Raw genomic sequence first — 143,750 nt, forward strand, 5'->3', positions numbered from 1 at the left:
GATGTTAGGTCAAATGGACAAAAGCTTGGTCAAAGAGTTTGATTTTAAGCAGAACAGCCAGGTAGAGAGGTGAAGAGGTTAGGGGAGGAATTCCAGAGCTTGGGGCCCAGATACAGTGGAGAAATTAAAATTGGGGATGGTCAAGAGGCCCGAATTAGATGGTTTATGGAGCATAGAATGTGGGAGACCAGCCAGGAGTGTGTTGGAATAGTCATGTCTTGAGGTAATGAAGGTATGGGCGAGGGCTTCAGCAGCCGATGAGCTGAGGCAGGGATGAAGTCAGGTGATATTACGGAGCTAAAGCGAAGGGGCTGCATTCTCCGCATACCGACGCCGAAATCGCAGCTGGCGATGGGGCGGAGAATCCAGTTTGGCGCCGAAAACGGGCCCGGCACCGGTTCAGCGATTTTCCGGGCACCAAAAAGTGGTGTCACCGGGGAGTACGCCACGCCGCCATGGGCCATTGCCAGAGGCCCACTCCCGACATCTTCTGCCCCCAACCAGCTGAGTTCCCGACGGCGTGGATCTAACGTGGTCCTGCCGGTCGGGATACTCGCGTGGCGGCTGCATACTCAGTCAGAGGCGAGCCGATCAGAGGCCAGGGGGAATGTTCGTGCGGGGGTAGAGGGTCGGGCGCGTGGCGCCTTTTTTGGGTCCAGCTCCGCGGTCTGAGTCCACCATGGGGCACGGCCGCTGGAGGCCACCACCATGCGCATGTGCAGCCTCTGACCCGCAAGTGCGGGGCCCGTACAGGCAGCAAAAGGTGCGAGATTTACTCCGGCTCCCTGCTAGCCCCCTGCAGGGATTGTGAATTCCAGTCCCTTTAATCCAGGATTTTCAGCAATAAAACTCCACCATTTTGACGCCGGCATTGGGCAAATAGTCCCAACAATGGAGAATCCAGCCCAAGGTATGTCCAAATGTGCGTTATTTGCACTGCAGAGGTGTGCCCATATTTGTGAAGAAAGGAATGGGTTGGTAAACTAGATGTGATGTTATATAACGAAATAGGGAGGATACAACAGGAATAAAATTATCATTCCACTTTTCTTTGGTGTAAGGGTGATATGGCGGATATGGCTGGGGTACTTGTGCCCTTTCGGTTCGGTTGCTGACGAGAGGAGGCGTTTCCTGAGTGGGGGATTTACGGTCGGCCAAATGAAGATCCCGCCTCTGGCGGTGACGAAGGCGGGCGGGCGGGCGGGCGGGCGGGCGGGGACGGTCCCTTTAAGGCGTGGTTACGTCACGACGGGGGGGGTGGGGCAACGCCGCGGTCTGATTGGCCGTTGGGGAGAGTTTGAAATCAGGCCGCGAACAAACGACCCGGAGCAACGGAGCAGGCGCGGGGTGGAGAGCGCGAGACCGAGCCCGGACCGGAGGCACTGAGCGGTAAGACCCCTCTCCCGGTAACAGCGGCCTGCCATCCACACCTTGTTCTCGTTCTTTCTCTTCCCCCCGGGACGGGTTCTGCGGCTCCTTACCGGTCGGAGCCGGGCTCCTGGACCAAAGCCACAAAGAGCGGGAAGAGCCGTTTGCCTCCCCTCTCCCTCCTGATCAATGGAGAGTCCCAGCGGCGTTGCCCAGTGAGCTGGCCTCTCTGATCAGCCAGATATCTCTAACATACCAACATGGTCCAGGAAGGACAAAATCAATGGGTGCGCAGAATTTGCAGGACGAGGCCATTCAGCCCATCGAGTCTGAACTGACCCTCTGAAAGAGCACGCTACCTCGGCCCTACTCACTCCCCCATCCTATATCCCCTAACCTGTACATCCCTGGACACTGAGGGGCAATTTAGCATAGCAAATAGGAGCTGTTGGAGGCCCTTTGAGCATCCTCTGTCATTCATTATGATCATAATCTTTATTGTCACAATTATTATTCCCTTTTCTTCCCATGTACTTAATGATCTGTTGAGCTGCTCGCAGAAAAATACTTTTCACTGCCTCGGTACATGTGACAATAAACAAATCCAATCCAAATGACACACTTGTCACATGGGGTAACACAGTGGTTAGCACTGGCGCCTCAGTGCCAGGGTCCCAGGTTCGATTCCCGGCTTGGGTCACTGTCTGTGCGGAGTCTGCACGTTGTCCCCATGTGTGCGTAGGTTTCCTCCGGGTGCTCCGGTTTCCTCCCACAAGTCCCGAAAGACGTGCTGTTAGGTGAATTGGACATTCTGAATTCTCCCTCTGTGACCCGAACAGGTGCCGGAATGTGGTGACTAGGAGCTTTTCACAGTAACTTCATTGCAATGTAAACCAACTTGTGACAATAAAGATTATTATTAGTGTCACAAGTCGGCTTACATTAACACTGCAATGAAGTTACTATGAAAAGCCCCTAGTCGCCACAATCCGGCGCCTGTTCGGGTCACAGAGGGAGAATTCAGAATGTCCAATTCACCTAACAAGCACGTCTTTCGGGACATGGGGAGAGCGTGCAGACTCCGCACAGTGATCCAAGTCAGGAATTGAACCTGGGACCCTGGAGCTGTGAAACAACAGCGCTAACCACTGTGCTGCCATCAACTTCAATACCCTGACCCTACCTATTTCCTCTTTCTCCCCCCCCCCCCCCCCCCAGATCCACTGGACCTGCACATCCCTGGGCTTTCAAAAATCAGTTTTGTATTTCTATAGCCCCTTTCCCATCCTCTTGGCACCCCTCATTGTGTCCAGTCCAGTGTTCTGTTTGAAGTGTGGTGACTGTTGTAATGCAGGAAACATGGCTGTCAATTTGTGCACTGCAAGATCCTGCAAACAGCCATGTGATAATGACCAGATAATCTGTTTTTCTGATGTTGCATGAGAGATTAAATATTGGCCAGGATACCAGGGAGAGCTCCTTCTTTTCCCCCCTTGCTCTTCTTCAAAATAGTGCCATGGGATCTTCTGTGTACGCCACAGGTCTCCGTTCAACCTCATTCAAAAGTCAGCACGACCGTGCAATAGTCGCTCAGTGCTGCACTGGGAACGTCCGACCCAGTTCCCAGTCTTAGTTCTCTGGAGTGGGACTTAAATCCACGATCTTTGGATTTGGAAGTGAAAGTGGTAGCGACTGTTTTATGCATTCCAATAATACAATTGCCAACCTTGTGTATACTCGGCACACCAGAGCATTGGGTGAGGTGGGAAATAGTCTCCTACCCTTCCAATGAAAAGATTATGGGCTAACTTTAATGGTGTGTTAGTTGCACTTGTGTAGTTTCAGTTAAGTAATTTCAGGCCATAGCATTGTCTGCCCAATGCCACTGCAATCCTGAGACATTACATTTCTGGTCTTGTATTGTGTTCTTGTGGGCATGAGTGGGTTGTGGTTACGTATCCGCGTTTAATGATGCTTTTGTGCCTTTGCTGTGCGCAGCACTTCAATGCTTGTACTTATTGCATACCTAAGCAATATTTTCAAAACTTCTTTTGTTCTATTTGAATGTGAGTGGCACCAGATCCCATGTTTTTTGCACTAAATTGAACCGTTTTCCTCATCCGTTAACAGTACAGCTTGGAGCACAGCCCATTTGCCATCAGTGCTGTTAGCATTTGGATTCTTAAACACTTAACGGAGCTGCTTATCCAATCTGTGAGGGATGATTTAAGCTATTTTTCGCAAATGAAGTTTTCTGTGGAGGAAATATTGTTGTTAAAGATCTCAATATCCAAAAATTGAGGAACCACTGCGCATTGCCTTTTATGTTGCTGGATGCATCTTGGCTGAAGCATGTCCTCTGGGAATCTTCAGCTTGTGTTGTTGGTTTCAATTAAATTCTCCAGAAATTATTCTTTAAATTGTTATCATTTGTGATTGGGCATGTGCAGTTTAATGAAGTAGTATTTTTGTCACCACCACATCAAACTCGGTCCTTCATTCTGGCTGGCGAAATCATGACATACTCAAAATTTCTACTGTTGAGTGGCAGTGCGTACTCTGTGGCACTGTGTTTATGCAAAGCCCATTACTCCAGGTCTCATCATTTATAAATTATAATAAGACTATTGAGGGGATCGGAAGGGTAAACCAATCCAATCACCATCTTTGGGCTGACAGCCGTTTTATGATTTTTCAAGGGAACATTTGACTGCACCTGTACATGTGGCATGTCTTGTAACTTCCAGCCAAACGTGGTTCCCTGCAGGTGGAGTCGTGGAGAGAAGATTGACTTCACCTTAAACTACCTGTCAGGCTAAAATTCAGTTGGCGGAAGAGAAGACTCTTGTCTTGGTTTTTGCCGCCTTGCAAGTCCAGTGTGTACATGAGAGCATTTCATTTTAAAACTGAGGGGTGTGTGGAAGCTGTGTCACTGTTCTAGTTGCAATTATGTTTTAATCTTTCTTTCATATATAGGAAAATGGAATCTGCGATGGTCACTCTACGGAACATGTTCGAGCAGTTGCTCAGACAGATGGAAGTACTAAATGAAGGCATTGAGCCACGTAAGCATATACAATTTTGCCAATGTTGGTCATGATCAGTGAGATTATGCATCTAATTTACTTTTGAGATACTTAAAATCCTGGGTATATGGTACAAAGCTAACAGGATAGGGATTCAAACCCGGTTTGGTGAGCTGGACAACTATGTGTCACAAAGCCTCATGGACCAGCCAAAATGGTTATAATGCAAAAGAAGTTAATTTCCTTCAAACATAAAGATTTCAACTGTTTGAACCAATTTGCTAATCCTTACTTTTACTTGTCATACCAGGAGAATGACAGCGCCTTGTATTAAATTCTACATATTTAGTAGCAATTATTTCTCTCTACGGAATGACTGTAGTTAATATACATGCAGTTTTCGCATGTTACTTAGCATATTCACTTATTGAAACTGAGCGTTTCTCCACTCCACCCTCAATATCTGTGCAGTCTGCCCCTGGCTGATCTGCTCTGTCTGCTGGTTCCTCTGACTCCCATTTTACTTTCCCTGGTATCAGTTATAGAATCCCTACAGTGCAGAAGGAGGCCATTTGGCCCATCGAGTCTGCATCAACACTTGGAAAGAGCATCCTACCTAACCTTTTGGACACTTAAGGGGCAATTTATCATGGCCAATTCACCTAACCACATCTTTGGACTGTGGGAGGAATCCAGAGCACCCGGAGGAAACCCCCGCAGACACTGGGAGAGCGAACAAACTTTGCGCAGACAGTGACCCAAGGCCAGAATTGAACTCTGGTCCCTGGCGCTGTGAGGCAGCAGTGCTAACCCGCCCAGTGTTGCTTACATTTCTCGTTGCTCAAATTGTTCCCACTCGATGTCTTTTCCCCCTTATGACTTCAATGGATCTCTTCTGTTTTATTTCTCCCCGCCCCAGAATAATGGCGGGATTATTTTGAACCAGCCTGACCTTGAGAGTGTCCCTTTTCATCTGAGGAGGAGAGCGCAGCAAAATTTGCATTATAACCCCAAATTGAAAATGAGTCACGGGGCATCACACGGGCTAAATCGCCATGGCAACTAGCCACAGGACTGAGGCAATGTTTTGGAAACTCTGGTTTGGAACATCTTTAACGTCTGACAGTGTTATATATAATTTTTAACCCAGTAGTACCTATTGATTGACTTGATATTTATTGTCACATGTACCAAAGTACAGTAGAAAGTATTTTTCTGCAGCCAAGGGAATGTACACAGTCATACATAGTAAACAAAAGCATAATTGACAGAGTACATTGACAAATGGTACATCAACAAATAGTGAATGGTTATAGTGTGGAACAAGGGCCAAACGAGCAGCAGAGGGCGTCGTGAATAGGGTTCTTACAGGGGACAGATCAGTCCGAGGGAGAGTCGTTGAGTCGAGAAGCTGCGGGGCATGTTTTGGCAAAGGAAATGGCAAGACTTATGGATAGTGTGGAGACCGAGTAAGCATGTTACATTGGTGAGCACTTAATTATAACCATACCTTTTTTCCATCAGAGTTTATTCAGTTAGCCAGAAATTTCGAAGAGTGCAGAAGAAAATGGCAAAAGACTGAGCTGGAGCTGACCCGTGCCGCAGAGTGCCTAACAAAAGCTGAGACAGAACGGAGTGCACTTGATGTCAAATTGAAGCACGCTCGTAACCAAGTTGACGTAGAAATGAAACGTCGGCAGAAAGCAGAAACAGAGTGCGAAAGACTGGTATGTCTGGCTGATTTTAAAACTTCATTCCAAACCCAGTGCTTAAAAACTGTGTTTCATAATTTCTGGATACAGGGCTGACTATTAGATTGAGTAACCACCTTGTAATATTGAAGGAACATCGTGCACTTAGCCAAACAAACTGCAACATCTGTTTAAAGCTTTCCCCTTCAGCCTTCTTGCTCTTGTTATGGTGTGGCAACTGTTTTCAAAAGCAGATTTATCCTTGGGGACCAGAAGCTGCACCTTTTATTCACTGGATGAGGACTAGCGTGCCCAGTTATAAGCATTTAAGGCCCAATTGTGACTAAACCACTGGTGGGGGGGAAGTACAGTCTTACATTCTCCCATCAACTCTTGGCAGGTTGCAAAGAAGAAGGTTAAGAGGAGACTTAATAGAGGCATACAAAATGATCAGGGGGTTGGATAGGGTGGACAGTGAGAGCCTTCTCCCGCGGATGGATATGGCTGGCACGAGGGGACATAACTTTAAACTGAGGGGTAATAGATATAGGACAGAGATCAGAGGTAGGTTCTTTACGCAAAGAGTAGTGAGGCCGTGGAATGCCCTACCTGCTACAGTAGTGAACTCGCCAACATTGAGGGCATTTAAAAGTTTATTGGATAAACATATGGATGATAATGGCATAGTGTAGGTTAGATGGCTTTTGTTTCGGTGCAACATCGTGGGCCGAAGGGCCTGTACTGCGCTGTATTGTTCTATGTTCTAAATGATACATTGCCAGATCAATATGTGCAGGCTAAAACTACTTGACTCCGATTTATTTAGAGGTGAAGTGATACACAAGCAAAAACTCAGCAATTTGCTAATACTGATAGAGCAATGTATCCGTTTGCAGTAAACTGCATTTTGTCACTTGTTGGCGTCTGGCAGGATCTTTGGGTGCACAGTTGGGTCTTCCCTTCTGTAAACCTTTAACAATGACATGCTTATTTATTGAATCATAACATTTACAGTACACTTGGCCCATCGTGTCTATACCGGCCTCTGAAGGAGCAACCTACCTAAGTCCACATCTACACCCTATCCCCGTAACCCAGCAACCCCATCTAACCTTTAGACACTACAGGGCAATTTTAGTGTGACCAATCCACATAACCCGCACATCTTTGGACGGTGGGAGGAAACCGGAGCACGCAGAGGAAACCCACGCAGATACGGGGAGAACGTGCAGACTCCGCACAGACAGTGACCCAAGCCGGGAATCTAACCCGGGTCCCTGGCGCTGTGAAGCAATTGTGCTAACCACTATGCTACCGTGCCGCCCTTAAATTCCAATTCGGGGTAAAATAGCATGGCCAATCCACCTGCACTGCACATCTTTGGACGGTGGAAGGAAACCGGAGCCCCTGGGGGGAACCCACGCAGACACTGGGAGAATGTGCAAACTCCACACAGACAGTTAACTCGGGTCGGAATCAACCCTAGGAAAAAGATTAATTTTTTTTTCAGCTGCCTGTTGTAATTGACATATGTTGGATGCATTAATAGTTTAAAAGATGATTGGATATTCATTATTATTTTTGAATAATGTAATGATTCCAACAACAAAAAACAAGACCTTGCACATCATGCAAGTTCAAACTCCGATAGACTGTGGGTTTTATATTTGGTATTAAAGCTGTTTCTTTTGAAGTAAATATCAAACTGAGATCTTAAATATTTATACCTGGCTGATCTGTTAATAACTGGGATTTGTGGTGATTGTCGCTTTTAAGGGCAACCTGGTAGATTATGGGCCACCTGACCTGGGCACCAATTGGGACTCTTACCATGGGGTGGAGTCCTCCTGGTCAAGAGATATTTTGGGAGCTGGCTACATTAATAAGTAACAATTCTTATTAATAAATCCTTTTTGTGTTCATTAGTGGAAGTCTATGAAAGTGCACCTTTCTTTGCATATTCTCCCTTGCTATTTATCCACTTGATAGCGCACCCATGTGATTCGAAAGATTGTGGGTTGAAGTTCCACTGTAAGGCTACAGTCCTGTACTGAGTGCTGTTCTGTCAGATGTAAAGTGCTTCCTTTTGGATAAAATATTGAGATCTCCACCTGCCTGTTTATCTTCTGTGGTGTTATTCTGGCGTTTGCACTCAATTCCACCTTCAGTCAACATTTTACAAAGAAAACGGGTTTAACTGCATTCACTGGGTGCAATTTACCTAAGTAACAAATGCTTATACTTCAAGAGTAATATATTGGATATAATCCATTTTGCAATGCCCAGAAGATGTGATGAGGTAATTAACAAAATGCAGCTCCAGCTCTTTCTAATTTTATCAATGACTTAGCAATAAGAGAGAAAAGGGGTGTACACCATGTCATCACAACTGTTCTCCTTTTGCTCTGTTACAAATAAAACCACGATAAATGCAGTCAGTCTGAGGGTAAATAACATTGCGTGCCTGGTAGTGGCGTACAGTGAAAACTCCATTACACAATCCTCCAACTATATGAAACAATAGGAAAAATTCTGGAAATGGAAGCACGGCAGGTCAGGCAGCATTTATACAGAGCTGTCAGAAATGTAATTTATACACAATGTTTTGTGTGTGGACAAGTTTGAAAATCAGGATGGGAATTCTAACGATCGAGCTGTGGCTTAACTGGGAGCCAAAGGAGGTCAATGTGGTAACGCGACTTGGTGTGAGTAAGGATATGGCCAGCAGGAGATTTAGATGACTGAGGTTACAGAGGATAGAATGTGGAAGGCTGGCCATTCACACAAAACCATTAACCCGGAAGAGTTAACACTACCTTTCACTCTGGAAATGCTTCCTGCTAATTATTTCCGTGTTTAAGTTATAGTGTAATGCATCTTCTGATGAGTGCTGTGATGTCGTTACCTGTGTATATTTGTATTGACTGTCGTTAGTTCCAATTCTATTCTGTTTCTATGTGAACTACTCCTGTTTTTGAGTCCATACTGTATGTTAAACTGTTATTTTTATATATTAAAGAAGGTTAACTTTATTAACAAAGTGTTTCGACTGCCTTTTTGTGGTCAAGTTACAACAATTTTCTCTAACCATGTCCAGCATTCAAAAGAATCGAGCCAATTTTATATTTGCAGTAAATGTTTAACCTATATTTGGATGTACTTGATATACTTGGAAGCAGCTCCTCCCTGTAATATATTCCTACATTTTGTTAGTAAGAACAAGAAGGTCATGCTCCTTTTTTTTGGGGGGGGGGGGGGGGGGGGCAGGGAGGAAAGGAAAGGAAATGAAGTGTCTAAATTAGGTAGCAAAGCCAAGGAAGTGGCAAACCAAACACCAGGGCTCATTCCTAGAGCAGGAGAATGTTAAACATGCATTAACATCTTTTTTAGACTTCACTTGAAGTGTTGTGAACCATTTTGGTCTCCATTGTATGAAAATGATAGTGCAGTGCAACTGGAAGAAAGATTTTCTAAGGTGATAGACCAGGCTGGGGCTCCATTTTCTCAAAGAGAAGATTGAAGGGTGATATAATAGAGCCCTTTAAAATCCTGAAAGAATTTGATGGGGATGCCCGAATGTTTCCATTTGCAGCTGACAGCAGAACATTAATATGTGACATTCTGGCAGAACTTTATTTTAAAAGCAAGGGAATGGTAATAATGGGGAATGGTAATAATAGGGAACACTTATCACAGAAAAATAGGAGTTGGCCCTTCGAGCCTGCTCCGCCATTCATGCTGATCGTCCAACTCAATAACCTGTTCCTGCTTTCCTCCTCATATCTTGTGATCCCTTTATCCCCAAGAGCTAACTCCTTCTTGAAAACATACTATGTTTTGGCCTCAACTGCTTTCCGTGGTAGTGAATTCCACAGGTGACCCTGGGCCCGGATCGAACCTGGGACCACGGCGCCTTGAGGCAGCAGTGCTAACCACCGTGCTGCCCTTGAATTTGATAGATTTCTCGGAGATCACAACCCCCCCCCCCCAGCGAATATAGTCCTAACCAACTCGATCTCTCCTCTTATATCAGTCCGGCCGTCCTAGGAAGCAACCTGGTAAACCTTCGCTGTACTTCCTCTATGGCAATAACCTCCTTCCTCTGATCAGGGACCCCAAACGGCACAACAATATGCCAGGTGTGGTCTCACGACGGCCCTGTATAATTACAGCAAGACATCCCCGCTCCTGTACTCCAATCCTCTCGTTATGAAGGCCTCTACTGCCTGCTGCACCCGTATGCTTACTTTCAGCGACGGATGTACAAGGACACCCAGGTCTTGTTACACATTCCCCCCTCAATTTCTAGCCATTCATATAATAATCTGCCTTTCTGTTCTGCCTTCCTAATTTTGCTACCAAAGTGGATAACCTCACATTTGTTCACATTATACTGCAATTCGTCCACTCGCTCAACTTGTTTAAATCAGGCTGAAGCATCCTCCTCACAGCTCACCCTTCCACCCAGCTTTGCGTCCTCTGCAAATTTGGAGATATTACATTTAGTTCCCTCATCTGAATCATTAACATATATTGTGACTAGCTGGGGTCCCAGCACCGATCCCTGTGGTACCCCACTGCCTGCCCCATTTAGAAAAAGACCAGTTTATTCCTATGTTTCCCGTCTGCCAGCCAGTTTTCTAGCCATCTCAATGCACCTACCCCTCATGCACTTTAATTTTATGTGGGACTTTGACGAAAGCCTTCTGTAAGTACAAATAAACAACATCCACAAACTTGCTCTCCCCGCCCCCCCCCCCTTGTCAACTCTGCTAGTTACATCTCCATGAATTCCAGTAGATTTGTCCAGCATGATCTCCCTTTTGTAAATCCATGCTGACTACCCGATCCTGTCAGTGAGGTGAACAGTACATATGCACTTAAAGGAAAGCTTGGTTCACATATGAGGGAGGAAGGAATACATGGGTATAGTGATAGAGGTAGCTGAAGGGTGGATGGTGGACAAACACTGACGTAGACCATGTGGGATGAATGCCCTGTTTCTGTGCTGTAAATTCTATGTAACTTTGTGAAATGGGGAGGGGGGGGGGGAAATTGAAGTGTTAATAAAGCTCAAGTTTAAAAGCGTGCTTGTAACACAATGTTGTCTGTTGCACTGAAGTATCTAACATCCAGCGTGCTGCATTATTGCAAAGTTTATTTTAACTGGGTTACAGCTGATGGCAGTCAACCTCATGACAGCCAGTTGGTGAGTAGGAGACCAGAAGCCAATTTTTGTTTCGATTTATTCAGCGCAAAGCATAATAGGTGTGTACCTCCTAACTTTACTCCCACACCGGTGTCAATGAGTGTCTCTTTATTATGTGCTCATATAATCATTCAGTCAATGCTTTCCCAAATATGCTTAACCCCAATTTATATAATTTACAAGGACTGGTAGTATGGAGGCAGTACAAATATGATTCATCAGCCTATGGTGTTTTCTCCAACTTCATGAAGTATTACACAATCTAAGGCCTTTAGAAAGTATTGTACTTGTGTAATCAACACTTCAGCCCCAATTTGAAGAATCCAGGGCCAGTGTTGCAATGCAAGACACTTTCCCCAATCTGATGAAGCTCCAGCCAAAATAAAGGTTTGCTTAGAGAGGTTGACCTGCACCCTTAATTTACAGTTTGCACAAACTAATGAGGTTCCAAAGGAATGCTTTTTTAAAAGCTGCCGGAGGTTGCCAACAAATTGCTTGCTTGCTCTGAGGTGTGTCAAAGGAGAGTGGCCTGAGAGCGGTCACTTGGTTTCCTCAAATCTGGCTGCAAATGAGACCGAGGTATGTTGGCATTTGAAGGAAGGTGGTCAATTTGCTCCGCATTTCAAAAATGGCACTTATTTTCTTGATGCTGCAAAGGACAGCAAACCGTAACTGAGGTACCCTGGATGAGGTGATTCCTTTGTGGGCTCAACAACCATGGTTGTTATAAATCAGTCCATCCATCTAGTGCTGCTTCAGATGAAGCCGATCCTGTTGGATGTTGCATTATGATAGCTTCATGAATATTGCTCACTGCTATTTATGTTTATGCTTTGGAGCCATCTGGACATTGAGAGCAAACCTTTCCTCTAAAATCAAGGGATTAAAATGAAGAACTCTGCCTGCATGCACTAGGGAACGCTGCCACCTCATGAAAGTTATCCACAAACGGCATAATAAAGATGTTACCCCTTGCAGGAACAGCACGCTTCCCGCTTCTCTTGTGCAGATGTATATGGAAGGCTGTCTGGTGGAGAAAGTATTTGTAGCAAAAATTTGTAGTGGCATCGTGGTATTGGCAGTGGACCAGTAATCCGGAGACCTAGGGTATTGCTCTGGGGTCCCAGGTTCGAATCCCACCATGGCAGATGGTGAAATTTGAATTAAATAAAAATCTGCAGTTAAATATCTAATGGTGACCATGAAACCATTGCCGATTGTTGTAAAAACCCATCTGGTTCATTGTCCTTAAGGGAAGGAAATCTGCCGTCCTTGCCCGGTCCGGCCTATATGACCCACACAGTGATGTGGTTGACTCTTAACTGTCCCCGTCTGAAATATCCTAGCAAGCCACTCAGTTCAAGGATAATCTGGGATGGGCAACAAATACTGACCCAGCCAGTGACACCCACATCCCAAGAATAAATGTTTTTAAATCCTCAAACTCTTTGTTTTTGTGCGATAGCCCACAGTAACTAAACGTTGAAGAAAAGCGTGGGTGCAAATGCCAGAAAATCTCAAATTAAATGACCACTAGGTAAAACCAAGTAACCTGCCATGTCGCAGAGGGAGCGCTGAAGCACAAGCGACCCCTGTAAAACTTGCCCTGAGTTCTGCTGCAGCAAGAGGCCTCTGTTTGCACTTTGGGTGGAGCGTTAAAAATATGTAAAATATACGACTGGAAACCTTCATATATGATGAGCTTGGCCTGCTTTCTCACAACCTATAAAATTGGATGGCGGGGAGTTTGGTACTTGATTTTCTGATCTTTTGCCTGCAGTACCTTGTTTGCAACATTTGAGCTGTGAAAAATTGGGGTTACAAATATCTACATGCCCCACTTATTTAACAAAGCAACTTCGAAATCTCAACCTTTTCTAGCCATTTGCAAACACCTTGTTCCCCATTTAGTCTTCAACAATCGCTCTCACCACTCCACTGCCAAGGTGGTGTTGAAATTAAAATGAAATGAAATGAAAATCGCTTATTGTCACAAGTAGGCTTCAAATGAAGTTACTGTGAAAAGCCCCTAGTCGCCACATTCCGGCGCCTGTTCGGGGAGGCTGGTACGGGAATTGAACCGGCTGCTGGCCTGTCTTGGTCTGCTTTAAAAGCCAGCGATTTAGCCCAGTGTGCTAAACCAGCGCACTGAATAATTATTTGGCAATACTATGAATGCGAATGTTACATGAGGCCTGATGACCACCTTAACGTGTAGTGGAACATCTTGTAATCCCATTTTCTCCCTCTTGTTGGCAGTGGCTTGTGTTTGGAGTGCAGTTGGAGGAGAAAACTGGTAATCTGTTCCTGTTTTCATTCTTTATCCACAAGCTTAAGACCGTGAGCATTTTCAGGCAGTTTGACCATTGCACCCAAACCCAAATGCTGTCCTCAGCTGCTATCTGTGTGCTTAAGGGTCACCTGGAGAATGATCAGAAGCAGGCAGCGTGACCACATTAAGATTTGATTTAACTTGCGCCAATGGTACTCTTCCGTTGTAGTAATTACTTTCTTTCATTTAAGGAACGTCAGATTCAGCTTATCCGAGAGCTCCTCATAACAGAAGGCTCGACCAGCATTCAATTAAATGAAGAACAGAAGTCTGCTCTTGCTTTCCTCAACCCCAAATGCTCAAATTCTAATGGATATACATCCAACAAACGGTAGTACATTTCAGTCACCAACAAATTGTTTGTGCTGTTGGTTTTAGGATAAAGCTTCATAATTGGGGAGGGGGGAAAAAGTCAGGCGTGGTCTTTGCATCCTGTTAAATCTGGAAACGTCGCAGTTGAAATTTCACACAACACTTGGGAGGAAGTCGGGTAAAGGGGCAGTACTTTTTCACAATTATGCTTGAAAATATTTGGAAAACCAAAGCACCAATTTTTCTGCAGCATTGGAGGTCCAACAGTCAATCCTCACTCTTTGCCAGGGTGCTCCGATAACTGCAGTTTCTCCTCATATGCCCCAGTACAACCAGCTGGAGGCCAGACATAAAACCAGTCCCCGGACTGCTTTTGGTGCTGCCTGTCCCTGCAAATCCACCGGACAGGCAGAGGTGACATTTCCAAACCTGTAGTGTGGTTTGAGGTGGAGTGTCCAGAACAGTGTTCTGTCTGGTTCGGAATTATGCCTCTTCCAGCTGTTATGGTAGAATAAACTGAGATCCTCGCTATCTGATGTCACTGCAGTGGCAGTGGCAGGAAAGAGAATCTCTTTCCAGATCTTAATACCAGCAAAGAACAGCTGGGAATTCTTTTGAGTGAATTATTTTCCTTTTTTTTTTTAAAATTTAGATTATCCAATTCATTTTTCCAATTAAGGGGCAATTTAGCGTGGCCAATTAACCTACCTTTGGGTTGTGGGGGCGAAACCCATGCAGACATTGGGAGAATGTGATAACTCCATACGGACAGTGACCCAGAGCTGGGATCGAACCTGGGACCTCGGCACCGTGAGGCAGCAGCACTAACCACTGCACCACAGTGCTGCCTATCTTCCTTTTATAAGAGTACTCTCCCCTCCTTTCTCTTTCATTGTTGTCCATGGAGCACTTGAATGTTTTATCAAAATTCTCTCAATTAACAAAATTCAAAATGAAGTTGGATGCCACCTCAAAATACCTTGGTGGGTTTCCTTGGCATTATACTTTTTAAAAACACTTGCACCAAAAGCATTAGTGTAAAATTAAATATTTGTAGAAGCCATGCCTCTTGCTCATGAGTTATTCTGCATGGAATTGGCTTTCTAGGTGAGGAATTTGCAAACCAGAATTGTGGGTTCAAGTCCAACTCCAGTCCTCCAGTATATAGGCTGACAGTTTCATACAGTGCTGAGGGAATGCTCCATTGTCTCGGATGCTGCCTCTAAACTGAGGCCCCCACACCTGTTGAGATGGAAGATCCCACTGTTCAGCCTTCCCAAAATGGTATTCCCTAAGTCAGCGTCACCAAAACGGACTAACTAGTAACTCCTCTAATTTGCTGTTTGTGAGATTTTGCTGTGCGCAAACTAGCTGCTGCATTAGCCTGCAAAGCAATCGTGGCCGCATTGCAAAAGTGAGCTTTGAAGCATCCTGCGGAGATGCAAAGTGACTACCTGTGTTGTCCTCCTGTTATGTGGCATCATCTTGGCCTGGCTGTAAGGTGTCACACCCTCTCGCAGTCTGTTTCTCTAGTTCTAAAGATTCTTTGCTCCAGCTGAAAGGCGCAAATAAATAAGATGGGATTTACTATTGTCGAGGGTGGTGCATACTATCTTTTTCACCCTCGAGTGTGACCAAATAACAATGTTGCCGACTTTTAAAATGTTATTTGGGTAGAAATGTGCACTGTTCATAATGACTGGAGGGGGCAGCGGGGCACGTGATAGCCAAATATCTTGCAATTGTATAGAATTGGGATTGGGCAAAGTAGGGAAGTCAAATAACTGAATGTTCTTGATGAGTTGATGGTTCCTAAAATATTTTTTACTTTTTTTTTAGATTATCTACAATAGATGAGTCTGGATCATTTATGTCTCATTCCGATATTAGCTATGACAAGACTGATGACTCGTTGGTAAATCTTTTTACATGTTTTTATTTTGTTAGATAAGGTTGGGGTTAATGGTGTTTGATTGAAGGGTATTAGGGACACCCAGTGAATTTAAGGTGGCACAGTCTCTCCTGTTCAGTTGTTTTGTGTTGAAAGGATTAGTTTATTTGCTTTATTGAATAATTCAATGTAAATAGAATGGTGCTGGCACAAAATGTGCTTTACAAAATGTAGATCTGCCATCAGATTGGAAAATAGCAAATGCAACAGGGCGGTATGGTGGCACAGTAGTTAGCACTGCTGCCTCACAGCGCCAGGGCTCCAGGTTCAATTCTGACCTTGTGTGACGTGTGGAGTTTGCACTGTCTCCCTGTGTCTGCGTGGGCTTTCTCCGGGTGCTCCCGCTTCCTCCCATGGTCCAAAGATGCACAGGTTAGGTGGATTGGCCATGCTAAATTGCCCCTTAGTATCCAAAAGGTTAGGTGGGGTTACGGGGATAGGGTGGGGCCTGACCCTGGGTAGGGTGCTCTTTCGGGGCATTGGTGCAAATATGATGGGCCGAATGGCCTCCTTCTGCACTGTAGGGGTTCTATGATACAAAGATAAGTAGGAAAGTAAAGTTGCGGGAAGGACAAGAAGAGTCTGTAAAAGGTTACAGAAAGGTTCAGTAGTGGGCAAATAATTGACAGATGTAGTATAATGTGGGAAAATGTTCACTTGTCCACTTTGGCAGGAAGAATAGAGAAACAGCATATTATTTAAATAGCAATCGATCGCAGAATTCTGCAGGACGGAAGGATCTCTGGGTGTCCTGATATATGAATCACAAAACGTTAGTATGCAGGTGTACAGCAAGTGATCGAGAAGGCAAATTGAATGTTTGTGTTTATTGCAAGGGGAACGGAATATAAAAGTAGGGACGTTTTGCTACTGTTGTACAGGGTGTTGGTAAGACCACATCTGGAGTAGTGTGTACAGTTTTGATCTTTAGGAAAGGATAGAATTGCATTAGAAGCAGTTCAGAGAAGGTTCACTTGACTGATTCCTGGGATGAATGGGTTGTCTTATGAGGGAAGGTTGGACAGGTTGAACTTGTATCCGTTGGAGTTTAGAATAATGAGAGGTGATTAAAAGTTGTGAGATCCTGAGGGGACTTGACAGAGTGGATGCTGACAATGTTTTCCCTTGTGGGCGAGACGCAAACTCGGTGACCCAAATTTAAAAATAAGGGGTGTCCCATTTGAGACTGAAATGGGGAGAGTTACTTTCTCGGAGGGTCATTGGTCTGAGGAATTCTCCTCTTCTGAGAGAAGTGGAAGCTGGATCATTGAATATTTTAAGACTGAGTTTAATAGATTCTTGACTGACAAGGGAGTTAAAGAGTATAGGGGGTAGGCAGGAAGGTAAAGGCTGCATCGGATCAGCCATGATCTTATCAAGTAGTGGAGAAGGTTCGACGGCCGAATGGCCTCCGCCTCCTAATTCAGATGTTTGTATGAATTGTCCAGGAATGTGAATTTACTGACTTTGAATTAAGAGGAGCAGAGAGTACAGGCTCCTGTGTAGACTGAGTCATTGATGATAAAATAGTTCCTGACAATGCCGAGAAGGGTTGGTGTTCAGAATTTTGCTTCAAACGTTTAGGCAATTGTAATTTCTGTATGGGGTCCGTTATCGTATATCGTTGTAGCCTGTTTCTCCAGAGCATTGAGCTGTATAAATTTTAAACTGTGTCCAAGGCATGATACTCACCTGTGCAATGAAGACAAATTGTTTCACAGATAAACTTATGAATTTTGGTTTGTATATAGTATTCTCCACTCGCATTCAGAATTTACAACGGCTTATTAAAATTGTGATTTTATGGCAAAGTGTGCAGCTGGTTGATGGGGAGTATCATTCGTGTCAGTGAAGGGTGCTCGTTAAACAGACAGTGCTGTGACCTGATGAACTCTACCACGTGTTGGAGAAACGCAATTGCATTGTGTTAATCCTGCTCATGATAGCTCTGTAAGCTAGTGTTGCTATGGCGTTCCAATGTCTACTGCTATAGACAGATATCAGCTTAGCATTATGTGACATTCATGCTGGTCTGGCTGGCTTGTTCGTCTGCAGTCTATCTAATGTAGAAACTTCACAGCGTCTAAATTGAAACGTTTAACCCAAAATCTTTCCCAAAAATTTACGGTTGAATATTTCTCTTGTCATTGTTGCCAAGAGATGAAACGCTATCTTTTTTTTTGATGCAGGATTGGGATTCCTCCATTGTGAGGACTGTCAAGTTAAAGAAAAGAGAAAAACGGGTAGGTGTCAAACTTTCTTACTCAAGTTTGATGGCTCCATTAATACAAACCGCAAGGATGGTCCAAAGCCCATCAAACCATCAACAACCACAAAGTATAAAGTCAGTGTAATTCAGCTTGGAAAGTGCATGTTTGCATGGTATTCGTTTACAAAATGATAACCAAAGTAAAGTTCCTTCATGTTAAATGCATCTCCATTAGCCTGCTTTGATGCTAACCATAATGTTCATAAATGCTCCTACTATGATTGACAGCCCCTCACCACAGCTTCCTCCTGTGAAGTGAGGATGTCAAAGCACTTAACTGCTCTGGAGTAATAAAACGATCAATCACTGGTCAACGCAATATATTGCTGTGTGAAGCTGTCGCGGGATTTCAAGCTCTTTAAAGTGTACTGGGCTTTTGAGGAAGCCTCTGACACTTGTAACAGCTGCTGCATTAAACACTTCTGTCTGAGGCAGCAGATGTTGGGAAAGGATAAGTGAAAATGCAGTGATTTTTCAACTTACTGCCTGGACTGCTCTCCAGCTTTCAGGCAGGGGTCTCTGATGAAGGGAGAGGAGGAGAAGGATGCCCCTACTTGTCAGCTATGGGAGGGGGGGCAGGGTTTGCGTTGTGGGGGGCAGGTATCGGGTCGTCCACTCAAAATGGCGCTCCAATGTTAGAATTTCGACAGAATCCCGCGATATCTCCTCTATGCATAAATTTGCATGGAAAAGGAGCGGGATTCGCTCCTGGGTGCCGCTCCTAGCGTCAGCAGGAGACCAGGAGCGAACCTACTCTGGCCGGGGTCTCCAGAATCCATCCCATTGTCTCTCAATGGAATATATCTGTGTGCGATTAAATATATTTCTAAATATTTGCTGCTGCTTAACTTTTAGTCTATTTTCCCTCTCTAGTTCAGCCAACACTATCTTCATAGTTTAGTTGCATTTATTTAAGTTTAAGACACTAATTTCAGACCCAGGTTTCTCCCCCTCAATCTGTCGTGGTGATGAACGGCTCTTTTCATGCCACTTTCTTTCAGATAAAAGGTGTTTTCTGTTCCTGATGTGAAGCCAGTCTACATAAGCAGATTTTTATCTTCCGCGTGGAGTTTATGACACACTTGTCTAAATGGAGGCTATTTATACCTGGATTTCAGGTCATACTGTCACTCGTCTTGCTTAGTAAATCAGGTTTTTGATGTGCCATTTCAGTAATTACAAACTCACTCACTGCTGTAGAACATTGTACCACTGTACCTTTCTCTGGAAGCACTTTAACACAATTTTCCTATTAGTATTATAAATGAATGTACCAGCTTTCTTACTGATTGCACACCCATTATTAAACCTGCTTTTACTGACTGGTTTCATCAGCAAGATGTCTCTGAAGCCCCTGTGTAAATGGAGGCTATTTATACTGGGGTTAAAGGGCATGGGTAATACAGTCAGCCATTTCTGTAATTACTAATGTATCTTGGCTGTAAAACATTGTATCGTACCTGAAATCACTTGAATAATGCTGGTAGGAAGATTGTGCTCAAGCACCAGATTCCTTCCTGATTAATAATGGTCATGTAATAAGTTGTGTCCAGATGCATTAAAGAGTTTTGTACCTGCTTCTTTGCAGCGTTCTTCAAGAGTCCTGGTTGATATCCAGCCAGCCCCAGCGAAACGGTCACGGTCCATTGAAAAGGTGAGCATCAGTGACAAATATAATGTACGACAGTTGGTGAAGTGTGGGAGCCAGCCAGGAGTGCATTGGAACAGTCCAGTCTAGAGGTAGCAAAGGCATGGATGTGAGTTTCAGTCCAGATGAGCTGGGACGGGGTGATGTTACAGAGGTGGAAACAGGCTGTCCTGGTGTTGGCACAAATCTGAAGTCGGAAACTCAACTTGGGGTAAAATGTGGCAGCCAAGGTTACAAGGCTTAATCTCAGACTTTGCCAATGAGAGGGATATAGTTAGGGACAAGAGTTTGGAGTGGGAACTGAAGACAATGTCTTCAGTCTTCCCAATATTTAATGCTCACCTGTCGGGTAAGCGGTCTGATATGTTAGCAGCAGTGGAGAAGTCGAGAGAGGTACTGGGTGTCATCGGCTGGCATTTGAAATCTAACACTGTACTTTCGGATGATGTCACCAAAGGGGCAACGTGTAAATGAGAAATAGGAGGGGGTCAAGGGTCGATCCTTGGGGGATACTAAAGGTAATGGTGCAGGAGCAGAAGGAGAAGCCATTGTAACGTGATTATCTGGCTATGACTCAAAGCAGGAAATCAGGTGCAAGTAGCCCTGCTGGATAACAGTGGGGAGGTGGAGGAGGATGGTGGAGTCAACCATGTCAAAGGTTGCAGACCGGTTAAGGTGGGAAAGTTTGCAATTTAGGAATTATTCTGACTGAAACATCTATTCTGGAACACCTGAACTGAATGAAACAAAAATTGATTTGCTGCCATCTAACTCCTCTTTCCCCCTACGTGTGCATGCTTTTAATGAATTGTTCATTGTCCTAGGTGCAGAGTCTTGCTCTAGTCCCAAGAATTTGCAATTATGTTCAGCCAAGGTCCAATTCACTCAAATGTGGGGCCTACTCTAAGAATTTTCTAGGCCAACTGGTATTGCTATTTCAACTGCTGTGTTCACTTTCTATTCTGGATCAGGATGTCCCAGTTAGATCTGTAATAAGTTGCTTTTAAATATATTGAGGAACTGGCCTTTGAAGTCAGGGTTTTAGCCAATTGAACTATTTTTTGAAAAGCCCAGGTCATGGAATCACAGAATTGTTACGGTGCAGAAGGAGGCACAGTGAAAAGTATTTTGCTGCGAGCAGCTCAACAGATCATTAAGTACATGGGAAGAAAAGGGAATAAAAGAAAATACATAATAGGGAAAAGATTAGAACGAGTATAAGTTAAGTAAAAAGTGGATCTGTTGGGGAGAGCTCACTCCGGCGCCATCTTCTGGGAAGGCAATCGTGTCTGCACCAGCTCTCCAAGTGAACATTATGACTTTGTATCATTCTCCATACCCTTCAACATTGTTTCCATTCAAATGCCCTCTTGAATGCCTCGATTGAACCTACCTCCCACCACACCTCCAGGCAGTGCATTCCAGACCTGAACCATTCAGTGTGAAAGGGTTTTTCCTCGCATCACATTTGCTGTATTTGAAAATCACTTTACATTTGTGCGTGCTCATTCTAAATGCTTTTACAAACGGGAACCGTTTATCCCCCATCTACTCTGTCCAGCCCCTTCATGATTTTGAATATCTCTTATCAAATCTCCTCTTGGGAGAACAGTTCCAACCTCTCCAATCTACCCTCATAACTGAAGTTTCTCATCCCTGGTGCCATTCTTGTAATTTCTTCTGCACTCTCGCCAATGCGTTCACTTCCTATATTGTGGTGCCCCGAATTGTACATGGGCCCCGTTTACCTTTATTGGCTGCACAGCTGGTTCGTGATGCAGATCGAGGCCAGCAGCGAGGGTTCAATCCCTGTACCAACTGAGGTTATTCATGAAGGCCCCGCCTTCTCAACCTTGCCCCTCGCCTGAGGTGTGGTGATCCTCGGGTTAAATCACCACCAGTCCGCTCTCCCCTCTCAAAGGGGTAAGCAGCCTATGTTCATCTGGGACTATGGTGACTTTACACAATACTCCAGCTGAGTGTCTTGCACAAGTTCAGCATAACCCTGCTCTGGTACGCTATACCTCTATTAATAAAGCCTAGAATATTATATGCTTTATTAATTGCCCTCGCCACCCATCCTGCTACCTTCGCAACCAGCACCCCCCACCACCATGAATGAAACCTTTATGCAGCTGGAGTGGAAGCTGCTTGTTCTGCTTTCTGTTCTATACCAGTCAAAACTTTGAAACAACTTTTGCTGTTTCCAATGATTGATCCTAATTAGCAGAGAAGTTAAACCTTGTCTTAAGTTAAGTTTAAGAAGTTAAACCAAGGAATCAAGTGCTTAAAGCTTTTCATGATGAATGTTGTGGTCCCCAAGATTTACAGATGTGGGGTTGGAGGGAAGGACCTGGGAAGAGGAAAGATTGGGGATCTGTGAATATGAGAATGCTGTCGGGGCATTGCTGACTGTTTCGGTTACCTTTCAGGCAAATGACTCCATTGTGGCGAAAACCACTCTGACCTTGCCAAATAATGGTGGGCCAATCGAGGCAGTTTCTACAATCGAGACGGTGCCATATTGGACAAGAAGCAGGAGGCGAACAGGTGAGCTCCATTGACAAAACGCAGAGGCCCCTCTTTGTGGTCTGCATTGAACATTTGTGCACAAGATGGAAACTGGCAGCAATGTGGATTGTTGGAGAGATTTGTATATCAGCTGAGGAGTTTGCCTTTCATAAATTATTTGTTGCAGGGAATTCTGAGAATTGGGTATTGCTGTTGTTGTTAAGTTGGAGGATTTATACTTTATAAACTGACTTAATTGAAATCTCATTGTGTACATTGTGAATTCCACACCACATTGTGACGAAAGCCATTTGCAGCCACTGCCGTTTTTCTATTTACTTAGCACAGGCTGAAATTAAATCCCTTTCTGCTCTCTCTGGTTCAGCTTGCCATTTTGAACAGCTGATCTGGTTGGGGAATCCAGACACTTAATCATTAGACTGAAAGCTTGAGATTTAAAAGTCCCGAGTTTTTTTTCTTAATTCAGTTAAGGGTTGTGGGCATTGCTGGCTTGGCCAGCATTCACTGCCCATCTGCAAATCTGGTCGGAAATATTTATGGAAAGATTGCAGTTAATCCTAATCATTAAAATGCTGCTTTCTGCTTGATTTGTGGGGAGCTGATTGGAAGGACTGTCTCAGTGGATCTGCATTTGCCCAGACACATTTCCTTTCCATTGTTGGATTTGTCGTGTCCAGTTATGCCAAAAGTGGGGTTGACACGCACCTATAATTTCTGCAACAGAGCGTAGGATATTTTTGGGTATCGTTGTCATAGAAATGCAGAATACTTTGCTCAAACAGAGACGATTATTTCTTCCAGTTGGTTGCTCTGCTGTGTATCGGTATGGATTTATACATAAATTAGGTAATTGTACCTTTCTGTCTTGCTCGCCCTGTTTATCTCCTCTTGCCATGCATCCCGCAGAGGAAGGGCTGGAGACTTGCCAGGCTGCTAATAATCCTGCTGTGCAACCACTTGCTATTATATTATAATAGGAGCTGTACAATAACAGATTTGGATTTGTTTTTGCTCGCTAACTTTGGGAGTTTGTGGGCTGAGTTTTAACAATAAACTTGGGTTAATTAATAATAGAGGCAAAATTGTTAGTGCATATTTGGCACAGTTTACTTCTAGTCAATGTCTTGTGCTTTTTTAAGATATTATTGAATGTGATGGTGGCTGAAAGAGTCTATTTGGTCACCAGTAAATTTGAACAATTTGTCTGAATTCTTTGTCCAGCTTATTTGACGAGGACTTTACATCATTTCTAATTTCTCTTTTTTTTTTCAAGCAAATCTGAAAGGGCAAGATTTTGATGCCATCTCGGAAACACCCTCAAGCACACCATCAGTAGCCAGTAGATCTGATCATTGTAGTACGCCTCAGAGTAATGGTGGGATGAGAGCTCATGAGTTTGTCTCTAAAACGGTATTTCTGATTTTTTTTGTGTGTTTCTATTAAATTATTTTGCCACCGTCTTTGGTTGTGTTTCGCTTTCCTGTACACCGGGACAGTACAGTGGTTAGCACTGCTGCCTCACAGCACCAGGGACACGGGTTCAATTCCAGCCTTGGGTGGGGAACTGTGTGGAGTTTGCGCTTTCTCCCAGTGTCTGCATGGGTTTCCTCCAGGTGCTCCGGTTTCCTCCCACAGTCCAAAGATGTGCAGGTTATAGCATGGAATAGCATTGCAATGTTCCAAATGCCAACTGTTTTTGTCTTTTTTATTTTATTTGTGTAGGTTATAAAACCAGAGTCATGTGTCCCTTGTGGCAAGAGGATCAAGTTTGGGAAGCTGGCTTTGAAATGCCGAGACTGCAGAGTTGTGGCTCACCCTGAATGTCGGGATCGCTGTGCACTCCCCTGTATCCCAACTTTGACAGGAACGCCTGTACGAATTGGCGAGGTAAGCTTCACGCTGACGGTCTGCAAATCTGTGGTATAGACTACAGACAGCAAAAAAATGGTCAATGAAACATTTTTGAACCAAAGGGTGAAACAAGAGCTAAAGTTGAGTTGAAGTTCTCTTGACAGTTTAGCCCAGCTTAATGTCAACCAATCCATTCTCAAATACACAACGACAAACAGTTAGTGGCAACATAACCAAATGCAGTTTAGAGACACAAAATTGTCCCTTTTGTGTTCCATGTTGCGTTTTGTTATGGCGTGGCAGGTGGTGAGTGCCAAGCTGCCCAAATCCCAAAGGGATACTTGAAACAGCTGCCAGGGGGCGGCATGTGGTGCAGTGATTAGCACTGGAACTGCGGCGCTGAGGACCCAGGTTCGAATCCTGGCCCTGGGTCACTGTCCGTGTCGAGTTTGCACATTCTCCCCCTGTCTGCGTGGGTTTCACCTCCCACAACCCAAAGATGTGCAGGTTAGGTGGATTGGCCACGCTAAATGGCCCCTTAATTGGAAAAAAGATAATTGGGTACTCTAAATTTATAAATCAAGAAACAGCTGTCAGAACGGTTTTGCGATTTATTTTACAAAAAGGTTTTCTGAAATCAGGAAATAACTTCTCAGATTAACTGATGATTTTATATTAAAGTGAAACATTTATTAAAATACATTTTTAAAAGTTACACTTAAACACAAGAACACCTTGACACCGTTATCAGTACTTTCAAACCTTTCCAAACAGATCGTGGCTTAAATAACTCCAAGTTAAACCTCCCTTTAAATGGTAACAGTCTACTGATTTTCTAAGCTATAAAATTCCAGTACATTTACCACACTGCCCTGCGGCTCGTTTGGGTGTTTTCTGAGGGTGGTAGCAAACTCTCCAGGTCTGGTCTTGTCCACGTTTTGTCCTTGTTGAGATCTTACTAGCCAGTTCACTCGCACAGTCTTCAATGTTTTCGTAAATCTGTTAATCTACCTTTGATCTTCCCCTCTATTGTTTCATACAATCCCTTGGAAGTGCATTTACCCCCAGAGTTGAGTAACCCTGTTTTCATTTTATTTTATGGTGACGATATTTTAAAGCGCTTTCTTTGCTCGTCTATTTACATTCTTCCGATTATATGTTTCCCTTTTGAAATACAATAGCCAACTTCAAACCACCTCTTTGTTTGCTTTATGCAAATTCTCCCGACACCCTCGGTTCATCAGCATATCAAACCACTTGTCTTCACACCTTTCTTATTGATGTTTGTCCTTAATCCCATTAAACCAGTCACCCCCCCACCCCATAAAATTGTCTTCCAATATGGTGATATTCCAACAACAAATATTAAAATTCTTTCCTGACCATTTCCTTTGTGATACATGGTCTCCATAGTTCACCAAATTATCCATGTGGGTGTATCTAGTTCATTTGTGAATAAACTGTGCAAGTGAGTATCTTTATCCTTTAGTTCTGAATATCTGTGTTAGTTCTTTTGAAATAATGTTCACTTTAAGTGTGTTGCTTCCAGGGAGTGTTGGCAGACTTCACATCTCGTATGTCACCCATGATCCCATCCATTGTGGTGCATTGCATCAATGAGATTGAGCAAAGAGGCTTATCCGAGGTACGACTGCAATCTTTCATCAGAAATTCTCACCGACTTGTAGTCTTGATTCAAAATTATAAAATAGGAGTGTCTTTAACATTTTCTGTGCCCAGGTGTTAAATGTTCCCGCCATTTATCCTTTTCTTTTCCACACACTATCCTGGAGTCCATGATTGTGAAATTCAAGGTTTGCATAGGTGAAACATTGCCAAGTGAATCGAGTTTTAACGCTGTGTTACGTGGATCATTGTCAGGGAAATATAGTTGGGAAATCATTGAAGATTCACAATTTTAAATTTGGATTTATAAATGCTCTGCTCGGTTTAATTTGTACAGTACAAGTAACTGATGTCTCCTTTAGACTGGCCTGTATCGCATCTCTGGCTGTGACCGCACTGTGAAAGAGCTGAAGGAGAAGTTCCTGAAGGGGAAGAACATGCCATTGCTCAGTAAAGTGGACGACATTCATGCAATCTGTGGGCTTCTGAAAGACTTTCTGAGGAATTTGAAGGAGCCCCTTGTGACTTTCAAATTGTATTCAGCGTTTGTAAATGCCGCAGGTTTGTACGCTTTGATTCGAATGACGAATGTTGAGAGAAGAAGAACCTGTTTGTTGAGTAACTGTGTGCAGCTAAATCTCAGTACAGACAATCCAACTGGAATGTGTGTGTTTTGTGGATGTGTAGGATTCCAGTCAGTGCTGCCTTTGTGAACTGTTATTCCTGGTTTGGGGGACTCGAAGCTTGAGGTTTAAAACACTATTGATTCTTTAAATATTTCATGTTCTTTTTTACCTTTGAGGTAAACTAATCTGTAAATTCAAAGAAATGAAACTTCTATGGCCGGGGAGATTCCAGGTTTGAAGCCCATCTAGCCCAGGATGATTAAAGTCACTGAAATTAGACTCTGTGTCTTCTGGATTAGTGCGGAGATAATTGCGCCTGAACACTGTCCTGTCAAACCACCCCCCCCCCCCCCCCCCCCCCCCCCCCCGGACATGTGCCTGTGTGTGGATGTTAGCAAAATCTTTTTTTTTTAAAATAAATTTAGTGTACCCAATTCATTTTTTTCCAATTAAGTGTCAAATTAGCGTGGCCAATCCACCTAACCTGCACATCTTTGGGTTGTGGGGGCGAAACCCACACAAACACTGGGAGAACGTGCAAACTCCATACGGACAGTGACCCAGAGCTGGGATCAAACCTGGGACCTCAGCGCCGTGAGGCAGTAGTGCTACTCACTGCGCCACCGTGCTGCCCCCGATGTTAGCAAAATCTGTAATGTAGCTGGGACTGGCTGTGATGCTTCTTGTGGTCAGACAACTGACTGACACTTGCTGTAAAACAGGCATATACGGCGAGCATCCTATTGGTGAGACATCAGTGGTCAGCACTCACCCCTGTGCAATCGTGTCCCATTGCAGAGGGGGAAATCTGATGAGAAAATGAATGCAAAATACAGTTCCAGTGGGGGGAGCGGGGGGGAAACAAATTCATAGTATCATAGAATTTGCAGTGCTGAAGGCGGTCATTCGGCCCATCGAGTCTACACCGGCCCCTGAAAAGCCCACACTTCCACCCTATCCCCGTAACCCAGCAACCCCACCTAACCTTTGGACACTACGGAGCAATTTAGCGTGACCAATCTACCTAACCCGCACATCTTTGGACTGTGGGAGGAAACCAGAGCACCCGGAGGAAACCCACGCAGACACTGGGAGACAGCACAGACGGGTACCCAAGCTATGTAATTAGTTTAATTGGTGCAATTTTAACACCTTCCTAATTTAGCATTAAATATGCAATACTGCATTGCAAAGCAGTAAAGCCACTTGAGTCCCGATGTGCTAAATGGAAAGTACCAGCAAGAGATTGCTTTTTACGCTGGAGCCACTTGCTTTCCCCTGCATGTTTTTAAAACAAATTCTGACCATTTGCAGGTCAGGCCGTGTATGAGTGGAGTATAGGCTATTGGACTTGTGTAAAACTGATGGCTTTAACCAAATGGGTAATGGTATTATGTGGCTGTTATTGTGGTATGTCATTGTGTTTCAGTCTATTGAAGGTGAGGCAGAATGAAATTCTCCAACATATATTGAAACTGGGTTTGTTTTCCTATGTGGAAATGTAAATGCAATTCACTTAATTTGTTGAGCAGAGTTCAACATTTCTAACTGATCTTTACCTAAGGGCAGGGATGTTGCACTGTTTGTTTTACCAATGTTGTGTTTCATTTCTGTAGAAATCCCTGATGATGATAACAGTATTGCAGCAATGTACCAGGCTATCGGTGAGCTGCCACAGCCCAACAGAGATACTTTGGCATTTCTGATGAATCACCTGCAGAGGTATGTTTGGATTCAGGATCTTTTTGCCATTCAGAGCATGACTTCATCATCGGCGTCCAATTGTTTGCAGCATTTGCTGCAGTGAGTGGGTTGTACGCAATCAAGATTCTGACCCCTGTGTTATTTAAAAGTAGCCAATTCTCATTTTGCCCTTTTTATGTTTCCTTCTGTCTTGCCCTATCTTCTTTTTTGACCGCTCTATATAGGCATGGAATAAATGCAGCATTGAAACTAAAGTGGAAGAGCAGTGTTTTTCAAACTTTTTTCTCCCCAGGACCCACTTTTACTAATCGACCGATATTCGCAGCCCGCGCCAGCCTACCTTTAATGCGGCAGGTGAGCCTGCTTGGTCCTGACAATCTCACTTGCTTTGTTATTCAATGTTACATTTCTGCTAAGGACTTCAGCTGATGCTTTAAGTTCTTGCTGCACCCTTTGAATAAAATCAAGAGGTGTGTCCTCAAACTCGCCATGCTTAGTCGTCAAATGCCTTTGAAGTTTTGAAGGTTTTAAACTTTCATTTGCCAGTACTTCCCTGCATATGACACACATGGGCTTTGCATCTTGATTTGCATTGGCACAATTAAAGCCACACCTCAAGAAATCAACGTTATGTTGCTTTGTTCTTCATGGGTTGTTCACCAGAGGCCCTGGAGCTCTGGATGCAGCTCACACCAGCACTGTTTTGTCCCGTCGTCGTCTCTCCTGAGAAGCTCCCTCCAGCAGATTCAGTTGTGAGATCCCAGCCTGTTTGTGTCTCTGGCCCTTTCTTCATTATTACTAAATGACCCATCTTCAGTTCTGCACACAGTCCTGTTGCTTGCTGGCAGCTAGAAAATGGAGGAATCTCTCCTCCATGATTTAGCACCCAACGGGGGGGGCGTGGCATCAGTGTACGGGCTGGTCGCGTGGCCTTCTCTCTGGCGGAAAGACTCCCATTGTTCCTATTTAAAGGCCGGTCGCGGCCGGCATTCTTTTTTTTTTTACTTTGAAACTTTATTTCCAATAGCTGATTTTTCCAAGTTTATGACTTTTTACTCCTGAAAATTAAAACAATTTCAGTTGAATGTGCGCATCCTTACATTTACACATGAACGTTGTTTTAAGTATATTCCCATTTCTTTATAAATTTTAACAAGTATAGAAAAAAGTACAATCTTGTTTTACTTTACAATCTATGACTTTAGACGAGATGCGGTAACTTGTCAAGCACACACACTGTCACAATATTTCTTACTGGTTCCACTGCTTTGCGCTATCCAAACATCCAAGTCATCCCCTTCTCCATTCTCACCAAAAGCTCTGACTTCCTGGTTTCCAGCGAGTGGTGACACAAAGTGATTACTGTGTAGGTTTCTTCCAGTCTTGACATGTGTCAGCCACGTTGACTGACCTCATTTTAAAAACCAATAAATTTAGAGTACCTAATTCAATTTTTCCAATTAAGGGGCAATTTAGCGTGGCCAATCCACCTACGCTGCACATCTTTGGGTTGTGGGGGCGAAACCCACGCAGACATGGGGCGAATGAGCAAACTCCACACGTACAGTGACCCAGGGCCGGGATCGAACCTGGGACCTCGGTGCTGTGAGACAGCAGTGCTAACCACTGCGCCACCGTGCTGCCCCTGTTCGTTATATTGTTAAGATGTGCAGGTGAAGGGCATTGTTGAATTAAGTGTTGTGAGCACATATAAATAGGGGACCTTTCACATCTCGACTCCGGGGGGGGGGGGGAGCTGGGGTGTATCGTCACACCCCCGGTATTGACGCTTTGGTTTGATTTTGTAAGTTTCCTTTGACATTTTGATATCTTTTTCTGACAGGGGCGACCATTTTTGATTATTTATTATTGTTTTATTAAAAAAGTATAAATAGGGGACCAGTTGAGGGGGTCATCCGAGCCAACTGTCTGCCCTTCTACCACGGGTACATTCGCAGCTGGGTATCCTTGGAGAGTGAGCTTGCGTGTCCACTGATAGGCTTCAGGCCTCCCATGCCTAGTGGGCACTACCAGGGCTAAGGTGCATCATCAGCACCACCACTGCACCACCGTGCTGCCCCGACTGGTCTCATTTGATCCTATTCCTCGCTGACAAATCTGGCCTGGCTTTCCCCTCACTGCCCAGCAGCTGTTACTATTGTCAAGATGCATCCAGCCCAGTCACAGGCTGCTGACCACTTCAAAGAACAAAGAAAAGTGAAGCACAGGAACAGGCCCTTCGGCCCTCCCAAGCCCGTGCCGACCATGCTGCCCGACTACACTACAATCTTCTTCACTTCCTGGGTCCATATCCCTCTATTCCCATCCTATTCATGGATTTGTCAAGCTGCCCCTTAAATGTCACTATCGTCCCTGCTTCCACCACCTCCTCCGGTAGCGAGTTCCAGGCACCCACTACCCTCTGCGTAAAAAACTTGCCTCGTACATCTACTCTAAACCTTGCCCCTCGCGCCTTAAGCCTATGCCCCCTAGTAATTGACCCCTCTACCCCGGGGAAAAGCCTCTGACTATCCACTCTGTCTATGCCCCTCATAATTTTGTAGACCTCTATCAGGTCGCCCCTCAACCTCCGTCGTTCCAGTGAGAACAAACCGAGTTTATTCAACCGCTCCTCATAGCTAATGCCCTCCATACCAGGCAACATCCTGGTAAATCTCTCGAAAGCCTCCACATCCTTCTGGTAGTGTGGCGACCAGAATTGAACACTATACTCCAAGTGTGGCCTAACTAAGGTTCTGTACAGCTGCAACATGACTTGCCAACTTCCTGACCCGTACTTCACGTTGTGGGAGTGCAAGCGGACATTGTGCAGTCCGTTCAGCAGCTTGATCACAGGTATATGTCGATCAGTGGCGGGGGACGAGATGAGCAGCGCGCAGAAGACGAGCACCAGAGTGGAGCTCCAAGCTGAGGCTGCCACCATTAACATTGGCCGTTCATCAGCCCCTGTTCTCTCTTTTCTCTCCCACCCCCCCCACCCCCAACGCTGCGACCAGCGCACCACCCAGCCTTATCCCGCCCCCTCAAACACCACAGCCAATCGGGGACTGCCCGCAGCTGCTGTTCTTAAAAGCCAGTTGCAGACATTAGGTACTTTTTGCCACGATTGGGAATGACGTGATCACCCCGCGACCCACCCTGGGTCTGAAAAACCCTGGATTAGAGGGAATAGCGTCAGTAGCCACTGCACTGGTTGTACAGACATGGTGCTCTCTGCTTGGCAGGGAGTGTAGTGTCACGGGCTTCTGCTTTCTTCCTTTTGTGGACTTTGGGGTGGGGCAGTGTCATCTCTAGGCTCTGGAGCCCCTTGTTGGCTGTTTTAAGAGTTGCTTTGGATTTCTTCAAGGAGGGCTGGCTAAGCCCTGTCTGCAACCTTTCACTTGAAGCGATTAATTGGACAGTATCAAGCTTTTAAGTTTACAATTTTGTGTGGTGCATAAGTCGTTTCATTTACCTAAACATTAAAACAACAGTTTGTGCTCCTTGGGTCATTTTAACTGCAACCATTTAATATAATAATAATTATCACTTATTGTCACAAGTAGGCTTCAATGAAGTTACTGTGAAAAGCCCCTAGTCGCCACATTCCGGCGCCTGTTCAGGGAGGCCAGTACGGGAATTGAACCCGTGCTGCTGGCCTTGTTCTGCAATACAAGCCAGCGATTTAGCTCGCTGTGCTAAACCAGCCCCTGTAAGTTGGATTTTATTGCTTCATTCGTGTTTAATGTGGCCACTGCACCAGTTAGCTGCCTATATGGTTCTGCACTGTTGCATTGCCATAAAATTTTGATTTGACATTTTACCTGTTTCATCGTCTTGGTCAAGTAAACCAAAAAGTTGGCTTTGTTTCATACAACGATCTGAGCTCGTGTTTTTCCTCCCTCTCTTAGAGTTGCTATTAGCCCAAACTGCAAAATGGACATAACTAACCTTGGCAAGGTTTTTGGCCCTACAATTGTGGGTTATTCCACACCTGATCCAGCCCCCATGGTAATGCTGCAGGAAACCAAACGGCAGCCAAAGGTATGTAACTGGGCTGTTGTCGTGTGAAATGAAGTGAAATGAAAATCGCTTATTGTCACGAGTAGGCTTCAATGAAGTTACTGTGAAAAGCCCCTAGTCGCCACATTCCGGCGCCTGTTCGGGGAGGCTGGTACGGGAATCGAACCGTGCTGCTGGCCTGCCTTGGTCTGCTTTTAAAGGCCAGCGATTTAGCACAGTGTGCTAAACCAGCCCCAGTGCCTCGCCTTTTGACAACAGCAATATTACACTGAAGTGAGATTAAACTTTGTGCTCCCATGTGACGAGCAGAGCGTCTCTTGGTCAAGGCATCTGACGTACACTGAAATCTGCACTGTCAATGGTGCAGTGTGCATCAGGGTGAAGTTGTGTAGTTCTCCCTGAAAGCACGTAACTAAGAGGATTTCTGGTGCCCCTGTCGGAAGCCCTTCTGATGTTGGCAGTATGTTTATCGTGCCACAAGAAGCAGTCACGATAGCAGTCTCTTTATTGTGAATGTTCTCTTTTTGCTTTGGGCAAAACATGAATCTCACAAGTAAAACCTCTGCCCTGGGTGTAGTTTTATGATGCTGTTATCCGTGACTGCAGAGGTTTGCAGGTAAAATGGCAGCAAGCAGTCTTTAATAAGCAAAATAGTGTAGATGCTGGAATCTGAAGGAAAAACAGAATGCTGGAAACATTCAGGTCTGGCAGCATCTACAGGGAGAAAAGACAGAGCATTTAGAGTCCGTATAACTACAGAGCAACAGAAAGGGAGAAATGTGTTGGATTATATACCTGGTTATAGAATTTACAGTGCAGAAGGAGGCCATTCGGCCCATCGAGTCTGCACCAGCTCTTGCAAAGAGCACCCTACCCAAGGTCAACACCTCCACCCTATCCCCATAACCCAGTAACCCCGCCCAACACTAAGGGCAATTTTGGGCACCAAGGACAATTTAGCACGGCCAATCCACCTAACCTGCACATCTTTGGACTGTGGGAGGAAACCGGAGCACCCGGAGGAAACCCACGCACACACTGGGAGAACGTGCAGACTCCGCACAGACAGTGACCCAAGCCGGGAATCGAACCTGGGACCCTGGAGCTGTGAAGCAATTGTGCTAACCACAATGCTACTGTGCTGCCCTGTAAGCGAGGGGGGGAGTGAGGAGAGGTCGCAACAAAGATGTAGCAAAACGTAAGAAGTGACAGATGGCCCAGTGGGGGAGGGTTTTTGCATTGGGACAAAAAATGTTTGGGATGGTTTTTTTTTTTTAAAAGGGGTTTAAAATAAAAGGTCACAGTCTATAGTTGTTCAGCTCTATGATGAGGGCTGCAATGTGCCTAATCGGAAAATGAGGTGCTGCTCTTCCGGTTTGCTTCACTGGAGCATCGCAGCAGGCCGAGGACAGACGTGGGAACGAGAGCAAGATGCGGATTGAAATGGCAAGCGACAGGAAGGTTGGGGTCATGCTTGCGAGATGTTCCGCAACGTGGTCACCCAGGCTACATTTAGTAAGTAGCCTTTGCTGTGCATTGAACCCATCTAAAAGCTTCTCTTTTTCTGGTAGGTGGTTGAACGTTTACTGTCTTTGCCAGTGGAATACTGGAGCCAGTTTACAATGGTGGAACAGGAGAATGTCCACCCTAATCATATCATTGAAAATTCGAATGCTTACAGCACTCCTGAAGTGAAAGGTAACACCAGTGATGTATAAAATGGCATTCTGACTTGTTTGAAGCTGTACATTTGAGTATACATTGTTGTATAACCGTATGCCATGTATCCATTTTGTTAACTTATTTTTTATAAATTTAGAGTACCCAATTATTTTTCCAAGGGGCAATTTAGTGTGGCCAATCCACCTACCCTGCACATCTTTGGGCTGTGGGGGGTGAGACCCATGCAGACTGGGAGAATGTGCAAACTCCACACGGATAGTGACCCAGAGCCGGGATCGAACCTGGGACCTCGGCACCACTGCACCACCCGTATTTTGTTAACTTTTAACGGTCCTTTGTTATATAACCGTAGATCAACAGTTGCGGTGGCATCCAAACGATGAATAAAGCTTTACGAGGTTGATCAGTGGTGGACGGATCTCTTAGTTAAATCACAGCCTCTGACTAAGTGGCAGCTTTTTAAAAAATGTACTGTTTTCAGTTAGCTCTGTATGATTAGTGTGATTTGAGGCGAGTAGGTTTGGATATTGAGCAGCTGTGCCACACTAATATTACAAGTAACGTGCAGGCTTTTCAACACGCTCATCGAGAACAAGCCTTGGTTTTGAATTTTTGTTGCTGTCTGCAGACTCCTATTTAAATATTCTGTCCCATTTCATCGCAAGGTAATTCCAAAGTCAAAAGTTCACTAGTAAGTGAACTAATGGAATCATTACAACAAATGCATTCACATAAGTTGGCAGGTATTTTAATGTACTGCTGCAAAATGTGTCGATGGTAATAAAATTAATGGATCGTTGGTTTATTAAAAATGTGATATTCCCACTCCTGTGTAGGTGTCTCCTCAAAGTAACTGTGGTTACACTCCTCTCCTTTCATTGCTGGAGAAGGAACACTTTGTGGAGAATGTATTCATCTGTGTTTTGATGCCTCGATACAGTCCAGCAGTTCCAAATTTTCTTTCATTCGATGAAAACTCAACTTTCCAGGTCTCCGTTAGCATCTGGTCCTCCTCCAAAATGTTGCACATGATGGCAGGGACCACTTATCCTGGAGAAGCTATATTACTCTGTATGCAGGCTGTCTTTTGCCTGGATTCGGGTATGGTATAGTTAGTCTGGGTATTGGTCCAGGAGCACCCAAGCCAGGAAAATGTTAATCAGTTGGGCACTGCTGTGTATGGAGGCACTGCAGGTTTCCTGGGTAAACCTGGTCCAAAGTACAGATCTACCTTCAAATGGAGCTGCTCCAGGACATAAAAGGCTACCCTGAGCACCTCCCATGTAAGAACAGATAACTGTTCTCCCATGAAAATCGAAACCTAAGCTCCTAAACGTGTCTGGTTGTAAATTACATTTTTGGATTTAATTTGCTCTCCTCTAATTCAGAATTTTCTTCCTTAGTGAGCATGCTTGGGCCACTTACTACTCCGGAACATCAAATAATTGGTAAGACCCCCTCATCCAGCTCCTTATCGGCACGAGTCAAATCCAGTCTGACCAAGACCACTCCTAAGTAAGTACTTCTCTGTTCCTGCAGTCTTAAACCCGGTGTGAGAAATGCTGGTTGGAAGATGCTGTTTAATGGCCATGTTACAGGTGCCCGTTTTATATTTTGGTTACTTCCCATTTACCCCTTCCATGCTGGATCTCCAGGATTGACTTGATTCCCCATCTCTCCCAATGTTGCTTCAAAGCCGTCATCCCCTCATGGTTAGCTGGTTAGCATGCCACTCTCTGGAAATTCTGGCTTCGATTTGGCATCTCCCTATAAGCAACGCAGCTGGAAGTAAGCTTTTTTTTTTGTGCGTAAATGTGTTTTGACCCTCTCCTATATCAAATGTGTTGTCTAATGTCCTACACAGCTCCATTTCCTGGGGTAAAATGTGTGGTCTTTCTGATTGACAATCTGTTCAAAATAAACTGGTCATGTCTCCATTAAAATAGTGGACAGAACCTGGTCAAGTCACACAATAAGACAGCAAAGCGTTAGGCTCTGGTGTCTAGAATGACGAGGGGTGACTTTAGTAATTTCTCCTCTTAATCACCTGTCTTTCCCTCTTTCTCCACCACCACTTACTCTGAAAAAGGATGTATGCACAGGTAGCCTGCTCTCCAGCTAATTGGCCCCCAAATCCTTGATTTCTTGTTTGCCACCTCCACCCTGGGCCAGACAACTCCACATGTGGGCAACAGGTTTGTGCACCACTTATAGTAATTTAATCACTCAAAGTCAAGGGCATGGAATGGTTTTTTTTCTCCTTATAGTCCCTGATTTCCCAGGTAATATTTTCAGCCAACCCACTTTTTAATAACCAAACCATTTTCAAAATGTGGTCTAAATGAGTATGTGTGACGTTGACATCAGTTGTATCCAATTGGAAGTTGTACGTGTACCTTTTTATGTGTGTTTGTTCAGTTCCATAGCTATCTTGCTGCTTTAGCCTTTAGGGGGATTGAAGTTCTTTTTCACTGTGATTAAAATCTAGAATCTTGAAATCTGATGTACAGAACAGTAAACAATTACACAAAATCCCTTCCTTCGATTAACACTCTTAATATTTTGCAGGTTTGGAAGCAAGGGCAAGCAAACGATCAATTTCAATCGACCCGGAAACTTCTTTGCCTCTCCATTACTGAAATAATCGCAAATTAACCCAATAGTCCCAAAATTGGGTTCTTTGGAACTTCACATTGAACCAACTACTTGGCGTTAACAGCAGTTTTTCTTTAGTATTATCCTCTGCATAATGCAGCAATCCTAATACAGCGGTTTTATACCTTGCATTAGACATTAATAATGTGTAGTCGCCAGACTAATCCTTTGAATAAAATGTAGTGGCTGTCTATTATTAGTGTTGGTACGTCTTAAAAATGTGAGCCTATTTTTGAGTAGATAATCTATATTCCAGTTTGTAGTACAATGGCTTATCATTATGATTGGAAGGTTGAGTATTGACTTTTGTAAGCTTTAGACCAACAAATGGCTTAGAAAGTCTTTGCACGCTTTAGAAACCCAAAAGTAAAAGATTATTTTACAAAGTCACAAGTTATGGAATCTGTTACTACAGAATGGGAAATATATGCAGGAAAATGAAAAGATTGCTCTAAGCCAATTATCTGATTATATCCTACTGACTGATTCTATCTTGGCGTCGATCAGCATTTTGATTTTCATAATTTTCTGCCTTTTGTGGGGCCGTTAATTGAACTTGTATCAGAGATCTGAGCATTTTGTTTTTGCTTCAATTTCTTGCCAGTTTTGAAGGTTCCATTTACTCGAGGGTATCCTGTATGTATGTGTTAATTTTGTACTGTTAACAGTTCCCCTCTGACTTGTACGTTAATTCTCTCGCTCCCCTCCATGCTTCAGTGAGAGCCGCCACAAAACAAAAATGCCACGGAATGTTTCTGTTCATTGCAGGCATGGTCTGACCTCTGCCAGCTTTTAACCCAATTGATCATTTTTATCTTGTTTTAAAACTATTTATCATTGCTGCAAAGCCACAGCTTTGACACCAGTAGCTGTCCAGCATTTCGAATCGCCAGTGGAATGTTTTGGTAATGGGTGCATACAATCTGGATCCAACACAATTGTGAAAGAAATTGGTTTTATAAAATGCATTTCAAAGTGAAGAGTTAAACCATTTTGTATACACTACTCTTAGGAACAGGGAGGGCGTGGAACACTTCAAATCCGAGCTTATTGTGGCCCTTCCAGTGATTTAATAGGGTTTCATTGTAAAACCAAACAATTATCATTTATACGCTTTCATTTTAATGATGTGTGTATGCGTGTGAACGTTGTGACTTGTGACCCATTTTGAAGTGGAAAATTAGATTGGGCACAGACTAATGCCAAGTGCTTACCTCGGTTATGACTTGCAATATGCATCAATATACTTCTGCAGTTGCTGAATTCAATTCAATACAGATATCCCAAATAGAAAATTGCTACCAAAAGTAGAAGTATGTATAGTGTAATAGATTCTAAACTATGGATAATGATGTAATCTAAATGTAGCTTTTACAGAACTTGTAAACACATCTGTACCTGTGTTTTTTATATCCCTATTAGTCATTTGAGGGGTATCCATGATAAAAGGCCGATACCAAAGATTGGGCTTTAAGCTGTAAAGTGCTTGCTTCATCAGCGATCTGTTGCAGAACGGCAGGAAAACCTTCTTTGTTGGATACTTTGTAAATCTCAAACGTTAAATCCAAATGAAAACTGATGCAAGCTGTCAATAATGCAGCCTTGTTTTTCATGCTTCTCAACTTGAGGCGCACAGAATACTGTCGAAGTTGGAGTGTTAGAATTGTCGTCTCTGACGTGCTTGTAACCATTTGGAGGATACACCTGATAGGTTGTCAGTTGCGGGATCGCTGAAGCTTTATTGATGCATACTTAAAATTGAATACCATCTTAAATGGCACAGTGTATTGTATGTCATTTTCACTGTACTGTGTAATGCATGCTCTGATGTTTCAACAGCTTCAGTTAAATAAGTGCAGTGATCAATTTCCTGGTGTGTTTTTTTTTTTAAAACACCGTTTTCTGTGCATTCCTGCGGAGTCACACCACCATCCTGACTTGGAGCTCCTATTCCTAACAGCACTGTGGGTGTACCTACACCACATGGATTGCAGCGGTTCAAGAAGGCCACTGCCACCTTCTCATGGGAAATTAGGGGTGGGCAGCAAATGCTGGCCTAGCCAGCGATGCCTACATCCCAAGAATGATCAGGAAGGAAATATACCTTGCTTATTATTGGAACATCGCTGTTTCCTTCATTTAGCATTTAATGGGTGGATTCTCCATTGCGAGTCCGCCCCACTACCACGGACCTAGAATTCGGTGTGCCGTTCGCTGGTGGCGGGATTCTCTTCCCCTGCCACTTATCAATGGGACTTCCTATTGAAGCCACTCCACACCGCCGGGACGCCCACAGGCAGGGGTGCACTGTCGGCGGAACCAGAGAATTCAGCTGCCAACAAACGGCCGGATAATTCCGCCCAATCTGGTTTCTCGCCACCTTGCTTAAGCAAATGCCCTAAATTGTGACCAAAGTCTCTGCTTTTAATACAATTTAAAGATCTATACGTGTCTATACACAATAATTCGTATAGAATCCTATGTATCTCAACTTTACCATGTGTTCTAATTATTTTTTAATTTTTAAAAAAACACTGCACGGAGTCCAAATACTTAAATGAAGTTGTAGATGTCCCAAATACTTAAATGAAGTTGTAGATGTCCCAGTCTTTCAACAACTGGTAAAATCCTCTAGGATTTCTAGTCATAATATAAGAAATGGTAGTAGGATTAGGCCATTCAGCCCCTCCAACATGCTCTACTATTCAACAAGATCATGGTTGATCTGGTTGTGACTTCCACTTTCTTGCCTGCCACCCCCTCCCACTTGTAGACCAAAAATCTAAAGTCAAGAGATGGGAGATCTGTTGACTAATACTGTAATCGATGTATTATTCATGAATAGAACTTCCCAATAACTGCTCGCTCACTCAGGACCAAGATGTACATAGTTATTTGATGGAGTTCTGAGCCCTAATCCATTCGTTGAGAAGGGGGTGAGTCCTTTAGTTACTGGCAGCAAAGAAACAGGCCCAAATGGCTCAAGCTGTTAATGTTCCACAAGAACTTCTACATATTTCAGTTAACCCCTTCATAGCCTTCATATGCATATAAGATGAAGCTAGATAGGTATCTGTGCTGTTTGTCTCAACTACTTGTGGCAAATTCCACATTCTCATCACTACTCAAAGAAGTTTCTTCTGAAATCCTTATAAGACACAGACAGGAGAGATGGGCACACTACTTTCCTCTCACCAACTGTCTGTGAGCAAAAGGTATTTTAAGTTATGCTGTGGCATGTTTTCCCAAAACCTCAGTTTGTGTGGTTCAATTTACTATTAACTCACAACAAATCCTTGTTATGACTAACGCAGAAGGTTAGTTTATTCCACATTCAAAATCAGAGGGGAGGACTGTCCACAACTTTCCGCTACACATGCGACACATCACAACTATGGATAGTAACAGTACAAGAACCACATGAATATTCAAGTGATTCCCAGAGTCTGAGAAGTCAAATTCCTGAAGGTGTTTTCTTTGTGCCTGAGTTCAGTCCCAATGAGTTTATGGTTGGAGACAACATGAAAAATCTTGAATGGTGTTGGATGCAGTTGGTTTTCTATGCTTAAGACTACTTGACAGGCATTGATCAAGCAGGTTTTGAAGAATTAAAAGATACAATGAAGTATGAGGTTCCACAGACGAATGCTTCTGTTCTTTTAACTCCTGGTGGTAGCTTCCAGAATAGAGGTCAAGCCTGTGGTCATGTGACTTGTAGCAGGCATCTTTTCCGATTTGGCAGAAAGTGCATTTTTAAAAAAAATGTTTTTTGACCTATTTTCATGTCGTGACCCAATAGTATACTTTCACTTTGGACCCCTATGTAAGTGGCGGCATATATCAACCCCCTCCCATGAGGTTTAGGTCACCCCTCGGCCTTTTTTTTTTAAACCGAAAAGAATCCCAACCTATTCAGCCATTCCTGATGGCCACTCCGTTCTGGTATCCTTGTGAATCTTTGCACCTTCTGCAGTGCCTCTGTCCTTTTCCAAATTTGAGACCAAAACCATGCACAATACTCGTAAGTGTGGTTTTGTAACTACCTCTTTGCTTTTCAGTTCTATTCCCCTGGAAATCAACTCTAATGCTATGTTTGCATTTTTATGTTTATTTGTGATTCTGCACCCCTAAATTCCTATTCCCCAGCCCATTTGGGATCTTAGTTCCCAAGGAGTATGTGGTCTTATTAGTTATAAATGAACCACCTCACTTACCTATATTGAAATTCAAGAACTTTGTTCACGAGGTCTTGTGTTTCATAATGGTTATAACAGGGTTCTTTGTTGATGAACTTAATGAAGAACAAAACAAGTAGGAACGGTGAATATGAAGATTGCAGCTATGGTTTTGTGTGCTAATTCAGATAATGGCACCTGAAAGTAATCTCTCAAAACAGGGATAACTTTCATGATCCTTTCTCATGGTTTCCGTGAAGGGGGAAGGATGTAGTGAAGTAGACTTTAATCTCTGTGCTAAGACACATTCCCCTTAGCCTGCTATGTTCCAAAAATGACTCGCCTATCTGCTCTTAACCCCAGTGCACGTTGCACAACATAGTAAATGAATCTGCGATGCTTAAAATAGGTAGACCAACATTGTTGGCAAATATGTCATTAATTGTACAAACCAAATTAAATAATTGGGTATGGTGCACTAATATAACCACAAACATACTCAATTTACACCACTTTTGGAACAAAACAACATATCCATAGAAAATTACCACTGCAAATCATTTTGATGTTTAAGAAATGTGCTGCAGTCTTGTGATGGCTCTGAGTAAATGCATCACTCATTGGTCCTGAACCATGCAAACTAAGGATGGCTCTGGGTTGGATCTGTTGTCTTTGCTTGGCTAGCTGGTGCTACAGTTATAGGATTCCTACAGTGCACCAGCCCTCCGAACGAGCACCCTATCCATGCCCGTAACCTAACCTTTTGGACACTATGGGGCAATTTAGTGTGGCCAATCCACCTTACCCGCACATCTTTTGGACTGGGAAGAAACCAGAGCACCCGGAGGAAACCTACGCAGGCATGGGGAGACACAAGCGCCAGGATCCCAAGGTCACAATCGAACCCCAGTCCCTGGTGCTGTGAGCAGCAGTGCTAACTAACCACTGGCAGCGTTGACAACAAGCTCCCTTGGTTCGAGAGTGAGAAAATTGGCCTGCTTTACTGCAGGGAAATTCAAGTGAGGTATGACTGATGCAGCCTCTCACATCCAAGCTGGATTGTCCTGTCATCACTTGCATCAAGACCAATGTGGAAAATTGGCACTTGGGTGAGCTACTGCAGCAGACGTGTGGAGTTGTATCCCAGTATGAAGTGATTCTCCCAGCCAAGAGGGTGGGTAAATGAATAGCATTATAGACATAATTACCGAGTTCCATGAGCTGTATTTAAAGATTTATGTGGAGCTCTCCAACATGCCATTTAAGCAACCTCTGCCTTCAAAGCCAGCTACAGAACAACGTTGTGACAGGATTTACATTCAGACCTATCTCGAGCAGCTCCTAAATGTATGTGAGCCTTTTAACTGTTGTAAAGCATTTCTAAAACGGAGCCTAAACATGGGCTCAAACGGAGTGAAATGCTATATTTGTCACAGTGGAGTTTCCAATTAGAGTTTACACCATGTCAGAGAACCTCAGCTGAATTGAAAGAACATAAAGATTCCCCAGCCTCTAACAGAACCTACTCTATTGCAAGTATTCAATGCCCTTTTTATCATATGCCTGTGGTGCACATTAGCTTTTATGTCCAAGACACTTTTTTGTTATCTGAGAGGGAAAGAGATAGAGGTCCATCTAGTTCTGGGCCCTCTGCATTGCTGGTACTTGCACAATACAAATAAATAATGTTATTTGATGGTTATAAATTAATGTACAAGACATGAGGTGAGACAATCCCAATGATGGAAAGTTGTTCTACTATAGGTGAATTGGACATTCTGAATTCTCCCTCTGTGATCCGAACAGGCGCCGGAATGTTGCGACTAGGGGATTTTCACAGTAACTTCATTGCAGTGTTAATGTACTACTTGTGACAATAAAGATTATATTTAATAATCTTTATCAGCGTCACAAGTAGGCTTGTGGGAGGAAACCGGAGCACCCGGAGGAAACCCACACAGACGGGGAGAACGTGCAGACTGCACAGACAGTGACCCAAGCTGGGAATCGAACCTGGTACCCTGGCATTGTGAAACAACAGTGCTTGCTACTGTGCCGCCCAAGTAGAAATCTTGTGTAAACTGCTGATGGAGGGAAAGGCATGGGTGCTATCCACAAGGTTCTGTACTAAACTAACACTTCTCTGCTTCCCTCCCATGATTATAGTCATGGGGTACGATTCTCCAGTCCGCCAGCTGTGTTTTTCTGGGTGGCGCGCCCTCACCGCCCACGCGATTCTCCATTCCCGCCACCTGCCAATGGGATTTCCCATTACGTCGCCGGGAATCCCGCAGGCTTGGGTGCGCTGCGAGCGCAACGGAGAATCCTTCCAGTGGAGAATCCAACTGACCATTGCAATGCTCCTCATTCCAGGATTACAAAATGAAATGTAGCCTTAATACAAGTCAATACAAGAGATGGTCGATAGCTTTAAGTTCCTGGGGATCACCATCACCAACAGTCTGTCCTGGTTCGCTCACGTTGATGCAACAGTCAAGAAAGCCCAACAACGTCTCTGCTTCCGACGGAAGCTAAAGAAATTTGGCATATCTGCATCGACACTCACAAACCTCTATGTGCCATAGAGAGCATCCTATCCGGCTGCATCACAGCATGGTATGGCAACTGCTCGGTCCAAGATCGCAGGAAACAGCAGAGTGTGGTGAACTCAGCCCAACGCATCACACAAACTTGCCACCCTCCCATTGATTCTGTCTGCACCTCCCGCTGCCTCAGAAACACACAGCATTGTCAGAGACCCCTCCCATACCGGCTTTGCCCATTTCCAGACCCTTCCATCAGGCAGACGTCTGAAGAGCCGCACATCCAGCCATAGGAACAGCTTCTTCCCCACAGCTACTAGACTCCTCAACGACTCTCCCTCGTACTGATCTGTTCCCTGTAAGAACGCTATTCACAATGCACTATGCTGCTCTTGTTTGGCCTTGTTCCACATTGTAACCATTCCCTATTTGCCGATGTACTTTGTCAATTATTCTTTTTGTCTACTGTGTACGTTCTCTTGAACACAAAAATGCTTTTCACTCTACTTCGGTACATGTGACAAATCAATCAATCAGTTTTTTTATGGGGCAGGGTTTCAAACTCCAAAGTATATCATGGGGTTCACCTGACCCACAACTTTTAATAGATTGTGGTTATGGGGAGCACAAGGGCCCACTTTACAGGTGTGATGCAACAGAGATCTAAAGTATTTTTAAAACAAAACAATGTTTATTCTATTAATTCAGTTAACACTTTATAAACACACAGTAAACATCTTATCAATGACAAATACTGATACTTTCTCAATTACAATATTCTATAGGTAACCTGTAGTAACTTTCCTAACAACATCCATAAGCCAAAACACTTTTTAACAAAGACAGTAGGTTTGAATTCTCTACAGAAACAGGTATTACTTTGAAATCATCAAATGAGCTGAAGACATTCTTTAGCTTGTAGAGAGATACCAGTTTACATCTGCTTGCTTTGACTGCAGCTCTCCAACTCAAAGCGAAACCAAACAGAGCCACAAAGCAGCTTTTCAGCTCAAAACGAAAGTAAAAGCAGAGCAGAGCCCAGCTCCATCCACACACTGACATCACTGCAGCTATTTGATAAACACCCATTTCTTAAAGGCACTCTCACATGACAGTTTCAAGTAAGATATTTGGAACACCGGCTAAAGGACTGGAATATACGGAACACATTTACTTTAAAATGACAGCCTGAAAGCTTGTGAAAGACGCAAAACCCCTCGATCACCAGTTCTAACTGAAAATTTACACATTTTTTATTCAATGTGGGGGAGGAGGAGGGGGAACTTGCATTAAAATTTAAATGGCCACAGAGCTGGCGTGTTCTTGATGTATTTGAGGTAATCTGGTTCATGTCCCCACTTCAATTTTGCTTGCTTTTCTAGTATCGGAATTCCACTTACGTGGGTCAGTAAATACCACAGAAATACAGGGGAGAGCACGCTGACATGATCCACTCCCTCCATTACAGAAGAAGCGGAGATGAACAACCCCGTCCATTGCAGTATTTCTCCCAGATAGTTTGGGTGACGACTATAGGCCCAGAGTCCAGTTTGAATGAATTTGCCCTAATTGAAAAGAAAATGAGAACATGGTCAAATTCTGCAAGAGCGCGTCCCTTTTATTTGTCTTCCCCATTAACTCCTGCCACACTGAACGACAACACAAGTTGGTGATAACTAATTCTACATGCAAAGACCTTAAAGCCGTGTCCTCTCCTGTGAGGAAGCTTACGATTGGAACACGAATATTAGGCTGATGAAACCAAAACAAAAAGCAAATTACTGCGGATGCTGGAATCTGAAACAAAAACAGAAAATGCTGGAAATTCTCAGCAGGTCTGGCAGCATCTGCGGAGAGAGAAGGGAGCGAACGTTTTGAGTCTGTGTGACCTTTGTCAAAGCTAAAACACAGAGAAAGTGGGAGATATTTATACTGTGGAGTGAGGGAATGAAAGATGAGTCATAGCCACAGAAACCAAGGGAAGAGAGTGCTGATAGCCACAGAAACCAAGGGAAGAGAGCCAATAGCCACAGAAACCAAGGGAAGAGTGTGCTAATAGCAGTCCCCAGAGAGAATAAATGGTGTGAAAGGCCAAACAGCAGAGAAACTAAAATCAGAGGGTAAACTGTGACAGATGTAGATGTGGGGGGAGGGGGGACATGAGTGGGAGAGGTAAAATGAGAAAAGGGGGAAGCAAAGGGGAGGAAGGCAAGGAAAGAGGGGATAAGATAGGGGAAAATATATAATAAAGAAAAATAAAAAATAAAAGACAGTTAAAATGGAATGAAAACAAGTGGGGTAGAGCTGATCATCTGAAGTTGTTGAATTCGATGTTGAGACCGGAAGGCTGTACCGTGCCTAACCGGAAGATGAGATGTTGTTCCTCCAGTTTGCGTTGAGCTTCACTGGAACATTGTAGCAGGCCAAGAACAGACATGGGAGCAGGGTCTTGTGTTAAAATGGCAAGCAACGGGAAGGTCAGGGTCCTGAATGCGCACAGACCGAAGGTGCTCAGCAAAGCGATCACCCTGTCTGCGTTTGGTCTCTCCGATATAGAGGAGACCACATTGGGAGCAGCGAATGCAATAGACCAGATTGAATGAGGTGCAAGCAAAACGCTGCTTAACCTGGAATGAGAGTTCTGAGCCTGGGATGTTAAGCATGGAAGAGGTAAAGGGGCAGGTGTTGCACCTTTTGCGATTGCATGGGAAGGTGCCATGGGTGATGGGAGAGGTGTTGAATATGGTGGAAGAGTGGACTAGATTATCCTGGAGGGAACAAAAAAAACTCTGCTTCAATTTTTATCATTTATGATGAGAGATTTCAAAAGTGGACGTGAAACATGCAGGTTTAAAACTTTGCAATGCGGAATTAACAAATTGCTTTAATCTCCATCAGTATTTCAGATCATATCAGCAAATTACATAGAACATAGAACATAGAACAATACAGCGCAGTACAGGCCCTTCGGCCCACGATGTTGCACCGAAACAAAAGCCATCTAACCTACACTATGCCATTATCATCCATATGTTTATCCAATAAACTTTTAAATGCCCTCAATGTTGGCGAGTTCACTACTGTAGCAGGTAGGGCATTCCACGGCCTCACTACTCTTTGCGTAAAGAACCTACCTCTGACCTCTGTCCTATATCTATTACCCCTCAGTTTAAAGTTATGTCCCCTCGTGCCAGCCATATCCATCCGCGGGAGAAGGCTCTCACTGTCCACCCTATCCAACCCCCTGATCATTTTGTATGCCTCTATTAAGTCTCCTCTTAACCTTCTTCTCTCCAACGAAAACAACCTCAAGTCCATCAGCCTTTCCTCATAAGATTTTCCCTCCATACCAGGCAACATCCTGGTAAATCTCCTCTGCACCCGCTCCAAAGCCTCCACGTCCTTCCTATAATGCGGTGACCAGAACTGTACGCAATACTCCAAATGCGGCCGTACCAGAGTTCTGTACAGCTGCAACATGACCTCCCGACTCCGGAACTCAATCCCTCTACCAATAAAGGCCAACACTCCATAGGCCTTCTTCACAACCCTATCAACCTGGGTGGCAACTTTCAGGGATCTATGTACATGGACACCTAGATCCCTCTGCTCATCCACACTTTCAAGAACTTTACCATTAGCCAAATATTCCGCATTCCTGTTATTCCTTCCAAAGTGAATCACCTCACACTTCTCTACATTAAACTCCATTTGCCACCTCTCAGCCCAGCTCTGTAGCTTATCTATATCCCTCTGTAACGTGCTACATCCTTCCACACTATCGACAACACCACCGACTTTAGTATCGTCTGCAAATTTACTCACCCACCCTTCTGCGCCTTCCTCTAGGTCATTGATAAAAATGACAAACAGCAACGGCCCCAGAACAGATCCTTGTGGTACTCCACTTGTGACTGTACTCCATTCTGAACATTTCCATTCAACCACCACCCTCTGTCTTCTTTCAGCTAGCCAATTTCTGATCCTGCTTAACACCTGCTATTCCTTTTTACACTTACAAATAGAGGGAAAAAGTAGGAAACAGGGGCGAAATTCTCCGGAAACGGTGCGATGTCCGCCGACTGGCGCCCAAAACGGCGCAAATCAGACGGGCATCGCGCCGCCCCAAAGGTCCGGAATGCTCCGCATCTTTGGGGGCCGAGCCCCAACATGGAGGGGCTTGGCCGGCGCCGGACGAATTTCCGCCCCGCCAGCTGGCGGAAAAGGCCTTTGGTGCCCCGCCAGCTGGCGCGGAAATGACGTCTCCGGGCGGCGCATGCGCGGGAGCGTCAGCGGCCGCTGACGGCATTCCTGCGCATGCGCAGTGGAGGGAGTCTCTTCCGCCACCACCATGGTGGAAACCGTGGCGGAGGCGGAAGGGAAAGAGTGCCCCCACTGCACAGGCCCGCCCGCGGATCGGTGGGCCCCGATCGCGGGCCAGGCCACCGTGGGGGCACCCCCCCCGGGGCCAGATCGCCCCGCGACCCCCCCCAGGATCCTGGAGCCCGCCCGCGCCGCCTTGTCCCGCCGGTAAGGTAGGTGATTTAATTTACGCCGGCGGGACAGGCAATTTATCGGCGGGACTTCGGCCCACCCGGGCCAGAGAATCGAGCGGGGGGGGGCCCGCCAACCGGCGTGGCGCGATTCCCGCCCCTGCCGAATATCCGGTGCCGGAGACTTCGGCAACCGGCGGGGGCGGGATTCACGCCAGCCCCCGGCGATTCTCCGACCCGGCAGGGGGGGTCGGAGAATCTCGCCCCAGATGTGAGTTACTAAAATATCAAATATTACTGTACTTCCATCAAATGTATATTTGCAGAATACCAGTTAGAAACCAGTCAACTTTCCAACTGACACTTTGTTTCCCCACTTCAATTCAATTTTTATCGGAATCGAGAGTCACATCTAATTAGAAATAATCTAAGCAGGTGGCAATTTTTCCCTTTTTCAGCAAGTTACCTTGATGATTGAGTCTCATTGTCATGTGAGAGTACCTTTAAGAAATGTACCTTTAAGAAATGGGTGTTTATCAGTGATGTCAGAGTGTGGGTGGAGCTGGGCCGTCTGTCAGCTTTTTACTTTCATTTTAGGCTGTTTGCTGCAAGGTGTGTTTTAGTTTTGTTTTCCGTGTTGGAGCTGAAGCCAGACAAAGCAGGTGTACTGTTGTTCTCTCTGCCATCAAAAGACTATCTCTTGATCATTTGGTGAATTCAGAATTATAAATGTTCTCAGTAGTGAATGTAAACCTGATGTGCTTCTGTTAAAAGGTGTTTCTTTTGTCTTCTGGATGTTGTTTGGGAAGTTATTAAGGATTACTTAGTGTTGTATTCTTTGGGGGTTGTATTTGAATTGATGGTTGCTAAGATGTTCACTGTATGTTTTAAAAAGGTTAACTTGAGTTCATAGAATAAACATTGTTTTGCTTTAAAAAATACTTTTCCATTTCTGCTGTCCCACACCTGTAGAGTGGGCCGTGTGCTCCCCATACCACAGTCTATTAAAGGTTGTGGGTCAGGTGACCTCCATGATACACTTTGGGGTTCTCTAAACCCTGGCCCATAACATTATCATCAACTGTCACTGAAGCCGTCTACCCGAGTTTAATGCTTCAATATAACTAGTTCAAGATGGACAGTCATTATGGCAATTTTGTTGAAACTTGTAGTTCATTTGAAGGGTATACGGTGTCCTGTGTATAACACCACAATCATGAGGAGGCCAGAGCTATTGCTGTCGTAGCTAGGAAAGAGCTGCGGTGAGTAACTCACCTCCTGACTCCCCAAAGCCTGTCCACCATCTACAAGGCACAAGTCAGGAGTGTGAGGGAATACTCTCCACTTGCCTGGATGAGTGCAGCTCCAACAACCCTCAAGAAGCTCCACACCATCCAAGACAAAGCAGCCACTTGATTGGAACCCCATCCACAAACACTCACTCCCTCCACCACCGATGCACAGTAGCAGCCGTGTGTACCATCTACAAGATTCACTGCAGGAACCTGCCACGGTTCCTTAGACAGCACCTTCCAAACCCATGGCCTCTACCATCTAGAAGGACAAGAGCAGCACGGTAGCACTGTGGATAGCATAATTGCTTCACAGCTCCAAGGTCCCAGGTTTGATTCCCGGCTTGGGTGACTGTGCGGAGTCTGCACATCCTCCCCGTATCTGCGTGGGTTTCCTCCGGGTGCTCCGGTTTCCTCCCACAGTCCAAAGATGTGCAGGTTGGGTGGATTGGCCATGATAAATTGCCCTTGGTGTCCAAAATTGCCCTTAGTGTTGGGTGGGGTTACTGGGTTATGGGGATAGGGTGGAGGTGTTGACCTTGGGTATGGTGCTCTTTCCAAGAGCTGGTGCCGACTCGATGGGCCGAATGGCCTCCTTCTGCACTGTAAATTCTATGAGATACCTGGGAGCCCCACCACCTGGAGGTTCCCCTCCAAGTCACTCACCATCCTGACTTGCAAGTTCCTTCCGTTACCTCACTGTCACTGGGTCAAATCCTGGAACTCCTCCCTAACAGCACAGTGGGTGTACCTACACCACAAGGACTGCAGCGGTTCAAGAAGGCAGCTCATCACCACCTCCTCAAGGGGTAATTAGGGATGGGCAATAAATGGTGGGCCTAGCCAGCGAAGCCCACATCCCGTAAATGAATACATTTTTAAAAAAGGAATGAATTGCATCCTTTATCTCAACCAATAATACAAGTATCCCAGGAACTGTATATCATAGAATCATAGAATTTACAGTGCCGAAGGAGGCCATTCGGCCTATCGGGTCTGCACCAGCCCTTAGAAAGAGCACCCCACTTAAGCCCGCACTTCGAACCTATCCCCGTTACCCAGTAATCTCAACTAACCTTTACTAAGGGCAATTTAACATGGCCAATCCACCTAACCTGCACATCTTTGGACACTAAGGGCAATTTAACATGGCCAATCCACCTAACCTGCACATCTTTGGACACTAAGGGGCAATTTAACATGGCCAGTCCACCTAACCTGCACATCTTTGGACACTAAGGGACAATTTAACATGGCCAATTCACCTAACCTGCTCATCTTTGGACACTAAGGGACAATTTATCATGGCCAATCCACCTAACCTGCTCATCTTTGGACACTAAGGGACAATTTATCATGGCCAATCCACCTAACCTGCTCATCTTTGGACACTAAGGGACAATTTATCATGGCCAATCCACCTAACCTCCACATCTTTGGACACTAAGGGCAATTTATCATGGCCAATCCACCTAACCTGCACATCTTTGGACACTAAGGGACAATTTATCATGGCCAATCCACCTAACCTCCACATCTTTGGACACTAAGGGACAATTTATCATGGCCAATTCACCTAACCTGCTCATCTTTGGACACTAAGGGACAATTTATCATGGCCAATCCACCTAACCTCCACATCTTTGGACACTAAGGGACAATTTAACATGGCCAATCCACCTAACCTGCACATCTTTGGACACTAAGGGACAATTTAACATGGCCAATCCACCTAACCTGCACATCTTTGGACACTAAGGGACAATTTAACATGGCCAATCCACCTAACCTGCACATCTTTGGACACTAAGGGACAATTTAACATGTCCAATCCACCTAACCTGTACATCTTTGGACACTAAGGGACAATTTAACATGGCCAATCCACCTAACCTGCTCATCTTTGGACACTAAGGGACAATTTAACATGTCCAATCCACCTAACCTGTACATCTTTGGACACTAAGGGACAATTTAACATGGCCAATCCACCTAACCTGCACATCTTTGGACACTAAGGGCAATTTAACATGACCAATCCACCTAACCTGCACATCTTTGGACACTAAGGGGCAATTTAACATGGCCAATCCACCTAACCTGCACATCTTTGGACTGTGGGAGGAAACCGGAGCGCACGGAGGAAACCCACGCACACACGGGGAGAACGTGCAGACTCCGCACAGACAGTGACCCAAGCCGGAATCGAACCTGGGACCCTGGAGCTGCGAAGCAACGGTGCTAACCAATGTGCTGCCGTGCTGCCCAAATATTGTAAATTATGTCACTGTGTCACCATTTGAAAAAATGATGGGGAAAGAGGGTCATTAAAAGTACAGCAAAATTCACTTACAACATTATCAGGATCACTTTTGAAATTCCATTTCTGTTGGTCTGCAATGGCTTCTGTAGCAAATCCCACTGTCCAGATTGTCCATGCAGCATAGTCTCGGACACACAAAGGCCGGTCCTTTTCCTGAGTGTTCAGAATTAGTGTCGGAAGAAGTGTTATGAAAATCCATACACCTAGAAAACAGGAACAAAACTTTACTTTTTATTAAAAAGGTGGCATACCTGAAATTACCATTCGAAAGAGACTCCGCTGTAGTGTTTTAGCGCCATCTATTGGTGTTCCAATGTACAGCATTGCTTGTGGTACTGCAGCCCCGACTGCAAGTGCTTTTCAAAATGCTGAGATTGTGGGATGGGAACATACACTAATTGATTTGCCTATGGGAGATCAAGTATGTACCCAGGAGTAATCAGTATTTTATTATGATACCGGACCAACCCCAACATATAGAACCTTAGTTAGGCCACACTTGGAGTATAGTGTTCAATTCTGGTTGCCACACTACCAGAAGGATGTGGAGGCTTTAGAGAGGGTGCAGAAGAGATTTACCAGAATGTTGCCTGGTATGGAGGGCATTAGCTATGAGGAGCGGTTGAATAAACTCGGTTTGTTCTCACTGGAACGACGGAGGTTGAGGGGCGACCTGATACATAGATACAGAGAAGATAGGAGTATGAGGAGGCCTTTTGGCCCTTCGAGCCTGCTCCGCCATTCATCACGATCATGGCTGATCATCCAACTCAATAGCCTAATCCTGCTTTCTCCCCATAGCCTTTGATCCCATTCTCCCCAAGTGCTGTATCCAGCCGCCTCTTGAATATATTCAAAGTTTTAGCATCAACTACTTCCTGTGGTAATGAATTCCACAGGCTCACCACTCTTTGTGTGAAGAAGTGTCTCCTTATCTCTGTCCGAAATGGTTTACCCTGAATCCTCAGGCTGTGACCCCTGGTTCTGGACACACCCATCATTGGGAACATCTTCCCTGCATCTCCCCTGTCTAGTCCTGTTAGAATTTTATAAGTCTCTATGAGATCCCCCCTCATTCTTCTGAACTCCAGCGAGAACAATCCCAACCTAGTCAATCTCTCCTCATATGACAGTCCCACCATCCCTGGAATCAGTCTGGTAAACCTTCGCTGCACTCCCTCGAGAGCAAGAACATCCTTCCTCAGAGAAGGAGACCAAAACTGCACACAATACTCCAAGTGTGGCTTCACCAAGGCCCTGCACAATTGCAGCAACACATCCCTGCTTCTATACTCGAAACCTCTTGCAATGAAGGCCAACATACCATTAGTCTTCTTTACCGCCTGCTACACCTGCATGCTTACCTTCAGCGACTGGTGCACAAGGACACCCAGGTCCCGCTGCACACTCCCCTCTCCCAATTTACAACCATTCAGGTAGTAATCTGCCTTCCTGTTTTTGCTTCCAAAATGAATAACCTCACACTTATCCAAATTATACTGTATCTGCCATTGGTTTGCCCACTTGCCCAACCTGTCCAGATCTTGCTGTAGGATCCCAGCATCCTCGTCACAATTCACCCTTCCACCTAATTTGGTATCATTTGCAAACTTTGAGATGTTACATTTTGTTCCCTCATCCAAATCATCAATATATATTGTGAATAGCTGGGGTCCCAGCACCGATCCCTGTGGTTCCCCACTGGTTACTGCCTGCCAATTTGAAAAGGACCCATTAATCCCTACTCTTTGTTTCCTCTCTGCCAACCAGTTTTCTATCCACCTCAATACATTTCCCCCAATCCCATGCGCTTTAATTTTGCACAATAATCTCTTATGCGGGACTTTGTCAAACGCCTTCTGAAAGTCCAAATATACCACATCGACTGGCTCCCCCTTGTCGACTGTACTGGCTACCTCTTCAAAGAATTGAGGTCTCCAAAATTATGAGGGGCATAGACAGGGTGGATAGTCAGAGACTTTGTCCCAGGGTAGAGGGGTCAATTACTAGGGGGCATAGGTTTAAGGTGCGAGGGGCAAGGTTTAGAGTAGATGTACGAGGCAAATCTTTTTCATAGAGGGTAGTGGGTGCCTGGAACTCGCTGCCGGAGGAGGTGGTGGAAGCAGGGACGATAGTGACATTTAAGGGGCATCTTGACAAATACATGAATAGGATGGGAATAGAGGGATACGGACCCAGGAAGTGTAGAAGATTGTAGTTTAGTCGGGCAGCATGGTCGGCGCAGGCTTGGAGGGCCGAAGGGCCTGTTCCTGTGCTGTACTTTTCTTTGTTCTTTGATCTGCTAGGATACCTGATGGGAACCCCAATTACTCTTTTAATCTCTTTTCCAATTAAGGGGCAATTTAGCGTGACCAATCCATCTAACCTGCACATCTTTGGGTTGTGAGGGTGAGACCCACGCAGACACGGGGAGAATGTGCAAACTCGACAAGGACAGTGACCTGAAGCCGTGATCAAACCTGGGCCCTCAGTGCCGTGAGGCAGCAGTGCTAACCACTGCACCGCCGTCCTGCTTAATTGCAGGAGTGATTCCACGCATAAATAGGGATATGGTGTATTAAAACACATTACATGGTATTGAACTACCCTAACATCACAGAAATACAGCTTTCACTTACTAGTTAAACAATGCTTAACAATAAAATGAAACACTTTAACTCCTAACTACTACCTCCTTTATCTCCAATCGAGCAACACCCATCACAGGTCAAAAAGCACTTTTAAATAAAGTTAGCAAACCCAGGATTACTTGCCAATCTCTGCATAGAGTTTTTTTTTAAATGACTGCTTCAACAGAGAGAGATCCTTTCAGTAAACAGCCTGCAGGACCCTATCCATCAGATTAATGCGGAATCTGACAGCCCTCTGCAAAGGCTGTTGTTCAGCTCACAGCTTCCAGAAACAAACTCAAAATTGACTGCTACCGACCTGGCTCCTCCCATTACTACATCATCTTCATCCCACTCAAATCCAATGGCCTACTTACTTACGTTTAAACACAATGTCTCTAATTATTCACTCCCCAGAAGTCATAACAAAAACCATCTCCTTGTAAAAATAAGCATGGCTTGAAAGAATGATGATCTGACATTTACAACATCTTAATTGCACCTTCTGCAGGTGCAAAGTCTGTCTTTTTAAACCAGGATTTTAAAACATTACTGCAACAAATACATATAATACAATATATATGTACCAATTTCTGACATTCATCGGAATGATCACAGCCACAGGAGGACATAGGTATTATGCACACTTACTCATGCTTTCTGCATACTACAACAGTACAAATACTGCCTTTCCAGAGATGAACACTATTAAATTCTCCTATTTGGACTTGCCAATACACCTTGTCTACTAATTACCAGTGATACCAAGTGATAAACTGGGATTTCACCACCTAGCTATAGAACAGACTAGGAAATAAGCAGCCCCTACTCTCGCTGAAATAATGCTCGGGGATCAGCTATGGTTATGTCATAGAATTTACAGTGCAGAAGGAGGCCATTCGGCCCATCGAGTCTGCACGGGCTCCTGGAAAGAGCACCTACCCAAGGTCAACACCTCCACCCTATCCCCATAACCCAGTAACCCCACCCAACACTAAGGGCAATTTTGGACACTAAGGGCAATTTATCATGGCCAATCCACCTAACCTGCACATCTTTGGACTGTGGGAGGAAACCGGAGCACCCGGAGGAAACCCACGCACACACGGGGAGGACGTGCAGACTCCGCACAGACAGTGACCCAAGCCGGAATCGAACCTGGGACCCTGGAGCTGTGAAGCGATTGTGCTATCCACAATGGTACCGTGCTGCCCACTTAGTACCGAGAGGAAGGAAATCTTTGGGAAGGAAATCTCCTTCACTTTCTTCCTCAAAGACTCAGTTGTATTGTTGACTCCAGGGAAGGTTTATGTTGTTGTGGCTTAAGTTAGCCCAAAAATACTAGCCACATCCTAACACGCACTGTGTCTCGTTCGTCCATCACCCCTGCGCTGGCTGATCTACAATGGCTCCCAGTCTGGTAACGCCGCAGTTTTCAAATTTCCATCCTTGCATTCAACTCCAGCCCCCCCCCCCCCCCCCCCCCCCCCCCCCGGCCATGGCCACGCTTTTTCCTACCTCTTCAAACTCCTGCAGCCATCACAGCTCTCAGATATCTCTGCGCACATTCAATTCTGACCTTTTCAGTGTCCCCAATTGGAATCGCTCTGCACCAGGTGGGTGTGCCAGCAGCTACGGAGATCCCAAACTCGAGCATTCCCTCCCTACACCTCTCCGCTTCAGTCTCCTCCTTCGAGACGCTTCTTAAACACCTACCTCGAAGACCACAGCTTTTGCTTGCCTGTCCTACTATCTCATGTGGCTCGGTTTCACTGCATTAAGGAAGTGAGATAAAGCGATATAAACGCAAGTTGGTTGGATTGGCCTGCCCTGCAAGCATCGACTGCATGGTTCACCCCCACTGTAAGGAACAACAGCACGGTAGCACAATGGTTAGCACGGTCGCTTCACAGCATCAGGGTCCGGGGTTCGATTCCCGGCTTGGGTCACTGTCTGTGCGGAGTCTGCACGTTCTCCCCGTGTCTGCGTGGGTTTCCTCCGGATGCTCCGGTTTCCTCCCACAAGTCCCGAAAGAAGTGCTTGTTAGGTGAATTGGACATTCTGAATTCTCCCTCTGTGACCCGAACAGGCGCCGGAATGTGGCGACGAGGGGATTTTCACAGTAACTTCATTGCAGTGTTAATGTAAGCCTACTAATAATTATGTTGCTAAAAATCAAACCTTCCCCATTTCGCCTTTTGTGATTCTCTTTTTATTGCATCCAAACCGCACTCTTAAAAGGGTTAAGTTCCTTGGCCAAGCCTGGCAATATAATAATAATAATAATAATCTTTTATTGTCACAAGTATAAAGTCTAAAAGAGAAATATTTTTGGTAATGGGGGCTATCGTTATAGTTGTCGGTTGCCCTGTGAATGTGACATAAAATGTTAAAAGCTCAACAAAAATATTTTTTTTTAAAAAAGGTTAAGTTCCCGCGGAACCTGTTGTATTGCGTACAGAGTCCACAGTATCACCACCACCCCTCATCTTCCAAAACAGCTTGGGGTGGTAGCGGGTTTGGAAATGGTTCTCTTGGTGGCTTGCTGCAAGACTCGCTGCTGCCCGCCACATAGGAACAGGAAGGCAATTCAAAGACAGAAGAATGGGGAAAATATTTTGGCAAGAAACTGATTTTTTTTTTTTAAATAAAGAGAGCCAAAAATCTTCAAGGTTTACCTTGAAGCGTCCAGTAAACAAAGAATTGTTTTGGATCAGTGCGAACGTCATTGAAACGTCTATCGCCGCCTTCCTTTAACACTCTGAAGAACAGAAATAGGCCCAATCTAGAATTGAAAAAAGACTCCGTTAGGCCTCAGACATTTCATGTAGGTTGTCTTTATAGTGTAACACTCTCTATTAAGCCGTTGCAGAACTGTTTGATGTGCACAATGCTCCATATATTTTGTTCCTGGTGCTCTGGGCTATAGCTTGAGCATTGGCGCTGAGGGGAAATATTTTGCACCAACACCGTTGGTTAAAAGTTCTAATATGATCCAAATCGGGAGCCCAAGGCCAACCAGACCCAGGGTGAAGCACAGCTAGGTTCCATGGGGGAAGTTTAGTGTCTGTGAGAAACTGCGGCCTCAACCAAACATTGGGTATTTCCCAACTTCCTCAATGTTGGTTTCAAAATGGACCACTTTGCCAGAAGATATTGTACTCGCTGGTCCATGTTAAAATTATATCAGGGCTGGTTTGATTTGCCGACATTCAGTTAAAGGCAACATAGAGGTTACAGCAATATCTATTAATATAAATGATCGTGTAAATGCCATTTCTGGGTGGCACGGTGGCACAGTGGTTAGCACTGCTGCCCCACAGCTCCAGGGACCCGGGTTCGATTCCCGGCTTGGGTGACTGTCTGTGCGGAGTTTGCACGTTCTCCCCGTGTCTGCGTGGGTTTCCTCCGGGTGCTCCGGTTTCCTCCCACAGTCCAAAGATGTGCAGGTTAGGTGAATTGCCCCTTAGTGTCCAAAAATGTTAGGTGGGGTTGCTGGGTTGTGGGGATAGGGTGGAGGTGTGGGCTTAAGTAGGGTGCTCTTTCCAAGGGCCGGTGCAGAGTCGATGGGCTGAATGGCTTCCTTCTGTACTGTAAATTCCATGATTCTATGGTTGGCAAACATGCTGAACAAGTTGAAATTCAGCTATCCAGACCAGGCAGTCCTCAGCTGGACTTCCAGTTTGTGCTGGATGAGGATGATCACCCAGGGCAGCAACAGCGTCACCACAGCTAAGTCTCAGACTGTGCAGAGAGAAGGGTGGTCAGTTAAGCTCCTGTCTCGTCCAGATAGTGCATATTAATGGACAGGGATCGGTATTCATAGAATCATAGAATTTACAGTGCAGAAGGAGGCCATTCCGCCCATCGAGTCTGCACCGACATTTGGAAAGAGCACCCTACTTAAGCCCACACCTCCACCCTATCCCTGCAACCCTTAACCCCACCTAACCTTTCTGGACACTAAGGGGCAATTTAGCTTGGCCAATCCACCTAACCTGCACATCTTTGGACTGTGAGAGAAAATCGGAGCACCCGGAGGAAACCCACGCAGATTTGCAGTAGCTTCAGGAATTTATTTCATAAAATCATAGCATCATGGAATCACAACAGGGCAGAGGGAGCCCATTTGTCTATCAGGTCTGCACTGACCCTCTGAAAAAGCACACTATCCAGGCCCACTCGCCTGCGCTATCCCCATACACCCACCTACACATCATTGGATACGACCAGACAATTGATCATGGCCAACATACCTACCCTGCACATCTTTGGGCTGTGGGAGGAACCCCGCACAGGCACAGGGAGAAAGTGATAACTCTTGTTGCGACACCCTGGGTGAGTGTACGGTCAATCCCAGCCCCACAGACCCCAGAGTCCCAATATAAATGAAATAACCAATAATTTGTATTTTCCAAAGATCTTTAACCCTTGACTGCTCCAATGAGTTACAGACACCAGATTTAGAAGTAAAACATTAACAACCTATTTATGAATAAAAAGGAGAAAAGATGAACATAAGGAAATAACAGGATAACCGTCTACCAGACTACTTAATCCCAAGATCCCATCCCACCCTCTGCCCAGACACACACAAGACAAACACCAGGTAAGGGTCAGCGAGGAATAAAATAAATCAGGGATTAAAAGAGGTAGATCGGAGATGAGTCGTCACTCTGTGGTTGTCGTTTATTGGGAACCGGTTTACTCGAGAGGTTCAGGTTGACGCAATTCTGTCCTTTGACCACCGGATGGTGTTTCACCTAGGAATTCCAGGTCAGTGCAGTTCTGGTCGCCGGCCACCAGATGGTGGTATGCACAGGCTGCTCAGGTCAGTGCACTTCTGCCTTTCTCCCACCAGATGGAGCATTCGCCTCCCGCTGAGAACAATACAGCTCTGGCCCTGGAATTCAGCTTCTTTTCCTTGCCCGATTGCTGTTTAAAACTCCTGGCGCCTTTCTCACAAATGCTTCCGCCTTAAGCTTCAATTCTTCAGCTCTTCCCAGCCCCTGACACACAGAGTTCGAAGGTTACTGACCTTTGGGAAAACTTGTACTTTCACACTCAGGTGGCGGGATTCTCCGTTTCTGAGACCAAGTGTTGACACCAACGCAGAATCAATGGACTTTTATGACAGAAAAACCGGCGCCACACCTGGACCAATTCAGCGACCGTTAAGGGGCTAGCACCGGCGCCACAGGGAACACAATCGATTCTAATGGGAAACGGTGCCGGATTCGCGGTTTCGCGATTGACACCCAAAGGCTGACAAGCTGCAGCCGCATATAAACAATTCTCACCCCCACACGCACCATCCCAGCCAACAAGATGGCAGCGGGGAGAGCAGCCCCGAGATCCATACATTGACAGCGATGCTATCAATGGTCGAATAGCTGACTGTCATTCAGCATCATTTTTAAGTGCCCATGAGCAGAAGAGTTACAGAATAGGAGCGAGAGCGCAGGAATATGGTAGCCATGCTGTGGATAAGCCGGCGTTGGACTGGGGTGAGCACAGGAAGAAGTCTTACAACACCAGGTTAAAGTCCAACAGGTTTGTTTCGAATCACTAGCTTTCGGAGCGCTGCTCCTTCCTCAGGTGAATGAAGAGGCATGTTCCAGAAACATATATAGACAAATTCAAAGATGCTAGACGATGCTTGGAATAAGAGCATTAATAGGTGATTAAATCTTTACAGATCCAGAGATGGGGTAACCCCAGGTTAAAGAGGTGTGAATTGTGTCAAACCAGGACAGTTGGTAGGATTTCGCAGGCCAGATGCGAACTGGTCCACATCAGACGCCATCTCCCTGGCCCTACACTCATCCCTAGAGCATCTCGAAAACAAGGACTCCTACATTAGACTCCTATTTGTTGACTACAGCTCCGCCTTCAACACCACAATCCCAGCCAAGCTCATATCAAAGCTCCAAAACCTAGGACTTGGCTCCCCACTCTGCAACTGGATCCTCGATTTTCTGACCAACAGACCACAATCAGTAAGAATGAACAACAACACCTCCTCCACAATAGTCCTCAACACCGGCGTCCCGCAAGGATGCGTACTTAGCTCCCTGTACACACACGACTGCGTGGCAAAACTTGGTTCCAACTCCATCTACAAGTTTGCTGACGATACGACCATAGTGGGCCGGATCTCGATTAACGATGAGTCCGAATACAGGAGTGAGATAGAGAACCTAGTGGAGTGGTGTAGCGACAACAATCTCGCCCTCAATGCCAGCAAAACTAACGAGCTGGTAATTGACTTCAGGAAGCAAAGTACTGTACACACCCCTGTCAGCATCAACAGGGCCGAGGTGGAGATGGTTAGCAGTTTCAAATTCCTAGGGGTGCACATCTCCAAAAATCTGTCCTGATCCACCCACGTCGACGCTACCACCAAGAAAGCACAACAGCGCCTATTCTTCCTCAGGAAACTAAGGAAATTCGGCATGTCCACATTGACTCTTACCAACTTTTACAGATGCACCATAGAAAGCATCCTATCAGGCTGCATCACAGCCTGGTATGGCAACTGCTCGGCCCAGGACCGCAAGAAACTTCAGAGAGTCGTGAACACCGCCCAGTCCATCACACGAACCTGCCTCCCATCCATTGACTCCATCTACACCTCCCGCCCGGCTTACTCACTCTTCCAACTTCTTCCATCGGGCAGGAGATACAGAAGTCTGAGAACATGCACGAACAGACTCAAAAACAGCTTCTTCCCATTTGTTACCAGACTCCTAAATGACCCTCTTATGGACTGATTTCATTAACACTACACCCTGTATGCTTCATCCGATGCCAGTGCTTATGTAGTTACATTGTATATGTTGTGTTGCCCTATTATGTATTTTCTTTTATTCCCTTTTCTTCTCATGTACTTAATGATCTGTTGAACTGCTCGCAGCAAAATACTTTTCACTGTACCTCGGTACACGTGACAATAAAGAAATCCAATCCAATCCAATCCAGATGGTGGGGGATGAATGTAATGCGATATCCTACCAACTGTCCCGGCTTGACACAATTCACACCTCTTTAACCTGGGGTTACCCCATCTCTGGATCTGTAAAGATTTAATCACCTGCTAATGCTCGCATTCCTAGCATTGTTTGGCATCTTTGAATTTGTCTATATATGTGTTTCTGGAACAGACCTCTTCATTCACCTGAGGAAGGAGCAGCGCTCCGAAAGCTAGTGACATCGAAACAAACCTGTTGGACTTTAACCTGGTGTTGTAAGACTTCTTACAGGAATATGGTGAAATAGCAGGGGAGTGCGTCTAATTGGATTGCTCTTCAAATGAGCTAGCACAGCCTTGACGGGCCAAAAGGGCCTCTTTCTGTGCTGTACTATTCTACGATTCCCGGTGGTGTAGGGAAGAGCCACTTCCGGGCAAACAAGATTGGCTTCTGATGGCATCTGTGTATATTTTTGAAGCTTTTTACAAAATCACGGGAGGCTCTGTGCTGTGGGGAACAAAGCTATAACAGGTGTTCGAAATGCAGACTCGTGCTATTAACCCTACACTTGCTGACTGATGAGTACCTGGCATCCAAGTTGGAAGCTGGGCATTGCCTGCAAGCCACTCATTCACCTCCCAGCAGTTGGCAGCTGGTCACTCGTCTGCCAACTTAGCCAGTGCCAGCGATTGAAAAGGTAGAGGCGAGTAAAGGCCTTGCAAAGAGAAATCCATGCCAAGGTAAAAGACCGGTCAAAAGAAAGCATACGAGCTCAGGATTGGCTTCTGAATCTGACCTGCTGAATTCTCACCTCAAGCCCCACACAGTTATCAAGGCACTCTGTATTTTCTGTCTGCAGTAGCTGGTGCCAATCCATCTGTAACTCAGGTGAGTCAGTATGATAAAGGTTCCCGACCCTGTAAATAGATGAACAATATGTTACTGAATGGACCTTCGGAACGGGAAATGGATATTTAAAAATGAGGGGCATGGGGAAGAACCTGAAAATGCTTCGAGGTTTGAGCAAGAGAAGCAAAGAAAAGAACACTTTAACACTTCAGATTCATCCCTTATTTAGTGCTTATTGCACCAACATTACAACAGCAAAACAGACTGCTCAGCCCAACTCAGTCTGCCATGTTGGAGTGTATCCTCCACACAAGCGGTCTCCTAATCCCATGTGTCCGCTCTGTTCCCAAATCCCATTATCCTCTTTCCTTCAATCACTTACCTAAACCATCACCATCTCATGGGTTACCATTGACCAGAAACTGAACTGGACCAGCCATTTAAATGCTAGGAGAACAGGTCAGAGGCTGGGAATTCTGTGGTAACTCCTCAAAGCCTGTCCACCATCTACAGGCCACAAATCAGGAGTGTGAGGGAATACTCCCCACTTGCCTGGGTGAGTGCAGCTCCAACAACACTCAAGAAGCTCAACACCATCCAGGACAAAGCAGCCCCGCTTGATTGGCACCCCATCCACATTCAAACCCTCTGTCATAATATACATCTATGTATACAATGGAGTGCAGACAGGCAGTGATTGACACACAGGATGACCAGTAAGCACACAGAACAGAGCAGCCAATCACCAGACAGGACACAACCACTATAAAGCCAGAGGGCACCAGTTTTCCCGCTCTCTCGGGACCCAGCCTCTGAGACAGTCAGAGTTAGTGAGCTGGCCAGTGTAAACACCATGTGGTAGCTAGTAAGTCTGGTTAGGCTAGTATCAGCTCTCCAGTCAAGTCAGCATAGTGTCAACCCACAGTTCAACATGTATAATAGTTTAGTTTAGATGTTAAATAAAATTGTGTTGCATCTCATCAAGTGTTGGAGGTCTGTCTCTCGCTACACTGCATCAAGTGCAGTCCACATCGACCCAGCCTACCCAACACATCACCCTCCACCACCAATGCACAGTAGCAGCCGTGTGTACCATCTACAAGATGCACTGCAGGAACTTACCAAGGTTCCTTCAGCAACACCTTCCAAACCCACGACCACTACCATTTAGGACAAGGGCAGCAGATACCTGGGAGCCCCACCACCTGGAGGTTCCCCTCCAAGTCACTCACCATCCTGACTTGGAAATATATCGGCCGTTCCTTCACGGTCGCTGGGTCAAAATCCTGGAACTCCCTCCCTAACAGCACAGTGGGTGTACCTACACCACAAGGACTGCAGCGGTTCAAGAAGGCAGCTCACCACCACCTTCTCAAGGGCAAATGAACTAATTTTTAAAAAAGATTCTGTCACCATCGACATGGAATCTCAAGGTGTCTTGTGGTGCAATTGCAACATCCCTACCTGTGATCCAGATGTTCTAGCTTTAAGTCCCACTTTAGGACTTGATGACCACAGAAGATGTACTTGTAACATGGCCAAACCGGTTGATTATCAGCCTGTAAATCTTTGCAACATGCCTGATGACAGGAGGCATGCTAGCACAGTGGTTAGCCCTGTGGCCTCACAGCGCCAGGGTCCCAGGTTCGATTCCCGGCTTGGCTCACTGTCTGTGCGGAGTCAGCACGTTCTCCCCGTGTCTGCGTGGGTTTCCTCTGGGTGCTCCGGTTTCCCCCCACAAATCCCGAAAGACGTGATGTTAGGTCAATTGGACATTCTGAATTCTCCCTCTGTGACCTGAACAGGCGCCGGAATGTGGCGACTAGGGGATTTACACAGTAACTTCATTGCAGTGTTAATGGAAGCCTACTTGTGACAATAATAAAGATTGTTATCATCAAAGAGTGGGAGAGTTTCAGGCTGAGCCGTACTGTGGAGGGTGAGGACAAATCACTGCAGTATTTTGCTGAGCAAAATCATGGCCTTATCCAATGAAAGCCCATTGTGGCCACCACCCTCTTTTGAGGGTATTCAGCCCTCCAGTCCTGTACTACTGAAACTGCTACCACCACCCTTCCAATCAACAAGCATTCCAGATCACAGATCACATTTCCTCCCTATTTCTTTCTTCTGCAAGCACTAACTCAGAGTCAAATTATTTCCCTTGCCCCATCTCTTACCTTGTGTACCTCAGTACCCTGGTTCTAAGTCACTGCCCATGTTTCCTCCGGGTGTTCCGGTTTCCTCCCACAATCAAAAGATGTGCAGGTTAGGTGGATTGGCCATGATCAATTGTCCCTTAGTGTCCAGTTAGGTGGGACTATCATAGAATTTACAGTGCAGAAGGAGGCCATTCGGCCCATCGAGTCTGCATCAGCCCTTGGCAAGAGCACCCCACCCAAACCCACACCATCACTCTACCCCCGTAACCCAGTAACCCCACCCAACCTTTTTGGACACTGAGGGCAATTTAGCATGGCCAATCCATCTAACCTGCACGTCTTCGGACTGTGGGAGGAAACCGGAGGAAACCCACGCAGACACGGGGAGAATGTGCAGATTCCGCACAGACAGTGACCCAAGCCGGGAATCGAACCTGGGACCCTGGTGCTATGAAGCAACTGTGCCAACCACTATGCTGCCCAGGATTAGGGGGATGTGGTGATGTGCATCAATGTAAATACATGTAGGCTAGCTAGACACTAGAGAGAGCACCAGTGACATCACACACACACATTCAACCAATAGATCAGGTAGATAGGACACGACCAATGGACATTCACGATACACACGGAGGTGACACGACCACAGGGGGGCATTACACCAACCCATATATAAAGGACACCACACACATGATCTGCCTCTTTCCAGTGGAGACAGTCAGTGAGTACAGACACAGGGTTGATTCAATATCACACCCACCACGTGGATTGCAGCAACTGGTTAGTCAGTCTGGGTAGCTATAGTAGGATTAGCAGTAGTGTCGAACCCGAGTAATAGAAGTGTAAATAGTTTAATAAACATGTGGAAATTATCTCCACGAGTTCTTCCGGTTGCGGCTATGCCTAGGTAGGTCGCACGTTCGGCAGCTCCCACCGGGAACGGACTTTTGGGCTCTTCAGAGGGGCCCCAACGGCAATTGTTCGACGGCTTCTAGTGTGGGAAGGTGACAGCAAGGTCCCCCCGACATTATATGGATTGGACCAGGAGTGGAGCGGTTAAAAAAGTGATCCTGATGCAGCGAAAAGTGCGAGAGAGGAAAAGCAAGATGGCGGCGGGTGGAGATCAAGCAGCATGGGCACAGTGGTCGCAGGAGCAGCAGGGGTTTCTTAGACGCTGCTTTGAGGAGCTGAGGACAGAAATTCTGGCGCCAATGAAGGCGGCGATTGAGAAGCTTGTGGAGACCCAGAAGGCCCATGGGGCAGCGATCCGGGAGGCGCGGCAAAAAGCCTCGGAGAACGAGGACGAGATCTTGGGCCTGGCGGTGAAGGTGGAGGCGCACGAGGCGCTGCACAAGAGGTGGCCGGAAAAATTCGAGGACCTGTAGAATAGGTTGAGGAGGAAGAATCTTCGGATTCTGGGTCTCCCTGAAGGAGTGGAGGGGCCCGATGCCGGGGCATATGTGAGCACGATGCTCAATTCGCTGATGGGCGCAGGAGCCTTCCCGAGGCCCCTGGAGCTGGATGGGGCTCATCGGGTCCTGGCAAGGAGACCCAAGGCCAACGAGCCGCCAAGGGCTTTAGTGGTGAGGTTTCACTGCTTTATGGACAGAGAGTGCATCCTGAGATGGGCCAAAAAAGAGCGGAGCAGCAGGTGGGAGAACACGGAGATCCGAATTTACCAGGACTGGAGTGCGGAGGTGGGTAAGAGGAGAGCTGGTTTTAACCGGGCTAAGGCGGTGCTCCATCGGAAGGGGGTGAAGTTCGGGATGCTGCAGCCAGCGCGACTGTGGGTCACGTTCCAAGATCGGCACCACTATTTTGAAACGCCTGATGAGGCATGGAACTTTATACAAACTGAAAAGTTGGACTCAAATTGAGGGTTGGTCGTGGGGGAATGTTTACTGTGTTTATTGCGTTTGGGGAATGTTCTCTGGGTTTGAGTGCTGGGTGGGGATGGGTGAATGGATTTGATGTGGGGGCTGTGGGAGAGTGTGGGCGTCGGTGTAGGAGGGGCAGGGCCCCGCGGAGGAAGAGGGGGGGGTGGAGGCCCGGGGAGTTGGGGTAAGGCCGCAAAAAGGAGCTGCGCCAGAGGGGGGCTCAGGAAAGCGCGGGCTTTTTCCCTCGTTAGGGAAGGATGGGGGCGGGGCCGGGGGGGCCGGGCGATGCTGGAGAGGAGCGCACACTGACTGCCAAGGGGTGGGGGGATTCTCATACTGGGGGGTCGATGGAAGGGCGGGAGAGGCCAGGGTCAGCAGGAGTCAGCTGACTTACGGGAGTGTCACGGGGGGAGCAAAATGGCTAGATGAGGATCTAGCGGGGGGGGGACTGGGTTGCTGCTGCATTGGTCAAATGGGAGCTGGAAGTAGGAGAGGTAGTCGGGGCTGGGGTCCGCCGCCTGGGGGACTGGAGGGTGCGGGAGGCGCGGGCACGTGGCTGGCCTAGAATAGGAGATGGCTAGTCGGCAGGGGCGGGGGAGTAGCCCCCCAATCCGGCTGATAACTTGGAATGTGAGGGGCCTGAACGGGCCGGTCAAGAGGGCCCGGGTGTTCGCGCACTTAAAGGGACTGAAGGCAGACGTGGCTATGCTCCAGGAAACACATCGAAGGTGGCAGATCAGGTTAGGCTGAGAAAGGGATGGGTAGGGCAGGCCTTTCATTCAGGGCTGGATGCGAAGAACAGAGGGGTTGCAATACTGGTGGGGAAGCGGGTGCCGTTTGAGGCAATGAATATTGTAGTGGATAATGGAGGTCGATATGTGATGGTGAGTGGTACATTGCAGGGGGTGCGGGTGGTACTGGTGAACGTATATGCCCCGAATTGGGATGATGCCGGATTTATGAAATGCATGCTTGGTCGGATTCTGGATCTGGAGGTAGGAAGCTTGATAATGGGGGGGGGGACTTCAACACGGTGCTGGACCCAGCACTGGACCGGTCTAGGTCCAGGACGGGTAAGAGGCCGGCTGCGGCCAAGGTGCTCAGGGGGTTTATGGACCAGATGGGGGGAGTGGATCAATGGAGGTTTGCCAGGCCGGGGGCCAGGGAATTTTCCTTCTTTTCCCACGTCCATAGAGCCTACTCCCGGAAAGATTTTTTCATTTTGAGTAGGGCGCTAATCCCATAGCCATCTCGGACCACGCCCCGCATTGGGTGGAGCTGGAGTTGGGGGAGGAGAGTGACCAGCGCCCGCTGTGGCGCCTGGATGTGGGACTGTTGGCGGATGAGGGGGGGTGCGGGCGGGAGCGGGGGTGCATTGAAAGATATTTGGAGGCCAACGACGACGGGGAGGTGCAGGTGGGGGTAGTCTGGGAGGCGCTGAACATGGTGGTCAGGGGAGAGCTAATCTCCATTTGGGCCCACAGGGAGAAGAGAGAGGGGAGGGAGAGGGAGAGGTTGGTGGGGGAGATTTTAAGGAGATTTAAGACAGGAGGTATGCAGAGGCCCCCCCGAGGAGGGGCTACTTAGGGAGCGACGGAACCTCCAGACGGAATTCGACCTGTTGACCACGGGGAAAGCAGAGGCACAGTGGAGGAAAGCGCAGGGGGCGACGTATGAGTATGGGGAGAAGGCGAGTCGGATGCTGGCACACCAGCTCCGTAAGAGGGAGGCAGCGAGGGAGATTGGTGGAGTTAAGGATAGAGGGGGGAATACGGTGCGGAGTGCGGTGAGAATAAACAAGGTATTTAGGGACTTCTATGGGGATCTGTACAGGTCTGAGCCCCCAGTGGGGGAGGAGGGGATGCGACGATTCCTAGATCAGCTGAGGCTCCCGAGGGTGGAGGAGGAGGTGGCTGGTTTGGGGGCGTCGATTGGGCTGGAGGAGCTGGTTAAAGGATTGGGGAGCATGCAGGCGGGGAAGGCCCCGGGGCCGGATGGGTTCCCGGTTGAATTCTACAGGAAATACGTGGACCTGCTGGGCCCGTTGCTAGTGAGGACTTTCAATAAGGTGAGGGAGGGGGGGGGACCCTGCCCCCGACAATGTCCAGGGCGCTGATTTCTTTGATCTTGAAGCAGGACAAGGATCCATTGCAATGTGGGTCGTATAGACCGATCTCGCTCCTCAATGTTGACGCTAGGTTGCTGGCGAAGGTGCTGGCTACGAGAATTGAGGACTGTGTCCCGGGGGTGATTCATGAGGACCAGACAGGATTTGTGAAGGGTAGGCAGCTAAATACAAATGTGCGGAGGCTCCTCAATGTGATTATGATGCCCTCGATGGAGGGGGAAGCAGAGGTAGTGGCAGCTATGGACGCGGAGAAGGCCTTTGATCGGGTGGAGTGGGAGTATCTTTGGGAAGTGTTGTGGAGGTTTGGGTTCGGGGAGGGGTTCATCAGCTGGGTCAGGCTGCGATATAGAGCTCCAGTGGCGAGTGTGGCCACGAACCGGCGGAGGTCGGAGTACTTTCGGCTGTACCGGGGACGAGGCAGGGGTGCCCCTTGTCCCCCTTGTTGCAGTGGCAATTGAGCCTCTGGCCATGGCACTGAGGGAGTCCAGGAAATGAAGGGGACTGGTCCGGGGGGGGGGGGGGGGAACACCGGGTGTCGTTGTATGCCGATGACCTGTTGTTGTATGTTACGCATCCAGTGGAGGGGCTGGCGGACGTCATGCGGATCCTTAGGTAGTTTGGGGACTTTTCGGGGTATAAACTCAATGTAGGGAAGAGTGAGCTCTTTGTGGTGCACTCAGGGGACCAGGGAAGGGGGATAGACGAGTTACCGCTGAAGAGGGCGGAAAGGAGCTTTCGGTACCTGGGGATCCAAGTAGCTAGGAGTTGGGGGGCCCTGCACAAGCTCAATTTGACGCGGTTGGTGGAGCAGATGGAGGAGGATTTTAAAAGTTGGGATATGCTGCCACTCTCTCTAGCGGGCAGGGTGCAGTCGGTTAAAATGATGGTCCTCCCGAGGTTTCTCTTTGTGTTCCAGTGCCTTCCCATTATGATCCCCAAGGCCTTTTTCAAACGGGTAAGCAGGAGCATCATGGGATTTGTGTGGGCGAATAAGACCCCGAGAGTGAAGAGAGTGTTTCTGGAGCCTAGCAGGGACAGGGGGGGGGGGCTGGCGCTGCCGAATTTGTGTGGCTATTATTGGGCAGCCAATGTGGCGATGATCTGTAAGTGGGTAATGGAGGGAGAGGCGGCGTGGAAGAGGTTAGAGATGGCGTCCTGTGTGGGCATGAGCCTGAGGGCGCTGGTGACGGCACCGTTGCCACTCTCGCCAACAAGGTACACCACGGGTCCGGTGGTGGCGGCGACGTTGAAGATCTGGGGGCAGTGGAGGCGACACAGGGACAGGGTGGGAACCTCGGTTTGGTCACCGATTCGGGAGAATCATCGGTTCGTCCCGGGAAGGATGGATGGGGGGGTTTCGGAGCTGGCATCGGGCAGGGATTAGAAGAATGGGGGACCTGTTCGTCGATGGGACGTTTGCGAACCTAGGGGCGTTGGAGGAGAAGTTTGGGCTACCCCCCCCCCCCCCCCCGGAAACGCTTTCAGGTACATGCAAGTGAGGGCGTTTGTGAGGCGGCAGGTGAGGGAATTTCCGCTGCTTCCGGCACATGGGATTCAGGACAGGGTGATTTCGGGTGTATGGGTTGGAGAAGGCAAGGTTTCGCGATTTATCAGGAGCTGCAGGAAGAGGAGGAGGCCTCGGTGGAGGAGTTAAAGGGCAAGTGGGAGGAGGAGCTTGGGGAGGAGATAGATGAGGGTCTGTGGGCTGATGTCCTGAGTAGGGTTAATTCTTCCTCCTCTTGCGCCAGGCTCAGCCTAATACAGTTCAAAGTTACTCACAGAGCGCCTATGACGGGTGAGGTTGAGTAGGTTCTTTGGGGCGGAGGACAGATGTGGGAGGTGCTCGGGAAGCCCGGCAAATCACGCCCATATGTTCTGGTTGTGCCCGGCGCTGGATGGGTTTTGCGAGGACTATGTCCAAGGTGGCAAACGCCCGGGTCAAGCCGAGCTGGGGATTGGCATTATTTGGGGTATCGGACAAGCCGGGAGTGCAGGAGGCGAAAGAGGCCGGTATTCTGGCCTTTGCGTCCCTGGTAGCCCGGCGGAGGATTTTGTTACTATGGAAGGATGCGAAGCCCCCTAGTGTGGAAGCTTGGATCAATGACATGGCAGTGTTCATCGAGCTGGAGAGGATAAAGTTTGCCTTACGAGGGTCTGTGCAGGGGTTCTCCAGGCGGTGGCAACCGTTCCTAGACTATCTCGCGGAGCGTTAGGAGGAGGTCAGCAGCAGCCCGGGGGGGGCGGGGGGCGTTGGGTCAAGGTGGGGGGTTTTCCCCTATTTGCACTGTGTACTGTTCTAAGGGGGGTTACTGTACATGGGGAAATCCAATGTATAATTTCCACTTGTTGTGTTCTTGTTGCTTTCTTTTTGTTGGGGGGGGGGGGGGGGGTTGTCGAAAATTTGTTGAAAAACTTGAATAATTTTTTTTTAAAGAAGTTATCTCCACGTCTGAATCTTCCTTTGTCCAGTGCACCACAAGGAAGCCGCTTAGGTTACACCTACAACATAACAAATCAGGGGATAGGGGGTGGGGAAGTGGGCCTGGGTAGGGTCCTCTTTCAGAGGGTCGATGCAGACTCGATGGGCCGAATGGCCTCCTTCTGCACTGTCGGGATTCTCTGATTCGCAAGCAGTCCAATACTGTGGGAAGAATAATTGTGGTCGTTAATTCTCTGCTCCCAGGAACTCGGAGCAGAAAACGAGTGCGCTCGGCGGCTGTGATGAACAAAAGTTACGCAATGATCAAGGAATGTTTTGTAACAACCACATTCAAAACGCCAGACAACGTCCTTGTCTTTTAAAAAGGTGAACGGAGGAACATTTGGCAAGAACTGAACAAGCCTAAAAGAAATAACACATGAAACTGAACTCTCAGTCAATCCCCGCCCCCGTTTGTAAATTTCTCAGCCCTGCGCTGAACACGAACCTGCCAAGTCATAAAACTTCTCGGTTTGCAGAATGCTGGCTGCCCCCCAGAGGCACCACTGAATGCTCAGGTCAAGCAAGGCATATTTCAGCAGAATAGTGCCCATCTCTGACCTGTACCAAACTGAAAGTCCAGGTCGCGTCAAAACACCTCTTGTCACTCACAAGGCGGAAGTACCACCCCAGCCCATCATGTGCTCTTTGTCCTGTATGGTCGATGCAGCAGATTGACACTGCATCACATTGCATGCGGTTGCTAGTCAACACAGTGCCCTAAAATACAGGGAAGTTCAGTTACTGATGGTCTTCCTTGCGGAATGATCGTACAGCTTCTGGCCTGTTATTACAAGGAAGTAACCCAAGCCCTGTGAAATATACTTTAGCACCGCAAGCATTCATTCAGTAAGTCCAAACAAAAAGTTGTACGGCACAGCACTTGAACGCTGCACTTCAGCCCCCTCTGGAGCGGCCTGAGTATTTGGTAAACATGGTGACAGCACGGAAGGAGGTCACTCGGCCCCTCCTGCCTGTGCTGGTCCTCTGAAGGAACCATTCATAGAACGAGGATTAGGCCATTCAGCCCCTCGAGCCCGCTCCGCCATTCAATACAATCGTGGCTGACCTCTTCCTGGCCTCAACTCCGTTCTCCATAACCCTTCAACTCATTACTTTTTTTCCTCTTTAAATTTCGAGTCCCCAATTATTTTTTTTTCCAATGAAGGGGCAATTTAGCGCGGCCAATCCACCTAACCTGCACATCTTTGGGTTGTGGGGGTGAAACCCCCACAGACACGGGGAGAATGTGCAAACCCCACACGGACAGTGACCCAGAGCCGGGATTCGAACCCGGGTCCTCAGCGCCGTAGTCCCAGTGCTAACCACTGCGCCACCGTGCTGCCCCATCTCAGCTCATTACTAATGAAAAATATATCTCCTCCTTAAATTCACTCACTGTCCCAGCATCCACTGCAGGTAGCGAATTCCACAGATTCACAACCCTTTGAGAGAAGTAATTTCTCCTCATCTCAGTTTTAAACCTGCTCCCCCTTATCCTAAAGCTATAACCTCTCATTCTTCAATGCCCCATAAGAGGAAGCATTCGCTCCACGTCTACTTTGTCAATACCTTTCCTCATCTTATAAGCCTCAATTAGATCGCTTATTCTTCTAAACTCTAGAGAGTATAGAATCATAGAATTTACAGTACAGAAGGAGGCCATTCGGCCCATCGAGTCTGCACCGACCCCTAGAAAGAGCACCCCACCTAAGCCCGCACCTCCACCCTAACCCTGCAACTCAGTAACCCCTCCTAACCTTTTTGGCATGAAGGGGCAATTGAGCACGGCCAATCCACCTAACAGCACGTCTTTCAGGACTTGTGGGAGGAAACCGGAGCACCCGGAGGAAACCCACGCAGACACAGGGAGAACGTGCAGACTCCGCACAGACAGTGACCCAAGCCGGGAATCGAACCCGGGTCCCTGGAGCTGTGAAGCAACAGTGCTAGCCACTGTGCTACCATGCCGCCCACACTGTGCTACCGTTCCGTCCACTGCTCAATCTCTCTTCATACGACAGACCTCTCATCTCTGGAATCAACCTAGTGAACCTCCTCTGAATGGCCTCCAATGCCACTACATTTTACCCCAAATAAGGAGACCACAATTTTGCAGAATACTCCAGGTGCGGCCTCACCAATGCCTTGCATAGTTCCAACAACACTTCAACAAGTGCTGATTCTTTTTCCTTTTCAGATAATGATCCAATTCCCTTTCGAAAGCTTCAATTGAATCTGCCTTCACCGCACTCTGAGGCAGCACATTCTAGATCTTAACCACTCACTGCATGAACTGCTTTTCCCACAAGTTGACATTACTTCTTTTGTCAATTACCTTAAATCTGCGCCTTCTTGTCCTCTATCCTTCCACCAATGGGAGCTGTTTCTCCACTCGGTCCAGCACCCTGATGATTTTGAAAAGCTCTATCAAAATTCCCCTTAACCTTCTCTTTTGCCAGGAAAACAATCGCAGTTTCTCCAATCTATCCATGCAACGAGATGTTTCTCATCCCTGGAACAATTCCCGTGAATATTTTCGGTACCCTCTCTAATGCCTTCACATCCTTCCTAAAGTGTGGGGCCCAGAATTGAGCACAATTCTCCAGGTGAGGCCAAATCAGTGTTTTCTAAAAGGTTTAACACAAGCTCCTTGCTTTTAGTACTCGCTGCCTCTGATCTACGGGTAAGGGTTCTCCAAGGCGGCCTTCAGGACGCGCGACAACGCAGAATCGCCGAGCAGAAGCTTATAGCCAAGTTCCGCACACATGAGTGCGGCCTCAACCGGGACCTTGGATTCATGTTGCATTACATTCACCCCCCACCATCTGGCCTGCGAAATCCTACCAATTGTCCTGGCTTGATACAATTCACACCTCTTTAACCTGGGGTTACCCCTATCTCTGGATCTGTAAAGATTTAATCACCTGCTAATGCTCACATTCCAAGCATTGTCTGGCATCTTTGAATCTGTCCATATATATGTTTCTGGAACATACCTCTTCATTCACCTGAGGAAGGAGCAGTGCTCCGAAAGCTAGTGACATCGAAACAAACCTGTTGGACTTTAACCTGGTGTTGTAAGACTTCTTACTGTGCTCACCCCAGTCCAACGCTGGCATCTCCACATCATGACTGTAGATAAAGCCTAGGATACTGAATGTTTTATGTAACAGAGCTAAAAGGTTTTAAAAATACATTTAAACAAAGAAAATGCTGTTCTTATCCTCAGTGATAGCGGTTACTGGGTTGACCTCTGGGCAGAAGCTGAACGTATAATATAAAGAAAGGCCTTTTGTGGATTCTTCAAAGCTTTTGACATAAGGAAACAGAACACAAGTGGGTCAAATTGTCCTGTGCAATATTAATAAGGTGCAGGTAATGTATTCACTCAGTATTGCAGGTTGGACATATTCCCTGAGGTTTGCTCATTGAATCATAGAATTTACAGTGCAGCAGGAGGCCATTCGGCCCATCAAGTCTGCACCAGCCCTTGGAAAGAGAACCCCATTTAAGCCCACACCTCCACCCTATCCCCATAAATTAGTAATCCCACCCAACCTTTTTGGATACTAAGGGCAATTTAGCATGGCCAATCCACCTGACCTGCACGTCTTTCGGGATTTGTGGGAGGAAACCGGAGCACCCGGAGGAAACCCACGCAGACACGGGGAGAACGTGCAGACTCTGCACAGACGTGACCCAAGTTGGGAATCAAACCCGGGACCCTGGCGCTGTCAAGCAACTGTGCTAAACACTGTGCTACCTTGCTGCCCTGCATGGACATTGACTCTGAAACCCTGGCTCACTGTTTACAAATGTTGTTACATTTACCGTAGAAATGCTGGGTCCTCTGTTACTCATGGTCTTTGGCAGCAGCACACCAGGAGATCCCTGCTGATCTGGGAGGAACGGCAACCCCCTGTTCATTTGACCCTCCTACACTATTGTGGTGAAGGCACTGACGGGTTTGAAAGAAAGGGGTTAGCGCTGCTGTTGAAATCATTTCTGAAGGAGTTTCCTCCTCACTTGCTGAAAGTTTTTGTCCGCGAATATCGCACCGGAGGAAGTGGCATATCGGTATTGTCACCGGACTAGTAATCCAGAGACCCAGGGTAATGCTCTGGTGGCATGGTAGCACGGTGGTTAGCACTGTGGCTTCACAGCACAGTTCAATTCCCAGCTTGGGTCACTGTCTGTGCGGAGTCTGCACGTTCTCCCCGTGTCTGTGTGGGTTTCCTCCGGGTGCTCCGGTTTCCTCCCACAAGCCCCGAAAGACGTGCTTGTTAGGTGAATTGGACATTCTGAATTCTCCCTCTGCGACCCGAACAGGCGCCGGAATGTGGCGACTAGGGGCTTTTCATAGTAACTTCATTGCAGTGTTAATGTCAGCCTACTTGTGACAATAATAAAGGTTATTATTATATGGGAACCTGGGTTCAAATCCCACCATGGCAGATGGTGGAGCTTGAATTCAATAAAAATCTGGAATTAAACGTCTAATGATAACCATGAAACCATTGTCGGAAAAATCCATCTATGAATAATAAGCTTCATCTGGCTCAATAATGTCCTTCTGACCTACATGTGACTCCAGATCCATGGCAAAGGGATCATCTCAACACCGCCCCCCCAACCCCACCCCCCACCCCCCCACCCCATCCCACCCCACCCCCACCCCCCCCACCCCCCACCCCACCCCACCCCCCCCACCCCACCCCACCCCCCACCCCACCCCCCCCCCACAACTGTGCTGTGCGTACAACCATCTATTGAATTTCACCTGCCTAAGTGAGTACGTTTATGTAAGCGATCCTGTTTTTTGAAGAGTATCAAGTTATTTGTATCCAATTAAGGCGCAAATTTAGCGTGGCCAATCCACCTACCCTACGTATCCTTCGGGCTGTGGGTGCGAAACCCACGCGGACACGGGGAGAATGTGCAAACTCCACACGGACAGTGACCCAGGGCCGGATCGAACCTGGGACCTCGGCGCCGCGAGGCAGCAGCGCTAACCACTGCGCCACCGTGCCGCCCAACGTAAACAACCCAATGGCACTATTTCGAAGAAGAGCGGGGGGTGGGCAGTGGAGTTCTCGCTGGTGTCCCAGGCAATATTTATCCCTCAATTAAAATCACAAAAAACGGTAATAATATTGTGGGATCATACTGTGCGCAAATAGGCAGCGGTGTTTCCTGCAGTGCAACAGTGGGCCACACTTCAAAAAGTACTTAATTGGCTGCAAAGAGCTTGGGGGATGGGGGTGGTAGAGGAATACTGCTGAGGTCCTGTTGTGCAGTTTGGTCGGAGCCCCCCCCCCCTCCCCCCACTAACTGCTACTCTCGCAATGGTACCTTCCAGCTCGCATGCTCGTGGATATTGCTCGAAATCGTATTATCACTGAGCTCCTGCGGTAATAACAAGCGAGCCGGTCAGTTTCACTGGAAATTAACCAACAGGAACCCAAGTGGAGAGAACATTCTCTTGTCATCCCGCGCTGCAAATCTACCCCTCAAAATGACACAAGGGAAAGTAAGGGCACTTTGCTGTTTTATTTATTGCTTGACAGACGTGTTTGTTTTATTCCAAATGTGTTGCTCTGGTTTGACCGACCTATTCCTCCAAACATATTCTTTTCGGATGTTATACAGTTATGATGCATCTCCCCCATTCTAACCTCAGACTTTCTTCCGCACAATAGGCAATAAACATTGTTATAAACATTAGTGCTAAAATAGGGACTTTTCATCGAAAATAAAACCCCTTTGCTGGCTTTATTTTTTTATAAACCCTGGAGGTCAAATGTTAAACTGGTGCTAGAAGCTCGTTCTGTGATGGGATGGAATATTCTGTCGGTTGTGTTGAGAAAGGTGTTTTTCAAATATTAGGAACGGATTGCTTTTTCTAATTCCTCTTGCTAATGGCCAGTCTGAGCATTTGAGTGAGTGTGTGCATTTTAAGCTGCCAATGTCCTTCTTTATTGCCATGGCGCAATGAGCCTGCTGCTGTGTATTAAGCCCCAAACGGTGCGACATTCGATTAATTTGCAGTTATTGTGCCAAAGCTGAACATTTCTCTCATTTTCTTCCCTCCCACTTTCCTTCCCCTCCTCTCCGGAAGGCTCTGACTCGGGCAGAGTTACGTTGCCATGGTTACCAGCGTCCTTTCTTCGCGACAGGCTAATCCACAGTATCCTATCCAACACCCATACATAAAATATAGAACATACAGTGCAGAAGGAGGCCATTCGGCCCATCGCGTCTGCATCGACCCACTTAAAGCCCTCACTTGCCCCCCTATCCCCGTAACCCAATAAACCCTCCTAACCTTTTTGGACAGGAAGGACAATTTAGCATGTCCAATCCACCTAACCTGCACATCTTTGGACTGTGGGAGGAAACCCACGCAGACATGGGGGAGAACGTGCAGACTCCGCACAGACAGTGACCCAGCGGGGAATCGAACCCGGGACCCAGGCACTGTGAAGCCACAGAGCTAGCCACTGTGCTACCGCTCTGCCCAATCGGCCGTTACGGCCAATACACTTGGCCCTATTGTGGAAACTGGAACTGGTTGTTTCCCCCCCCCCCCACCTCCCCTCCCTCTCTCCATAAACAGATGGGGAACTAGTTAAAATTAAGATAACTCCCTGTTAAACTGCAGTCTGAATCTGGAATTTAAACTGAATCTTATGCTTGGAGCAATGCGTTTATCCTTTTGAAATAGAATAGAATCCCTACAGTACAGAAGTAGGCCATTTGGCCCATCAAGTCTACACCGACCCTCTAGGCCCACTCTCCCACCCTATCCCTGTAACCCCATTACCCCATCTAACCTTTGAACACTAACGGGCAATTGATCACGGCCAATCCACCTAACATCTTTGGACCGTGGGAGGAAATCAGAGCACCCGGTGGAAACTCATACAGGCACTGGGAGAACGTGCAAACTCCACACAGCCAGTCACCCGAGGCTGGAATTGAACCCGGGACCCTGGCGCTGTGAGGCAGCAGTGCTAATCACTGTGCCACCGTGTCTGAGTCTGAACTCATTCGTACGGATTCAGACTCTGGTGGGATTCAGACATTGGGGTTACATATCACACACACTTGGCCCATCCTTTGCCTCAGTCCTGGGACTTTTAACCCTTGCCAATCGTGATGTCTTATGCCAACCAGTTACATGATGGTATTAGTCTCATGCCACATGTACAGCAGTGGGTTGGAGATTGGGTTATACTGAGGGGATGGTTGTAGGCGGTGGGGGGAAGAGAGGAAATATGTGCGGGAAAAGACCATTTTAGTTGGCAGCAAGTGGCACAGGTATCAACTGGTATGTGCAGGATATATACATAACCGGGGCACGCTGATGGGTATGCGTGTCTGTTTATGATCCCTGATATCAAACTGCAAAAAGGGTTGTTGTCAAGGCATTTTTGCATGCTACCTCAGTGCCAGATCTCGCCACATCACACACACTGGAGTTGATGCACTTTCAGGCTGCTGTGTCACTCTTGCTTGGAGTTACCTGTCTCCGAGTTGTTGCAGTTGATCTCTGATTCTCCTTCCCTGTCAATCGAGGGTGAAGAACACCAAATGGAGCGATTTCAGAATTGCCTGCCTCGGTATCAGATCTCCCGCTGTATCAGACCTCCCGCTGGCGTTCAATGGTTCAATTGTTCTGTTTTATTATGTGAGTCTGTTTACAGTTGATGCTCACTGTGCTTGATTGGTTACTGGGTGTCGCCTTGGAGAAAGGTTAACACAGCTGGAGATAGCCACTGGGAGACAGAGCTGAAGCATGGAGCAGACATTTTAAAGTACATTGAATAAAATCTGTTACACACATATAAACTAGTGCTATCTTGGCAGAGATCTGAGGTATAATTGACCATGTGAGGCTTTTCGGCATCAAAACCATCAGGAATTTGAGAGGCCTAGCGTTAAGGACACTAGAAATCTGAAATGCTCTCTTCCCCAAAGGGCTCTGGATTATAGAATCCCTACAGGGCAGAAGGAGGCCATTCGGCCCATCGGGTCTGCACCAACCCCCTGAAAGAGCACCCTACCTAGACCCACTCTCCCACCCTATCCCCATAGCCCCACCTAACCTGCATATACTTGGTCACTAAGGGGCAATTGATCATGGCCAATCCACCTAACCTGCACATCTGGACTGTGGGAGGAAACCGGAGCACCCGGAGGAAACCCACGCAGACACGGAGAAAGTGCAAACTCCGCACAGACAGTCACCCGAGGTTGGAATTGAACCCGGGTCCCTGGCGCTGTGAGGCAGCAGTGCTAACCACCGTGCCACATCCTCCCCGTGTGTGTGTGGGCGTCAGTTAGAGCTTTCATGTCTGGGGTAGACAGATTTTGTTAGGTATCTTTGTTCTTTGATATGGAGGCAAAGGCAGGTGAATGGTTTTGAGCTACAGATCAACCATAAGCTAATTGCATGGCACAGGACAGGCCTGGGGGGCTGAATGGCCTCCTGCTGTTCCTGTGTAAGATTAACAGAGGCTCAATTCTGAATTCTGGAACCGTTTCAGGTCCGACGACAGAAATGGTATGATGAGGAGCCAGAGTGGCCCCTAGATGCTGACCAATGCTGGGAACCTTGGCTGATTTTCCCCCTCGCTCTAGCCCACGGACACAAACAGTTTAGCTGAAATGTCCTTTCTCAGCATAGAGCAGATTCCGAATCTTGGATTTTCTTGGTTTGTGTGGGTCGATCGGACACCACATGCTGTATTAAAGAACAAAGAACAAAGAAAGGTACAGCACAGGAACAGGCCCTTCAGCCCTCCAAGCATGCGTCAGCAAGGCAGCACGGTAGCCTTGTGGATAGCACAATTGCTTCACAGCTCCAGGGTCCCAGGTTCGATTCCGGCTTGGGTCACTGTCTGTGCGGAGTCTGCACATCCTCCCCGTGTGTGCGTGGGTTTCCTCCGGGTGCTCCGGTTTCCTCCCACAGTCCAAAGATGTGCAGGTTAGGTGGATTGGCCATGCTAAATTGCCCTTAGTGTCCAAAATTGCCCTTCGTGTTGGGTGGGGTTACTGGGTTATGGGGATAGGGTGGAGGTGTTGACGTTGGGTAGGGTGCTCTTTCCAAGAGCCGGTGCGGACTCGATGGGCCGAATCGCCTCCTTCTGCACTGTAAATTCTATGTAAAAATCCATGCTGCCCATCTAAACCAAAATATTCCACACTTCCGGGGTCCGTATCCCTCTATTCCCATCCTATTCATGTATTTGTCAAGATGTTCCTTAAATGTCACTATCGTCCCTGCTTCCACCACCTCCGGCAGCGAGTTCCAGGCACCCACTACCTTCTGTGTAAAAAAACTTGCCTCGTACATCTACTCTAAACCTTGCCCCTCGCACCTTAAACCTATGGCCCCTAGTAATTGACCCCTCTACCTTGGTCCACTCTGTATATGCCCCTCATAATTTTGTAGACCTCTATCAGGTCGCCCCTCAACCTCCATCGTTCCAGTGAGAACAAACCGGGTTTATTCAACCGCTCCTCATAGCTAATGCCCTCCATACCAGGCAACATTCTGGTAAATCTCTTCTGCACCCTCTCTAAAGCCTCCACATCCTTCTGGTAGTGTGGCGACCAGAATTGAACACTGTACTCCAAGTGTGGCCTAACTAAGGTTCTATACAGCTGCAACATGACTTGCCAATTTTTATACTCAATGCCCCGGCCAATGAAGGCAAGCATGCCTTCTTGACTACCTTCTCCACCTGTGTTGCCCCTTTCAGTGACCTGTGGACCTGTACACCTAGATCTCTCTGACTGTCAATACTCTTGAAGGTTCTACCATTCACTGTATATTCCCTACCTGCATTAGACCTTCCAAAATGCATTACCTCACATTTGTCCGGATTAAACTCCATCTGCCATCTCTCCGTCCAAGTCTCCAAACAATCTAAATCCTGCTGTATCCTCTGACAGTCCTCATCGCTATCCGCAATTCCACCAACCTTTGTGTCGTCCGCAAAGTTACTAATCAGACCAATTACATTTTCCTCCAAATCATTTATATATACTACGAACAGCAAAGATCCCAGCACTGATCCCTGCGGAACATCACTAGTCACAGCCCTCCAATCAGAAAAGCACCCTTCCATTGCTACTCTCTGCCTTCTATGACCTAGCCAGTTCTGTATCCATCTTGCCAGCTCACCTCTGATCCTGTGTGACTTCACCTTTTGTACCAGTCTGCCATGAGGGACCTTGTCAAAGGCCTTACTGAAGTCCATATAGACAACATCCACTGCCCTACCTGCATCAATCATATTTGTGACCTCCTCGAAAAACTCTTTCAAGTTAGTGAGACAATTAGCCCAAGGAACTCTTATAGTTTTCTATTCAGAACAGCAAATTCCACAGCGTCCAAGAAAATGCTACAAACCAGTCATGTTTCAGATGATGATATACAGGAAGCAATTTATTTTAATGGTATTCTTCTTCCTATCTAGACCCCCCCCCCCCGCCCCCCCACTCCAACGCAATGCTTTATTCTGCACCTTATTAACTCTCGCCAAGTTGGTGCCTCTGTGGAGTCAGCTCCCAGTAAAATGTACAAGACCAACGTTGAGGTGGATCAGCTGCCTCCCTATGTAATGTTGTAAGTATCTAATGTATTCAAGCCACCGAGATCCTCCATCTTCCAAGTGGGAAGTCCTGGTTACCATCAAGCACTCCCAGAACTTGCGTCACCAATACCCTTGGGGAATGCCCAGTCAAGGTAATGTGTCATATTGTGAAATTGCATTGTCCAATTGTTGGAGATCTATGTCAGGAAGTGGTGAGGGACAGAATCCCTCCAACGGAATCACTGAATCTTTACAGTGCAGAAGGAGGCCATTTGGCCCATTGAGTCTACACTGTCTCATTGAAAGAGCATTCTACCTTGTCCCACCCTCCTGCCTTATCCCTGTGACTTTGCACATTCTCCCTTTTCGAATAACAATCCGATTCCCTTTTGAATACCTCGATCGAACCTGGCACCCGGGCACCGTGGATGGTCGTGCCAAGGTGCCTGGGTGTCAGCAGGAGTGCGAAGGTACCACCCTGCCCAGAGCCTAACCGTCCAGGGGTCTCTAATGGCCGGGGAGACCCTCCCAGGTGCCGATACGCCTGTTTGTGTGGACCCCCAGAGAATACAGCGTAGAAATATTTAAATGAGCCTGATGGCGCAATTAAATATACTGATCTGGATCTCGCCCGCGCTGGGCGAGATGCAGATTGTGACGTGTTGCGAAGTTTGGTTGAATCTCGTGAGACGTTTCAAGTGTCGCGAATCTCGCGTGAGGCCTCTCGTGAGATTCAACTGCCTCATCGTGTCACCAAGCCGGGCACGAAGAGACCATTAAATCACGCCCGTTACCTCTGTTCTCTCTCCACAGATGCTGTCAGATTTGCTGAGATTTTGCAGCATTTTCTGTTTTCGTGTCTTAGACAAGTTGAACTTGATCTCCTTACTCTTGTACTCAACGCCCCTATTAATATAATCGAGGATAACTGCTCTCTCAACATGCCCTGCCACCTTCAATGTTCATAATCACCCAGGTCCCAATTTTCCTGCACCTCCTTAAGAGTTTCTCTCTTTATTTTATACTGTCTCTCCACATTCTTCCTGCCAAAATGAATCCCCTCACATTTCTCTGTATTGAACTTCATCTGCCACTTGTCTGCCCAATCCACCAACATGTCTGTGTCCCCGTTTCAGCTTTGCCCTGTGAATGGTGAGTTGGTGGGTGAGCTTGCATACAGGGGGAAATGCGAGAAAGAGTTGCTTTGGCTGGTGGTGCTTGTGCTGGAAGCCATTTAATAATAATAATCACTTATTGTCACAAGTAGGCTTCAATGGAGTTACTGTGCCCTCGTCGCCACATTCCGGCGCCTGTTCCGGGAGGCCAGTACGGGAATTGAACCCGCGCTGCTGCCTTGTTCTGCATTACAAGCCAGCTATTTAGCCCACTGTGCTAAACCAGCCCCACTAGGCCAAACCAGCCCCATTTGGGAATTTGGGCAAGAATACACTGGGAGGCGAAAGAGAGAGCAAATTAAGCTAGCACGAGCCATCACTTCTGAGTTGTGTTGAGACGTACGTGCTGACACAGGAGCAGAAGCCATGAGGGTGGTGAGTTGTACGATATGGAGCGAAGCAAAAGGCGTATTGAGGAATGGTCGACAGTAACAGTGTATTGCAGCAGAAGGTTGCAATGGGCAGGGATTGTGTGCTGTACGATAGAAGATCTTTGAGGGGCCAAAGCCGAGATGGGACCAATGGGCAGAGCCAGGTGTCACCTGAGTCAGGAGGTTGTGGGTTCAACTCCCACCCCAGAGACTTGAGGATAAAAAATGAGAAGGTCACTCCCAGCGCTGTGCCGAAGGAGTGCTGCAAAATCAGAGGGGTCTTTGATAGATTTTTCAGGCCGTATGTGCCCTGCTCTTGGGTCGATGTAAAAGATCCCATGGCACTGTTTTGATGAAGAGCAGGGAAGAGTTCCTGGCCAATAGCTGTCCCTTAATCAACATCACTGAAACAGATAATCTGGACATCATCACTGGGATCTTGCTATGCACAAATTAGCTGCCGGGTTTCCTACATTACAACGGTGACTACACTGCAAAACGCACTTCATTGGCTGTAAAGAGCTTTGAGACATCCTCAAGGCCGTGACGGGTGCTACATGAATGCAAGTCAGCCTTTCCTACAGCGGGCAGGCGGGAGATAGAGGCGTCAGGGAGAGAGAGAGAGACTGACAGCTCTATCACCAGCCTGGCTCCGACTGCTCACACCAAATGGCTTGGCTGAAGAAATGCAGTGCCAATCAGGGGGCCGGTGCCCATCAGTGATGGCAGAGTCTTGGCAGCAGTACGCCCTTGGTGGAGATGGTGTGGGGGGGGGGGGGGGGGGGGACACTGCAGGCGAAAACAGGGCATGGTATAAATTTAGAAATATCCTTTTAAAATTCTGATGCAGCTGGTTCACTTCCAGTGTGTGCGATGGCATTCGCTCAGAGGTTTTGTTGTTTGCTGTGATGTGGAATCTGGGATAAAAAGTCACTTGTGTCACCGATTTGACGAGAAGCATTATCTGGGCCATGTGACTGATTCTGCTGGCTGTTACTACACTGGCACGTTCTGTGCACTGACTGAATGTCAGCTGGTAATGGGTTGGTCGGACAATTTCGTACCATGTTTGACAGAGGGATGAGCAACGACAGGTTTGAAATTGCACCAGCGTGTCATGTGGGAGGTGCTGCCCAACAGGTGAGTGGCAAATGGACGAGCTGTTGTGCCCTCTCCCCGTACCATTATCATGCTTGAGTATATGTTTTTATTCGTTCAAGGGATGTGGGTGTCGCTGGCAATAGGCCCAGCATTTATTGCCCATAGCGAATTGCCCCTTGAGAAGGTGGTGGTGAGCTGCCTTCTTGAACTGCTGCAGTCTATGTGGTGTAGGTACACCCACTGTGCTGTTAGGGAGGGATTTTGACCCAGGTACAGTGAAGGAACGGCCGATATGTTTCCAAGTCAGGATGGTGAGTGGCTCGGAGGGGAACCTCCAGGTGGTGGATTTTATAGAATTTACCTAACAAGCATGTATTTCGGGACTTGTGGGAGGAAACCGGAGCACCCGGAGGAAACCCGCGCAGACACGGGGAGAACAATCTCCCGGTGTCTGCGTGGGTTTCGCCCCCACAGCCCAAAGATGCGCAGGGTAGGTGGATTGGCCACGCTAAATTGCCCCTTAATTGGAAAACTACTTTTTAAAAAGTTGTCCTGATTCAGCCGAACCACCTTCAGCTGCTTCATCAATGGCTTTCATGAGGTCTGAAGTGGGAATAGAGTCATAGATGTTCACAGCATGAAAATGGGCCCTTTCTCCCCTACTGCCATGATCATGAGGGAGGTAGGCTGCAAGGGCTGAATCTGGAGTATTAGTCTAAGTGTGTTCGTCATCTCCAAGTGATGGGAATTGTCAGCTTCACCTGGTCTGACAGCCAACCTAATCCTCCTCACTAATGCTCTTTCAGCATGTAACCCGGGAGGAAAGGCAGCGACATCATTTCAAAACCTCTTCATGGCTCCTGGTTTTGGAAAGCTCACGTTCAAAGCAATTTGAGCATGATATAGGAAGTTAAGTTGAGCGGAGACACAAAAAGGTAAGCAGATTTGTAACATGTATCAGCTCTTGAGCACAGGGTGAATGGTTCGGCCTTTTCCATTGGGGCCTGATGTCTTTGCTACACAGAAGAAAAAAATCAGTCAGCACAATTCCTATCGTGGATTCGGCCCAGTTCTTCTATCCCAATCAACATGAGAAACTCGAACCCAAAACTCCCAAATTGGGCAAAGGGCAATACATTCATTCTCTGTTGCAACATGATCTGTGTCACTCAAAAGAGTCCCCCAGGTCAATATGGCTGTCCTAACCCAGCATGACATATATTGTCCTTGTTTACTTGCAGCTTTTTGCCACATCCAAAGCCCCAAATTCAGAAGGCGAACAGGGAGGCCCTGAGAAAAGCGAACACATGTCAGTATCAACTGCCCCTCCGACTTATGAGGAGGCAACTGTGGGCGCCAAGAATAACAGCCCTTCACCGTCAGCACCTATGCACCCCAGTTGGGCCTATGTGGATCCAAGTAAGCAAAACGTGAAGAAAAAAGCGTTTGAAAGATTGTAGTTGTACCCTTATTGGTGACTTTTATTATAATGTTTATGTTTTGCTTCCTTTTCCTCATACATTGTGTCCCCAGTTGTGAGCACCATCATCTGCTTGCAGGCCTTAAAAACGGCCTCTTTGACCATCTGATTGAATGTCTCCTCATGAGGCTTGCTGCCATTTTGTTTTATAATGCACCTGCGATGTTCTATCATGTTATAGACGGCGTACAAATGTTAGTCATTCTTAGGGGTTGCCAACTGTGGCTGGACCTAGTCCTAGAGGTTTAATCACATGACCTTTCACCTCCATACACCTGCCATTGGCTAGCCAGCATGCATGTCCTCCTGGTTCTCTACCTTCCCCTCACCAATGGGAAAGTGAGTAGACTCTTCAATACTGAATTGGTGGATTCTTGACTGTCGGCAGCATGGTGGTTAGCACTGTTGCTTCACAGCGCCAGGGCCCCGGGTTCGATTCCCGGCTTGGGTCACTGTCTGTGCGGAGTCTGCACGTTCTCCCCGTGTCTGCGTGGGTTTCCTCCGGGTGCTCCGGTTTCCTCCCACAGTCCAAAGATGGGCAGGAGAGGTGGGATTGGCCATGATAAATTGCCCCTAGGTGGAGCTACGGAAATAGGCCGGTGGATTGGGTGTTGGTGGGGTGCTCTTTCTGAAGACTCGATGGGCTGAATGGCCTCCTTCTGCACTGTACGAATTCTATGAACTAAACAACGCTTTTGGCCTCCCTGATCATGTCCGATATTTGTATAACCAATAAACAAAATGCCCCAAATATTTTTTTTGTTCCTTGCCCTTCACAGGCGGGTCCTTTAGATTAATCTTTTAATTTCCAGAGGGTTGGCGGGTTGACTAGTGACTACACCCCCAAAGTACCTCTTTGGCTGGAATGGGCTTTGAGATATCTGGCGGTGTTGAAAAGCGCTATCTACATGCAAGGTTTTTATTTTCATAGGCTCTCCATCAGCTTAGAGCTGTCCGATCCATTAACTCCTGCTAAAACTAATGTGAAGTGTCTTGCTAGATAGGTTGCCATGGCAATGACCTGGACTTGAGGGTCACCTGCAGCGCAATCTGTTGTCTTCACACATGACAGGAAACTCATTGCACGGAACTGAGAAATGGAGTTTAAGAGGTGATAACAGCAGATGGTGACTGTGTGTGCATCGATAATCCTGTTCTGCTGCCCACTGACCGAGATATAGGCTACGGAAACTAGTGTCCACTGGGAATAATGGCCCTCAGACACTCTGCCCGCTCTGCTGGCAGACGTGTGGCAGAAACCGTGGGGGCAGTATTTTTTAAAAATAAATTTGGAATACCCAATTATTTTTTTCCAATTAAGGGGCAATTTAGCGCGGCCAATCCACCTAGCCTGCAGATCTTTGGGTTGTGGAGGGCGAAACCCACGCAAACACGGGGAGAATGTGCAAACTCCACACGGACAGTGACACTGACACACGGGGGCAGCACGGTAGCACAAGTGATTAGCACTGTGGCTTCACAGCGCCAGCGTCCCAGGTTCGATCCCCTGCTGGGTCACTATCTGTGTGGAGTCTCCCCCAGTACTGACCCTCCGACAGTGCGGCACTCCCTCAGTACTGACCCTCCGACAGTGCGGCACTCCCTCAGTGCTGACCCTATCACAGTGCAGCACTCCCTCAGTACTGACCCTCCGACAGTGCGGCACTCCCTCAGTGCTGACCCTATCACAGTGCAGCACTCCCTCAGTACTGACCCTCTGACAGTGCGGCACTCCCTCAGTACTGACCCTCTGACAGTGCAGCACTCCTTCAGTGCTGACCGTCTGACAGTGCAGCACTCCATCAGTACTGACCCTCTGACAGTGCGGCACTCCCTCAGTACTGACCTTCTGACAGTGCGGTACTCCCTCAGTACTGACCCTCGGACAGTGCAGCACTCCCTCAGTACTGACCCTCGGACAGTGCAGCACTCCCTCAGTACTGACCCTCGGACAGTGCAGCACACCCTCAGTACTGACCCTCCGACAGTGCGGCACTCCCTCAGTAATGACCCTCCGACAGTGCAGCACTCCCTCAGTGCTGACCCTATCACAGTGCAGCACTCCCTCAGTACTGACCCTCTGACAGTGCAGCACTCCCTCAGTACTGACCCTCTGACAGTGCAGCACTCCATCAGTACTGACCCTCTGACAGTGCGGTACTCCCTCAGTACTGACCCTCGGACAGTGCAGCACACCCTCAGCACTGACCCTCTGACAGTGCGGCACTCCCTCAGTGCTGACCCTATCACAGTGCAGCACTCCCTCAGTACTGACCCTCCGACAGTGCAGCACTCCCTCAGTACTGACCCTCCGACAGTGCGGCACTCCCTCAGTACTGACCCTCTGACAGTGCAGCACTCCCTCAGTACTGACCCTCCGACAGTGCGGCACTCCCTCAGTAATGACCCTCCGACAGTGCAGCACTCCCTCAGTGCTGACCCTATCACAGTGCAGCACTCCCTCAGTACTGACCCTCTGACAGTGCAGCACTCCCTCAGTACTGACCCTCTGACAGTGCAGCACTCCATCAGTACTGACCCTCTGACAGTGCGGCACTCCCTCAGTACTGACCTTTTGACAGTGCGGTACTCCCTCAGTACTGACCCTCGGACAGTGCAGCACTCCCTCAGTACTGACCCTCTGACAGTGCGGTACTCCCTCAGTACTGACCCTCGGACAGTGCAGCACACCCTCAGCACTGACCCTCTGACAGTGCGGCACTCCCTCAGTGCTGACCCTATCACAGTGCAGCACTCCCTCAGTACTGACCCTCCGACAGTGCAGCACTCCCTCAGTACTGACCCTCCGACAGTGCGGCACTCCCTCAGTACTGACCCTCTGACAGTGCAGCACTCCCTCAGTGCTGACCCTATCACAGTGAAGCACTCCCTCAGTACTGACCCTCTGACAGTGCGGCACTCCCTCAGTACTGACCCTCTGACAGTGCAGCACTCCTTCAGTGCTGACCCTCTGACAGTGCAGCACTCCATCAGTACTGACCCTCTGACAGTGCGGCACTCCCTCAGTACTGACCTTCTGACAGTGCGGTACTCCCTCAGTACTGACCCTCGGACAGTGCAGCACTCCCTCAGTACTGACCCTCGGACAGTGCAGCACACCCTCAGTACTGACCCTCTGACAGTGCGGCAGTCGCTCAGTACTGACCCTCTGACAGTGCAGCACTCCCTCAGTGCTGACCCTATCACAGTGCAGCACTCCCTCAGTACTGACCCCCTGACAGTGCAGCACTCCCTCAGTACTGACCCTCTGACAGTGCAGCACTCCCTCAGTACTGACCCTCTGACAGTGCAGCACTCCATCAGTACTGACCTTTTGACAGTGCGGCACTCCCTCAGTACTGACCTTTTGACAGTGCGGTACTCCCTCAGTACTGACCCTCGGACAGTGCAGCACTCCCTCAGTACTGACCCTCTGACAGTGTGGTACTCCCTCAGTACTGACCCTCGGACAGTGCAGCACACCCTCAGCACTGACCCTCTGACAGTGCGGCACTCCCTCAGTGCTGACCCTATCACAGTGCAGCACTCCCTCAGTACTGACCCTCCGACAGTGCAGCACTCCCTCAGTACTGACCCTCCGACAGTGCGGCACTCCCTCAGTACTGACCCTCTGACAGTGCAGCACTCCCTCAGTGCTGACCCTATCACAGTGAAGCACTCCCTCAGTACTGACCCTCTGACAGTGCGGCACTCCCTCAGTACTGACCCTCTGACAGTGCAGCACTCCTTCAGTGCTGACCCTCTGACAGTGCAGCACTCCATCAGTACTGACCCTCTGACAGTGCGGCACTCCCTCAGTACTGACCTTCTGACAGTGCGGTACTCCCTCAGTACTGACCCTCGGACAGTGCAGCACTCCCTCAGTACTGACCCTCGGACAGTGCAGCACACCCTCAGTACTGACCCTCTGACAGTGCGGCAGTCGCTCAGTACTGACCCTCTGACAGTGCAGCACTCCCTCAGTGCTGACCCTATCACAGTGCAGCACTCCCTCAGTACTGACCCCCTGACAGTGCAGCACTCCCTCAGTACTGACCCTCTGACAGTGCAGCACTCCCTCAGTACTGACCCTCTGACAGTGCAGCACTCCATCAGTACTGACCTTTTGACAGTGCGGCACTCCCTCAGTACTGACCTTTTGACAGTGCGGTACTCCCTCAGTACTGACCCTCGGACAGTGCAGCACTCCCTCAGTACTGACCCTCTGACAGTGCGGTACTCTCTCAGTACTGACCCTCGGACAGTGCAGCACTCCCTCAGTACTGACCCTCTGACAGTGCGGTACTCCCTCAGTACTGACCCTCGGACAGTGCAGCACTCCCTCAGTACTGACCCTCGGACAGTGCAGCACACCCTCAGCACTGACCCTCTGACAGTGCAGCACTCCCTCAGTACTGACCCTCTGACAGTGCGGCACTCCCTCAGTGCTGACCCTATCACAGTGCAGCACTCCCTCAGTACTGACCCTCTGACAGTGCAGCACTCCCTCAGTACTGACCCTCTGACAGTGCGGCACACCCTCAGTACTGACCCTCTGACAGTGCGGCACTCCCTCAGTACTGACCCTCTGACAGTGCAGCACTCCCTCAGTACTGACCCTCTGACAGTGCAGCACTCCCTCAGTACTGACCCTCTGACAGTGCGGCACTCCCAAAGTACTGACCCTCTGACAGTGCAGCATTCCCTCAGTACTGACCCTCTGACAGTGCAGCACTCCCTCAGTACTGACCCTCTGACAGTGCAGCACTCCCTCAGTACTGACCCTCTGACAGTGCAGCACTCCCTCAGTACTGACCCTCGGACAGTGCAGCACTCCCTCAGCACTGCACTGGATATTTCCCTTGAGTTTTACATTGGTGTCGCATGAGTGGTACTTGACCCCATGACCTCTAGAGTGAGTGAGGCACACTGGGCCCTGTGTAGTTCCGCTTGTTTTTTAAAAGTCTGTGTCCTGGTGCTGGACTGATGGGTGCTTTCCATCACTCCCTTTGTTCAGGTCACAGCCCGAGTTATGGGAGTGGAGCTTTCTCTGGCGAGAGTGGACCGTTTTCCTCGTTCAGCTGGGATGATAAGAATGTCCGACGTATTTTCATCAGAAAGGTAAAAGGTGTCTTGACTGCAGGGAGCATCGTGGAGTACAGCAATTGCAACTTGCCTCTGTCTGCTGTCTCCCATCCTCTGCGGTTGTCGATCTTTTAACTGTCCTAGTTTCCCCCTTTCTCTCCATTGCACAGTTCCCTCCTGTCTATTTGACTTTAATCTCTCCGCTGTGGTCGAGTGGGAGGAGGACCGAGGGTCACAGGGCGCGGTGGGGCCCAGTGGTAGGGTTCTCTGCTGTCATTTCTCTCCCGTGTACATTCCCCTCGGCTTAATTTTTGCAGATTTCCCACTCGAAGCAAATTGCAAAGCGGGCAAATCCCTGATGGCTCGTCCTTTCAAGAAGCTGTTAACCCATTTGAAATAAACTGGCTCGCAGCGATGCTTGATGCCCAGAGACGAGGAGAATCGGGCGCAAATCAATTACATGGCCTTAAAGATTGCGGAACTTTGACTGCGCGCATGTTACGCATGAGCGCAAAACACGCCCGAATCTCCTCGGTCTTTTGGCCCAGTCACTCTGACCGAACATAGCTTCGTCCGTAAGACTGGCCCCTTCCCCAAGAGACAGAACCTCGTTGGCGGGTTGCCTGCAATTGCTTTTGCCCAGAAGCACTCGACAAATTGAGACCATTTTTTTTGTACACAGCAAAACAGCTCTCTCGTTGCAAATTCTTTGGCATTTTTAAGCGAGCCTGTCCTCGAGACTTGCAGTCATGTTTTCTTTTGAATACAACTTTATGTCATCCATTGCATCAAAATTGGAAAAGTTTCCCCGAATGTTGGTTCTTAAAACCAAAGATGTGCAGGTTCGGTGGATTGGCCATGATAAATTGCCCCTTAGTGTCCAAAAGGTGAACTGGGGTTACTGGGTTACGGGTATAGGGTGGAGACGTGGGCTTAAGTAGGGTGCTCTTTCCAAGGGCCGGTGCAGACACGATGGGCCGAATGGCCTCCTTCTGCTCTGTACATTCTATGATTCTAAGCGTGTCTGATGTGCTTGAAGGATGGATTAAATCAGGGCATCCCAAACTGTGGGTTACGAGTCCCCCCAATTCCCCCCACCCCCACCCCACAAGGTCACAATGCAAGATTTTGGGTTGTAAGCCCAGAGGCAGAAATGGCAGCCAGGACCTCACAGCCCAAGAGATGAAAGCTCCCCCCCCCACCCCCAAAATTAAAACGACGTCACGTGGAGAAAAAGGTTGGAAAGCACGTCATTTCGCTTTCAGAGGGATTATGCTAATGAGCAAGTAGCCAGGATGTAAACAATGTGACCTTAAGATATTGTGCAAAGTAGCTTTCGGCTGAGATAGCAGCCTGTGGTGTGAAGGAATTGCAGCTGTACTTTCATGTTAACAATAGCTGTTGAATCTTTATAGCAAATCCACTGAGCAATCCTGTACTATATCTTCAAATAAACTGAACATTTAGTTTACCAGTCCTGTGTGAGATTGTTAAATTTGGATTAAGCAAACATAGAAATACAGTTTAAGTGAATTGAAGCTTAAGCTGCCATTCTTTGAAGAAAATAAATATCCAGTGTGCGTTTGGCACTCTCCTTGATTTGAGCTCATTTTACATTTGGTCATATTTTGATGGGACTGGCAGGAATGTTTGAGCTAAACTTGGCATTAGCAGAATGGGCACAGGCGCCTTTTTGAAATGTGCCCGCTGAGACGGTCCAGTTCACTGAGGGCATCAAGGGTTGATCTGGTGGTCACTTCCAAACTGGTGCTGAAATACCTGAACTGCCCACTGTGTTATTAAAGTGCAAATAGTTCTGGAGAGCTGTCTTTAGGGAGTGTGACCCGGTTCATTTTAACTCGGTTAACACCTCCACGAAAATAGCAAATGAAGTTGAGGAAATATGGAGGGACACGCAGTACAGTGCTATCTCTTTGAAAGAGCTATATAATTAGTCTTCTGATCTTTCCCCAGAACCCTATAAATCTTTCCCCATTAATTATATATCCAATTATATATCCAAAGCTACTATTACATCTTTCTTTGTCATTCCAGTACCCTGCGCCAGTGGTTAATGGCTAGTTCTCCCCTTTCGCAGGTCTATATTATCCTGATGATACAGCTCTCCTTCACAGCTGGAGTTATCGCTCTGTTCACCTTCTGGTAGGAGGCTTTTGCTTCTGTTTGAACTCCGCGCTGGTTTACGGGTTTGTGCTGGTTTACGGGTTAAGTCTTTTACACTGTGTGAGTGCAGAGCGACTGGAATATGGAAGGATCGACTAAGGGGCAATAGAGAAGATGCATTTATCGTGGTTTGATCTGGAGTTTTGAACTGGACTTTGAATGTTGTGAACCCGCTTTGCTAAGGCCTCAGCTATGAGGCAAAAGCAGATTAAATAAACACGTACATTCTACAATACCCCATTCTTTATTTCTCTTTTTTGTTCCCCTTGTGTGTCCCTTTGGAATGGGAGCAAAGGAAAGCACCATGGGTGAAGAAGCTCTCAATTTAACACTTTCTGAATGTAATGTTCACAGTATCTTTTTTCAGTAGGTTTTTCCATATTTACAAGTATTTTTATCATGCATTTTCTGGGAGTCCTTTTTTTAACTCAAGCTAAGTTGGTTGACAAATGACCCCAAGTTATTTTACAATTGAGGTGGTACAAAATGAAAGAGGGGCATTTCAGGGAGACCATTATATCTCATACATACCCATACTTAGTAGGGCAAGCATTCACGTTGCAACTTGCCCACAGCTTCCAAGAACTTCCCGTTGTAGCACAGACATTGTTGCCTCCTGACACCCAGGATAGGCTCCAAGTTGAACATATCCAGCAGTTGGTGATCCCTGGACTTTGGGAAAAGCAGTAATGATGGATAACAGGGATCATGCAATTCAGCGAGAGATGAAAGGAAAGTGCAGCCTATGTGGTTTGATGCATCAATCACCCAAGTGTTGGCGGAACATCAGTGGATATTGCAGTTCCGCCCAGGATTAAGGTTTGGGAAATTGGTGGCCATGCCAGCCGATGCCAGCACTCTGCCCATATTGCCAATCTGCTCTTTGCCCAGCAACTCTTTTTTTTAAAATAAATTTAGAGTACCAATTCATTTTTTTTTCAATTAAGGGGCAATTTAGCGTGGCCAATCCACCTTTGGAACAAAGAACATAGAACATTACAGCGCAGTACAGACCCTTCGGCCCTCGATGTTGCGCCGACCTGTGAAACCACTGTAAAGCCCATCTACACTATTCCCTTATTGTCCATATGTCTATCCAATGACCATTTGAATGCCCTTAGTGTTGGCGAGTCCACTACTGTTGCAGGCAGGGCATTCCACGCCCTTACTACTCTCTGAGTAAAGAACCTACCTCTGACATCTGTCCTATATCCATCTCCCCTCAATTTAAAGCTATGTCCCCTCGTGCTAGACAGCACCATCCGAGGATGAAGGCTCTCACTGTCCACCCTATCCAATCCTCTGATCATCTTGTATGCCTCAATTAAGTCACCTCTTAACCTTCTTCTCTCTAACGAAAACAGCCTCAAGTCCCTCAGCCTTCCCTCATAAGATCTTCCCTCCATACGAAGCAACATTCTGGTAAATCTCCTCTGCACCCGCTCCAAAGCCTCCACATCCTTCCTATAATGCGGCGACCAGAATTGCACGCAATACTCCAAATGCGGCCGCACCAGAGTTTTGTACAGCTGCAACATGACCTCATGGCTCCGAAACTCAATCCCTCTACCAATAAAAGCTAACACTCCATACCTAGCCTGCACATCTTTGGGTTGTGGGGGTGAGACCCACGCAAACACCGGGAGAATGTGTAAACTCCACACGGACAATGACCCAGGGTCGGGGTTCGAACCTGGGACCTCGGTGCCGTGAGGCACTGTGCCACCGTGCTGCCCACCCAGCAACTCTTCGATTGCTGCATGTTCTGAACTCATCTGGCCCAGCCTGATTACTCTGTACAAGGATCAAGTTGCGCAGGAACCGTTCACGCGGAGCCAGCTCACTCTCTGATAAGACCAGCCTATCACTTTCTGTGTGGGATTTGGGCCTCAGACAGTATCCTCAACAATCCTGTAGTTGGGAATTGCTGAGAATATAGTCTGAAGAAATGTACAATTCTTTTTATCATCAAAGATTTCAACTCCTGAACGCGAGTGGCCAGTTTTCAAAAATAATAACCATTTATGTTCTGGAATATTATGGTGCAAAATTTACTCCAGGCTCGTTGAATGCTGAAATGCCATTTTGGGCACAGCAAGACCCCAATAAGACACATCACGGTGTTGATCGAGGGAGGAATGTTGTCCCAGGACTCCAGGAGAACTCCACTGCTCTTCTTCGATTAGTGCCATAGGATCTTTCACAGCACGAGACAAATATGGCACACGTTTTGCTGATAGAACATACAGGACAGAAGGAGGCCATTCGGCCCATCGCGTCTGCACCGACCCACTCAAGCCCTCACTTCCGCCCTATCCCCGTAACCCAAATAACCCTTCCTAACCTTTTTGGACACGAAGGACAATTTATCATGGCCAATCCACCTAACCTGCACATCTTTGGACGATGGGAGGAAACCGGAGCACCCGGAGGAAACCCCCACACACACTGGGAGAACGTGCAGACTCCGCACAGACAGTGACCCAGCGGGGAATTGAACCTGGGACCCTGGCGCTGTGAAGCCACAGTGCTATCCACTTGTGCTACCGTGCTGATGATTGATCCTTCAAGTGCCGCACTTGAAACTAGAGTGTCGTTGTGGGTTGTTGCTTTCCAAATTGGTGTTTAAGGGCTATGCCTCCTCAGTCAATGCAGCACTCCCTTTGTACAGCACTGGATCATGAACTTAAATCATATACCAAAACCTTGGAGTGAGCCACAAACAAACTTCCTTTTGACCGAGAGGTGAGAGTTGACTTGTCCATGACCATGTCAATGTGTGAGATTATTCCCCAATCCAGGGCCCCACAATGCCTTCACATTCCCTCATAAATGGCTTGACAGGAACCTCCTTTGAACAATTGACTCCTGCAACTGTGTTCCAGAATCCGAATGAAAACAGCCAGGCACATTTGCTCTTTCCTTCTTGAGAAATTTCTAACCCCACTTGTGCTGTGCCTCACTTCCTGTCCCGACTTGCACGGCGAAGATTGCACGTTCATCCCATGGGCATTTGAGGATACTAGCGTCCAGTGCCAAACGATTGTTAAAGCGTCAAGTCTGTGCATGATTATCTCCCTCTCTTCCTTGGCACCCAAGAATCTGGAGGATGAATGGGGAAGAGGGGAAGGAAATGAAATGGGCGCAGAAACAACATTTCTGGAAAGGTACAGAGGGCGTAACAAATGGACACTTTCTTCTTAAAATTAAGACTCAGTGGGTTCTGAGGGGGAGGCCAGGGATAGATTTGATAGTCAGGGCGTGGAGCCGCTCTCCGTTCATATAATAATCTTTATTATTGTCACCAGTAGGCTTACATTAACAATGCAATGAAGTTACTGTGAGAATCCCCTCATCGCCACATTCCGGTGCCTGTTCGGGTCACAGAGGGAGAATTCAGAATGTCCAATTCACCTAACAAGCACGTCTTTCGGGACTTGTGGGAGGAAACCGGGGCACCCGGAGGAAACCCACTCAGATAGGGGAGAACGTGCAGACTCCGCACAGACAGTGACCCAAGCTAGGAATTGAACCCGGGACCCTGGCGCTGTGAAGCAACAGTGCTAACTACTGTGCTACCCATAGCAGGCACAAGTCTGAACTTCAGTGCCTCTCTGGGCAAGTTTTGTTGCGTGCCACCTACATTGCTCGATTGCTCGAGCAAAGGGCTGGGTTACGTGGCGCGTTGTCTGCTGCTTTCAGTTTGCCCCTGTGTTAATGCCCGCAGCCCTGGCTTTGCGGTTGGGTGAGCAGTGCCAGTCAGAGGGACTGGCACGTTGCGCCTCTTCCAGCAGTGAGGGCGGGCTTTCCCCTCGTAATGGGAGTCAAGTTACCCTCCAATTAAAGCAGGAGTGTCTCCTTCATTTCCGTCCCAGGATGTTCACTCTGAAATTGTATTCACTTGTTTTTTTCCTTTACCCCTTCTGTACAGCGACCCTGTCAAGATTTACATTCAAGCACATCCTGGCTGGTACTGGGCTTCATAGTAAGTGTGAATTAATAATGTCCCAATTCCTCTATCTCCTTACCTGTGTGGTACAGTCATGTGTCTGTGCTATTGTGTGTGTGTCTATGTGCATTATAGATGTACCTGGCCATGTTCTTTGTATGAGGGAAGAAGGTTCAATTTCCAGACCAAATTTACAAGGCCGCTGGAGAAGTACACAAATAAAATGGAAGAATAAAGCAGGTAACGTGAAATAGAAGGAGGCCTGTTTCTCTGCTGTAAATACTGTGTGAACATGTAACAGCCCTCACTGCAGTCACTTGAACTTATCTCTTTTCCTATTCACAGTGCTGTCTTCTTTGTTACCTACATGACTCTGGCCTGCTGCCCTGGCCCAAGGTAATTATATTTAGACAGAAGTGAAACTGTACCCTATGCTATTGATCATTCTACTTCATTAACTATTGAAATGAATAGTAGTAATTGACAGAGATCTTGTGGTGCGGTGGGTGATGTCTTTCATCTCTGAGCCAGTAGGTTCAAGTCCCACTCCAGGCTTGATGGCCACGGAAGGTGTGCTCATAAGGTGGCCTTAATCCTTCCAACAGACTGAGAAGAGGAAAACTTGAATATTTTTCCTAATCTCTTTATGTTTTCTTTCACCTCGCTATTCGGCAAATTAGGAGTTTTTAAACGATGAGTTCACTGATAAAATGCTGGAGTTCTGTGTAGCGTTCTGGTCAGCACATTACAGGAAGGACATAATTGTTCAGGAGAGCGTGCAGGGGGGGGATTTACAAAGATGTTGCCAGGGCTTGACAATTGCAGCTATGAAGAGAGATTGCGTAGGCCCGGTTTGTTTTCCCGAGGCAGCCAAGGGGTGACCGAACTGAGGTGTACAAAATTATGGGGTCTCGACAGGAAAGACTTGTTTTCCCCGAGCTGGGAGTGTTGTAACCCCCCAAGGGACCCATGGGGACAACCCGATTAATATCCCCCATGAGCCTTGTAGAGTACGAGCCCCCCCCCCTTCCCACTGAGGGGTGCAGGCCCGTCAGCGGGATAGTTAACTCAGGACATTAAAAGCCGGCCCAGGTAGCCCCAGCTGGGACTTTAGGAATACTTTAGGAATAAACCATTTGTTTTAAGTCCTTTTCCGGGCTCCTCATAGAGAATTTACAATGCAGAAGGAGGCCATTCGGCCCGTCGAGCCTGCACCGGCTGTTGGAAAGAGCCCCCTACCCAAGGTCAACACCTACACCCTATCCCCATAACCCAGTAACCCCACCCAACACGAAGGGCAATTTTGGACACTAAGGGCAATTTAGCACGGCCAATCCACCTAACCTGCACATCTTTGGACTGTGGGAGGAAACCCACGCACACACGGGGAGAACGTGCAGACTCCGCACAGACAGTGACCCAAGGCCGGAATCGAACCTGGGACCCTGGAGCTGTGAAGCAATTGTGCTATCCCCAATGCTACCGTGCTGCCCATTACTGTGCTCCTCCGTGACTACTCCACTGAGGGATCAATTACCAGGGAGCATAGATGTAAGGTGATTGGTGGAAGGATTAGAGGGGACATGAAAAACTTTTACATCCAGAGGGCGTCTGGAATTCACGGCCTAAGGTGGTGGTTGAGGATGAAATGTTCAACTCATTTAAGAGGTACCTGGATCTGCATCTGAAGTGCTGTAACCTGCAAGGCTAGCCACCAGCAACGAGTTTCTTTGTTCTCTTTTTTTTTTGCCGTCAGGATAAGCTGAATGGCCTCTTTCTGCACCGTAAGTTTTGTATGGTTCGAAAATGGACCAGGGGCGAAATTCTCCGGAAACGGTGCGATGTCCGCCGACTGGTGCCCAAAACGGCGCAAATCAGACGGGCATCGCGCCGCCCCAAAGGTGCGGAATGCTCCGCATCTTGGGGGGCCGAGCCCCAACCTTAAGGGGCTAGGTTGGCGCCGGACGGATTTCTGCCCCGCCAGCTGGCGCGGAAATGACATCTCCGGGCGGCGCATGTGCGGGAGCGTAAGCGGCCGCTGACAGTTTCCCGCACATGCGCAGTGGAGGGAGTCTCTTCCGCCTCCGCCATGGTGGAGACCGTGGCGGAGGCGGAAGGGAAAGAGTGCCCCTACGGCACAGGCCCGCCCGCGGATTGGTGGGCCCCGATCGCGGGCCAGGCCACCGTGGGGGCACCCCCCGGGGCCAGATCGCCCCGCGCCCCCCCCCCCCCCCCCCCCCAGGACCCCGGAGCCTGCCCGCGCCGCCTTGTCCCGCCGGTAAGGTAGGTGGTTTAATTTACGCCGGCGGGACAGGCATTTTAGCGGCGGAAACTTCGGCAACCGGCGGGGGCGGGATTCACGCCAGCCCCTGGCGATTCTCCGACCCGGCGGGGGGTCTGAGAATCTCGCCCCAGGTAATCGTTTAAAGCAAAGGTATTTGGATCTCCATCCTGTATCAATGAAGGGGGGATTTGTGATGCAGTTAGTGTCCCTGACCACAGCCTCCTGGGTTTGAGTCCCACCCCAGGACTTGATGCCCAATATCGTGGCCAAACTGGTTGACTATCAGCGTGTAAATCCGTCCAACACACACCAATGGCAGGCAGTAAGAGTGGGGGAAACTCCTGGATAGCCAGGTGATGGAAAGAAAGTTGAGAGTCTCTACCATCGCTATCCACAGCTCCAGACTACAACATGCATGTAAATGTGGTATGACTGGCGGGACCAGTAGATCCCGCTGCCGGCCAATGGCGGTCCACTTCCCGCCACCGGGAAACACGGCACAGGGAGGCGAGAAAATCTCGCCCTCAGAATCTCATCTTTGATGCTTTCCATGTTCTTCTGGTGGAGGTAGTACAGTCCATTCAAGGTGTCTGAGATGCTGTAACAACATGAGACCTTTTCCATGCATGTTGTAACCTGGAACTACGGACCATGATGGTGGAGACTCCAATTTCCTTCCATCTCAGATGCTGAACCAGGAATCTCTCCCACTCTTATCACATGCCACCAGCATGTGCTGGAAGCATTTTGCAGGTTGATACTCGCTTCCCTTGACCACCAAGTCCTGGGGTGGGACTCGGCCCAGAGCTGCTGGCTCAGAGGCAGGGATGCTGCCCTCTTGTGGTGAAGACCTGCCACGTTCCTCAGTTCACTAGTTAAAGCTCCTGGTCCTTGTTTACAAGCAACAAGCCAAACCATTGATCTTAAAGGGGATTGTCCCAGTGTCTTGAACTTAGCAGGCCCCTGTAACAACTCCCCCACAACCAACCTCCAATGCCAGCCCCACCACTCTTTACATTATGTGCACGGAGCTGAAAGTTTGTCATATTACAAATTTGCAGAACAGTGGGGGAGAAAAGGTTTGCCCAACGGTTTTGTCGCACCCCCTTTAGTAAGTCCCAGGAAACAATTGACAAACTGTAATAGATAATATCAAACTGTGCTTTTGTGCATTACAGGAGGCATTTTCCATGGAACCTAATCCTCCTGAGCATTTTTGTAAGTATTGTGACTTGAAGGATTGAAGAATCCTTTGTTTCTATGCCTCCCTTTCTCGACAGACAATTGTGCTCTGTGCTACCAATGACTTGCCAAGTATTACAAAATGTACCAATAGACGACACGCTACTGCATGCCGAGCCTTTAAGAGTCAACCACATTAGCTGTGGGTCTGGAGTCACATGTAGGCCAGACCAGATGAGGATAGCAGATTTCCTTCCCGAAAGTGAATCAGGTGGGTTGTCATGGCCACCATTACTGAGACTAGCTTTAAATTCCCGATTTAGTAATTGAATTTAAATCCCACCAACTAACATGGTGCTGTTTTGATTTGAACTTGCATCCCCAGAGCAGACACTCGGCCCTCTGGATTACTAATCCAGTAACGTTACCGCTATGTTGCTGTTCCCATGGTCTTTGCTGTTTCTCATCACTATATTAGGACTAATATGGGGTGGGGTTCTCCGAAATGGAGGCAGAGTGTTTGCGCCGTCGTGAACGCCGTCGAGGTTCACCACAGCACGAAACGGCCCCTATCCCGACCGATTCAGGGCCCAGATAATGGGCTAGGAGCGGCGCCGTGTCATTTACGCGCGCCAGGCCTTGTCGCCGCGTAAAGGCGGCGCCGCATACATGACGCGGCCGGCGCCGCATAACTGGCATCACCCGCGCATGCATGGTTGCCGTCCTCTCCGAGTCCGCCCCGCAAGAAGATGTCAGACGGATCTTGTGGGGCTGCGGAAGGAGGTCCTCCTTCAGAGAGGCCGGCCCGATGATCGGTGGGCACCGATCGCGGGCCAGACCCCATTAGAGCCCCCCCCCCCGGGTGCAGGATCCCCCCCCCCCCCCTCCCCCGGCAGGCCGCCCCCCTCAGCGTTCCCGCCGGCAGCGACCAGGTGTGGACGGTGCCGGGGGGAATCCGCCGTTTTGGGCTGGCCGCTCGGCCCATCCGGGCCTGAGAATAGCAGGGGTGCCGGAGAATCGCCATTTTGGGTGTCTCGGGCGATTCTCCGGCCTGCGCCGCGCGGAACTCGATGGGGCCATTCGCTTGGGAGAATCGCGGGAGGGCGTCGGACCGGCGTCGCGGGAAAATTTGGCGACCCAGGCGATTCTCCCAACCGGCGCAGGAGCGTAGAATCGCGCCCCATGGTGTTTCATTACCGATCTGAACTGGGCAGCATTAACCAACACAAAACAGAAAACACTGGAAAAACCCAACAGGTCTGAAGAGAATTAATGTTTCGAGGCTTCTTCAGAGTTGAAAGGAGATAGAAACGTGATGGGTTTTGCACTGTTGACAATGCAGCAGGTGGAGCACAATCGAAGGTCAGGGATAGGTTGAAGGTCAGGAGAGATAAAATGACAAAGATGTCACGGACACAAGACAAAGGGAGTGGCCGTGAAAATGTTAAAGACTAAAGCAGATGTTGATAGCGGAATAAAGGTCCGATAGCATTAACCATTTATGTTTCTAATCACTCCCTGCAGACTCTGACCATGTCTTACATGACGGGAATGATGTCAAGGTATTGCAGTAATTAGTCCCACCACCTATTTCATTCTCTCTGCCTTATTAATTGCTTTCCTTTGTTTGTCTTTAACTTTTCCAAAGACCGTCAGTTTTGCGTGCATGCTTGGATTTATTTCAAGGTATTATTTTTTTTGAATTGATTCTTGCTTTGTAGTGAATGCGTGTGGATCAGGCAGTCTTTTGCCATTTTTTTGGTTTGCATTCCGCCTTGGCTTAATTCGCTGTGAAATCCAAACTGAGCAGCAGTCTGCAGTGTAATGATTGAATGTTGGCGGGACTGCCGTTCAGTTAAGAATGGTCACTTATCAGAAATGGGAACAGAATCAAACTGGACCATCCATAGTAGAAATGTGAACCACTTCTTAAAGAGACCATGCACCACCACAGTTTTCAAAACAAGTATGGAGATAACACTGTGGTTAATGTGTTAAATACTGAGCTCAATTTTGCACAGCAGGAGGAGGCGGCTGAACCTTTGATTAATGCATTACGCACACAGCCCCAAAGCAGCGTTCCAGAATATTCCTTCGAATGACAATAAATAGGGACAATGAGCTATTTCCACTGGTCATTGAGCCGATGATTTGAAGCTATTGATTTAAAATCATCACCAAAATAATGAAACAAAAGATGAGGAAACTTTTTGGATTGATAGGACAGAGAATGTTTAATTGACATTGGTTCCCTAAAACCCACTCCACTGAATCTAAAATCCTTATCCATGTCTTCAAATACCTCCATGGTTTTGCTCAGTGCTATCCATACAATCTCCCCGTGTTCTAGATCCCCAATACACTGTTCCTCTGATTGGCCATTTGTCATTGCCATAAAAGGATATCAAGCATCAAACTGCTTTTATCATCAACAATAATTTCTCCTTGTATTTTCTTGTGAGGGGGAAATGATTTGCCCCTCATTGAAGGCCTGGATAACAGCATTGACTTCTATGACCCTGTAGCAGTGTACCTTTCAGAGGGATGTTACTTTGCAGGTTTCTGTTCACTTGAATGTCACAGGAATGAAAACCTCTGTCACTGGGTTTGAGGAACTTGCAGTTGTTGGGTAAGAGGACATCAGACACTGGTAAGATGCCCTGAATGATGGAATGGCATATTAACATTCAGCATCGAGGCTGGCATGTTAATAATGATCACTTGGACAACATAGTCAAGGGCAAACAGTGTCTGTGGATCTGCACCCAGCAAAGGTTCTTCCGGAGAACATAGGGAAGAAAAGTAGGCCATTCGGCCCCTCAAGCCTGCTCCGCCATTCAATAAAATGATCTGATTGTGGCCTCTGTTCCACTTTCCTGCCGACCCCCATAATCCTTGACCCCCTTGTCAATCAAAGATCTGTCTAATTCAGCCTTGAATATATTCAGTGACCCAGCTGCTCTCTGAGGAAGGGAATTTTAAAGATTAACAACCCTCTGTGAGAAGAAATTTTTCCTCATAACCATCTTAAATGGGAGAGGCCTTTTCTCTAAACTGTGTCCCCTAGCTTTAATCTCACTCAGAGGAAGAAACATCCTTTCAACATCCACTCTGAAGCGTCCTTCAGTATCAGAGTCCAAAACTGCAAGGAAGGGAGAAAATTGTTGAGAGGGGAATTATGTTCCCAAATTCAGTCGTGACTAAACTACCTCCGAGCTGCATTGAATTCTTGGTTTAGCACCTATAAGAACATAAGAAATAAGAGCAGGAGTCCCTTCGAGACTGCTCTGCCATTCAATAAGACCATTGGCTAATCTTCGACCTCAACTCCACTTTCCCTCCTTATCTTCGTATCCCTTCATCCCCCGAGAGTAAATATTGGGCAGAACAACAGGGAGAACTCGCCTTACTCTTTTTCAAAATAGAAGACTGTAGATGTTACATGGACAAAAGATTTAAACAGTTGGTTTTACGGGGCGGAGTTCCCCGTTCCGCCAGAGCACGGTTCGCTGGTGGTGGAATTCTATCTTCCCGCCGCATGTCAATGGGATTTCCCATTGAAGCCACCCCACGCACCGGGAAACCCGGGGGTGCATTTCCGGCAGGAAAAATGAATCCCGACAGCCAGAGAATTCCAGCCTATATGCTCTCCAATATTGGAGTTATTTTGTTGGCACTTGCCTGCAGGTTAAATGCTTTTATTCTTTAATTGAATGATCCCATTTTGTTGCCCTGATTCAGGTCAATGCTACTTATGAGTCTGTCACATGGTATACCATTGTTTCACATTGAGTCAGGTGGCAAGAACATTAGATGGTTTACTGTCTAGGCACCAGAGTGTCACTACGACACAGGAGGAGGGCATTCGGCCCATGGGATCCATGCTGTTTCTGTCCCCTAATCCTTGTACAACCAGCTTTTCTTTGTCTACCTTATCTAAATCTGTCATGATCTTGTTCATCTCTTTATTTTAATAAATTTAGCGTACCCAATTCATGTTTTCCAATTAAGGGGCAATTTAGCGTGGCCAATCCACCTACCCTGCACATCTTTGGGTTGTGGGGGCGAGACCCACGCAGACACGGGGAGAATGTGTAAACTTGCACATGGACAGTGACCCAGAGCCGGGATCGAACCTGGGACCTCGGCGCCGTGAGGCAGCAGTGCTAACCACTGTGCCGCTCTGCTGCCCTCTGATCTTGTTCATCTCCAGCAAATCTCCCCACAATCTCGTTCACTCCAAGGCGGCCAACCCAAGCTTCCCCTAACCTTGGAGCTAAATTGTCCTTTCTCCTTTGCCCCAGGATGCCATGTGTTACCATTAGACGCCTCGAGTACCCAATTTATTTTATCCCATTAAGGGGCAATTTAGTGTGGTCAATCCGCCTACCCTGCACATCTTTGGGTTGTGGGGGCGAAACCCACACAAACACAGGGAGAATGTGCAAACTCCACACGGACAGTGACCCGGGGCCGGGATCGAACCTGGGACCTCGGCGCCCTGAGGCAGCAATGCTAACCACTGCGCCACCGTGCTGCCCGACACCTCATAGTTAGGTAATGGCAGGAGTTCCTCTCCATAAAGGCTGTTGTGCATCGCATTCTGTTAGCCTGTTAGCCTGCGTTCTCAACTGGCTGCATTAACACGATAGACAGACTCGAACCTCATGCAACCTCATGGCTAAATCTTGGCGATAGCGTCACTATTATTTCTCAGAGCTGCTAATTGCTGCGGGGTTGCTTTTTGAGGGGTTCCTAACTCTTTCCTGTTCTTACTATGAACTCCTTGGCCTGGATTTCGGAATGACTCGAGTGCCATTTCAGTATGTGGGCTGGTTGGGGTTGTGAGCTAGGGACTCCTAATCTGGCCGGCTCCATTGCAGAAATAGGCATGTCCTAGTCTCATGCAATTTTCACAAGAGTTGGGACAGGTTTTTAAAGAGTTATGGTTCCTGGTCCATCAGAAGAGTTGTGACCCATAGCCTGCATGAGCCAACCTCTTGAAAGGGAAGTTGAAAAGATTCTCCTTATGCCTCCTATCCAAGCCAAGATCTCTCAAATTAACCAAGCTATGCCCCTCACCCAGTCTCTTCACCCCTCATGCCCCCCATGTCAAGCTGTTAGCCAAGAATACATGAGACTTGGCTGAGAGGCCAGACATCCATTACTCTGAAGAAACATCTAAGCCCCAGGTAAAACATTGCTTGATTGACAGCTCTGGGTCTTTGATCTCTGCTGTCCATCTCACAATGTTTATTTACACAAGGTTAAGAGGTTTCAAGTACCTGCAGTTTCTGTTATTGCTGTATACATGTGTTCACAGTCACTGCATCTTACCAGTCCTCTTTGTTTTCTGAAATTCCTTCAGATTTTGACCAATTTTTTCCTTCCCTTAACACCCCCCACTCTTCTCTGCACCTCCTCCCCTGCCGCCCCACATTCTGTTCCTTCTGCACTCCACAGGGCTTTAAAACCTGGGCTTGGCACCGACTAACCTCTGCTTCCTCTCGTGGCCTGTCTTCTGTCCTCCTGCTTTAACCTTGGTGGGTTCCTTTGCCGTGACCTTTGTCCTTTGACAGCTTCAGAGTGAGATAAAGGAAAGGGCTATGGGGATTAGTGCTGAGGCAATCCACTCGGGCTGTGAGCAGACCACCATTTCAAATGGATAACATTTTTTAAAATAAACACAAAACAAGAGTCACTGATTTTTGATACCAAGAAAAATATCTGTATTGCTTATTTTTGATCTTGCATTTTCTAGCTTCTACAATACAAAATCTGTCCTGCTTTGCTTCGGCATCACAGCACTGGTGTGTTTTGCGGTTACAATATTCAGTTTCCAAACTAAGGTAAGTGGCTAGGAAACCTCGGAATGATCAGTTCTGAGGGTGAATGAATTAGCGAGACACTGGCCCTGATACTTGCTGAGGCAGGGTTTCCAAACTCTTAAGGGGAGCAGGGTTCTGATTGAGTGTTAACCCCATGGCGTGCGTTAGTTTTGTTTGCACCATGGTCCCTGCTTGACTTCCTGTCAGACACAGGACATCGCAGGAGACCGAAGCCCAGGAGCAGGGAAGATGGTCCTGCTCTGGGTAAAGATTGCCAGTGGTTACAGTCTGGCTATGGAGGGCCGGGGTTAATCACGGGGTGTTGTTAAGGGGACAAAGGGGCAAGGGGACAAAGGGAATCGTGCAGAGGGGGGGGATTTGGTGAGGGGGGGGGGTCAGAAAGCAGGAGGTATTCAATGAGAAACTGGCTTACTTGTGAAGCAAGGAGAAAATCCCTCTGTTCCACTTGGTCCACAAGCAGTGCTGGAAACGTACTTGCCTCTCCCATCCAGTAGCCCTTGCTTCCCTTCAGCTGCTAGGTTTCCTCGAGTGCCAGATGCCCAGTGCTGAAGCTGAAACAGAGATGCAACCTCTGGCTGGCAGAATAGCACAGTGGTTAGCACTGCTGCCTCGCTGGAGTTTGCACATTCTCCCCGTGTCTGCGCAGGTCTCACCCCCCACATCCCAAAGATGTGCAGGGGAGGTGGATTGGACACGCTAAATTGTCCCTTAATTGGAAAAAAAAAAGAACTGGGCATTTTAAATTTTTTAAAAAAGTATTGCTGCCTCACAGTGCCAGGGTCCCGGGTTCGATTCCCGGCTTGGGTCACTGTCTGTGTGGCGTCTGCACGTTCTCCCTGTGTCTGCGTGGGTTTCCTCCGGGTGCTCCGGTTTCCTCCCACAGCCCAAAGATGTGCAGGTGAGGTGAATTGGCCATGATAAATTGCCCCTTAGTGTCTAAAGATGTGCAGGTTAGCGGGCGGCACGGTGGCGCAGGCAGTGGTTAGCACTGCTGCCTATGGCGCTGAGGACCTGGGTTCAATCCTGGCTCCGATTCACTGTCCGTGTGGCGTTTGCACATTCCCTCCGTGTTTGCGTGGGTTTCACCCCCACAACCCAAAGATGTGCAGGTTAGGTGGATTGGCCATGCTAAATTGCCCCTTAGTGTCCAAAGATGTGCAGATTAGGTGGGTTTATGGGGCTAGAGTGCTCCCTTCCCAAGCCTCTCCGCCTCTCTCCCATGTTACAGCACTTAAAATTTACCTCTCTAACCAAGTGTTTGACCACGTACTGTAATATCCCCTCATGTGGCTTGGTGTCAAATCTTGACCGGCATGGTAGCACAGTGGATAGCACAATTGCTTCACAGCGCCAGGGTCCCAGGTTCGATTCCCAGCTTGGGTCACTGTCTGTGTTGGGTCTGCACGTTCTCCCCGTGTCTGCGTGGGATTCCTCCCAGGTGCTCCGGTTTCCTCCCACAAGTCTCGAAAGACGTGCTGGTTTGGTGAATTGGACATTCTGAATTCTCCCTCTGTGACCCGAACAGGCGCCGGAATGTGGCGACTAGGGGAATTTCACAGTAACTTCATTGCAGTGTTAATGTAACCCTACTTGTGACACTAATAAAAATTAATGATGCTCCTGTGAAGTTCCTCAGATTGACATTTTTGTCAAAGGCGCAATACAGATGCAAGTTATTGCAGCTTAATCCTGTACATACCAGAATAAGTAAGGGCGAGATCTGTAATAAATAATATATCAACAAAAATGCTTTATTTTTGCGATAGTGTGATTGCACCTCTCGTTCCTCATATGCTACAGCTGACAGTCTTAAGCTGGAAGCCCCAGGCACCTCCATACGGGGGAAATTGGAGAGAGTGCATGGTGTTCTACTCTAGGGCATCTCCCAACGTTTGTCCACTAAACAGCAGAGGCTTGAGATATGTTTGGGCATTGTCCATAGAGCCAGTATGATGGGCAAATATTCACAGCAGGGGTGGTGGGGATAGAGTTTAGATTTTTTTTGACATGTCTACTTCATGTTGATTTTCATTATTTCTGAATCTAATCACAGATCTAACAACCAAGATTTTCTCTTACGTTTTTTTTCCAGTTTGACTTTACCTCCTGCCATGGGGTTCTGTTTGTGTTGCTGATCGTCCTTTGCATCAGTGGTTTAGTCCTGGTGATTGTGTTGCCGTTTCACTATGTACGTAAACTCCTCCACCATTCCAACCTCTCACTTAATGGACGCCAATGATTGCCGCTCCTTTCAAACGAGGGAAGCGCTCCACATTCACCTCTGCCTAAGTCTCGCAGGACAAAATGCATCTCAAAACAGAATGACTACTGACACCACAGTTGTCCTCCATCACCCACCCAACTCTGCTTAGGGCTGCGGAATGTGTTGCGGTTCAGGGTCACCTCTGGAAAGTTTAGTATTCCAATTCTCTTCCCATGCCTAGCAGTGAATTAAGGCAGACTTCATCTGTTTCTACAGCTAATAATTCCCAAAAGTCGCCAGCCTGTCGCCAGCGGCTTGAGGGGTGCCACTCCACATCAAAAATGGCCGACCAGGAGTCTCTCCCGCTCTTACCGCCGATCATTGATGTGTTTGGAAGAATTTACAGGTTGAGACTTGACCTTGTTATAAACACACCTTCTGTGGCCTTCAAGTCCTGGGGTTGCACCCTGTGTCTGCGTGGGTTTCCTCCGGGTGCTCCGGTTTCCTCCCACAGTCCAAAGATGTGCAGGGCAGGTGAATTGGCCACGCTAGATGGGCACTGAATGGGCGGCACGGTGGCACAGTGGTTGGCACTGCTGCTTCACATCCAGGGACCCGGCTTCAATTCTGGCCTCGGGTGACTGTGTGGAGTTTGCACTTTCTCCCCGTGTGTGCGTGGGTTTCCATCCCACAGTGCAAACATGTGCAGGTTAGGTGGATTGGCCATGCTAAATTACCCTTAGTGTCCAAAAGGTTAGGTGGGGTTACGGGGATAGGGTGGACGCGTGGGCCTAAGTAGGGTGCTCTTTCCAAGGGCCGTTGCAGGCTCGATGGGCCGAATGGCCTCCTTCTGCACTGTAAATTCTATGAATTAAATTCTATTTAATTGGAAAAAAATAAATAATTGGGTACTCTAAATTTATTTTTAAAAATCAAGTCCTGGGGTGGGACTCCAATCCAGAGCTTCTGGCTCAAGAGGGAGGTACGCTACCCACTGCGCCACAAGCCCTCCACAGGGTTAGTGTTTAGGAGGTTATTAACATGGTGCATTACACAAGATCTGAGCTTGCGATGCCGATTGATAAGATGGACCATTGGCAGAAAAAATGATTGACACCACGGAGCAATGACAGAGACAACGTGACTCTGTAGGCCATTGGATGCCGCTATTATTGATAATGTGGGCGAATGGATGCCACTATTATTGACAATGTGGGCCATTGGATGCCGCTATTATTGACCATGTGGGCCAATGGATGCCACTATTATTGACCATGTGGGCCAATGGATGCCACTATTATTGACAATGTGGGCCAATGAATGCCACTATTATTGACAATGTGGGCCAATGGATGCCACTATTATTAACAATGTGGGCCATTGGATGCCACTATTATTGACAATGTGGGCCATTGGATGCCGCTATTATTGACCATGTGGGCCAATGGGTGCCACTATTATTGACAATGTGGGCCAATGGGTGCCACTATTATTCCTGCAGGATGTTTGAGGTGAGGGATGCAGTTAGTGTCCCTGCTGATTTTACCTGCAGGAAGTGCTGCCATCTCCAGCTCCTCCAAGACCGAGTTAGGGAACTGGAGCTGGAGTTGGAAGAACTTCGGATCATTCGGGAGGCAGAAGGGGTCATAGATAGCAGATTCAGGGAATTAGTTACACCAAAGATTGGAGATAGGTGGGTAACTGTAAGAGGGACTGGGAAAAAGCAGTCAGTGCAGGGATCCCCTGCGGTCGTTCCCCTGAGAAACAAGTATACCGCTTTGGATACTTGTGGGGGGGACGACTTACCAGGGGTAAGCCATGGGGTACGGGCCTCTGGCACGGAGTCTGTCCCTGTTGCTCAGAAGGGAAGGGGGGAGAGGAGCAGAGCATTAGTTATTGGGGACTCTATAGTCAGGGGCACAGATAGGAGATTTTGTGGGAGCGTGAGAGACTCACGTTTGGTATGTTGCCTCCCAGGTGCAAGGGTACGTGATGTCTCGGATCGTGTTTTCCGGGTCCTTAGGGGGGAGGGGGAGCAGCCCCAAGTCGTGGTCCACATTGGCACTAACGACATAGGTAGGAAAGGGGACAAGGATGTCAGGCAGGCTTTCAGGGAGCTAGGATGGAAGCTCAGAACTAGAACAAACAGAGTTGTTATCTCTGGGTTGTTGCCCGTGCCACGTGATAGTGAGATGAGGAATAGGGAGAGAGAGCATTTAAACACGTGGCTACAGGGATGGTGCAGGCGGGAGGGATTCAGATTTCTGGATAACTGGGGCTCTTTCTGGGGAAGGTGGGACCTCTACAGACAGGATGGTCTACATCTGAACCTGAGGGGCACAAATATCCTGGGGGGGAGATTTGTTAGTGCTCTTTGGGGGGGTTTAAACTAATGCAGCAGGGGCATGGTTACCTGGATTGTAGTTTTAGGGTAAGGGAGAATGAGAGTAGAGAGGTCAGGAGCACAGATTTGACGTCGCAGGAGGGGGCCAGTGTTCAGGTAGGTGGTTTGAAGTCTGTCTACTTCAATGCCAGGAGTATACAAAACAAGGTAGGGGAACTGGCAGCATGGGTTGGTACCTGGGACTTCGATGTTGTGGCCATTTCGGAGACATGGATAGAGCAGGGACAGGAATGGATGTTGCAGGTTCCGGGGTTTAGGTGTTTTAGTAAGCTCAGAGAAGGAGGCAAAAGAGGGGGAGGTGTGGCGCTGCTAGTCAAGAGCAGTATTACGGTGGCGGAGAGGATGCTAGATGGGGACTCTTCTTCCGAGGTAGTATGGGCTGAAGTTAGAAACAGGAAAGGAGAGGTCACCCTGTTGGGAGTTTTTTATAGGCCTCCTAATAGTTCTAGGGATGTAGAGGAAAGGATGGCGAAGATGATTCTGGATAAGAGCGAAAGTAACAGGGTAGTTATTATGGGAGACTTTAACTTTCCAAATATTGACTGGAAAAGATATAGTTCGAGTACAATAGATGGGTCGTTTTTTGTACAGCGTGTGCAGGAGGGTTTCCTGAAACAATATGTTGACAGGCCAACAAGAGGCGAGGCCACGTTGGATTTGGTTTTGGGTAATGAACCAGGCCAGGTGTTGGATTTGGAGGTAGGAGAGCACTTTGGGGACAGTGACCACAATTCGGTGACGTTTACGTCAATGATGGAAAGGGATAAGTATACACCGCAGGGCAAGAGTTATAGCTGGGGGAAGGGCAATTATGATGCCATTAGACGTGACTTGGGATAAGGTGGAGAAGTAGGCTGCAAGTGTTGGGCACACTGGACAAGTGGGGCTTGTTCAAGGATCAGCTACTGCGTGTTCTTGATAAGTATGTACCGGTCAGGCAGGGAGGAAGGCGTCGAGCGAGGGAACCGTGGTTTACCAAGGAAGTGGAATCTCTTGTTAAGAGGAAGAAGGAGGCCTATGTGAAGATGAGGTGTGAAGTTTCGGTTGGGGCGATGGAGAGTTACAAGGTAGCGAGGAAGGATCTAAAGAGAGAGCTAAGACGAGCAAGGAGGGGACATGAGAAGTATTTGGCAGGAAGGATCAAGGAAAACCCAAAAGCTTTCTATAGGTATGTAAGGAATAGGCGAATGACTAGGGAAAGAGTAGGACCAGTCAAGGACAGGGATGGGAAATTGTGTGTGGAGTCTGAAGAGATAGGCGAGATACTAAATGAATATTTTTCGTCAGTATTCACTCAGGAAAAAGATAATGTTGTGGAGGAGAATGCTGAGCCCCAGGCTAATGGAATAGATGGCATTGAGGTACGTAGGGAAGAGGTGTTGGCAATTCTGGACAGGCTGAAAATAGATAAGTCCCCGGGACCTGATGGGATTTATCCTAGGATTCTCTGGGAGGCCAGGGAAGAGATTGCTGGACCTTTGGCTTTGATTTTTATGTCATCATTGGCTACAGGAATAGTGCCAGAGGACTGGAGGACAGCAAATGTGGTCCCTTTGTTCAAAAAGGGGAGCAGAGACAACCCCGGCAACTATAGACCGGTGAGCCTCACGTCTGTAGTGGGTAAAGTCTTGGAGGGGATTATAAGAGACAAGATTTATAATCATCTAGATAGGAATAATATGATCAGGGATAGTCAGCATGGCTTTGTGAAGGGTAGGTCATGCCTCACAAACCTTATTGAGTTCTTTGAGAAGGTGACTGAACAGGTAGATGAGGGTAGAGCAGTTGATGATGTGTATATGGATTTCAGCAAAGCGTTTGATAAGGTTCCCCACGGTAGGCTATTGCAGAAAATACGGAGGCTGGGGATTGAGGGTGATTTAGAGATGTTGGTCAGAAATTGGCTAGCTGAAAGAAGACAGAGGGTGGTGGTTGATGGGAAATGTTCAGAATGGAGTACAGTCACAAGTGGAGTACCACAAGGATCTGTTCTGGGGCCGTTGCTGTTTGTCATTTTTATCAATGACCTAGAGAAAGGCGCAGAAGGGTGGGTGAGTAAATTTGCAGATGATACTCAAGTCGGTGGTGTTGTCGATAGTGTGGAAGGATGTAGCAGGTTACAGAGGGATATAGATAAGCTGCAGAGCTGGGCTGAGAGGTGGCAAATGGAGTTTAATGTAGAGAAGTGTGAGGTGATTCACTTTGGAAGGAATAACAGGAATGCGGAATATTTGGCTAATGGTAAAGTTCTTGAAAGTGTGGATGAGCAGAGGGATCTAGGTGTCCATGTACATAGATCCCTGAAAGTTGCCACCCAGGTTGATAGGGTTGTGAAGAAGGCCTATGGAGTGTTGGCCTTTATTGGTCGAGGGATTGAGTTCCGGAGTCGGGAGGTCATGTTGCAGCTGTACAGAACTCTGGTACGGCCGCATTTGGAGTATTGCGTACAGTTCTGGTCACCGCATTACAGGAAGGATGTGGAGGCTTTGGAGCGGGTGCAGAGGAGATTTACCAGGATGTTGCCTGGTATGGAGGGAAAATCTTATGAGGAAAGGCTGATGGACTTGAGGTTGTTTTCGTTGGAGAGAAGAAGGTTAAGAAGAGACTTAATAGAGGCATACAAAATGATCAGGGGGTTGGATAGGGTGGACAGTGAGAGCCTTCTCCCGCGGATGGAAATGGCTGGCACGAGGGGACATAACTTTAAACTGAGGGGTAATAGATATAGGACAGAGGTCAGCGGTAGGTTCTTTACGCAAAGAGTAGTGAAGCCGTGGAATGCCCTACCTGCTACAGTAGTGAACTTGCCAACATTGAGGGCATTTAAAAGTTTATTGGATAAACATATGGATGATAATGGCATAGTGTAGGTTAGATGGCTTTTGTTTCGGTGCAACATCGTGGGCCGAAGGGCCTGTACTGCGCTGTATTGTTCTATGTTCTATTATTGACAATGTGGGCCAATGGGTGCCACTATTATTGACAATGTGGGCCAATGGGTGCCACTATTATTGACAATGTGGGCCAATGGGTGCCACTATTATTGACAATGTGGGCCAATGGGTGCCACTATTATTGACAATGTGGGCCAATGGGTGCCACTATTATTGACTAAATAAGTCAATAGCAGAGACCAATGTTGCTGACAACAGTTGCCACTAAATGAGAGTATTGTACAAAGTAAGAGGCCCTGGCTGATGCTGTCTCTGGTTTGTGTTTCAGGTTCCCTGGCTTCACGCTGTTTATGCAGTGCTTGGCGCTGTCATTTTTACAATGGTGAGTGATTCACGGGGAATTTTTACTTTGCAGGTAAGCTATTGAAACACAAACCCTATTCCCCCCCCCCCCCCCCCCCCCCCGCCCCCCCCACCTCACCAGCCTGTCCCTCCACATTCCCTCCCATTTTCAACTCCCACTTGGGGCTGTTTCCGTTTGGAGATTTGACAAGCTGCCCACAAGATTTAGGAAAAGGCGTGTGTCCAAAACCGCTGGAACAAGGTAAGTTTAGTATTTCTACCTCCCACTTCAACTGATGGCCAAACCATGGCCTCCGTTTGTTGCTGGCTGCAGTTTCTTTTGAGGTTTAACTGCCACCTTCTCCACCAGTGCACCACCAGTTTGAAGGGCAGGCAGGCTACTGGCTGAAGTGCCTGTCACATGTCAGCTGAGCTCCAATGTTGCGGTTTCGAGACCCTCCCCGGAGACCTCAGCACAAATCTAGGCTCATACTGCCAGTGCAGTACCGGTGGTGTACTGTGGGAGGTGCTGTCTTTCAGATGTGATGTTCAAGCCCTCCCCGAACTGGATTGAAAAGGAATTGCGGCACTTCATAAAGAAGAGCAGGATCCCTAAACTGAGGTGTGTTCCTCGAACCAGAGCTTAAACAGATTAACTGGTCATTATTGCGCTGCTATTTGTGGGATCTTGCTGTGCGCAAATTGGCAGCCGCATTCCTGACAGTCCGACGGTGGCCCATGCTCCAAAGGTACCTCAAAGGCCGTAAAGTGCTTTGCCACAGCCTGTCATCCATTGCCTTCATTTCTAATCTGCATGCAAGACTGGAATTACTAGGGGTACGAGGCAGGGGTGCCCACTGTCGCCGCTGCTGTTTGCGCTGGCCATAGAGCCATTGGCGATGGCTCTCAGGGGGTCGGCAAAGTGGCAGGGGATAATGAGGGGACAGAGGGAGCATCGGGTGTCGCTCTATGCCGATGACCTCTTGCTGTTTATTTCGGATCCGTTGGAGAGTATGGGAAGGATTATGGGCCTGTTGGGGAGGTTTGGAGGGTTCTCGGGATACAAGCTGAATGTAGGGAAAAGCGAGGTATTCCCGGTGAATGAGCTGGCACAGCGGGCTAATTTAGGGGGCTGCCATTTCCGGTAGCGAGGGATAGGTTTAGGTACTTGGGGATTCAGGTAGCGAGGGAATGGACGGGGCTCCATAAGTGGAACTTAACGAAGCTGGTGGAGGAGGCCAGGGAGGATCTTAAGAGGTGGGATACACTGCACTTAACGTTGGCGGGGAGGGTCCAAGTGGTGAAAATGAACATTCTGCCGAGGTTCTTGTTTATCTTTCAGGCTCTCCCGATCTTTATACCAAAGGCCTTTTTTCGGAAAGTGGACACAATCATCTCTGACTTTGTATGGGCGGGGAAGGTGCCGAGGGTGGGGAGGACCCTGCTACAGAGGCAGAGGCAGCAGGGGGGGTTGGCGTTGCCAAACTTGCTTCATTATTATTGGGCGGAGAATGTGGACAAGGTGCGGCGGTGGTGGGAAGGAGAAGGGGTAGAGTGGGTTAGGATGGAGGAGGAATCTTGTAAGGGGTCTAGTTTGAGGGCTATGGTGACGGCAGCATTGCCAATGGCTCCGCGTAGGTATTCAGGGAGCCCAGTGGTGCAGTCCACGGTGAAGATATGGAATCAGCTGAGGAGGCATTTTAGGGTGGAAGGGATGTCGGTGCTAACGCCGCTGTGCGAGAATCATGGGTTTGAGCCGGGGGGGGATGGATAGTGTATACAGGAGGTGGAGGGAAGTGGGGCTGGTCAAGGTGAGGGATTTGTATTTGGAGGAAGGGTTCGCCAGTCTGGAGGAGCTAAGGGAGAGGGTAGAGCTGCCGAGGGGGAGTGAGTTCAGGTATCAACAGGTTAGGGACTTTGCACGAAAGGTCTGGAAGGGGTTCCCCAGATTGCTGGGATACACCCTGCTGGAGCGACTGCTGCTTCCGGATGTGGAAGGGGAGGGAAGAATTGGGGATATATATAAGTGGCTGGGGGAGCAGGGAGGCGAGCGGGTGGTGAAGATCAAGGAGAAATGGGAAGCGGAGTTGTGAATGGAGATCAATTGGGGAGTATGGAGTGAGGCACTGCGAAGGGTAAACGGGACCTCCTCTTGTGCAAGGATGAGCCTGATACAGTTTAAGGTGGTGCACAGGGTGCATATGATGCGGGCGAGAATGAGTGGGTTCTTTCAGATTGGTAAGCTCGAGGAAATACTTGTTAGGAAGGAAGATGTGTTGGGCATTTTGAAAAACTTGAGGATAGACAAGTCCCCCGGGCCTGACGGGTTATATCCAAGGATTCTATGGGAAGCAAGAGATGAAATTGCAGAGCCGTTGGCAATTATCTTTTCGTCCTCACTGTCAACAGGGGTGGTACCAGGGGATTGGAGAGTGGCGAATGTCGTGCCCCTGTTCAAAAAAGGAACTAGGGATAACCCTGGGAATTACAGGCCAGTTAGTCTTACTTCGGTGGTAGGCAAAGTAATGGAAAGGGTACTGAAGGATAGGATTTCTGAGCATCTGGAAAGACACTGCTTGATTAGGGATAGTCAGCACGGATTTGTGAGGGGTAGGTCTTGCCTTACAAATCTTATTGAATTCTTTGAGGAGGTGACCAAGCATGTGGATGAAGGTAAAGCAGTGGATGTAGTGTACATGGATTTTAGTAAGGCATTTGATAAAGTTCCCCATGGTAGGCTTCTGCACAAAGTAAGGAGGCATGGGATAGTGGGAAATTTGGCCAGTTGGATAACGAACTGGCTAACCGATAGAAGTCAGAGAGTGGTGGTGGATGGCAAATATTCAGCCTGGATCCCAGTTACCAGTGGTGTACCGCAGGGATCAGTTCTGGGTCCTCTGCTGTTTGTGATTTTCATTAATGACTTGGATGAGGGAGTTGAAGGGTGGGTCAGTAAATTTGCAGACGATACGAAGATTGGTGGAGTTGTGGATAGTAAGGAGGGCTGTTGTCGGCTGCAAAGAGACATAGATAGGATGCAGAGCTGGGCTGAGAAGTGGCAGATGGAGTTTAACCCTGAAAAGTGTGAGGTTGTCCATTTTGGAAGGACAAATATGAATGCGGAATACAGGGTTAACGGTAGAGTTCTTGGCATTGTGGAGGAGCAGAGAGACCTTGGGGTCTATGTTCATACATCTTTGAAAGTTGCCACTCAAGTGGATAGAGCTGTTAAGAAGGCCTATGGTGTGCTCGCGTTCATTAACAGAGGGATTGAATTTAAGAGCCGTGAGGTGATGATGCAGCTGTACAAAACTTTGGTAAGGCCACATTTGGAGTACTGTGTACAGTTCTGGTCGCCTCATTTTAGGAAGGATGTGGAAGCTCTGGAAAAGGTGCAAAGAAGATTTACCAGGATGTTGCCTGGAATGGAGAGTAGGTCTTACGAGGAAAGGTTGAGGGTGCTAGGCCTTTTCTCATTAGAGCGGAGAAGGATGAGGGGCGACTTGATAGAGGTTTATAAGATGATCAGGGGAATAGATAGAGTAGACAGTCAGAGACTTTTTCCCCAGGTGGAACACACCATTACAAGGGGACATAAATTTAAGGTGAAAGGTGGAAGATATAGGAGGGATATCAGAGGTAGGTTCTTTACCCAGAGAGTAGTGGGGGCATGGAATGCACTGCCTGTGGAAGTAGTTGAGTCGGAAACATTAGTGACATTCAAGCAGCTGTTGGATAGGTACATGGATTACGGGAAAATGATATAGTGTAGATTTATTTGTTCTTAAGGGCAGCACGGTAGCATTGTGGATAGCACAATTGCTTCACCGATCCATGGTCCCAGGTTCGATTTCGGCTTGGGTCATTGTCTGTGCGGAGTCTGCACGTCCTCCCCGTGTCTGCGTGGGTTTCCTCCGGGTGCTCCGGTTTCCTCCCACAGTCCAAAGATGTGCGGGTTAGGTGAATTGGCCAATGATAAATTGCCCTTAATGTCCAAATTGCCCTTGGTGTTGGGTGGAGGTGTTGAGTTTGGGTAGGGTGCTCTTTCCAAGAGCTGGTGCAGACTCAGTGGGGCCGAATGGCCTCCTTCTGCACTGTAGATTCAATGATAATCTATGATTAATCTAGGACAAAGGTTCGGCACAACATCGTGGGCCGAAGGGCCTGTTCTGTGCTGTATTTTCTATGTTCTATGTTCTATGTTCTATGTTTCAGGGGGTAGCAGATGAGTGTGAGAGGTGTGGGCGGGGGCCAGCAAATCATGCGCACATGTTTTGGGGTTGTGAAAAATTGGGAAGATTCTGGGCGGGAGTGTTCGCGGTCTTAGCCAGGATAGTGGAGGAGGGAGTGGAGCCGGACCCTTTGGTGGCGATATTTGGGGTCTCAGAGAAGCCGGAGCTCATGGAGAGGAGGAAGGCCGATGAAATGAAAATGAATGAAATGAAAATCGCTTATTGTCACAAGTAGGCTTCAAATGAAGTTACTGTGAAAAGCCCCTAGTCGCCACATTCCAGCGCCTGTTCAGGGAGGCTGTTACGGGAATCGAACCGTGCTGCTGGCCTGCCTTGGTCTGCTTTCAAAGCCAGCGATTTAGCCCTGTGCCAAACAGCCCCAAGATGTCTTGGCCTCCGCCTCTCTGATTGCACGGCGATGAATTTTGCTGGAGTGGCGGTCGGCATCCCCACCGGGGGCAGCAGCATGGTTGGGTGACCTGTATGACTTCCTGCGGTTAGAGAAGATAAAGTATGAGTTAAGGGGCTCAGCAGGGGAGTTTGAGAAAAGGTGGGGGATGCTTGTGACCGTGTTTGAGGAGCTGTTCATCATGGGGTGGGGGGGGGGGGGGGGTGGGGTGGGGGGGGGGGGGGGTGGGGGGGGGGGGGGGAGGAGAAAAATCTGTACAAACTGTTTAGTTGATTGTTGGGAAGAATGTTTCCCGGGGTGTTTATTTGCTGTAACCTACTTTGATACAAGTTTGAATAAAATGCGTTTATAAAGAAAAGACTGTAATTACTTTATCTCCACCGAAAGCAACCATGCATTATGCTTATTCTTCTCCAGTTCCTGGCCTTTGATACGCAGCTGCTGATAGGGAATCGCCGGTACGCAATCAGCCCTGAGGAGTACATCTTCGGAGCGCTGAATATCTACCTGGACATCATTTACATCTTCACCTTCATGCTACAGATTTTTGGCACCAATAGGGAATGAGCCAGCCAGAATGGACAGTCTTTGCTCGACATCGACCACCGGGTGTAAGAATGCTGGCCACAGCAACACCCGGAGTTACAGCAAGTGGAGTCGCCGAGAGAATCCATTCTCTCCAGCTTGTCCAGTAACTTTTTGATATTGGAATTCTTTTGCGTTAACATACCGTGAATCTAGTATAAGGTGGAACTGCACACGCTTATAGGTAGAAGCATGACCACAAAACATATACTAGTGTATTTTGAGCTATCTCTGTGCAAACTTCCAAGTCGCAATTTCTGACCGATCTGCAAATTCCTTGTATTGGACGAGGCTGCCAGCGATCCATGTTCAGCTTCCTCTTTTCTCAAACTTGTATTTATTTTTTAAAGGGTGCTGAACAATATTTGGGGGAGTGGGGGGGGGAGCTTGTTAGCTCTGTTAGCTTGACAGTTAGTATGTGGGTTGTGGTGAATGTATTGCATTAACCATTCACCATGTATGTAACTGTATCACGCTGTTGCCCATGAGGGCTCCACCTATGGACCATTGTAAGGTATTACCTGTGATGTATCATGTTGGTGCCTTTGTGGGCTCCGCCCCTGGCTCCTCCCCTTGAGGGGAGGTATAAAGAGCAGTAGTCCTGTAGGTGGCTCCCAGTAGCAGAGCAGTCGCAGGTAGGCACTGTTCTAGTCGATTAAAGCCACAGTTTACTTCTACTCCTTGTTTCGTGTGAATTGATGGTCGCATCATAGGTTAGATTAACACTAACTGTACAGGGTTTAGTTCCCTGTTCTGGCTGAGGTAGATTTGGGGCCTACCTCCTCTCCCCACCCATTGTCGAAAGAAAATCGCCGAATTAAAAAAAAAAAACCTCAACATGGCGGAAGGGGGAAATTTGTCTCATTCTTGCTCTTGCACACTGGTACGTATCAGTGGTGGCTCATTGGGTAGCACTCTTACCTCTGAATCAGGAGGTAGAAGGTTTTAGACTATCTGCCGAGACTTGAGCCTAAAATCTAGGCCGACACTCCCAGCACAGTCCTGAGGGTTGCTGCACTGTTGGAGGTCTCAACCACCTTTTTGGGTGAGACTTGAAACTGAGGCCCCCGCCTGCCCTCTTGGGTGGACGTTAAACACCCCACAACACTGTTTCGAAGATGAGCTCGCCATGATCCCCGCTTTAAAAGCAGATGAGATCATTTATTTCATTTGCTGTGTGTGGGAGCTTGTTGTGCGCAAATTGGCTGCCGTGAATGTTGACAACAGTGACAGCACCCGAAAAGTAATGATTTGTGGCATTAGGGAAGGATGTAAAGGGCGCTATATACACACAAATTGCTTCTTTCTTTCCGTCTGTTCTAAGAATCCATCTGCAAAGCGCTGAGTTGCATACTGCAAACCTGGAGCAACACTCAGAATAAAAAGGCGAACAAAAGTTAGTGGAAGGCAAGCACAGTGGTTCTAGTCGAATTCAGAGGATCACACGAATAATCCCGAGACATGAGTTTAACTCCCACATGGCAGGCAGGCGGGTAATTTAAATTCAATTAAATAATCTGGAATTAAGAAGCTAGTGACAGTCAGTAATGAGTGTGAAAATACTGGATTGTTGTAAAAACCTGTCTGGTTCATTGATACCCCTTACGAAAGGAAGCCTGCCAGCCTTACCTGGTCTGGCCTACATGTGGGGCGGGATCCTCCCATCCCGCGACAGAGTGTCCACACTGTCGTAAACGCCGTTGCTGCCAGGGGTAATTCTGGCCGCTACAGGGGGGCCAACACGGCGCTGGAGCGGTTCACGCTGCTCCAGCTGCCGATCCTGGCGCAAACTTGGCGCCGCGGGATCCGCGCATGCGCAGTGGCCTCCTTCAACGCGCCGGCCCCGACGCAACATGGCGCAGGGCTACACGGGCCGGCGCGTAGGAAAGGAGGCCAGGGGACAGAGAGGCCGGCCCGCCGATCGGTGGGCCCCGATCGCGGGCCAGGCCGCATCGGAGGCCCCCCCCCCCCCCCACAGGCCGCCACCCGACCCTTGCGCGCAGAGTTCCCGTCGGCTGTGAGCAGGTGTAGCCGGCGCTGGTGGGATTCGGCTTTTTTTTCACGGCCGCTCGGCCCATCCGGGCCGGAGAATCGGCGGGTCGGCCGCGTAGAGCGGCCTGCGACCGGCGCCGCGCCAACCACGCCGGCGCCGATGGCGCCGATTCTCCGCTCTGCGTGGAGGCGGTGTGACCCGGTCGCAGGGATTCTCCGGCCCGGCCCAGGGCTGGGAGAATCCCGCCTGTGGTTCCAGAACCACAGCAATGTGACTCGTAAATGCCGTCTGAAATAGCCCAGTAAGACACCACCACCTTCTGAAGGGCAGTTAGGGATGGGCAATAAATGCTGGGACTGGATTCTCCAGGTTATCCCAGCCCCTTGTTTCTCAGCAATGACGTTCTCTGGCAGCGGGATTCTCTGTTCCAGCCACTGTCAATGGGATTTCCCATCGAAGACACCGGGAAACCTGCTGGCGGGGGTGCACTGCCGGTGGGCACCAAAAGAATCCCAACGGCCGGAGAACTCCGGCCCTGGTCTTACCAGCAAGACCACATCCCGTGAGTGATTATTTTTTTCAGAAGTCCAGACCGATGATACTGGTAATTGCAAGCCATGAATTCGGTGTACCCTGGATTATACACCCAAAAGAAGGGGGGATTTCATAGGATAATTGCAAATCCCCAAATCGTGCCTAGGCCCGAAGATGAAGATGAGTATGTGTTGATCCCCAAATTTCTTTCTCTGTCAGTCTGGCCTCAATAAAAGTTGAGATGGATTCGCACGTAAAAAGAAGTTATTTATTTAGCTTGCAAGCTTGATTCATTTCATAGAAATATAAGAGACATCCAGTTTCCTATATCCCAGAAAGCGAATGAACAAAGAAACAAAGGGATCTCTGCAAATCAATTCAAATGGTATCAAGTTTCACATACTCGACAGACATAGGTCAGCCTATGTCCCTCCTGACCTGTTCGATCTATTCTGATTGGCTCACTTCCAATCCCTTTCTCTGGCCCCTATCAATGCAGCATCACTCTCATAGACAACCTCTTCCTGCTTTTTCCATGCGGTCTCAAACCCCTTTGTCCCTAACTGCCAGAATCAAAGTGGCTTATTTCTACATTACATTAACTAGTATCTCTAAAGTAACTATTTTATATCACATTCGTCATATGAAAGAAAAGATACAAACCATGGGATTGGGGGACAGGAATTGTTTGGCGTCCATCAAGCCTGATCCACAACATGCAGCTAAGTGAACACATCCCTAAACCCCCTCCCACAGCCATGTTAAAGCCCAGGGCCAATAAGAGAAAACATAGCCTGGACCATTCCTCTCTGATTCCCATTGGAATCAGTCGCGGAGATCCACGTGGATCAAGTGCTTTTGAAATTGTATCAAACAAATAACAAAAGAGACACAATGTTTTATTCACAGGGAAAGGGAGATGAAATCCCAATGATAAAGGAAGCTTCCTGCAAAGCTGCTTCATGAAAATTCTGCCAACAATTAGGGTGCCAGATAATGGGGCCATTTGTGATGTATCAAATAAAAATGCTGGGATGGAGGCAGATCAAAGTCATTCTTTTTGGAAAACGTTTGTTTTGCAGCGCTGGACACAATCTTCACCTTCGGGCCTACAGCTGGAGGCACGACCACCGGTGGTAGAGCGGTTAAAATCAGGAATGCTCACAAGGCCAGAATTAGAGTGCAGAGATCTCAGAGGGTTGTGGGGGCAGAAGGAGATTACAGAGATCGGGAGGAGGCGAGGCCACAGAGGGATCTGAAAACCAAGATGAGAATTTTAAAATCAAGATGTTGCTTGATTGACACAGCGAGCGCAGGGGGTGATGGGCGAATGGGACTTGTTGAGAGTTAAGATTGGGATGATTGTGAAATTTGCAGATGACACAAAGATTGGCCGAGTTATTGACAGTGTAGAGGACATAATCTCCCGAACGTATAGATGGATTGGTGGAGTGGGCAATAAAGTGGTAGATGGAATTTAACACAAGAGAAGTGTGAGGTCATGTATTTAGGGATGTCAGACAGTTATGGGGAGTACACAATAAATGGGAATATACTAAGAGGGGTAGGTGACGTGAGAGATCTTGATGTACAGGAACACAGGCCCCTGAAGGCAGCAGTTCAAGTAGACAATGTGGTAAAGAAAGCATATGGAATGCTCTTTTTCATTGGCAGAGGTATAGAATATAAAAGTAAGGATATAATTGTCATGATATGTACGTAATGAGATACAGACAGGCAGTGACAGACACCCAGTACAGCCAATCAACACACAGGGCAGAACACAACCAATCACCAGGCAGAACACTAGAGGGGGGTTTCCCACTATAAAACACACAAGGCATCAACACTGCCTCTTTCCACTGGTGACAACTGTAGTGACAGTCGGGGTGTATATATCAGTCAGCACCTTCTACACGTGGCTCAGAGCTAGTCTGGTCTAGTTAGTTATAGATTAGTAGAGTGTCAAACCCACAGCGAACTGTGTGCACTGCTTCACAATTTCAATAAAACGTATTGAACTAACATCAAAGTTTGGAGTCTACTTTCAAGTACAACTGCATCCAATTGCAGCCCGTGTTACCCCAGGGTGATTAACACAACAATAATGTTGCAATTGTATAAAACGCTGGTGAGGCCACAACTGGAGTATTGTGTGCAGTTCTGGTCACCACATTACAGGAAGGACGTTATTGCTCTGGAGAGAGTGAAGAGGAGGTTTACAAGAATGTTGCCATGGCTGGAAAAGTGTAGCGATGAGGAGAGATTGGATAGATTGGGGTTATTTTCCCTGGAACAAAGAAGGCTGAGGGGTGACTTAATTGAGGTGGACAAAATTATGAGGGGAAGAGATAGAGTGGGCAGGATAAAATTGTTTCCCTTCTAGAATTCTAGAACGAGGAGACATAGATTCGAGATAAGTATCAGAAGGTGTAGAGGAGACATGAGGAAGAATTTCTTTACGCAGAGGGGAGTGGGAGTCTGGAATTCGATGCCCGAGTTGGTGGTGGAGGCAGAGACCCTGAACTCTTTTAGAAGATACCTGGATCTGCACCTTAACACAACATAGAATTTACAGTGCAGAAGGAGGCCATTCGGCCCATCGAGACTGCACCAGCTCTTGGAAAGAGCACCTTACCCAAGGTCAACTCCTCCACCCGATCCCCATAACCCAGTAACCCCAGCCAACACGAAGGGCAATTTACCATGGCCAATCCACCTAACCTGCACATCTTTGGACTGTGGGAGGAAACCGGAGCACCCGGAGGAAACCCACGCAGACGCGGGGAGGATGTGCAGACTCCGCACAGACAGTCGAACCTGGGACCCTGGAGCTGTGAAGCAATTGTGTGATCCACAATGCTACCGTGCTGCCCACACAATTAAGCGGTGCAAGCTACAGGGCGATGGATCGGGTGCAGGAAGGTGGGATTAGAAAGAGCACCTGAGTGTCCTCGGGCTAGCATGGACAAGATGGGCTGAATGGCCTCCTGTGCTGTAACTTTTCGATGATTATATGAAGACACAGGGCAACTGAATTTGGATGACCTCAAGTTTAAGGAGGGCAGAATGTGGGAGACCAGCCAGAAGTGTGTTGACATAGTCAAGGAAAGAGCATGTGGGATTAATTGGGTGGCACTTCCCAGCACAGACTTGATGGACTGAATGACCTCCCTCATTATGATATTGTGCACCTTCACCTATTGATCTAGGCCATCATGGCACCTACTGTTCAGCTCAGTGTGACACCATGTGCTGTTCTCCACCAGCCTTGTCCGACCTCCCTTCCTTCACAATCTGGAGTGAGATCTTTCAACTCTTGTCCAATGTAAAATCCTCGCCTGCGCCCTTTAGAATGTCAATGGGCTGAATTTCCTTCTGGCTTGGGTGCCATTAACCTGAGCAAGTGTCCAATATCCTGAAAGCTGAGGAGATGCTTACTCTCAATGAAACCACATCCCCTTTGCGTCTCTGAGCCATGCTCAAAGGCAGCAGAGAAATGAAACCTTTGACACACTTGCAAAACTAACGGTCGATAATCTACGTGTGCCTGAACTGCATTTTGTTGCATTGAAAGTTAAAATTTTAAAAAATAAAAAATTTTAGAGTACTGTTATGGGCGAGGCTTTTCAGAACCTCAAAATGTATCATGGTGGAGTTCAACCAACCTCTCCCTTTAATGAATTTGTTGCTTTTCCGAGCACATGGCTTTTTCCCTAGGTGTGGGATTACAATTAAAAATATATATATTTATTCAATTTTTTCAACAGATTTTCAACAACCCCCCGCCCCCCCCCAACAAAAAGAAAGAAACAAGAACACAACAATCAAAAATTATACAAAAATTATACATTGGATTTACCCCATATACAATAACCCCCCATATGAATTTAAAAACGCCAATAGGGAACCCCCCCCCCCCACCCACCCAAACGCCCCCACAAAAGAACCCCCCCCCCCCCTGGCCCTGGGCTGCTGCTGCTGCTGACCTCCTCCTAACGCTCCGCGAGATAGTCTAGGAACGGTTGCCACCGCCTGAGGAATCCCTGCACAGATCCTCGCAAGGCAAACTTTATCCTCTCCAGCTTGATGAACCCTGCCATGTCATTGATCCAAGCTTCCACACTGGGGGGCTTCGCATCTTTCCATAATAGCAAAATCCTCCGCCGGGCTACCAGGGACACAAAGGCCAGAATACCGGCCTCATTCACCTCCTGCACTCCCGGCTTGTCTGATACCCCAAATAATGCCAACCCCCAGCTCGGCTTGACCCGGGCTTTCACCACCTTGGACATAGTCCTCGCAAAACCCATCCAGAACCCATCCAGTGCTGGGCACGACCAGAACATATGGGCGTGATTTGCCGGGCTTCCCGAGCACCTCCCACACCTGTCCTCCACCCCAAAGAACCTACACAACCTCGCCCCTGTCATATGCACTCCGTGAGTAACTTTGAACTGTATTATGCTGAGCCTGGCACAAGAGGAGGAATTAACCCTACTCAGGGCATCAGCCCACAGACCCCCATCTATCTCCTCCCCCAGCTCCTCCTCCCACTTGCCCTTTAACTCCTCCACCGAGGCCTCCTCCTCTTCCTTCAGCTCCTGGTAAATCGCCAAAACTTTGCCTTCTCCAACACATACACCCAAAATCACCCTGTCCTGAATCCCCTGTGCCGGGAGCAGCGGGAATTCCCTCACCTGCCGCCTCACAAACGCCCTCACTTGCATGTACCTGAAAGCGTTTCCGGGGGGGGGGGGGGGGGGGTAGCCCAAACTTCTCCTCCAGCGCCCCTAGGCTCGCAAACGTCCCATCGATAAACAGGTCCCCCATTCTTCTAATCCCTGCCCGATGCCAGCTCCGAAACCCCCCCATCCATCCTTCCCAGGACGAACCGATGATTCTCCCGAATCGGGGACCAAACCGAGGCTCCCACCTCGCCCCTGTGTCGTCTCCACTGCCCCCAGATCTTCAACGTCGTCACCAGGTGTGGGATTACAATTATGGACAGGTGGGCTTTTAAACACAAAACACTGTTTATTCCATGAACTCAACTTAACATCTTAAATAAACATTGGATCTCTTAACACCCCTTACTTCAAAGATAACTCAGAAAATATTGCAACAGTAAATACTTCCTTAAAATGGTCCTTCAAACTTCCAAGAGATTTAACATCTTCAAACAGTATCGCATCAGGTTAAAGGATATATATTTTTTCTGTAGAATGGCAGAAACTGTCGCAAACTGGCTTTCTACTTTTAAACTGCTCTCAGCAAAACTAGCCAGGCACTTTTTAGCTGCTCTCAGCAAAACTAGCCAGGCACTTTTTAGCTGCTCTCAGCAAAACCAAACTGCAAAATCAAACTAAACTGCAAAATGGCTGAACTGAGCCTGAGCTCCACCCACTCTATGACATCACTGTTTTCTTAAAGGTACATTGCTTAAACATCCAGCTCTTAAAGGCACTCTCGCATGACTCTACCCAATTCATTTTTTCCCAATTAAGGGGCAATTTAGCGTGGCCAATCCACCTACCCTGCACATCTTTGGGTTGTGGGGGTGAAACCCACGCAAACACGGGGAGAATGTGCAAACTCCACACGGACAGTGACCCAGAGCCGGGATCGAACCTGGGACCTCAGTACCGTGAGGCAGCAGTGCTAACCCACTGCGCCAGCGTGTTGCCTCGCATTGAAAGTTAAAACAATGATTCACCGACAAATGATTATGCTCAGCACTGTGTGGTCTGAAACATTCGCATGAATCAAACGATAAATACCATGTAAGAAGGAGAGAGCGAGAAAAGGAGAGGAGCTTCATGAGTCATAAAAGTGATTTAATAATGATCTGGAACATCACTGTATTAATTTATTTTGTAATATAATTCAGGAGGGTCAACAAATAGATTGACTTCCTTTGACGCTGGCATTATTTTCTCGGGCTGAGTGTATTCAAATATTTATTCGGGTGGGCACTGTGTTGAGACAGGAAAATGCTGTGCAAGTGTCACTTCAGCTGTTTTACATTGCAGCCAACACAGTTCAACAAAAGGGACATGGTCCCTTTAAGAGTTGTTCAGACTCAATGGCTCGAATTTAGTCTTAAAGGGGCACTGCTTGTACTTTCTGTCACTTGCTTGCAAACACACGACACAATGATGTGACTAATATTGAATGACCAGAGTCGCCGTCAGTTTGCGTCAGACGCAATGGAACTGGGCCATTGTACTCCTGTCCCTTCAGAATCTTATTCTGCTTGAATAACGGTAATGAAAGGTCAAGGTGAAGGACAAAGATTCACGGTGCAGAACACCGGTGAGGTTGAAAAAGAAGCTTGGGTAAATTTGAGAGTCTTTCGGCTGACACCAAATTTGGGTTTTGATGGCCTATTGATTGTAGGAGAGAGTTGGCTCACGGAAGTAAGGGAGTCCCACATTTTTGAGTTCCTGCCAATAAATGAGTTAAAGTTGCAGAATTTGAACAAAGAACAAAGAAACTTACAGCACAGGAACAGGCCCTTCGGCCCTCCAAGCCTGCGCTGACCATGCTGCCCGTCTAAACTACAATCTTCTACACTTCCTGGGTCCGTATCCCTCTATTCCCATCCTATTCATGTATTTGTCAAGATGCCCCTTAAACGTCACTATCGTCCCTGCTTCCACCACCTCCTCCGGCAGCGAGTTCCAGGCACCCACTACCCTCTGTGTAAAAAAACTTGCCTCGTACATCTACTCTAAACCTTGCCCCTCGCACCTTAAACCTATGTCCCCTAGTAATTGACCCCTCTACCCTGGGAAAAAGCCTCTGACTATCCACTCTGTCTATGCCCCTCATAGTTTTGTAGACCACTATCAGGTCGCCCCCTTAACCTCCTTCATTCCAGTGAAAACAAACCGGGTTTATTCAACCTCTCCTCATAGCTAATGCCCTCCATACCAGGCAACATTCTGGTAAATCTCTTCTGCACCCTCTCTAAAGCCTCCACATCCTTCTGGTAGTGTGGCAACCAGAATTGAACACTATATTCCAAGTGTGACCTAACTAAGGTTCTATACAGCTGCAACATGACTTGTCAATTTTTATACTCAATGCCCCGGCCAATGAAGGCAAGCATGCCGTATGCCTTCTTAACTACCTTCTCCACCTGTGTTGCCCCTTTTCAGTGACATGTGGACCTGTACATCAAGATCTCTCTGACTCAATACTCTTGAGGGTTCTACCATTCACTGTATATTCCCTACCTGCATTAGACCTTCCAAAATGCATTACCTCACATTTGTCTGGATTAAACTCCATCTGCCATCTCTCTGCCCAAGTCTCCAAACGATCTAAATCCTGCTGTATCCTCTGACAGTCCTCATCGCTATCCGCAATTCCACCAACCTTTGTGTCGTCCGCAAACTTACTAATCAGACCAGTTACATTTTCCTCCATATCATTTATATACACTACGAACAGCAAAGGTTCCAGCACTGATCCCTGCAGAACACCACTAGTCACAGCCCTCCAATCAGAAAAGCGCCCATCCATTGCTACTCTCAGCCTACTGTGACCTAGCCAGTATGCCCCATGATCTGAGCTAAAGTGGTTTGTAAACAATTCTTCTTCAAGACGTGTCTTCAGGATTATGTCTGAAGTGAGAGAATGAATCACGAAACCCCTGGCTTATGGGCTGTGTCCGTTATCAACCCACAGCATAGCCTGAGGAGTTAAAATATTTAGAGATCTTCCCTGATTAGCTTGAGAAGGTTCAGTTATGGCTGGGATTTGTTAGCATGGATAGGCGAAGCTAAACTGTCTTCAGCTGTAACCCCATTGAAGGTAGCCAGAAAGATTGAGAAAGTGGCTAATAAGGCAGGCAGAATTCTGGGCTTTATAAATAGAGACAAAAGTACAAAAGCAAGGAGGTTATGATGGACCTTTATGAAATATCGGTTCAGTCTCAACTGGAATATTGTGTTCACCTCTGGGCACCATACTTGGGAAGGATGTGAAGGCTTCAGAGAGGGGGCAGAAAGGATTCATGAGAATGGTTCCAGGGTTGAAGGACTTAAGTTACATCGATAGATTGGAGACGCTGGAGCTGTTCCTTGTGAAGAGAAGCTTGAGAGGAGATTTGATAGAGGTTTTCAAAAACCATGAGTGGTCTGGACAGAAGAGATTGGGAGAAGTGGGAAGACACCAATTTCAGGTGGTCGGCAAAAGAATCAAAGATGACGTGAGGGTAAACAATATTTTAACAGAGCGATTAGGATGCAGAATGCGCTACCTGAGGGTGTGGTGGAGACAGGTTCAGTCAAGGCTTTCAAAAGAGAATTGGGTAACTATCTGAAGGGGAAACGGTTGCAGGGTTACTGGGAAGGGGCGGGGAGAGGTGGTGAACAGCGCTTGCTAGAAGCCAGCTCAGCCACAAAGTGCCAAAACACCTCATTGGTGCTGTAATGATTTTACAATTCTATGTGGTACATTTTTGTATCCTACTTTTTTTTTACGTCTGAAGGACATTTCCAGCTGACCTCTAATTGGTCAAAGTATTTTCTGAAATGTAATTGGCTTATTGGTCTTAAAGGCACACACAAAGTAATTTATAGCTTTGCCTTAGCAAGAGAGTATTACATTGTGTGGCAATGCAATCACCATGTCCTTTTAAAACAGAATAATCTCTGGTTTACTATGAGTAATGGCATGGGAGATCTGCCAGGTCAGAACAAGGGTCAGGAAAACAATTTTAACTTAACGTTCAGCCAGTTGACACAAGACAAATCAAGAGCGGCCCATAAACATAAATCTAAAAGGGTGGCACAATGGCATAATGGTTAGCACTGTTGCCTCACAGCTCTAGGGACCCGGGTCAAATTCCCGCCTCGGGTGACTGCCGTGTGGAGTTTGCACATTCTCCCCGTGTCTGCGTGGGATTCGCCCCCACAACCCAAAGATGTGCAGGATAGGTGGCTTGGCCACGCTAAGTTAATTGGAAAAAATCAATTGGGTACTCAAAATTTATTTTTAAAAACGTCTCAGGATCAGAAAAATCAATTAAGCTGATTTTTATTAATGCTTTGGATGGAACCAATGAGCCAATCATTTTTTCATATGGACAGCGTGGTGGCACAGTGGTTAGCACTGCTGCCTCATAGCGCCAGGGTTCCAGTTTCGATTCCCGGCTTGGGTCACTGTGCGGAGTTTGCACGTTCTCCCCGTGTCTGCGTGGGTTTCCTCCGGGTGCTCCGGTTTCCTCCCACAAGTCCCGAAAGAAGTGCTATTAGCTGAATTGGACATTCTGAATTCTCCCTCTGTGTACCTGAACAGGCGCCGGAATGTGGCGACGAGGGGATTTCCACAGTAACTTCATTGCTGTGTTTATGTAAGCCTACTTGTGACACTAATAAAGATTATTATTATGCTGCCGATCTAATTGGAATCTTTCTCTGGTAACCTACTCCACAACTTTAATTCCGATTGGTTGAGAGTATTTTCCCTGACATTTTCCCCGAAGCATCAGCTTTGAGTTTATTGGTAGCTCCTCCTGCCTCCTGGTCGGAAGATTGCGGGCTCAAGTTCCACTCTTGAGATTTAAGTGCACAAATCAAGGCTGGCAATTTCCTAAATTGCAACAGTGACTGCACTGCAAAAAGTACTTCATTGGCACCACTGAAATGCAAGCTCTTGTTTATAATTCTTCTTGATCCTTTAACTTGGGTTCAGAGTGATTATTTGATTTTTTTTTTTCTATCATGAATAGTCCCATCCAGAGCATTCTTTCAGATCCTAATAGAACCATGCTGTGTTCCGAGCATTTCTGTTTTATTATAGTATGTCTCGATCGCAAAGTTTGACTTCTCGCCCACTGTGTAGCTTCAAATCTTTACTCCTGAAGGTCACTTTTGTGGCCCAAAATACTATTCTTAAGGGGTGTACAGATTATATTTTTCTGCAGTAAAATGTTGTGATACCATCTGCTCATTTGCTTTTTTGCCTGTGGACTTTACGTTACTTTGCTTGAATGTTGTGACTTGTTTGTTGTTGACTTTGTACTTCCATATTGCTAATAAAGAACCAAACTAAACCCATCAGAACTGGCTCATTCCTTTTCTGTCATGATTGGTTCATTATTTTGGGATTGTCGGATGTGAAATAAGCGAACAGTAACATCTCGAACTTTGTGCTAATCAGAGTGAGGTGTGCCTGGCAACAGTTTGGCTCAGTTGGTCACACTCTTGCTTCTGAGCCGGAAGGCTCTTGGTTTGAGTTCCCCTCCAGGGCCTGAGCATTCAAGCCAAGGCTGATGCTCGATTATGGAGGGAGTGTTGGATGGTTGGAGGTGCTGTCTTTTGGATAAGACATTAAAGGGACACCCCCATCTGCCCTCTCAGGTGGATGTCCATGGCACTGCTTCAAAGGCGAGCAGGAGCGTTCTCTCCGGTAGCCCAGCCAATACATATCCTTCAATCAACGTCACAAAAACAGATTCTCTGATCTTTATCACATTGATGTTTCTGGGAGATTGCTGTACGCAAAATGGCTGCCGCTTCCTCTACAGTGGCACACTTCAAAAGCACTTCCTTGGCCGTAAAGCATTTGCGATATCTGGTGGTCATGAAAAGCGCTATATAAATGCAGGGCTTTCCTTTTTTAAAATAAATTTAGAGTACCCAATTCATTTTTCCAATTAAGGGGCAATTTAGCGTGGCCAATCCACCTAGCCTGCACATCTTTGGGTTGTGGGGGTGAAACCCACACAGAGACGGGGAGAATGTGCAAACTCCACACGGACAATGACCCAGAGCCGGAACCGAACCTGGGACCTCGGCGCCGTGAGGCAGCAGGGCTAACCCACCATGCTGCCAGGGCTTTCCTTTTTGTTCTCTCTTCGTGTTCGTCAGTATGCCCCAGCATCAACCTCGGGAGAACATGGCTAGTTGCCACTCATTCAATGGCATTACCATCGCTGAAACCCCCACTATCAACATCCTGTGGGGTTACCATTGACCAGAAACTGAACTGGACCAGCCAGATAAATACTGTGGCGACAAGAGCAGGTCAGAGGCTGGGAGTCCTGCAGTAAGCAACTCACCTCCTGACTCCCCAAAGCCTGTCCACCATCTACAAGGCACAAGTCAGGAGTGTGATGGAATACTCTCCACTTGCCTGGATGACTGCAGCTCCAACAACACTCAAGAAACTCGACAGCATCCAGGAGAAAGCAGCCCCGCTTGATTCGCACCCCATCCACCACCTTAAACATTCACTCCTTCCACCAATGACACACAGTGGCAGCCGTGTGCACCATCTACAAGATGCACTGCAGGAACTCACCATGGCTCCTTAGACAGCACCTTCCAAACCCACGACCGCTACTATCTAGAAGGACAAGTGCAGCAGATACCTGGGAACCCCACCACCTGGAGGTTCTCCTCCAAGTCACTCACCATCCTGACTTGGAAATATATCGGCCGTTCCTTCACTGTCGCTGGGGCAAAATCCTGGAACTCCCTCCCTAACAGCATTGTGGGTGTACCTACACCACAGGGACTGCAGCGGTTCAACATGGTGGCTCACTCACCACAAGGGGCAATTAGGGATGGGCAATAACTGTGGCCTAGCCTGCGACGCCACATCCCGTGAATGAATATTTCAAAAATCGAGAACCAGTAATTTCAGATGACATTGTCCATCTGCAGCCATAAGATCAGAACACAGCTTGGCTCGGCTGGGACAGCTTCCGTTGGAGGACGTCACACTGACTCCAGCAGGGAGAATAATAGGGAGGGAAAACAAGGAGACAGATACTGACATTCACCAAAGACCTTTTTGACAGCATGAAATGGATTTTGTACTATTGCAGGAGATATTGCCCTAACCATGGCCCATTAATGTCCAAATGAGGGTTCCAGTCTGATTTAATTGTGAACTGACCCCGTGCTTAGGTGGAAAGGGTACTGGAACATTCACCCTGAACATCAACGACTGGACGGTGTGTAAATGTAATTTAGGAATCTGAGGTTATATCAAACATTAACACTTGGGTTCCATTTTGAGAGGATTACTAAGATTCACCACAATGCCTGAAGCTGTGCAACCTTCCGAGATCTCTGCACTCCTCCAATTCTGACCTCCATTTCTCAATTCTTTCATCACCTGACCATTAGTTATCGTGCCTTTAGCTGCCCAGGCTCTAAGTTCTGGAAAACCTTCTTAATTTCTGCTGCGACCAAGCTTTTGATCACCTGACCCAACATCTCATTACGCAGCTCAGTGTCAAATTTGTTTGATAACGTTCCGGTGAAGCACCCTGGGACATTTTTATATGTTAAAGGGACTATGCGCTAAATGAATACAGGTTGCCGTTGAAGATTCAAATCAGTAGGATTCAATGGAATATCCATTGAAGGTTATATCAAGTGAAGATTCAATAAAATATTAATTTGAAGATACAATGAAAATCCAAGACTAAGTGTAAAGTTGCCATAGTCCCAGATGACAATTGGCTGCTTTCTCCTTTAAGGTGGAGAGCTGACTGGTGGTGGTGATTTTTTTTTTAATTTTAAAGGGCCCAATTCTCTTTTTCCCCAATGAAGGGGAAATTTAGCGTGGCCAATCCACCGACCCTGCACATCTCTGGGTTGTCGGGGTGAAATAGGAAGAATGTGCAAACTCCACACGGGCAGTGACCCAGGGCCGGGATCGAACCCGGGACCTCGGCGCCGTGAGGCAGAAGTGCTAACCCCTGTGCCACCGTGCCGCCCTATGACTGGTGGTGATTTAACCTGAGGATCACCACACCTCAGGCGAGGGGCAAGGTTGAGAAGGTGGGGCCTTCATGAATAACCTCACGACTATAATGGAACTTGCTGCCTACGAGGGGGGTGGAACTAGAGATGATCAATGATTTCAAAAGGAAATTGGATGGGCAGAATGGCCTATTTCTGTGCCATAATGACAGTCTAATCATTGAAGATTTAACTCTATATATGTTGAAGGTTTGGTACCATATTCAGTGTCATATTTGCTGAAGATTCAATATTCTGCACTTTGAAATATTTTCAAAGCTTTGTACAAGCTCAAAAAGAACTGCGAGTCAGAGAAATATTTGACAGTTGGCCTGACACAAATTTGTAGATGGTTTATTAAAGTGCTTGTAACATTTTTCAAATATACCTCTTTATGTTTTAAGGTATAGAAATTGTTTTTGCCGATTAAAATGTAGTACCCTATTATCAATATCGTAAAGTAAGAAGTCTTACAACACCAGGTTAAAGTCCAACAGGTTTGTTTCAAACACTAGCTTTCGGAGCGCTGCTCCTTCCTCAGGTGAATGAAGAGGTATGTTACAGAAACATATATATCAACAAATTCAAAGATGCAAGACAATGCTTAGAATGCGAGCATTAGCAGGTGATTAAATCTTTACAGATCCAGAGAGAGGGGTAACCCAGGTTAAAGAGGTGTGAATTGTCTCAAGCCAGGACAGTTGGTAGGATTTCGCAAGCCCAGGCCAGATGGTGGGGGGTGAATGTAATGCAACATGAATCCAAGGTCCCGGTTGAGGCCGCACTCATGTGTGCGGAACTTGGCTATACGTTTCTGCTCGGCGATTCTGCGTTGTTTGCTGCAAACAATGATTTGTTTGAGGTTGCGTGGTTGTTTGAAGGCAAGTAGTGGGGGTGTGGGGATGACCTTGGCAAGTTGTTCATCTACATCGATGATGTGTTCAAGGCTGCGAAGAAGATGTCGTAGTTTCTCCCCACACCCCCACTATCCTGCCTTCAGAACAGCGACCACGACACCACACAACCCTGCCATGGCAATCTCTGAAAGACGTGCCAGATCATCAACACGGATACCACCATTACACGTGAGAACACCACCCACCAGGTACGGGGTACATACTTGTGCGACTCGGCCAACGTTGTCTACCTCATACGCTGCAGGAAAGGATGTCCCGAAGCGTGGTACATTGGCGAGACCATACAGACGCTGTGACAATGAATGAACGGACATCGCGCGGGCAGCACGGTAGCATTGTGGATAGCACAATTGCTTCACAGCTCCAGGGTCCCAGGTTCGATTCCGGCTTGGGTCACTGTCTGTGCGGAGTCTGCACATCCTCCCTGTGTGTGCGTGGGTTTCATCCGGGTGCTCCGGTTTCCTCCCACAGTCCAAAGATGTGCAGGTTAGGTGGATTGGCCATGATAAATTGCCCTTAGTGTCCAAAATTGCACTTAGTGTTGGGTGGGGTTACTGGGTTATGGGGATAGGGTGGAGGTGTTGACCTTGGGTAGGGTGCTCTTTCCAAGAGCCGGTGCAGACTCGATGGGCCGAATGGCCTCCTTCTGCACTGTAAATTCTATGATAATCACCAGGCAGGAATGTTCCCTTCCAGTCGGGGAACACTTCAGCAGTCAAGGGCATTCAGCCTCTGATCTCCGGGTAAGCGTTCTCCAAGGCGGCCTTCAGGACGCGCGACAACGCAGAATCGCCGAGCAGAAATTTATAGCCAAGTTCCGCACACATGAGTGCGGCCTCAACCGGGACCTGGGATTCATGTGGCATTACATTCACCCCCCACCATCTGGCCTGGGCTTGCGAAATCCTACCAACTATCCTGGCTTGAGACAATTCACACCTCTTTAACCTGGGATTACTCCTATCTCTGGGTCTGTAAAGACTTAATTACCTGCTAATGCTCGCATTCTAAGAATTGTCTTGCATCTTTGAATTTGTCGATATATATGTTTCTGGAACATACCTCTTCATTCACCTGAGGAAGGAGCAGCGCTCCGAAAGCTAGTGACATCGAAACAAACCTGTTGGACTTTAACCTGGTGTTGTAAGACTTCTCACTGTGCTCACCCCAGTCCAACGCCGGCATCTCCACATCATCAATATCGTAAATGATTTGAAACAAAATCAGCAAGTGGAAAAGGGTTTGAATCAAAGTCACCCACAAGTTAATGGCCATAGCTTGACTGATGGCTGAATTGATGTTCAATGCTGGATATTATGCAGATTCATTGTGCCAGATTTCTTGCTTCGTGCAGCCCTCACGGGGAAATACGTCAGTCAGGATTCCAACTAATTAAGAACAGGATTGGACTTGGTTGTGAAGCCTGTAAATGCGAAATAGCCAATCATCTGGCCAATGGGTGATTGAAGGGCAATGAGGTCCCAGACTGCTGCACCTCAGCAAGAGCGTCAAGTTGATAAGTGGCGGGAAAATTGAGATACAAATGCAGATCTAGGTGACTAGGGGCTTTTCACAGTACCTTCATTGAAGCCTACTTGTGACAATAAGCAATTATTATTATTAGATCGGACAAATAGACTGCATGTTTAATGTTTGCTCAACAAAATAAGTTCATCAATATTAATTAATTCTGTGGGAGGAAACATTTTACAGCAGGTGGCTGTTTAGCCATCGAGGCCTTCCATGCCTGGTGGCCGCAGGGGCCGGATTGCTTTATATATCCACTTAATCACGTTTTGATTTGATGTTTGCCATGTTTCTGGCGCTCTTTGGTATGTTTGGGCAGTGCCCTTACCAGGAGCGGTCCCTTTTAATTTGTTTGTTTGTTTCTTTTAGTATAATCAAATGATCAACCTTAAAAGACTGGCTGTTTAGCCGTTTTTAATTATGGAAAGACTCCCCCCACCCCCCAATGTCTGCGTGGGTCTCACCCACACAACCCAAAGATGTGCAGGGTAGGTAGATTGGCCACTCTTTTGAGGTCCACCAACAAAACAGAAGAAAGGAAACAAACTGAGGGACAAAGAAAAAAAAGACCGCTCCTGTTAGGGGCACTGCCCGAACATAACAAAGATCAACGGAAACTTAAAAAACATCAAATAAGAGTGCAATTAACGGGGTCAATAAAGCACCCCAACCCCTGTGGTGCCCACTGGGCACAGAAGGCACCTCGGATTGGCCATGTTAAATTGCCCCTTAATTGGAAAAATAAAAATGGGTACTTTAAATTTATTTCAAATTTTTAAGTTTCTAAAATACCAAAAGAGGAATTATATTCACTTAATTTGGGAGAAATCAGTTTGTTAAAACCTAAAATCAGATGCTTTCCCCATATATTTTTCCTCTGATCAGGACAGGCAAGCTTGTGTCGGAAGCCAGGCGGAACCTTTCGCCGTGGCCACGGTGGTCGGGAGAGCATAGTTCTGTGACCGACAGGCAATGGCGGCCCCCATGTGTGAGGTGAAGCCTGAACGCGGGAGGGCGGAAAATGAGCAGTGTGAGCCTGGAGCGGCGCCGTACGGCAACTTCGTTAACTATTATCGATTTAATCCTCCAGGGGAGCGGCTACGACTTATTCCGCCCGCCGATTTAGCGGCGGTGTTCCCGGGCGGAAGAACGGTGGCGCTGGACGTGGGCTGCAACTGTGGGGTAGGCGCCTAATCTCCTAGGCCTGAGCCTCCAGTTAGAGTCGGCTGTGGGCAGCTAGCAATGAATCTGAAAGGCGCAAAATCCACCATTTAAGTATCATGTGAAGTCAATGTTTTACCTCATAATTTGAATGCTTGAAAAAAAAAATCATAGTTTTTGCCACGATTGCATATCGCCCAGATGTTGTAGGCGGTCAAAATGACTTTTTCTTTTTTTAAAAATTAATTTAAAGTACCACATTTTTTTTTTCCTATTAAGGGGCAATTTAGCCTGGCCAATCCACCCCCTCTGCCTGGTGGACACCACAGGGGTTGGGGTGCTTTATTGACCCCTTTAATTGCACTCTTCTTTGATGTTTTTAAGTTTCTGTTGATTTTGTTATGTTCGGGCAGTGCCCTAACAGGAGCGGCCCTTTTTTTCTTTGTCCCTCAGTTTGTTTCCTTTCTTCTGTTTTGTTGGTGGACCTCAAAAGAGTGGCCAATTCACCCAACCTGCACATCTTTGGGTTGTGGGGGTGAGACCCACGCAGTCATGGGGAGAATGTGCAAACTCCACACGGACAGTGACCCGGGGTCGGGAGCCAACCTGGGTCCTCAGTGCCAAGAGATAGCAGTGCTAACCACTGTGCCACCCGACAATTATATTTTCTGGATGTCTCACTGTTAGCCGTTATAATGCTGTCGTCAGGTTCATTTTAGTACAGCAAAAATGACATCATGACATCCCTTAATGTTCTGGCATAATTCATCGCAAATTGCTCCCTTTTCTCAACAGTCTTTTGACTTGTGCATCTTCCTAATTCAGTGTTTTTCAAACTTTCTATCCGGGGACCCATTTTTACCAAGCGACCAACCTTCGCGGCCCACCGTTTTCTCTTACCTTGTTTGCTGCTGACAAAATGGAGGAAATGGTTTTGGGTCCCTTTGGCCCTTGTACACGCTCCTCCAATGGAATTAGATGAAGGTGAAGCCTTCCTGTGTCGGAAAGTATGGAGTCTCCATCTGTCCAAAGTTAAGTTCCACAGCACAATTGTGGCACAGAACATGCGGAAAAACGGCTCTGTCAGCGAGACTGTCTTTCCCAATCTTAAATGCGACACGCAGATCCTGACCATTCTTGGAGTAAGAAATTTCTACTTCATCAGCATCAAAGTTCAGAAAGCAACCAATCAGATCATTCTCCCCAAACCTGTTGCGCGTGAATTTGTGCAATCAGGAGCGCCGTGACTCTCCTGACACCCGCCAGCGACCCACCCGCGGGTCGCACCCCACGACTTTGAAAATGCCTATCCTAATTCATAGCCAGCCGTTAAAATATTAGTATATGTTTGCACTTAAAACGGTGAGATCCCCCCCCCTCCCCAAAAGAAATCGCTGTGATTTAACTGATATCTTGGCAGCAGTACTGAAGGGACAATTTAGCATTGCCAATCCACCTAACCTGCACATCTTTGGACTGAGAGAAAACTGGAGCACCCGGAGGAAACACACACAGATACGGGGAGAAAGTGCTAACTCCACACAGACAGACAACGAAGGCCGGAATTGAACCTGGTTCCCTGATGCTGTGAGGTAGCAGTGCTAACCACTGAGCCGCCCCATGTAGAAAAGGAAAACATCGGATTTGTATCCAGTCAAGTACAAATCCCATGTCCAGGCAGTTTTGCAAATCAGTGGATGTGGTTGGGTTAGGGAAATCAGTAATCCTCCAGTGACAATTCTTGTCCAGCTTTAACCAGGCCTGGGTGCAGAGCTAAAGACAGAAAATACTGGACAAACTCCGCAGGTCTGGCAGCATCTATGGAGAGAGAAACCGTAAACGTTTTGAGTCCTACGGTCATATGGACTCAAAACTGTGTTTCTCTCGCCACAGGTGCTGACCTGCTGGATTTATCCAACGTTTTCTGTTTTCATTTCAAACTCCCAGTATCCGCAGTGTTTTTCCTTTATCTAGGTGCAGAGCTTTTGTAGTAGCTTATTAGTAGTAGTGTGCAACTGCTGGAGGTTTAGCAAGCCGTGCTATTTTCCAAACTGGTGTCCATTTGGCTGTGCATTTTTCCATGTTGTTAAACATGGGACATAGTACAGTACAGAAGGAGGCCATTTGGTCCAACAAGTTGGGCTCTTTGGAAGCACAATCCAATTAGTACCACTTTCTCTTACCCCATATCCCTACATTTTATTTTCTGCTCCAGTCCTCTCTTTTGGGGCTAATATTGAATCTATTCCCACCTTCCCACCACCCTATCAGGCAGTGTATTCCAAGCCCGAACAGTAGTTTAACTTTTATTTTCCACCATCACTGTCTGAATCAGGCGCTGGTATGTTGGGATACAGACCAATGCAGAGTAAAGCTCCCTCTGCTCTGTCCCAAGAATGTGTGCCATTGTTCCAACTGAAGAAAAGTACCCCTGACTCACTCCCCTCCCCCTAATTTTATCCTACTCCCCATTAAACCTCTTCATACTGGTTGTTCATACTGGCAGCCAGTATGAAGAGGTTTAATGGGGAGTAGAATAAAATTAGGGGGAGGGGAGTGAGTCAGGGGTACTTTTCTTCAGTTGGAACAATGGCACACATTCTTGGGACAGAGCAGAGGGAGCTTTACTCTGCATTGGTCTGTATCCCAACATACCAGCGCCTGATTCAGACAGTGATGGTGGAAAATAAAAGTTAAACTATGAACTACATACAGGGAGTGCAAATGTGAAGTCTGATGGTGAACAACTGGTTTAAACATTTGCCATCAGACCTGGCTGGACTACATTGGATCATGCTGTCACTCCTTCCTCCAGCCCACTGAATCAAACCCCTCCCTTAGCCCTGAACTTGCATTCTCCTGTCTCCCCACATGCCCTCTCCAAGCTCATCTTTCCCATGAGACGCACCTCCTGCTCCTAAAAAAACTGCTGATCACCAATGTTCCCTCTCATTTCTGAGTGTGCTGTTATAACTTAAGGTCTGATCTGTGAGCAGCCTGGGAGGGAACACGTGGATTGGTGCACAGCTTGGAAGGAACCTTGCTGACCCCCCCCCCCCCCCCCCCTATGTCCGTTGCTATTGCCAGCAATTCCCCCCCCCCCCCCATGTTCGTTGCTATTGCCAGCAATTCCCTCTCCTCGGTTACTCACACCTTCCTCTTCAAATCTGCTGTCATTAACGCATCCCTCGAGAAATCCACCATTAATCCCTCTGTGCTTGCAATGCACCACCCCATCTCCAACATCTTTCCCCTGCAAAGTCCTTGAACATGCTGTTACCACCCAAATACATGCTCCTCTTTCTTGCAACTTCACGTCTCACCTTAAATCAAGTTTCTGCCCTTGCTGTAGCCATGAAACGGCCCTGATCAAAGTCACAAATGACATCCTTTGAGACTGTGACCTTGATGCACTCACTGTCTGCTGATATCTCTGCACCCTTTGACATGGTTAACCATAACGTCATCTCCAATACTTCTCTTTTCTCTATCTTGGGGTAGACCTGCCTTTGCCTGGTTCTGTTCTGATCTATCGGGTTGCAGCCAGAGAATCACTGCAGTGGCTTCTCTTTCCTTTCCTGCACTCTGACCTCGTGCCCCTGAGGATCTATCCTCGGAGCTCCTCCCATTTCCCATTTTCGTGCTGCCTCTTGACCACATCTGAAAACACCATGTTGGGCACACACCCACCCACCCACAACATATGTTAAATGTGCCTGTTTATAATATGATGCACCAAGCAAACCGGAATTTACTTTGCTTGTAATCCATAAACAGTCTTTAGATTTTTGATTTTCATGGATGTTTGTCTTTATGCTTTGCAAGTTAAAATGTCAATGTCTTCCGCAGGATTTCAGCATTGCCATGTATAAGCACCTGTGTGATCTGAAAGAAAACCTGAAGTGGGTTACTCCGGGTGAAATGGACCTGAAGCTCCTTGGTTGTGACATCGATGCTGACCTGATTCAAAGAGCAACTGAATCCAACTCCTTTCCTGAATCCATTTCGTATGTTACTTTGGATGTCATGGACCTTGCTTCCCGAGCGGCCGTGTTGAAGCCTTACTTGGATAAATTCGACCGCACTGCTTTTGACATTTGCTTTTGTATGTCTGTGACAATGTGGATCCATCTCAACCACGGCGACCAGGGGTTACTGGATTTCCTGTTGTGTGTATCGGGACTTTGCAAGGCGTTGCTGATTGAACCACAGCCCTGGAAGTGCTATCGCTCTGCAGCCCGCAGACTGCGCAAGCTGGGCCAGAGCAAATTTGACCATTTCAAAAGCCTCTCTATTAAAGGGGATGTGGCCCAGAAGATTCAGCAGTTCCTGATAACTGATTGCAAGATGGAACTGGTTCGGTGTTTTGGAAGCACCGGTTGGGACAGGAGTTTACTGCTTTTTAAAAAAAGTTCTTTGAGCCAAGACTGAATAAGCCAAACATTTCAAGCAGCTACCATTTGTTCACAAGGCACTTTATTCTGTGTTTCAAATTAAAACATTTTTTAAAAAACTACACTGAAACGATCTGTTTTTAATCGTCTTGGCTGACTTGAGACAGATTATTTTCCTTTGAACAGACATTAAGCTAACTGGTCGATAATTATCCAGGTTAGCTTTCTTGAGAATGATAATCATCTTTATTAGTGTCACAAGTAGGCTTACGTTAACACTGCAATGAAGTTACTGTGAAAATCCCCTCGTCGCCACATTCCGGCGTCAGAGGGAGAATTCAGATTGTCCAATTCACTTTCGGGACTTGTGGGAGGAAACCGGAGCACCCGGAGGAAACCCACGCTGACACGGGGAGAACGTGCAGACTCCGCACAGACAGTGACCCAAGCTGGGAATCGAACCTGGGCCCCTGGCGCTGTGAAGCAACAGTGCTAACCACTGTGTGACCCAATATGGGTGTTCCATTGGCCACTCTAGCCCTCTAGCACGCAACCACTCGCATGTACTATGAAATCCATGGATTAGGCTGTTCCTTTTCTGTCCCTACCCCATTCACCCCAGCTCCTGTAGGATATATCCCATTAGTAGTCCAGGCACCTTGTCCTTCAGCCAAACTAATGTCTGTATGTTCTTTTTTTTAAACATAAATTTTTAGATAACCCAATTCATTTTTTCCAATTAAGGGGCAATTTATCGTGGCCAATCCACCTACCCTGCACATCTTTGGGTTGTGGGGGTGAGACCCACGCAAACACGGGGAGAATGTGTAAACTCCACACGGACAGTGACCCAGAGCCGGGATCGAACCTGGGACCTCGGCGCCGTGAGGCAGCAGTGCTAACCACTGCACAGCCGTGCTGCCCTGTCTGTACGTTCTTGATCATTTTTTAACCAGTTTGAGATTTGCCTCCTTCCCATTTGTAAATATTTAGTATTCTTGTAGAGTTTTCAGCTCAACCTTTTTTTTAAAGAAATATATATTTATCCACATTTTTCAACAAATTTTCAACAAACCCCCCCCCCCAACAAAAAGAAAGAAACAAGAACACAACAATCAAAAATTATACAAAAATTATACATTGGATTTCCCCCATATACAATAGCCCCCCATATGACATTTAAAAGCACCAATAGGGAAGCCCCCCCCCCCCCCCCCCCCCCCCCCCCGGCTGCTGCTGCTGCTGACTTAACGCTCCGCGGGATAGTCTAGGAACGGTTGCCACTGCCTGAGGAACCCCTGCACAGACCCTCGCAAGGCAAACTTTATCCTCTCCAGCTTGATGAACCCTGCCATATCATTGATCCAAGCTTCCACACTAGGGGGCTTTGCATCCTTCCATAGTAGCAAAATCCTCCGCCGGGCTACCAGGGATGCAAAGGCCAGAATACCGGCCTCTTTCGCCTCCTGCACTCCCGGCTCGTCCGATACCCCAAATAATGCCAATCCCCAGCTCGGCTTGACCCAGGCGTTCACCACCTTGGACATAGTCCTCGCAAAACCCCTCCAAAACCCATCCAGTGCTGGGCACGACCAGAACATGTGGACGTGGTTTGCCGGCTCCCCGAACACCTCCCACATCTGTCCTCCACCCCAAAGAACCTACTCAACCTCACCCCTGTCATATGCGC

At 47.5% G+C, this 143,750-nt stretch overlaps 4 protein-coding genes across 9 annotated transcripts; 3 read left to right on the top strand and 1 right to left on the bottom strand.

The window, feature by feature from the left end:
- The first annotated feature begins 1,269 nt into the window (after window positions 1–1,269).
- Window positions 1,270–38,372, top strand: LOC140405357 (rac GTPase-activating protein 1-like). The gene is made up of 17 exons (XM_072493668.1): window positions 1,270–1,389; window positions 4,345–4,433; window positions 5,919–6,121; window positions 13,818–13,957; window positions 15,778–15,853; window positions 18,079–18,132; window positions 19,747–19,812; window positions 22,239–22,356; window positions 23,612–23,748; window positions 24,061–24,225; window positions 25,739–25,834; window positions 26,178–26,376; window positions 28,058–28,163; window positions 32,057–32,189; window positions 33,740–33,866; window positions 35,255–35,366; window positions 36,420–38,372. Exons 2-17 carry the CDS (start codon window positions 4,349–4,351, stop codon window positions 36,493–36,495), a joined length of 1,893 nt encoding a protein of 630 aa, XP_072349769.1. The 5' UTR covers window positions 1,270–1,389; window positions 4,345–4,348; the 3' UTR covers window positions 36,496–38,372.
- Window positions 38,373–43,893: 5,521 nt separating this feature from the next.
- Window positions 43,894–71,055, bottom strand: LOC140405358 (uncharacterized). Its single transcript, XM_072493669.1, has 5 exons — window positions 70,877–71,055; window positions 61,745–61,850; window positions 56,641–56,747; window positions 51,363–51,535; window positions 43,894–44,789 (listed from the first exon to the last, which is right to left on the bottom strand). Exons 1-5 carry the CDS (start codon window positions 70,980–70,982, stop codon window positions 44,514–44,516), a joined length of 768 nt encoding a protein of 255 aa, XP_072349770.1. The 5' UTR covers window positions 70,983–71,055; the 3' UTR covers window positions 43,894–44,513.
- A 4,715-nt stretch (window positions 71,056–75,770) lies between these two features.
- Window positions 75,771–119,441, top strand: LOC140405359 (protein lifeguard 2-like). Of its 6 annotated transcripts, none has more exons than XM_072493671.1 (12): window positions 75,771–75,961; window positions 84,924–85,101; window positions 90,180–90,283; window positions 92,346–92,410; window positions 96,363–96,416; window positions 96,726–96,776; window positions 99,843–99,882; window positions 101,495–101,532; window positions 105,608–105,695; window positions 107,788–107,883; window positions 113,525–113,578; window positions 118,597–119,441. In XM_072493671.1, exons 1-12 carry the CDS (start codon window positions 75,947–75,949, stop codon window positions 118,744–118,746), a joined length of 933 nt encoding a protein of 310 aa, XP_072349772.1. In that variant the 5' UTR covers window positions 75,771–75,946; the 3' UTR covers window positions 118,747–119,441. The 6 variants fall into 6 exon arrangements, with proteins under 6 accessions (XP_072349772.1, XP_072349775.1, XP_072349771.1 ...); XM_072493670.1 differs by lacking the exon at window positions 101,495–101,532 and adding an exon at window positions 101,371–101,408 and having other exon boundaries at window positions 75,772–75,961; XM_072493673.1 differs by lacking the exons at window positions 75,771–75,961; window positions 101,495–101,532 and adding exons at window positions 84,482–84,617; window positions 101,371–101,408.
- Window positions 119,442–137,436: 17,995 nt separating this feature from the next.
- On the top strand, window positions 137,437–142,184 carry LOC140405361 (RNA 5'-monophosphate methyltransferase-like). The gene is made up of 2 exons (XM_072493676.1): window positions 137,437–137,687; window positions 141,516–142,184. Exons 1-2 carry the CDS (start codon window positions 137,478–137,480, stop codon window positions 142,095–142,097), a joined length of 792 nt encoding a protein of 263 aa, XP_072349777.1. The 5' UTR covers window positions 137,437–137,477; the 3' UTR covers window positions 142,098–142,184.
- The last annotated feature ends 1,566 nt before the right edge of the window (window positions 142,185–143,750 follow it).

The sequence above is a fragment of the Scyliorhinus torazame genome, chromosome X (genome assembly GCF_047496885.1).
Source record: "Scyliorhinus torazame isolate Kashiwa2021f chromosome X, sScyTor2.1, whole genome shotgun sequence".
In the NCBI taxonomy this organism is placed as follows: domain Eukaryota; kingdom Metazoa; phylum Chordata; class Chondrichthyes; order Carcharhiniformes; family Scyliorhinidae; genus Scyliorhinus; species Scyliorhinus torazame.

What these genes read in the sequence shown, in the direction of transcription:
- LOC140405357 (XM_072493668.1), top strand. Translation starts at nt 4,349, where the DNA reads ATGGAATCTGCGATGGTCACTCTACGGAACATGTTCGAGCAGTTGCTC. An exon ending in AAACCAAACGGCAGCCAAAG is followed by an intron (nt 32,190 to 33,739) that starts GTATGTAACTGG and finishes TTTTTCTGGTAG; the next exon opens with GTGGTTGAACGTTTACTGTC. An exon ending in CTGACCAAGACCACTCCTAA is followed by an intron (nt 35,367 to 36,419) that starts GTAAGTACTTCT and finishes AATATTTTGCAG; the next exon opens with GTTTGGAAGCAAGGGCAAGC.
- LOC140405358 (XM_072493669.1), bottom strand. Translation starts at nt 70,982, where the DNA reads ATGGGCACTATTCTGCTGAAATATGCCTTGCTTGACCTGAGCATTCAG. An exon ending in ATAACTGTGTGGGGCTTGAG is followed by an intron (nt 56,748 to 61,744) that starts GTGAGAATTCAG and finishes TTTCAATTCTAG; the next exon opens with ATTGGGCCTATTTCTGTTCT. An exon ending in TGTTTACTGGACGCTTCAAG is followed by an intron (nt 51,536 to 56,640) that starts GTAAACCTTGAA and finishes CCTGTTTTCTAG; the next exon opens with GTGTATGGATTTTCATAACA.
- LOC140405361 (XM_072493676.1), top strand. Translation starts at nt 137,478, where the DNA reads ATGGCGGCCCCCATGTGTGAGGTGAAGCCTGAACGCGGGAGGGCGGAA. An exon ending in ACGTGGGCTGCAACTGTGGG is followed by an intron (nt 137,688 to 141,515) that starts GTAGGCGCCTAA and finishes TGTCTTCCGCAG; the next exon opens with GATTTCAGCATTGCCATGTA.
- LOC140405359 (XM_072493671.1), top strand. An exon ending in GACGTATTTTCATCAGAAAG is followed by an intron (nt 90,284 to 92,345) that starts GTAAAAGGTGTC and finishes CCCCTTTCGCAG; the next exon opens with GTCTATATTATCCTGATGAT. An exon ending in TATTCAGTTTCCAAACTAAG is followed by an intron (nt 105,696 to 107,787) that starts GTAAGTGGCTAG and finishes TTTTTTTTCCAG; the next exon opens with TTTGACTTTACCTCCTGCCA.